Below are 144,179 nucleotides of genomic sequence, written 5' to 3'. Positions count from 1 at the left end.
TAATCCAAATCTACGAGGCTGTAGTGTATTAACATCACCCCAGAAAATTTCCTCATGCCTCATCCCAGTCACCTCTGTCCACACTCCCTGGGGGCAACAAATGCTCTGATCTTTTTTCATGAAATTTGTAGAATTTCATGCAAGTGGGATCATGCTTCCACTCAGCATAATTAAGCCTCTTACTCATGAGCTCAGACAGAAGAATTTGGGAACAATTTACTTCCTTCTGGTCTCCAGTGTGATGAGTCACTCTGCTGCTGCTGCCGCCACCCTGCCAGCCACCTGATGTAGCGATCCCTTCTTTAATTGCCATCCCCTTCCTCTCCTGCAGGTTATTTCCCTCCTGGCCTCAGATTTCCCCAGGTAGGGGTTCATTTGCATTTCCTTAGTTCATGCTAGTGGACACACAAAGGTGACTCTGGGGGCAAATTTAACACACTGGCAGGAGAATCTATTCCAGATTCTTCTGGAGTAGCCTGCTAGAGTAGGGTATTTTATTCACTGCTAAATCCATGCAAACACCAGCAGCTAATTTTGTATGGTCTTGCCACAGTCTGTGAAATTGATGATAATGCCAGGCCACCATTCACTGGGGGCAGAGGAAAATGGAAATCATAGGTTACATATTTATGAAATACATGCCCAAAACAGACACTGCCCAATCCTACTGGATAGTACACAGGGAGAAGTCAAAATAGTCTTGCACTGTGGTTTTTGTCATCACTCAGTAAAAATCTAAGACCATCTTATTTTGCACTTATTTTACAATAAATCTTGTAGGCAACAATGAGCCAATTTTTTTCAAAACTAAACTGAAAGTATACATTTAGTGGGGCTTCCCTGGTAGTTCAGAGGTTAAAGCGTCTGCCCGCAATGCGGGAGACCCGGGTTCGATCCCTGGGTTGGGAAGATCCCCTGGAGAAGGAAATGGCAACCCACTCCAGTATTCTTGCCTAGAGAATCCCATGGACGGAGGAGCCTGGTGGGCTACAGTCCACCGGGTCTCAAAAAGTCAGACACGACTGAGCGACTTCACTTCACTTCACTTCATACATTTAGTGAACAATTAAATACTATGCTTCTATGTTTCAAGAGAATTGATAAGTGTAACGTACACAAATACGTTTGACATTTACTATCAAATCCCTCGTTCAGTTCAGTCCAGTCACTCAGTCATGTCCAACTCTTTGCGATCCCATGAACTGCAGCACACCAGGCCTCCCTGTCTATCACCAGCTCCCAGAGTTTACCCAAACTCATGTCCATTGAGTCAGTGATGCCATCCAACCATCTCATCCTCTGTTGTCTCCTTCTCCTCCTGCCTTAGATCTTTGCCAGCATCAGGGTCTTTTCAAATGAGTCAGCTCTTCACATTAGGTGGCCAAAGTATTGCAGTTTCAGCTTCAACATCAGACCTTCCAATGAACATTCAGGACTGATCTCCTTTAGGATGGACTGGTTGGATCTCCTTGCAGTCCAAGGGACTCTCAAGAGTCTTCTCTAACACCACAGTTCAAAAGCATCAATTCTTCTGCGCTCAGCTTTCTTTATAGTCCAGCTCTCACATCCATACATGACTCCTGGAAAAACCATAGCCTTGATTAGACGGACCTTTGTTGACAATCCTCACTACTAAGGGTAATATCCCTTTTAATTAGGGTGTCATAGTGATATCACAATTACTTGAAAACCAGAAGGTACAAATCTGCTGCAGAAGAAGCAATGTCACCTACTTAATCATAAGTGGATATTTTTAAAATTTTTAATGGGAAGATAATTGCTTTACAATGCTGTGTTGGTTTCTGCCATACAACATTGTGACTCAGTTATAACTATATATTCCATCCCTCTTGAGCTAAGTGGATATTTAAACAATGTGTCTGTAGATAATGACTGCAGCTCTAGCTTCTATAAATGACAGAATGTACATTTATACATCACTTTATGAAGCATGGCTTTTCCACTTAAATTGATTGAATATTTTTCTAAATTAATTTCACTTATTTTTACTTTCAGATTTCTTGTGCACATTTAAAATTAGTGTTTTGAAACCAAAAGGGGAAAAGTGGGAACTTTGCAAATAGTTAAATAATTCCAATTTTACCCACCACTGTCACTTGATACTTCATATAGAAAATCAGTTGTTTTCTGATATTAATTTGCTTTTTGAAATCCAAATTTCCTGGTGGCTCAGCTGGTAAAGAATCTACCTGCAATGCTGGAGACCTGGGTTCAATCCCTGGGTTGGGAAGATCCCCTGGAGAAGGGAATGGCTACCCACTCCAGTATTCTGGCCTGGAGAATTCCACAGACTCTATAGTCAATGGGGTCGCAAAGAGTTGGACATGACTGAGCGACTTTCACTTTCAAGGAAAGTTTTGGAAGTTTATCCTGTTCATAGTGAAACACTTGAGGTTTCTTTGAATGTTTCTATAAATTCAAGTGAAATGTTTACCAGTGATGACAAATTTATTTGCTTTTCCATTAATATAAAAGCAAATTTTGGTGAAGCATAGTCATATAGTAAAAACAGTGTTCTTATTAAATAAAAACAGCCTATAGAGTCAAATCACAACTTATGGGTAAACACATAAGCCATAATTTTATACAAACGAGTCACAGTATTTTACCAATTAAAAAAAAGAAGCTAGAGCTATCAAACTATATGTACACAGATACAAAAACTAAACTACCAAATTTTGTGACAAGTGTAACGTTGAAACTCAAACATTGGCACAGTAATATGAGCTTTACTTCCTTGCTGCTCATAATGAATCAGATGTAAAACATTTTTTAGATCTTTCAATTTTTATTTTGTTTATCAACCTGTGTATGCTGTGTGCGCTCAGTCACCAAGTCATGTCTGATTCCCTGTGACCCTATGGACTGTAGCCTGCCAGGCTCCTCTATCCATGGGATTTTCCAGGCAAGAATACTGGAGTGGGATGCCATTTCCTCCTCTGGGGAATCTTCTCCATCCATGGATCGAACCCACGTCGCTTGCCTGCATGTCCTGCATGACATTGGCAGACAGATTCTTTATCACTTGAGCCACCTGGGAAGCCCCAGAGAGAGCAGTATTTAGCTCTTTTTCAAAGAGCTATTAATATTGGAAAGCAAATGGAATGAGTCCTCCAAAATTTGGAAGTTGAAACCAAACCCCTTAATATTACAGAATTAAGAAGTAGGATCTTTTGATGGTGATTAAGACTAGTGTCCAAAAATGTATCAAACTTCTGTTTATTTGTTTAGAAATGAGAGCTCTAAAACTTGGTTGAATTTCATTTAAAATCAGTTGGAAATCTTTAAAGTATGCCATAAATGGAAAGCCCTCAAAGTGCAGCTTTTGGAATTTGGGGGGAACCACCATGAATAAGGGAAAGCTTGCCAACAAGGAGACATTGACATATCTTCTTATTAAAAGAACGATGGAACTCAACAAGTAAAATAATGAGCATTCAAACAGTATATGAGATTTGATTTGGAAAATTGGTAATTGAGTTTGGAGTATCTTAACATGTAGGAAGAATAATTTGATGGAGCATCTATTTTTTATTAGATAATTTGATAATGTGCCCTGGAGTGAAGTAAAAGTAAAAGCCATATGATTTTTCACCATTTAAATTTGATGAAGCATTAAAAATAATAATAAATACAGGCAAAGTTTTTTTTTTTAATATTTATTTTTATTTACTTATATATTTATTTGGCTGCACCAGGTCTTAGCTGCGGCCCTGACCAGGGATTGAACTCGGGGTCCCCTGTATTGGGAGTGAGGAGTCTTAGCTACTGGACCATCAGCGAAGTCCTAATACAAGCAATCTTTATGGTAAATTTTGTCTTTAAAAATATTTGTCAAAAAAAGTTACTTCAAACTGAAGCTGAAAGGTAGTATCTAAAGTATTCAAGCTGAAATACATAGCTATTTCAATATAGAAAAATAGTTTTGAGAATATCTTTCAGCTAACATAAATCGTCCTGATCTTACCAGCATCTGTAACTTATTTTCTCAATTAAAAAAAATTTTTTTTTACTACAAATGAGAGTCAATTGAATACGTCAAGAATTTTAAATTAGCCAGAAATTACAATTTGACGATCTCAGAAATTTTAAGGAAAAAAACGCACACAAAAATAGAAATACACTAAAAAAATTCTTTGGAAAAATACTAGTGACACCGTTTTAGAGTTAAAAACAGCTAATGACTGGGTGGAGCATAGACGATTTTTAGGGCAGTGGAAATACTCTGCCTGATACTATAATGATTAATACATGTCATTACACAGTTGTCCAAACACATGTAATGTACGCGACCAAGAATGAACCCAAATATAAACTATAGACTAGGTGGTAATGCTGTGTCAGTTCAATAAATGTACCACTCTGGTGGGAGATGTTGTCAATGGGGGAATGTGTACACGTGCAGGGGCAGGAGGGGCAAGGACAATCTCTATACTTTCTGCTCAGTTTTGCTGTGAATGTTACTCAGTCATGAAAAGGAATGAAAAATTTGCCATCCACTACAACATAATACCCTCCAGGTTTATCCTGAGGGTGAACCTGGAGGGTATTATGCTGAAGTCAGAGAAAGACAAATCCTCCGTGTTTTCGCTTATGTGTGAAATCTAAAAAGTTAAAACAAACAAATGAATAAAACAAAACAGAAATACTCACAGACAGAGAACAAAGTAGTGGTTACAGAGGGGAGAGGAGTGAGGGGGAGGGGCAGGACAGAGGAAGGGGGTCAAGAGGTACAAGCTACTAGGTATAAAATAAATAAAACACAAAGATATAATGTGCAGTGCAGGGAATATAACCAATAGTTTATAATAATTTTAAATGGAGTGTAATCTATAAAAATATCAAATCACTACGTTACACACTTGAGAGTGATATAATGTTACAAATCAAATATACTTCAACAAAAAGGATGAGTACCAGGATTAACTATTCTAATTGCTATTTTTTAATGGTCATATAATCAACATCTAGGCATTTAAAGTTTTTGCATATATATATGTTACATTCAGTTTATTAGAAATAATTTTTGAAAGTGTTTTTGAATAAAACAGGAGTTTTTGTCATTCTGTCAATGTAACAAAACCTTTCTCAGTCAAATAAATACTTCAAAAATATATAACAAATTACTTTAGCACTCCTTTCTCTGTAAAGTGTGTTGCCACCATAGTTTTGAGGGTGGTTAAAATAATGCCTTGTGTTCTGAAAGCAGTTCAAAAAAGTAAGTCACAGCAATGTTTTCAGCAAAGGCAATGGGATAGGCATGGCACTTCTGCAGGAGGACACTTGATGAAGGACAACAGTCGTGTAGAATACCCAGCAAAAAAAAAAGAAAAACTCAGTTCCACTGACTCAGTTCTCCTGTCTGTAAAAGTCTTACAGTAGATCCTACAAACCAGAGTGTAGGAATCAGCTGGAATGCTTTAAACACTGAACCCAAATCTCCCTGAGTGATGAAGAAAATGCAGAAAGCTGCATTTTCAAAGGCTCCCAGGAAATGCTGAGCTGGCTGTCTATTACATCTCTGAGTGACTTTCTGTGAATCCATAAATATCTGCTCTACAGTGTCTTGGAAGAGCCAGGACGTCGCTGCCATTCAACTCTGCTGAGCCCCTGCTCTGCGTGGGATGTTTTACCAGCTACACTTTGTCCTGCCCTTATGCTGCTCGAGGTAAGGTGGTCGGAGACATGCTTGTGGACGGCTGCCCTTTCCTCCTAAAGCTTCCACTCCTCAAAGCCTTCCTTGGGGAGGAAGATTTGTCTAGACTCTTCACTGCAGAAGCTGCAGGATAGCCAGAAGTCACTGCTGGCCACCTCAGTGGCTGTTCTCAGAGAGGTGCTGTGTTCCTCATTTACAAATGGAGCAATGAAACTTGAGACATTCCATCACTGGAAATGGTCCAGCTGTCGCATGTAGGTGCATATTCATTTTCCTTCTTCTCTTGACCCTTAAACATTGGTGTATATTCATTTTTTTTCTCTTGATCCTGAAACATTTATTGTATTTTCTTCTCCTGGCAGTCTAGGGATTAAGACTTCACCTTCTAACATAAGGGGTGTGGGTCCGATCCCTGGTTGAGGAGCAAAGATCCCACATGTCTGTAGCCAAAGAAAACAAAACCAGGGCTTCCCTTGTGGCTCAGCTGGTAAAGAATCCGCCTGCAATGCGGAAGACCTGGTTTTGATGTCTGGGTTGGGAAGATCCCAGAGGAGCCTGGCGGGCTATAGTCCATGGAGTCAGAGTCAGACATAACTGAGCAACTTTCACTTCTCATTCTAAACTGGTTATATAGGCTTGATACAGAGAAGTGAGAAAACATGGAAAAGTAAAAATTCAATAAAATAATCTAAAATATTATCTTCAAGAGAAAATTAGTCATTATGAATATTCTGGTTTTTATATTCTTCTAGTGTTAATTGCATTTACACATTTTGTTTTAAATAAAAGTGGAATTATATTACAGTGTTGATTTTATAAAAATAAACATCGTGAATGTGTACAAGGAGTGTTTCTTCAACTGCCCTTTCTGTTGCCACTTCTCCTGGAGATTAAAGTCTCAAAGTAGATGTATTAATTTAGCAGGAGAGTTAGGCTGTCTCATTAAAACTTGGATGAACCCCCTCTGTCATAGCTTATTTATATAAATAGCTTTCTTAAATGGAGAAGGAAATGGTAACTGCTGCAGTATTCTTGCCTGGAGAATCCCATGGACGGAGGAGCCTAGCAGGCTACGGTCCATGGGGTCACAAGAGTCGGACATTAAAGAATAAACGACAATGATGAGCTTTCTTAAAATCAAATCAACGGCTCTGACTAACAAGACATCCACATTAATGTCCCACAGCCATTGAAATAGCTACTCCTTCCTTATGTGTGTGTGTGTGTGTATATATATATATAATATTTTCCCTAATATTGGTAATTTGTGTGGGTTTTTTTTCCCTTGATAAATCTTGCTAGGGGATTAAAAATGCTATTAATCTTTTAAAAAACTGATTTATTTTATTCATTTCTACTTTCTATTTTATTGGTTTCTGTTCTCAAGTATTTCCTTTCTGTTACTCCTTTTGGCTTTAATTGACTCTTTCCTCCCTTCCATATATTTTGCACATACAACAAACATCGGCTGAGATGTGTCAGCTGCTCTGAAGGGCAAGATTAAACAATTAAACTTCATTTATGATTTCCATGAACCCCCAAAAAGAAAAACAAAATCAAAGCACAACCATCCGTGTCACATTGAACTTGGAAGGAAGTATAAATAAAATATGCTTTGAAGAAAAGCTGCTGGAATATGGAAAAATCTTTCCTAGCCAAGGCTTGCCTTTGAGGTTCACTCCAAAACCAGGCAACCACTAGAGATAGCTGGCCCATAATTTTGATTGTCTGAAGTGCAGCAATTCCAGTTCATGAGCACTAATGTAATTTGTGAAAACAATGCACGCATCACTGGCATCAAATGCAAAGCTTAACAAGATCTCTCTTCTCCCGAGTGTAGCGTTGGCTGATTGCTCTGAGTCATTAAGTTGGAAGAGACACTCAAGGAGGATGCATTGGAGGAGCACACCGAACCAGGTGATTTAATTATTTCTCACATTTCTCTCTTCTTGGTAGCTAATTAGCAAACATTCCTTTCGCTCCCTTATCTCTTTTGAGGTCATATCAGCAATTATCGCCCTCCAGTTTATGCAAAAACTACCTGAATAACTCACAATGCAGAAGAACTTATCTGCTTTTTTCCATTTCCTTTTGCCTAAGAATGATTAATAATGAAATATTTCAAACATACAGCAAAATAGAGAGGTCAATAAAACCACCCAGATTTAACAGATGGTAATGCTCCACTGCACATACTTAATAATGCTTAATAAAGCTCTTCAGTCATCCCTACCACTTTTACAAGAATATTTGGCCTTTTGCTATAACATATCTTAGGCACACATCTTTGTGCATAACTCTCTACATCTCCCTCTGAAGCAGCTCAGAGCTGTCAGCTCCATGGTCTTTATTGTTGCAGTATGGCCAACTCCCCAGGGCAGGGGTGAGACCTGTGTGCGGCGCTTGCAGCATAGTTTGGGGGCCGTACAGATCTGAGTTCCAAACTCCTGTCAACTAGCTGAGTGAATGTGGACAAATGTCTGTACGTAGTTTCTCATTTGTAAAATAGGAATAACGATACCTCCTTGTAGAGATGTTGGAAGGTGATATAAATAAAGCATTAGAAGAGTACGCAGCACATGGTTAAGTGGTTGTTATCAGCTTATCTGTTGTATACGTACTGAACAATCCTTATAAAGCTTGCATCCATATCCAACTGAGACTATATTTACCAGGAACGAGCCAACCACTATCCAGATAATTAACAATTCCTTACCTGCAGACTAGTACATATCACCTTGGTACGTGAGGCCAGATATAGCCCAGTGAAATGGCACTCTTTTCCTGTAATAGTTGGAGGTGGCTTTTTCCCATGCTTTTGATTTCAATAACAAAATTGAATTTTATAGTTTTATAGCACTTACTTTGATGTAAAGCCAAATTAGCCCATGAGATAAGGCAGCAGATTATAAAAGGTGCCTTATGATCATGGACATTATTTACTTGTCTTTAAAAAAAATTTTTTTTTTTTAATTGAAGCGCAATTGCTTTACATTTGGTTGTTTCTATAAGCATCTCCTTTTTGTATCCTTAGGTTTCTTTATTATTTGTCATTAAAACAAATTACCCTTAAAAAAAATACATTTTTAAACTCAGTTTCTCAACCGTGGGTGAGGCTCAAAGGCACCTGTTATCCATCCCAAGGTCCCCACCCAAGACACACTGGACTCTCTGGGAGTGATGGGGTGGGGAGAATAAGATGAATGGGATTAATGTTCCATTCAAGTAAGGCTGTTGTACACCCAGAATTGAGAATTGCACTGGGTTAACTATTTGAAATGGTACCTATCTGAAAGGCAGTATTAGATTTGGGAATTAATCAGAAAAATCCTTCTATTTTTTTTTCCTTCAATAGCTTAGCAAGGATGCTGCTGTCCCAAGTTTTCTGTTGTAACTTACGTCCTCCATAGGAATGAAGGGTATGCACGGTCCATCCAGGCACAGTGTAAATCAAAACACATGTCATCCTCTGGAAGAAAAGTGTTCGGACCATCTAACTGGATTCCACTAGAATGAGTCTGTGCGACACCACACTGAAGTAATTGAAAACCAACCCCTCTTTAGGATAGCCAAAACATACAAAAAATTGGATTTAACTCAATTTTCAAAAAGAAATTGCTTCTAATTGCATAATGCACATATCATATCCTTCTGCAAACAAAAACACACCAAATGTCAGAACCTGGCCTGAGAGTACACTGGTTTCCAGCCCTGAATGTGTTGCCTATTCCTGCCAAAGCTCACCTTTCCTCTCCCCCTCTTTTGTTCCCATGAGCTGCATGCTCTGAGGTAATCGGGCAGAAAAGTACATCTGAAGATGGATACCATTAAGAAATCACGCTTCTCTTTATTTATTACAGTCTCCATGGCAAGAGCAAAATAAAAGAAAACTGTGTTTCAAAGCAACAACAATAAAGGAAGTAGCGTCTCTCTCGGGCAGGCAAATCTCAGAAACTATACTGCTCAGCGTCAGATGATGCCGTGTGCCCTGCCCCACATGGAAATGCATGACTCCCCATGGGGCTGGCCTTATGCAGACACACAAACTCCAGAGACCCAGAACCCACTGCTGGAAGGTGCTGACTTTTATACTGTCTCTGGGGATCGGGTTGCTAAGCTTCTCTTTCAACTGACTTCCAGATATCAGATGTGAAATCTCTGGGGCTTTCCAGGCCACCTAATTCAAAGTAATCAGGAACCTGATTTCAGAATGCTGGCTGATCTCTTTCAACAAACAGGGACCTAGACTTTGGGCTGCTGAGACAGCCAGTTCTATAGCTCTGGACAAGAGTCAGCAGATAACATGTTTTCTAATGCTTGAGGCAGGCAGCTCCAAAGCTTGGCCCTCTCCCTCTAAGAAATTGGGGTCTCCAGACCTTTTAGTAACATTGTAGTATATTCCCTCAGTGTAGTCTCATCCTTATTGTATCACTTTGGCGGTGTATTCAAGTCCTTTGACCCATATCAATTGCAGCAAGTTGCTTCCCCTTTAATAAAGGCTCTGAGTATCTAATCATAAATTTCCTGAACCATCTAACCCAATGACAGTATTCTCCCTGGTTAGCTTCCAAGAGTCCCCACCCCCTCTCCACTTTACCCCAGAAGAAAGTGGAAAAATAGGCAGAGAGAATGGTGAAACAGTAGTTTCTAATAGTTCGCTTGCCTTTTTTTTTTTTTTTTTTTTAAAGGGAGGAAATTCCCTTTGTAGATTACTTAGAGCAAAAATGCTATCTCGGCTTTGGACTTGCCCCTATATTCATTAATGTTGGTACTTTTTATTTAGTTTTGTAGGTTCCCTTTGCTTAAAAACCCAGGGGGAAAAAACCCAACTCTTTAATTTACTCACATCCTGCTGGGCTTTCTCAGGCTAATCATTTTCACACCAGCATTAACTGCAACATCCTAGTTAGAAGCAAAGGGGGAGACAGGTCTATTGGAGGTGGCCAGACCGCAGAGGGAAGGAGGTCCATGCCTCTTGCCGGAAGCCAACACCAGGGCCACCCTCAGCTATTTCAAAGGTCAGCAGGCGCAGTCCTAGAAGAAAACACTACACTTACTTTCCAACCTGCAGAGCTCAGGGAGGCATAAAGATTCAATTAAGTAAATTAACTGACATGTGGTAACTGCCAGTTCCTGAGAACCCAAGAGATAAATAGTAAGTTATCCTCACCCTTCAGGTGATTGAAGAATCTATCTTGATGCAACAAAAATAATTACTTTACAATATTGTGATGGTTTTGCCATACATCAATATGAATCGGCCATAGGTATACATGTGTCCACCTCCCTCCCCACCTGATCTCTCCAGGTTGTCACAGAACTCTGGCTTTGGGTGCCCTGCATCACAGAGCAAACTCGCACCGGTCATCTATTTTACATATGGTAATGTATATGTTTCAATGCTATTCACTCAAATCATCCCATCCTCTCCTTCTCCCACCGAGTCCAAAAGTCTGTTTTAAATAAATAAAAATTTTTAAATAGGAAAAAATAAAGCAAGTGTGTGCTTTGCAGACTTGGAGAGGAGCTCTCCTCCTAGTCCTGGGGGTGACCCTGGGTCCCTGGCTCTGGGAGACCACTTGACCAGCAAGGTTGACAGCTGCCCCCCCCCTCCTCCCCCTACACAAAAGCATAACCTTTGTAACCATGGCAACTTAAGCCTGTGGACTAGTGTTACCCAAAGGGTGACTTTTCTTTCTTTCCTATCATGGCAGTTCACACTGCTTCATCCTGATCTTTAGACTGAGGTTCAGTCACAATGAAATGGACCTTAAGGGTGATCAAGAAGGAGCCAATGAGGGGAGGAGGCAGAAGAGGCAGTCAAGAGGGGCTCTACTCTGTCTGGTTGATAAGGACAGTTAGGATCTTGGGGGAGGGATGGTGAGAATATCATATTGGTACTGTGTGAGAGAGGATTATATAATAAAATATGCCCATTTTACTGCCTGGCTGCCCAACTGAATAGGTTTACAAACCACAGGTCTGTTTTCTAAGTCCTGGCTTGCAAATCCACTTCCCCCTCCTCCTGTGCAGCCCCCCTTGGTCACCATAAAGTCATCAGTTCCCACCAGAGTCCCAGGGCCCTCTAAGTAGGGGCATTCTGGCCCCTGGCTATTTGTAATTTCATCCTCTGAAATCCTGTGTCTCCTGAGTTTGCACACTGACTCAGGCATTATATTCTTAAAACTATAAAGTCATCCCCTTTATGCCCATTCAGAAAGCCTAAGCAGAAAAGACTAGTTCATCTGAGAAATAGCCAGCTTGCTATATGGAAATCTGATCCTCTCACTGTCCACAAACCATGGACCACTAAAAAGATGCCTCAGTTGGCAGAGCTCAAATGCTTGACCTCCCTCTATCCCTAACAGCCATGTGACTTTGGGAAAAGTTCTGTCTTTTCTTTGGATTTAAGTTTTCTCCTTTATTAAAAAAGGGCAACAACCAGCCCTACCTCTTTCAGCTATAAATTCTGTGTTTGGAATTGCAAGGGTGAAGATCTGAGAATCTGCATGCCAAATGGGCCTAAAAATAACAGTACCTAACACTCAAGTACTTCACAAATAGTAAGTCATTTAATCCTCTCCAGAACCCTATGAGGAAGGTATAATGATGACCTTGGGTTTTTCAGATGGGAACAAGTTAGAGAGGTTGAGCAGCTTGCCCTGTGTCAAGCAGGTGGAGTTGGGGTAGGAACTCAGGCAGTCTGGCTCTAAGGTGAGTGCTTGTAACTACCATGGATACAGGATAACAGGCAGATCAGAGGTCTCAGCTTCCTCTTCACATGCTTAGGTGAGAGAAGAAGTGTGAAGATGACAGTTTACCTGAAAGTCAACAGCATGAACAAAGAGCCAAGAGGAAAGGTAGCCAGTGCCTGCTCTACCTACCACTTGCCAGATTTCCTGCATTGTTTAGTGTACACATCACTATAGACAAATAAGCACTTCATGGCAATGGTATAAATTGGGATGATCCTGGCAGTAAAGCCTAAAATCATAAAAAAATATATATATATATATCGATCAGCTTGGGATCTCTTTGCCACCTATCAGTGCATTGAAATAGTCAAATGATATTGGATGAGGGAGTACAAGAGGCCAGACCAAAGAGAGCCACTTTCAAGACTAGTTTAGAAAAATAAGCTGCCTCTAGTGGTCTTTCAAACAAAGCCACTGAGGTTCTGACTGCCCTGTCCTGGACTCCCAGCTATAGGTTCCTCAAAAGCAAGTGCCTTTCACTGAGCCCAACACCAGTCCAGCATGATCTTTGCAGAGGAAAAGGCAACATGCTTAACCATTTTTAAAAACAGGGACAGTAAGAACCCCAAACCCTACAAGATTCTCTACCAGGAAAGCTCTTGCCAATTCACTGCAGAATGATACTGATGAGAATTTATAATACTATCTTGATTCTATAAAGCACTACAGCCCGAGATCCTGAATTCAGCCTCTTTCAAAGCTTAATGACTACAGAACAGTTTCATTAAAATGAATGTTGTTTGGTTCTGTGCCCTTCAGGTTTTTTCCATCATTAATCCTTTTGGAGCAGGGTGGGGCTGGGCTGGGAACGACATATAACTCTGGTTGCAGCTGTCCTTATGCAACATAGCACACCCACGAGTTACACATGACCTTTTGGGGGAAACCAACACAACTATGCTGTTTTATGCAGCTTTAGGCTATTAAGTGGTCATTGATACGTACTACCATCAACTTGGAAAGTATACTGATACTTTTTTTGACCTTATCAACCAAATGGCTGTGTGGCATACATGCTGTCAAGCTGAATGAAACACCTCTCTTCCCCTGAGCTAAAAGCACACTGTATTAAGCAGCTGTAGATTCTTTACTACCATGTCATTGATTTACCTACTGGACTTTGTTAACCCAGGAGAGCTATGAATCACCCTTCTTACCTTTCCATTTAATAAAATAGGTTTCCTTTTGATACAATCTCTTCTTTATCTAGATTTATTTGTTCTGAATCCTGAGGCATTCTTATGGCATTATTTCTTACCAAAGATAGCTCTCCCTCAGTGTTTAACGATAATTTTTATTTCATGCTCTTCCTGACTGGTATGTTTGCCCTCTCTCAAGGCTTTATATTCCTAGGAATACTTGAGTCACATGTTGTCAGACTGCCAGCCCGCATCAATCACAGGTGAGGGTCACTCACACAGGTCACAGGATGGTGTTAGAATTCTTTAAGAGTTGAGCTCAGAGACAATCTTTTTTTTTTCTTTCCTCTCTTTGTATTCATTCATTTTAATTCCCAGGCATGCAACAGGTCATTCATTCATTCAACCACTAGTTGAAGAATTACTACGTGTCAGGCATTTTTGTTGGGTGCGGGAGATAAGAGTTGGACAAACATGGTCTGCTTTTAGGAAGCTCACAATATGGCAAATAAGACAGGTCATGATTAGATAAAGCTTGAAGTGTCGTAAGGGAAGATCCACAAGGCATTTGTAGGTGTGCAGAGGGCTGTTTGACTCTATCTAGAAGATTCCAGAATACATCCCAGAGCCAAGAAGTGATGATGCTTGATCTGAACCTTATTTTAAAAGGCAAGTTCTGGTCAGTTTGGGGGAGGCCAATCAACAGATGGATCCACATGGATACAGCAGAGGGACATGATTAAGGGAGAGGCTAGAGAGTCATGGCCAGGTCAGGAAGGGCTCTGTTTCTTGAAAGTCAGATTCTGTGACGTATTAGCTCCATCTGGCATTGCTTCTTGGCCCCAGGGACACCATACTGAGTATGCAGAGGCTAGTCAGGGGTTAGTGCCAGTTCAGGGCATCAGCCTACCTCTCCAAGAGACCTACAGCAGTGACCTGAGGCTCAGCGGTGCTTGTTTTGTAGTCTGGTCTGCAGAGGGTTACAGGGTGGTGATCATCCTGGAAGCTTCCCTGGAACAGGATCTCTTTGCATAAGGTCATGATATGAGGGATCCAGGTGGCAAAGAGCAACGTAAATGGCACCTGTAGATAGGAAGATAGTGGGTGCCCAGGGGCAGAGACACGAGTCAGTAAGCCTCACATGTGACATGTCAGGTAGACAGGGGTAGGGGAAGAGGTATGTGCATGCTGTGTGCCAAGTTGCTTCAGTCATGTCCGACTCCACAACCCCATGGACTGTAGCCCACCAGGCTCCTCTGTCCATTGGATTCTCCAGACAAGAACACTGGAGCGGGTTGCCATGCCTTCCTCTGGATATCTTCCCGACCCAGGGATGGAACCTGGGTCTCTTATGTCTCCTGCACTGGTAGGCAGGTTCTCTACCCCTAGCGCCGCCTGGGGAGCCCAGGGGAGGAGGTAGGGGACATGAAAGGAGTCAGATCTGCTGGTTCCCTTTGTGTCATGACCATGCTCCTGTACAGACTATTACAGGTTTCCAAGTCAGAGTAGCTAAGGTAGGAGAAAACAAAGAGTAAACGGTCTCAGCACAGACGTGAAGCACTACTAGAAAATTAGCAAAACAAATCTCATGGTTTGCTTGCTTCTTTCCAAACTCTGTTCTCCACGTCCAACAGCAGCCTGCCTGTCATATCAAGTTAGACATTCTCCCTTTGAAATTATACATTCATAGAGCTTAAGGAAGCTTTTAGATAGCAAATGTCATTACTTAAAAAAAATAAAAATAAAAACTCAAGTAATGCCCTAATCATCTCCTATTTTTGCTTCTATCTGTAGCATAGCTCATCTGCATTAATGTACTTAATGCTCATCAGAAGACTTGGAAACTGCTCAGGAAAATGATCTGACTTCTAATGAACCCTGAAAGATCCCCCCCTCTGTCCCCGGGCACTGGCTTTTTAAATTTTCCATGACAAATTCTGGGTAAAATGATTAAATAAACAATAGAATTTTATGTGTCTATGCAACTTTAGGTTTATCTGATTTCATGCATTGGCCTCTCTGCTCCACAACCCATAGATTTTTTTCCCCTATACATATATGCTTTATGATGGATATTTCAAGAATTTAAAACTTTCACTCAAGCTAAGGTTCCTTAGTTCTCATGAGTAATTTCTTCGGCCAGGATGTGTTACAGGGACAAAAGCAGTTTCAAAATTGCTGGCTCATGCCTGTTGCCTGCAAATTACTCTCAGTCTAGCAAAGAAAAAGGTTTTAGTGTTTTGACTGTCGCCAAAGACACTTAGGATAGTATGTAATTCCCCAATTCTCTCCCCAACTCTGTCCCAATTGGCCCATATTTTCTATTGCACAGTTATAAGAAGATAGGGGCTTCCCAGGTGGTGCTAGTGGTAAAAGAATCCACCTGCCAGTGTCAGGAGACACGAGAGGCAGGTTGGATCCCTGGGTTGGGAAGATCCCCTGGAGTAGGAAATGGCAACCCACTCCAGTATTCTTGTCTGGAAAATTTCATGGACAGAGGAGCATAGAGGGCTACAGCTCATGGGATTGCAAAGAGTTGTACACTACTGAACGTGCACACACACACAAGAAGACAGGTTCTGGGTACTGCACAATGAATATAGGTTTAGTCTGGTTAACGCAATAGGAGTATTTCTAATACAATGTATCAGTGAGGATTTTGCAAGCACCATTAAAAATTATCTGAAGGGTATTTTTTAGGTGACTTTCTGCTTTTCATAAAGCAAAAGTCCTTTTGAAAAGATGACATCATTCCCCACTTCCTGTGTTGTAATTTCAGGTTTTCACGAATTAATTTCAAAAAAGGGTGGAAGCTACTGTTCTCTTACATTTGTTGAACAGCCTACAGACCAACACAAGAGCCAATCGAGCTTTGCTGCTAAGGTTTACTAAACAAAGACATGAAAATGTGGGCTATAGGCGATAGAACTTACTCGAGTCAGTAGCCAGCCAAAGATCTTAGTTCAACTAATTAGCCCACAGCCTTTCATAACTAGTTCTGTTTTTCCAGTATTTTCTAAGAGTCTGATTTCTAGTCAGGAACTGAGAAAGTGGGGTAGATTCTACTTCTGTATGATCCACAGGGGTGCTAGCCAAGATTCCCTGTGTTAACAGTAGTAGGAAAAGTGGCTGAGCCCCAGGATCCTAAACACAAGAACTCATTCTCCTCAGCCTCCATGCTTTCTCCTCTCTCTACCAGAAGATTCTAAAGGGACATAACGAATGAGCAGAGAACAAGGCGAGGCAAAGGCAGACACGACTGTTAATGGGACTCCTTGCTGCAAACCCTGACGTGATGGATCCTGGTGAGCTGGCTTGAACTGTAAGCACTCTTGCCAGAGGAATGGTTCTTAAATCTGGTCACACATCACAATCACCTGGAGAGGTATGGTTTCGTTCTATAGTTTCAAGTCTCATCTCAGACTTCTCTCCAGGGGTGGGGCCCTGGACTCTGTACTTTAAAAAGTATGGCATACCGCCATGTCTTCTCTTGTCCCCAGCATTTGTGGTATTAGAGAACCACGGATTCGAGCTGGAAAGCGTAAGGTCAGTGGTGTGCTGAAGATGGCTTGTACCAGCTCGCCAAAGCCGACTGTTTATAATTTTCAGGCACTTTTGCAAACATTTATCAAAGTTAGATTATATAAGCATACTATTAAATGTGTGCGCTCTGCTCAGTCGTATCTGACTCTTTCAACCCCATGAATGCCATGGGACTTCCCAGGCAAGAATACTGGACTGAGTTGCCATTTCACACACCAGAGGATCTTCCCGACCTAGAGAGTGAACGCATGTCTCTTGGGTCTCCTGCATTGGCAGGTGGACTTTTTTTTTTTTTTTTAAACACTAAGCCACTAGTAAATTATATCAAAACCATAGCTAATATGCAAAGTTCATTATGTCCTAATCACTTACTACATTTAACTGTTCCCTATGTTCTTGAGGTTTCTACACCTGTTGTCTATACACTGGTGGGAAATGCAATGAAATGGCGCAGAGCCATGCGTTTCTTCCCAACTCCACTGTCAGTGACAACACATTGGTAGCTTGAGATTAGAGCATTTTATCGTGGAGGTCAGCAAATGCTAGAAAACTGAAAATTGATATATTGCTGTCTCTAGACTTAAGAAAGTGATAGAAAAATGCAAATAATGCAGATTAAACTTAAAAATATGTCATGGTTGTAGCTGGTACATTGTGAACAGCACAAAATTTGAGGAAATGCTAATAAGTATTTAAAAATTGTCTGATTTTAGAAAACATGTTACTCTCTTTATTGACAAACAAATTCCAAAATATGACATCTTTGTTGTTTTAACTATCACCTTGTTGTTTTTTTTTTTGGCCATGCTATGTGGCATGTGAGATCACACATACCTCCTGCAGTGGAAGCATGGAGTTTTAACCACTGGACAAGGGAAGTCCCTCACCTTACTCTTTTATGTTAAGAAAAACATCAACCAACATTCATGTTGGGAACCACTTACTCATCAACTGCATTCAATGAAAGCATTCGTTGAGAATCAGTGAGCAATGTAAAATTCACAATAAAGAGTACTGTGTGTTCTGTGTGTGAACTGTATACTTTTATTGAATTCTGACTGTATTTATACATGTACGGTATTTGAAACACAAGCTGGAATCAAGATTGCCAGGAGATATATCACTAACCTCAGATATGCAGATGACACCACCCGTATGGCAGAAAGCAAAGAGGAACTAAAGAGCCTCTTGCTGAAAGTGAAAGAGGAGAGTGAAAAAGCTGCCTTAAAGCTCAACATTCAAAAAATGAAGATCATGGCATCTGGTCCCATCCCTTCATGGCAAATAGATGGGGAAACAATGCAAACAGTGACAGACTTCATTTTCTTGGGCTCTAAAATCACTGCAGATGGTGACTGCAGCCATGAAATTAAGACACTTGCTCCCTGGAAGAAAAGCTATGACTCACCTAGACAGCACATTAAAAATAGGAGACATTACTTTGCCAACAAAGGTCCACCTAGTCAAAGCTATGGTTTTTCCAGTAGTCCTGTATGGATGTGAGAGTTAGACCATAAAGGAAGCTAAGCACTAAAGAAATGATGCTTTTGAACTGAGGTGTTGGAGAAGACTCTTGAGATTCTCTTGGACTGCAAGGAGATCAAACCAGTCAATCCTAAAGGAAATCAGTCCTGAATGTTCACTGGAAGGACTGACGCTGAAACTCCAATACTTTGGCCACCTGATGTGAAAAACTGACTCATTAGAAAAGACCCTTATGCTGGGAAAGATTGAAGGCCGGAGAAAGGAACGACAGAGACTGAGATGGTTGGAGAGCATCACTGACTCGATGGGCATGAATTTGAGCAAGCTCCGTGAGTTGGTGATGGACAGGGAGGCCTGACATGCTGCATTCCATGCTGCATTTGCAAAGAGTCGGACACGACTGAGCAACTGAACTGAACTGCATTTGTATTTAATGACATTGTATATTCTATTAAATTTGCAAATTGTTTATCTTTTATGTATCGGTAAAATTTCTAATAGACTCACTTTTAATTATATATGTATATACATGTTTTCCAGAGAGCTGGCTGTTCAAACACTTACCAGGACACTGTGGCCTAAGCCGAGAACAAAAACAGGTTGAATGGTTTCTGCGCCTTCTATCCTATAGGTCCACGCCCTTATCTCAGCCCTTCAGTTTACCATTCCCCAGTCAAGAAGTACACAGTGAATTGTACCAGAACACAAGTCAAAAGGAAAAGAGATTTTCCCGAAGATGCAAAGCCAATAACTCAATCTGCCTAATTCGGCCCTTCCTAAGGAGGCCATCTTCCAAGTAGGGACAGCGTTAGGCTGACCTGACCACACCTGCCATGTGGAAAAACAAGGGAGAATTCTAACTGATGGCAGGCAGTCTGGACACCATGGCCTAACAAACGCCCTTCCCCTTGAATCCACATTAATGCCTCCTTGGGAGCAGAGGATAGGTGGGTAGAGGCGTCGAAGTAGTAAACCAGGAGTTTGATCTTTTTGTCAAATTTGGAACACAGTTGGTACACAAGGGTCAGTGAGCATCTCCACCTTTCATCAAGCAATGTGTACACAAACATCATGACTTCTTACACATTTGTCACTGCTTATGGTTTAAACATATCTTTCTAAAGGTGAAATAAAATGCAATTATCATACCAAGCTGGCGGTAGTGGTAAAGAACCCGCCTGCTAATGCAGGAGACAAAAGAGATATGGGGTTCCACTCCTGGGTCGGGAAGGTCCCCTGGAGTAGGGAGTGGCAACCTACTCCAGTATTCTTGCTTGGAGAATCCCCATGAACAGAGGATTGTAACTGGAGGGTTATAGTCCATGGGGTCACAAAGAGTCGTACATGACTAAAACGACCTAGCATGCAGCACTCATGCATCAAAAAGATGTATAGAAATTTCAAAAATTCTGTTGCTTGGTAATCTTATTGTTTTGAAACTTCAGGCCAATGCCAATAGCTAACACTCACCACTAAGGAGTTTTCTTCAGTGCTGGGGGAAACTGCAATGAAATTTAAAGCTTTCTTTCAACAAAATGTGTCCCTAATCAAATCAGATTTCTGCTTGTCCAAGCTGTTGTGTGTCCTAGTTCATGAATCTATTCAACACACGAGTATTTTCCATTTGTCACAATCTTATCCACCTAATTTCTTAATTCTTCTTTAAATACAGAGAAGCAAAAGTCCACCAAATATGTTATTTTTATCTGAGTACCAGGTTGCAGAAATTTCTGCTAAAGAGTCATCCAATTAAAGTGTAATTTTTCAATTATGAAAAAAACACAACTGATGCAGATAAGGGGTCTTCAGGTAAACTGCTTTTGAATGTCTTATGATATGGAAAATATAAAAGCACAAAAAGATCTTTCTGACCTCTAATAAAAGATGAGTCAATGCTACCATCACAAAATTGTTCACATATTTACCCACCATAAAAGGGAAACTGGCCTCAGAACATCTTAGAGAAAACACAATATTATGGCCTAGTCCTGACAAATGGTAATACTTTTACTTAATCGGTATGTTCTTGAAACCTAGGTACAGAACTGCTCCAACAAGATTCCCCAGGTCCGTAAAACAGGAATGTGTTTGGTAGGTAAAGGTCAGACTGACACACTGAGGGGTGGTGAGCGATGACGAGTGGGAGAAACTCAATCAGCCTGCCACCCTACAAGATATAAGCCTTGTGTTATATTTTACAAAGTAATAACTGCATTGGTGATGGTAAGGATGAAGGGTGGAGAGGCGACACACTTCAAGGAAAAACACATTCAAGATACACTTGCAAAACAAGCCGGGGAAAATCAAGCAGCTATTTCTGTGTACCAAGCTCTGGTATCTGCACAGAAAGAACATGTACTTTCAACCACAAAGACATTTATTAAGTTAAAAAAATTATTAGACATTTCTTTTTCCATAGCTTGTTATCTCATAGCAAAACTAAAGAATTTTTTTTGGTCCTCAGCTAATAAGTTGCCCTCTAATTAAGAACCCGAGGTGTTTTTCTGGTGAACCCTTAATTATTAATCCATCTACCACCACTCATGAATCAGGAATATATCATTCATTACTGTTAAAATCCAGAGGACAGTAAGATTGCTGCGGCTTTAGCTACAGATTTATTTTTGTAATATTCTTACTTCTCCAGTCCTGTAGCAGGTGCTACCGAGAAGTTCGTTTTCACTACGCTAACAGACATTTCCCCAACTCATAAGTCTTTAATGAGCTAATCTCCAGGATTTACTACTAAATTGATATTTTTTGAAAGAGGAATCTCTTACGAGGCTCTGGGACCAAGCTGCCTGTCTTGAATCCTGTCACTGAAGTTACTCAACATGTCTTTAGTGAAATGCTGATAATATGAATATTGACTTTATGAGATTGTGATGAAACTTGAGTTAACAATATTTACATTTAAAAACTGAGACCAATGACTGAAACACAATAAGCTAGCTATTACAATAGCTCAGGGTGAGCATATGTATAGTTTGAAGAAAAGGTCTTAACGGGAATGAAATTAACTAGGTAATTAGAAAATTATATTGAAGTATCTACCTAGAAAATGGGCTTCCCCTGTGGCTCCGCTGGTAAAGAATCTGCCTGCAATGAGGGAGAGCTGGGTTCGATCCCTGAGTTGGGAAGATCCCCTGGAGAAGGGAATAGCTACGCACTCCAGTATTCTGGCCTGGAGAATACCATGGACTGTATTATCCATGGAGTCACAAAGAGTCGGACACTACTGAGAGACTTTCAGTTCATTTCACTTTGCCTAGAAAATAAGAGTCCTGTAGAGAATTTCTCAAATGATACGAGAAAATACACAAAAGACCTGTATGCACTGAATACTAAGTTTTCAGTTTTGTCCCATTCATAGGCTCATATACTCTCAGCTGAAAGGAATAATGACTCTAAGTTTTCTCTAAAAAAAAAAAGACTAAAATTGAAAAAATTTAAGAGTTTGCTCTCAAGAGCAGCTACATTTATAAATCTTAGCATCCATTTCCATTCTAAAGTTGCATGAAAGCACAGTATAAAGAGAAAAACTTGGAACTCTTATTTTGATTAGTATTTAAGTAACAGTTGAGATAAAGTATATTCTTGCTAATTCATCAATAATAGATACTAATTTAATTTTGGTGTCAAAATGAAATACCCACAAATAGTATGTTATTTAATAAGTAATGAAACCTAGTTAACTGTGAGAGCTGTGTAACATGGGAAGAGCTACATGGTGCTGGAAGATGAAGAGAGTTGGCCTCAACTTTGCTAACATTCATTTTGAATTAATACACTGAAAGAACTAACTTGATATTTAGCATTAGAAATACCAAACTGTAGAACTTGATTTTTACCTGCTCCTATAATTTTGCTGTCTGCTGGGAAACAACTACTGCAAATGTACAATGGTATCTGAATACAGAACTATTCCAGCTGCCAATAACACAACCTAGAAGGTTATATACTGCAGTGTGGGGAGCTTGAATTTTGGCACTGCAAAGACCTAGGTTCAAATCCCAGTCGTGGCATTTCTGAGCTGTGTGCCACTCACGTAATCCCCGAGTTTGTTTCTCTAGTCTGCCTTGCGATGATGGTCATAAAGTAGCATATACCTACCTCATAAAACTGAGAAGATTAAAGAAGATAAATAACCATAAATGTGATTCATTTCCCTCTTATTTCTTCACTTTACAGTAAGAGAATTCTGAGGTACAGAAATGAGGTTTTTTACCAACAGCACAGTAATTTACAGATAAAGTTGAAAACTAGGCTTAAAATATTTTTGATTTAAGGATGCAAATGTGGGAGATGATGTACTAAAGACCAGTAGCTCTGCCGAGAAGGATGGTAATTTATTAAGTACCACTTTCCCTGGTGTCTCAAATGGTAAAGAATCTGCCTGCAATGCAGGAGACCTGGGTTGGATCCCTGGGTTGGGAAGATCCCCTGGAGAAGGAAATGGCAACCCACTGCAGTATTCTTGCCTGGAGAATCCCCATGGACAGAGGAGCCTGGCAGGCTGCAGTCCATGGGGTCACAAAGAGTCCAACACGACTGAGCGACTAAGCACACACACACACCTTATAGCTATAATGCCAGTAGAACAAGTGTAATTCACGGGATTAAAATTTAACATATTTATATAATACTTTATGCTTTATAAAGTGCTATGACTAATATAACTTAATATGACCACAATCGCCTTGTCTTTTAAAGACCCATTTTTTTAAATTATAATTTCATAAACTAAGAAATCTCAGAAAAAATAAATTACTCTAGGTGTGAATAAAGAAAAATCAGGAATAAGCAATGATTTTGCTAATAGTTTCTCAACTTTTAATAAAAGTCCGAGTTTCTCTTAACTGTATATACCATAGGGTTTAAAAAGTAGCTATTAACACTTTGCTAGGAAGGAAAAGACTGCTTGGATTTGTTGCAAAAAATATAGGTAAGGAACTTCCCTGGTTGTCTAGTGGCTGAAACTCCAAGCTCCCAGTTCAGGGTTCAAACCCTGGTCAGGGAACTAGATCCCACATGCCGCAATTAAAGAGTTTGCATGCTGCGACTGGATACTGCCTGCTGCAATGAAGATCAAAGACCCCATGCGCTGCACCTAACATTGGTGCTGACAAATAAATTTTAAAAAAACTGGTAAGTGATAAAATGTCAAAGTAAATTTTATATGATCAAAGAAGTCAAAGACTGCTACTAATAGAGGCTAATGGTTTTTCAAAATACATCTTTATACCTTAAATTTCAATTAAACAGTGTCTTCAATATTAGAAGTAGCCAAACCACACTTTCCTTAAAACCCAGCAGTCTTTCTCTTGAGATCAATACAAATGCTAGAAAACAATTTTAAAAACCCACAAAAGTATTTTAAATGATTTTAATAGAAGATTGCTGCGTTTCCCATTTATAAAGTCAAAATGTTTCCTGAAATATAGCATTTGCTGTATGTAACTTATCAGAATCTTAACCATTTGTTCACTGGTGATGAGGGCCGTGGAAGGTTCTGTTTTGGACTGGGAAACTGCATCACTGTTACTGCATTACCTGATAGCACACACCTACCCCACATATTCATAATGCTGTTATTATTTAGTCACTAAGTCACGTCCAACTTTGTGACCCCCATGGACTGCAGCGCATCAGGCTTCCCTGTCTCCTAGAGCTTGCTCAAACTCATGTCCATTGAGTCAGTGATGCCATCCGACTATCTCATCCTGTCAGCCCTTTCTCCTCTTTCCCTCAATTCTTCCTAGCACCAGGGTCTTTTCCAATGAGTTGGCTCTCGCATCAGGTGGCCAAAGTATTGGAGCTTTAGCATCAGCTCTTACAATGAATATTCAGGGTTGATTTCCTTTAGGAAATATTCATAACATCCCATCGCAAATGAACACGTCAAATATTCTTAAGTTCTCCGTTCGTTAAAGCCCCTGACCTGGCAGAGAATCTAATCAGTGGATCTTATGTATTGTGGCCAAATTAACTTGAAAGTGATTCTACACTGTTACTTCCTTTTCCAAAAGTCAACAAGTCACATTTAAAATGGTTAATTCTAAAAAAAAAAAATAAATTAAAAAAAAAAAAAAATAAAATGGTTAATTCTTACCTGCAACACACTTCATTGTTTTATCTCATCACTTCACTTGACCATGATGCAATGTGTAATGAGGATACATTTTCCTTGAAAACTAAGAACTGTTATTTTTATTTTTCTCCCATACTCTCAGTATAATACATTAACTCACAGCACCACCTATCTTTAAATAAAGGCTAGGAAACCAGTTTTACTTTTAGCATGATGCCCAAATATCTGGCCTTTACAATTTACTGTGAAATTAAGTCCAAAATGCCAAAAGGAAAAAAAAAAAAAATCTAAAAGCAGACGTTCCATCTGATATGTACACTCAGACCAGCACATATCAATTTCTCAGCAATGTTTCAAGAAAGTCTGGCCAGCAGCATACTAAAGATTTTAATCTGCCAGAAAACAGTCAGTGAGCAAACTGTGCCTGAAAATGTTAAGTACAAGTTGCAGTCAGGGAGAAGCAGGGCCATTTTGACTTATCAATTCTAATATTCACTGATATTTTCATGCCCAAGTGTTAACTGGAATATGTGTTGTCTTTCCCTTAGCAGTCTGCTCAACATTTTGGTCATTTCCCTTATTTAAATTAGAAAGGAAAACAAAACAAAACACGTATAAAGTTTCATTTTCACATCCTGTCAGTACTATAAATAAATTTAAAATGTGGAAGATAGCCTGCTCATACAGCACACAGTTCATTCTCTGTAACCATCCCAATCAAGGACACCATGCTGCTGCCGCTGCTGCTGCTAAGTCGCTTCAGTCGTGTTCGACTCCGTGCGACCCCATAGACAGCAGCCCGCCAGGCTCCCACGTCCCTGGGATTCTCCAGGCAGGAACACTGGAGTGGGTTGCCATTGCCTTCTCCAATGCATGAAAGTGAAAAGTGAAAGTGAAGCCGCTCAGTCTCGTCCGACTCTTAGCGACCCCATGGACTGTAGCCTACCAGGCTCCACAGTCCATGGGATTTTCCAGGCAAGAGTACTGGAGTGGGGTGCCATCGTTTTCTCTGTAAGGACACCACACCTCTTTCTCAAATCAGTGTTATTTCTTGACCCTTCCATAAACCTAGGCAGTATAGATATATTAGAGAAAACAGTTAGTCAGAATGAATGACCATCTATACCAACAGCTGAGAACTCAAGCCATGAGAAGCAACTGATTATAGGAAAAGTTTGGCTGTGATGTCCATGAAGAATTAAGATGTCTTGAATTTATGGAGCATCTCTCCTGTGGAAGGCAGGACAGCTCTGAAAGGCAGGCGGGGCTAAGTATCATCACCCACTTCACCTGCCAGGAAACAGATGTGACTACAGATCAGTGTAGTGGCTACTAATCAGACATGACTACAGAAGAGTGTTCATCCATTGGCAAAGCAAAACTCTAGGCCAAGGGTCACTTATGGCTGCCTCATGCTCTATTCTTCAGACATAAAAATTAGAAGAAAAAAAATTTTTTTCAGTTAAAATGAACTGAAAATAATGTGACTTATGAAAGTTATTTTGAAAACAGCATTTGCTTACTATTTTTAGTATAACTGTTAATATGACAAAAGTTTTAAAGATTATTTTTAAAGAACGGCTGAGTAACTGGATTAAGCATCTTAGCAACTGATACATTGGGGCTCTAATTACTTTAGAAAGCTCTTTTGTTATAGCATAAGTAGTTCATCACATCATAACATACAACTTATACCACAAGTAACTGGTAGTCACTGGTAAATTAAATCCATCCAATTCCAGTTATAGTTAAGTTTGTCAACTGTAGCAGAGTTGTTAAAAGAAGTTCTTCTAACCTTTACAAGAAGTAGTCAAACTTTCATATTACCAATGGAATAAAAAGGATAGTTCTCACCTGCTTGACAGGTCTTCTCTTCTACTCTTTCTGAAGTTTTACATTCCACATCCATTATTTTCCTAATGTCATATGTAGGTGACCCCAGAACAACATGAGTTTGAACTGTGCATGTCCACTTAACACATGGAATTTTTTCAGTAAGTACCTACTATAACCCAATCCCCATTTGGTTGAATTCCCGGATGCAGAAGCAGGGATATGAGGATCGACTGTAAACTTAAACACAGATTTTCAACTACATGGGCCACCATTACCTACCTTGAGTTGTTCAAGGGTTAACTGTAATTTTAAATTTCTTCTCTCCTTCTGTAGGATCTCACTGAAGCTGTTCCAGGGAAATTATTAATCTATTTCAAGGTACTAAACTTCTGTGCCCTAATATTTAAAATACAATAGAAATTTTTATATTTTCTTATAGTTTATTGCACAATATAAACTTGATTAAAATGTATTAACAACACATTGTGTTCAAATAACACTAAATTAAAATGTTTGGCAGGAAACTGCATGATTTATTTTAATATATTCCAACTCAGTATGAAGGTAAGCGAGCAGTTTATTTCTGAAGTTTTAGATATTTTAACTATAATTCATTATCAAAACAAATATTTTGGTCTCTTTTTTCTTCTTTAATTTTTAAAAAAATTCTTCTTCTTTAAGTTCACAGTGTCATGGAAGTGTAAAATAAGACTGATAAAAACCACTTTAAAACATATGGCTTTATATACATAAAAAATTCAATAATGTTGCCACAACCCCTAACACAGTGTGATTCTGTTTACTAGTATCCAGAATAAACTTCTGTACATATTAAATTGTTCAAGTATATCTAGAGCAGTGCTTGTAAAAGTGAGGTCCCACTGCTATAATAATGGGTATCTCTTTGAAGACCACTTCTAATTCCAACACAAGGTAGAGTTCTAAAATTTTTTGATTTTACAGTTTATCATACATCCTCAAATATCCTAAAATGCTCCACTGAGCCAAACATCTAATTTAATTTACATCTAGTCTAACATCCCTTTAGTACAGCACCAGTGGTTAAACTAAAAATGCATCTGACTAACCAAATGTTCTCATTCTTCTATTAGCTACAGTTTATTATTTACTTCCATAACATCAAATCCAAATGAAAATGAAGAAATGCAGGTCAAACTCTTTCACCTTAAATAAATACACATTTCATCCACTTCATACTTAAATACCTAATTGTTTTCCTATAGTGTATGTTTCTCAGTAACAGCAATACAATTAGCTAAGCCAAAGACCAACTTCTCGTCTTTGAGGATCAGGCAAGACGGAGAGGATTCTCCAGGTTTGCTTTAAAACTTTCCAGAAACCTGGTGGCCAGTTCATCGTCTACCACCCGGCTGTCACTGGACATGGTGACCGTTATGAGCTGACGCTGCTGCAGCTGGGCATTCCCCTCTTCATCTTGAGTGAGCTTCAGCACAGGTCGGAATCTCCCTACCGCCAAAATGCAGGCCTGAGGAGGGTTGATCACGGCAGTAAATTCATCGATGCCAAACATCCCCAAGTTGGAAATACTAGGGGAAAACAAAAAGCTCTGAAGGTGGTATGTCTTTAACCAAAGCACCCTTTCCCTGAGTCATACATTTTTACTTTACTGAAAAACTGTGCCCAGTTACTCAAAGACCAAAGACAAAGAATACCATTTACTATAGTATCAAAAAGAAAGCAAGTAACAACACACAAATACTGTATCTAATATAAACATATATTCAGCACTGAACTGTAAGCCCCAGGCAGAGAAGTATGGCAAGAAAAAAAATAGAAAGAAAAAAAGAACTAGAAGAGTATAAGGGTTAGAAAAAAGAAATAAAACTTTGTTTGAAGATGAACTGACTGTGTACAAAGAAAATCTAAGCATCTACAGATAAGAGAGTAAGATAAGTGAATTTAGCTAAACCACTAGATAAGTCAGTGTAAAAATTTGTATCTATATACAAGTTGCTTTCATTAGAAAAAATTAATACAATACCATTTATAATAGTATAAAAAAATCTAAATCTAATAAAACATATATCTGATCCCTAAACAAAAAATTGCAAAATACAGCTGAAAGAAATCAAAGAACTAAGTAAACACTGGTATATTCCACGTTCATTCACAAGAAGACTCAATGCTATAAGGATGTCAATTCTCCTTAAACTTAAATCGATCAAACAATTCAATGCAATCCCAACAAAAATCCCAGCAAGGTCACTGCATGTGTGTATGAAAAAAAGACAAGCTGATTTAAATTTTTATTTGGAAATACAAAGCCAGGAAAGACAATCTTGATGGTGAACAAAACTGGAAGACTTTCACTGTCACAGATCAAAAATTACAGTTAGCTTGCATTAAGCAAGCAAAGGACAAACAGACTAACTGAAAAGGAGAGAGAATACAGAAAAGAACCAAACATGGTTCCCTTCTCAATGCTATAGAGTAGTAATGGTTTCAATAACTGACATTTAGTCAATTAATTATCCACATAGGGAAAAAAAGAGAACTTTGACCTTTACCTCCATATCACAGACAAAATCTGATTTCAGATAGATAGTAATCCATGTGTGAGAAATTCTAAAGCTCACACAGAAGAATAAAACTTCATGACTCTGGGATAGACAATAATTCCTAGCAGGAAAAAAAAAAAAAAAAGAGTACTAACAACAAAGAAAAATACTGATAAATAGGATTTTAGAAACTCAGAACTTCTGTTCATTAAAAAACACCATCAGGAAAGTTTCAAAGGCAAGGTACAAAGTGGGAAAAGTATTTGAAATAATATATATCCTAAAAAGTCTGTGTCTCAGGAAAAAGAAACTCCTATAAAACATTTTAAAAAACAGACACAAACTTTAGCAGGTGTTTTACCTGATAAGTAACCAGATACCCAAAGGGCTGACAGATAAATGAAGACAGTATTCAACATCATTAATTTTCATTTCCCTTGGGCTTCCCAGGTGGTATCAGTGGTAAAGAACCTGCCTGCCAAAGCAGGAGATGTATGAGACACAGGTTCGATCCCTGGGTCGGAAAGATTCCCTGGAGGAGGGAATGGCAACCCACTCCAGTATTCTTGCCTGGAGAATCCCTTGGACAGAGGAGCCTGGTGGGCTACAACCCCAAGACTGACTAAAACCTAACAATAGCAAGAGTTAACAAGAATATGAAGCCACAGAAATTCTCATACACTGTTGATGGAAGCAAAAAATGGTAGAACCATTTTGAAAAGCTATCTGCCAGAATCTACTAAAGACATAAACCCAGCAATTCTACTTTCAGGTTTATACAAAAACAATACATACATATAGTCACCATAAGACACTGACAGAAATGTTCATGCACCAGCATTTGTTAAGAGCACTAAACTGTGAACCACACAAATGCCCAGCAACAGTGAGACGGACACTAGCATATTTACGCAGAATACTGGAAAATGCTACAGTGCAATAATGAGCAAATGACTTTCACACAACATAGCTCATCTCACAGACATTAATGCTGAACGGAAGAAGTCAGACACTGAAGAATATGTATTTATATAAAGATCAACACTGGCAAAACAAAAACGCTGGTAATAACTTTCAGAATTGTGGTTACCCTCTAGGGGGTCAGAATTAGGAGGGATAAAGGGAGGCTTATGGCATGGGGGTGATGTTCATCAGCTTGCTTTGGTCGGTTACACAGATTTCTTCACTTTGTAAAACATTCCAGCTACATTCAGTGTACTTTACTGTGTGTAAGTTACACTTACACAAGAATAGAGCTGATGATAACTCAAGAGTCAGAGTGTTAATATTTTACCCCAAGGGACCTAACCCCAAGGAACCTTAAAATAAATCACAAGTAGAAAAAAATAGTTGAGTTTTATAAACCTACTTACTATATGTCAGAACCTGAATGTCATTCTATGAACATCTGAGTGGGCTAACCAACTAACCCTAATGGCTTTCTACTAGCTTTGATATGAAAGCCTAACTAGTCTGAAGAACATTTTCACATATTCTCTTGTCTAAAGTATATTTAGCTTAAATTTTTAAAAACAGTTTCAGAAAATAAAACAGGTTGACAAGTACTTTATAAATCTTCTGTCTGTTTCATGCTACCAATAATTAAGAGTTTAAATTTTACCTAAAAGATCCTCCTTGGTATTCTTCAGGTAACAATTTTCCATCTCTGGCTTTCTTTGATAGAGCCTGAGAAAAATATAAACAGAGCATGATAACCAACACTACATTATATAGCTGATTTTGTCACTTTAAATATTTTTATAGGGTACACTCTCATCTTTGATAGGCCTTGACTTTATAAGAGAGTATACATACATATGCATGTACATATACATTTTAAAATTATATATATATAATTTTCTCTAACACACTTAAAAATGAGTAAGTTAGAGCACAGTTAATCCAAGAAGCTATAAATCTGTGAATCAAAACTCTAGAAAAATCATTTCCCTTTAAAAACTGTTCAAATATTGGAATTATCTTGTATACCATGCAGAATGTTTCAGTGTTCTTTATATATACAATGCAATTTTCTGCTTTGCCTATAAGCTTTTTTTCTTGCAAGACAAAGTATGAGAAGAGCCCTTTTTGTTAATTTAGTACCTTTTAAATAAATTATTCAGTGGCAACAGTCTCACAACCAGCACAACTTTCATCTTTCAGCATTTGCTTCTCTTTCACCCATAACAAACTAATTTCAAATAGTTGTTAAAAAAAAACCCAGAATTTTATATTTACTTCATAAAATTATAAGCAGCTTCAGTGTTGTCATTCTTTATAACTGATTTTTTAAATGTCTGTTTAACATTCTAAAGATTGCACCTGCCACAATTCAGTCATTTTCCTAGTGGTGTAATTTGGTTAATTTGTTTCTTTTGAATTATTTCACATGATTTCTCAGAAGTGGAATTACAAAGCCCTAGAAAATGGACTTTTTGTTGTTTTTGATCCTATAGCTAAAGCATTTCCTGAATGACCTAGTCTATGCTGCTACAAGGGATGTAAAAATGTAGTCATTTCATATCACCCTAAAGCTGAGGTCTAAAAACGTACAGAGGGACAGACAGATAATACTCTGAAAGTGAAAAGCAGTTGAATTATTCTCTACTTGTACTTGCAATTAACCATACTTCTCTTCAATGCTTCAAAAGCAAGGGGACAGAGACTGAATCATTACATATGAATAATAAAGAATTATTTTAGAGAGCAGGGATAAATGAAGCTATTGTCACTGGGTAGATGATACAAATCTAGGGCTTATTCAATATGATGTATTATATAGATAACAAAGATACATTTACAATTACCACTGATCGCGATTTAATTTTAAATCATAGACGATTCAATTTTTGAAAAATAAAACATTCTGTAAAAACCTAAAAATGATCTCAACACATCATTGCGACTTACTGCCAAACGCATCAATTACAGGTTTATGTTATTAGTACACAGTCACTTACAAAACTATATAGATCCGGAACGAAAATTAAGAGATGAATTTAGACTTGTACTTGGAATATCACAAATAGAACAATCGGCAAATGCATTTTTTTCCTGCCTTAAGCAATATAACTTCACATGATCTGAACAACAAGCACATATCATATGAACTTTAAAAGCTTTTCTCTAAAGGCAGATGATCACAACACATCCTGATAAGTTACCAGGCTAAAAGAAATAAAAAACACTTATTATTAAAAAAAAAATAAAACAGACTGCAAGCATACATAATGTACTTTTAAAAAATCTGTATAAACCCAAAACATATCAGTAGGATATTCATGTCAATGAACTCAAGAGAGCATGGAGTAAGGATAGATTCTGATGAGTATCACTGGTTCTAAAAGTAAATAATCCTCATTGGTATTTCCTGGTAATGTGAACTTAAAAATCAAAGCACATGTTCCCCGAACCATCCAGTTGACGGGACATAATACAAGCTAACTAGCAACTATTTCTAAAATTACCTCGTGCATGCATGCTAATTCATTTCAGTCATGTCCGATTCTTTGTGACCCTATGGATCGTAGCCCACCAGGCTCCTCTGTCCATGCGGATTCTCCTGGCAAGAATACTGGAGTGGGTTGCCATGCTCTCCTTCAGGGAATATTCCCAACTCAGGGATCGAACCCGTGTCTCCTGCATTGCAGGCAGATTCTTTACTGCTAAGCAACCAGGGAAGCCCAAAATATATCACATGCCTTACTAATTCATTCAAAAAATTTATTGGCTACTAATGAGAAATGCTGGACTGGAAGAAACACAAGCTGGAATCAAGATTGCCGGGAGAAATATCAATAACCAGGAGAAATATCAATATCATATCATGTCAGATATGCAGATGACACCACCCTTATGGCAGAAAGTGAAGAGGAACTAAAATGCCTCTTGATGAAAGTGAAAGAGGAGAGTGAAAAAGTTGGCTTAAAGCTCAACATTCAGAAAAAGAAGATCATGGCATCTGGTCCCATCACTTCATGGGAAATAGATGGGGAAATGGTGGAAACAGTGTCAAACTTTATTTTTTAGGGCTCCAAAATCACTGCAGATGGTGACTGCAGCCATGAAATTAAAAGACGCTTACTCCTTGGAAGAAAAGTTATGACCAACCTAGATAGTATATTCAAAAGCAGAGACACTACTTTGCCGACTAAGGTCCATCTAGTCAAGGCTATGGTTTTTCCAGTAGTCATGTATGGATGTGAGAGTTGGACTGTGAAGAAGGCTGAGCGCTGAAGAATTGATGCTTTTGAACTGTGGTGTTGGAGAAGACTCTTGAGAGTCCCTTGGACTGCAAGGAAATCCAACCAGTCCATTCTAAAGGAGATCAACCCTGGGATTTCTTTGCAAGGAATGATGGTAAAGCTGAAACTCCAGTACTTTGGCCACCTCATGTGAAGAGTTGACTCATTGGAAAAGACTTTGATGCTGGGAGGGATTGGGGGCAGGAAGAGAAGGGGATGACAGAGGATTAGATGGCTGGATGGCATCACGGACTCGATGGACATGAGTCTGAGTGAACTCCAGGAGTTGGTGATGGACAGGGAGGCCTGGTGTGCTGCGATTCATGGGGTTGCAAAGAGTCGGACATGACTGAGCGACTGAACTGAACTGAATGGGTGAACTTTGCTTTGGTCTCTTAAAACTACTGTAATTAATGAAGAATAGCATGGAGTTTAAAGCTTGTTACTGTATTACTTTATTTAGGAAATATAAACCTGAACTTTGCTGAGGCATGCCTTTAGTCCCACACACTGACAACCTTGTGATTCTTAAGCATCAAGAAGTACTCAGAGCAGGCGTTCTTAACTTGGGAGTCCATGGATAGATATTCACAGTCTGACAAATTCCTTGAAAAACTACTTCCAACAGAATAGTTTTTATTGAAACTTTCTTTTAAATAAATTCAACTATATGAATATAGTTTAATTTAAATAAATTCAACTAGTTGAATATATAAATTCAACTATTCAACTGAGCAACTATTATCTTCTAAGTACCATCCAGAATTAGATATATGGCAATGAACAAGACAGTCAACATCAGAGTGTCAGGAACATAGAGGGGTCGATAAATAAATAAACAAGGTAAATTCAAAGACTTATAAACCATACGAAGACAATAAACAGGGTAATTGTTTATTCAGGAACCTACTTTAGCTATGGAAGCCACAGAAGGCCTAAGAAAGTGGCATTTGAACTGAGAAATGCCTGGGTTTAAACAAACAACTTCTAGTGCTTTCTAGATGCAACACTGTGGGTAAATTTCTTAAAAGTGCTAAATCTCACATGTACCCCAATGTTCATCGTAGCACTGTTTATAATAGCCAGGACATGGAAACAACCTAGATGTCCATCAGCAGATGAATGGATAAGAAAGCTGTGATACATATACACAATAGAGTATTACTCAGCCATTAAAAAGAATACATTTGAATCAGTTCTAATGAGATGGATGAAACTGGAGCCGATTATACAGAATGAAGTAAGCCAGAAAGAAAAACACCAATACAGTATACTGACACATATATACCGAATTTAGAAAGATGGTAATGATGACCCTGTATGCGAGACAGCAAAAGAGACACAGATGTATAGAACGGACTTTTGGACTCTGTGGGAGAGGAAGAGGGTGGGATGATTTGGGAGAATGGCATTGAAACATGTATACTATCATGTAAGAAACGAAGTGCCAGTCTATGTTCGATACAGGATACAGGATGCTTGGGGCTGGTGCATGGGGATGATCCAGAGAGATGATATGGGGTGGAAGGTGGGAGGGGGATTCAGGATTGGGAGCTTGGATACACCCATGGTGGATTGATGTCAATGTATGGCAAAACCAATACAGTATTATAAAGTAAAATAAAGTAAAAATAAAATTTAAAAAAAATTAATAATAAAAAAAAAAGACCACATTCACAAAAAGCCCAAAAAAAAAAAAAAAAAAAAAAGTGCTAAATCTCAGTTTCTTCAATTTGAAGTTAAGGTTCCAACTATGATATAAAGCTATTAAGATTGAGTGAAGCGCTTAGCCTACTGTCTGGTACATTATAAGATAAGATAAGGAAGTGAAAGTCGCTCAGTTGTGTCCAACTCTTAGAGACCCCACGGACTATACAATCCATGGAATTTTCCAGGCCAGAATACTGGAGTGGGTAGCCTATCCCTTCTCCAGGGGATATTCCTGACCCAGGAATCAACCTGGGGTCTCCTGCACTGCAGGCGGATTCTTTACCAACTGAGCTATGAGGGAAGCCCTGCTGCTACTGCTGCTGCTAAGTCACTTCAGTCGTGTCCGACTCTGTGACCCCACGGCAGCCCTAGTGGAGTGTTAATCACCGACCTTGAAGCGGGAGGGAGGCAGGCAGAATGGGAAGCTCAGACAAGCAGCCAGAGCAAACAGACCCAGGAGCTGCTAGGAGTTACAGGAAACGCCCAAGGACCACCAGAGGCCCTGGGACAGTTCCAAGGGCTGGGAGGGCCCTTCCCACTGCTGGCAGGCAGGTGACACTGCCTCCTAACCACCTCAACCTAGTTTCTTTTAGTATGCAATGAACAGCGAATGCTAACATAGCTGCTTTAAGAATCATATTATAGGACTAAAATTGATAAACTGGTTAGAATCAAAGAAATCTCCCCATAACAGTTAATTTTTAACTCTATAGTTAAAGGAAATTCTAATTCTACTGTTTAATCTCATAGGAATGTCACAAAAACACTAAAATTACATGTATTTCACTGCTGCTGGAAAACTGTTCATGAAAAAAAGGTGTGCAGCATCTAAGTAATCCAACCTTTGTTACTTTAACTTTTGAATACCACCTTTCAATTTTTAAAAAATTCCTTTTTTATATATAAAAACACTCTGCACATCTTTCCAAAGAGGAGAGAACAAAGATCTAAGTACGCAAATTCCACTAAGGTCACCTTTAATTATATTTATCTCTAAGATCCAAGACTATGCATTTAAAATTAGATTACCTTCCATTCACTGGGGCTTCACTGGTAGCTCAGCTGGTCAAGAATCTGCCTGCAATGCAGGAGAGCACTGTCCAAGTCCTGGGCTGGGGAGATCTGCTAGAGAAGGGACAGGCTACCCACTCCAGTATTCTTGGGCTTCTCTGGTGGCTCAGCTGGTAAAGAACCTGTCTGCACTACAGGAGATCTGGGTTCCATCCTTGGGTTGGGAAAATCCCCTGGATAAGGGAAAGGCTACCTACTCTAGGATTCTGGCCTGGAGAATTCCATGGATGTTGCAGAGTTGGACATGGCTGAGCAACTTACACTTTCCATTCATTTATTTATCTGGGCTAAGTAGGTCTACATATTTATACAGCTCCATAAAGAAGTCTTATATTCTACTTTTTAATCCCCCTTATAACTTGTTTTACACACACACACACACACATATACATATATCTCAGGTCCTTGATAAATCACTTATCTAAGAATCACTTATCTAAATGAATCTGAAATTTTCAAAGGTAACACTTCAAGACCTGGGATACTTCTGCCAAAAATTACCCTGGGGAATTAATCAAGGCTGTCAAAGCTGACCTATTGTGTATGTTCCTTGCCTATTCAATGCAGTAATTTTGGTGAGAGCTGATTCTTCCATATTAGAGCCCAGGGGAAAAAACAAAAATTTTGCTTCTGGAATACTAAGTACTTTCAGTGGTCTCAACCCTAGAGAGGAAATGAATAAACTTTTAAGAATAAACTCCTGTGAAAAGTGAGCACTTTAATAAAAATATAGTTTCAGCTTTAACTTTAAAATCTATCTAAAATATTATATTTAGGGTCAAATTATGGACTTTGGGAAATAAAGCAGTCATCTGTAGCTTGAATGCAGCTGGCCCTAAACATGCATGTTATTTCTGAATGTTTGAATGCAAAATAATCTTAAAATGGGTTGTATTTGGATCAAAACTTAAAAACATGTATACATCATCGATAATCATTTCAAAATACCAAAAATCTCTTTCTCTCTCTCTCTCTCACACACACACACACACACACACACATATCTATCTCACAGTGTGACTGGATCATGTCAAGTCTTTCCCAGAAAGTAAATTCCAACATTTTGCAAGTATAGTCTTGCTTAAGACCTACCTTTACAGAGTCAGCAATCTCCTGTAGACCCTTAGCAGCAGCATCTTTTATGACTGGTGTAATTAGACCTCTATCTGTTGCCACAGCCACTGAAATGTCAACACAGGGCAGTTGCTTTGCACCCTCTCCATCCCAGCTTGCATTAACACTAGGCATTTGCTAGAAAGCATAAGTAGAAAAAAACATGTTATTAAAGAAGGAGCTTTAGACTAAGGTTATTAGAGAAAAATAATTAATGTCATGCATTTTTAAAAGTGAATATAGCTAGACTGAAGGAAAGAAATAAAAATTTGATTTGAAGAAAGTGGGTTGTACCTCTATATTAAATAACTTTTATGTCTGGGAAGAATAAACACACTATCTTTTTTGAAGCAAGGTTAAGGAAATTCTGATTATACATACATGTTTTGATCTCTTTATATCATGGTTAAGACAAAGGCTTTTTTTTCTTAAACCTAATTGCTGCTGCTGCTGCTGCTGTTGCTGCTGCTGCTAAGTCACTTCAGTCGTGTCCGACTCTGTGTGACCCCATAGACGGCAGCCCACCAGGCTCCCCCATCCCTGGGATTCTCTAGGCAAGAATACTGGAGTGGGTTGCCATTTCCTTCCCCAATGCACGAAAGTGAAAAGTCAAAGTGAAGTCGCTCAGTCGTGTCCGACTCTTCGCAACCCCATGGACTGCAGCCTACCAGACTCCTCTGTCCATGGGATTTTCCAGGCAAGAGTACTGGAGTGGGGTGCCACTGCCTTCTCCAAACCTAATTGCTAGGGAGTATTTAATGTTTGTGAGCCTTCCTGCCTCATATGATGACTGACGTGACTTTGAGGAAAAGAGAAGAGGGTAGAGGGGTAGTGACATTCAACCACCATTATTCCTGCAGTATAAGGGAACCTGACTTCTTAGAGTAGCCCTGGTAGATATTAGCAGACCCTTAATAAATAAATGACTTCCCTATTTAAGAGAGATTTCCTAGGCTTCATTAACATACGCTATATACTACACATGGGGCTTCGCTGGTGGCTCAGTGGTAAGGAATCTGCTTGCTCATGCAGGAGACATGGGTTTGATCCCTGGGTCGGGAAGATCCCCTGGAGAAGGAAATGGTAATGTGGCAACCCACTCCAGTATTCTTGCCTGGGAAATCCCATGGACAGAGGAGTCTGGCAGGCTACAATCCATTGGGTCACAAACAGCCAGACATGACTTAGCAACTAAAACAGCAACATATACTACATATGAGCATGTTCATATTTAATATACATACAACTACACTGAGGATGGAAAAAATGGAAGAAATTACCAAACGCCGGGAAACAGTGTGTGTTGATAATGCTGTGAACTATCACAAGAGAAAATGATGCTGAAAAATGGAAAGCAACAACTAATTTCTCTTCAAAAAATTCATCGCTTTCTGCCAAGTTACATCCAAGCTTCCCAGCATGTCATATAAGCACAGCAATCCACAGTTTGATTCCACCCAATCTCTCTAATTGCACTCCTGACCACTCTCTTAAGATGACTTTTCACTTAGGTTTCTCACAGTTATGCTATGCTCATTTCCATTTCATCACTGTTCAACTATTCATTTCAATTCTTCATCTTTCAAGGCTCAACTCTTTTATGTAACGATGCCACTATGTCCAAATAATAAAGCCCCAACCTCCAGAGGATTTTAAATTCTTCATAGATAATAATGAAATGAAAGAAGAAAATAAATCAAAACAAGTCCTCACAAATGAAGAATGTCTGGCCCAAAAAATTAGAGACTACTTTAGAAGCCAAAATTATCTGGGCTTTACTACTTACTTTAAGTGTAACAGCTGCTGCCTTGATGATAAAATCGTTTACTGATACTTTAATGTCATCTGAAAGAAAAATAAGCATATGATGGTTAATATTCAAAATAAAACTTTGAAATGAACAATTATGATTTCAAACTTAAACTATGAACTGTACTGACAAACAATGGTAAAAAAAAAAATACTACAGGTCTTTGTCTGCTTAGTTGTAAGATTTCCTTGAGTAGAAAAATTTGCATTATATGAGGTCTTAGATAAATAATATTAACCATGAATGTAAATGTTTACTCCCAGTCCTGATTACAATTCTTTTAAACTGCTCAAGTATCATACACAAGTACTTGAAAGATACATGACAACCATAATCAGAAAGAAAAAGAATCAAGTCCTGTGTCTCTAAGATAACAAATGGTCTGTCCGTCCACAGCATGTACAATCAGGAAGTTTACAAGACGATTCATTTTCTTCCAAATCCTTTTCAAGTCTGTATCCTGTGTACTCTTTATAATACACTGATTATATTAGAACAATCACCTTAAAAAAACAAGCACATATATATATATATGTATACATATATAAACACACACAGGGGCGGGGCGGGGGGATTTTCAGAAATTTCTTTTTACTAATAAGGCATGTAATGAAAAACATTTAAAATTACTATATTAAATAAGAGCTGGTTTTTAACTCAGCCAAACAGGATATAGTAAATGCCAAAGATGAAGCAATGTTGGCATGGATCCTAATGTAATGAATGATACGAGGTCTCTCACTAGTTTTATGGTGAATTCAATTAAATCAATGTTCTTCCAGTATACATAATGATTTTAAGATAAAGCTGGGGCCCCTCCCTTCCCAAAGGGCTGATCATAACAAAAGCATTGGGTTTATACCTCTGCTTTACCAGTGCGTATGAAAGTGTTGGAAAATGGAAACTATATTTGATTCTTTATTGCATGGGCTTCTAGAAAAAAGACTTTAAGATCAGTATCTAGTCATGGTATGTGGAGGATACACAAATCCAGTTACTACAGTATCATGGAATTTTACACGAACAACAGTTCATTCCAAAGGCATGCTAAGATTTCAGAAAGGGATTAAATGTATTACCATAAACCGAAGTACTGCCAAACTGTCACAGTAACTGTCAGCTGCTTTTCTAATACACAGCTCTTATAATTCAGATTTCCAGAACTACAGACATCTTTGTTTAAAATTCCTTTAGGAGCAGAAAAATAAATGGATTTCCAGTGCTGAGAGACTTTTATCAACTCACTGTGCTTATCTCTCAAGTATCTCAGCATCCTTCTCACCTGACCTACTTCCCAAATCACCTACCAGCTGATGCTTTCCAAATCTAGGGCCCTAGGGGGCAGTCCTCACCTGATTTCCCACCCTCATCATACCCCTATATTTGACCACTTTCTTCATCTTGAAACACATTCTCTTTCTGCTATCTGTGTTACAGACTCTCCTGGTTTTATTCCACAATCTGCTCACTCTCTTTCAGTCAGGTACCATTTATATGACAATGATTCCTTCAAGTTTTATCTTAAATCCTTTTGTATCTCGAGTTTCATCTCAAACACACATTTTCTCGCATGACATTTTCACTTATGTTTCTGATAGGCATCCCAAAGCTAGTATTTGGAAAGAAGATGTTTTCCCCAAATTCCTTTCAAACATATAGAAAGGATACCATTGCTAACATTTTATTAAGAACAGAGTAGGACATAACTGTGGAAAATTCTTAAAGAGATGGGAATACCACACCACCTGATCTGCCTCTTGAGAAATCTGTATGCAGGTCAAGAAACAACAGTTAGAACTGGACATGGAACAGACAGGTTCCAAACTGAGAAAGGAGTATATCAAGGCTGTACACTGTCACCCTGCTTACTTAACTTGTTTGCAGAGTACATCATGTGAAAATCCGGATGTTTGAAACAAAATGGAATCAAGATTGCTGGGAGAAATATCAATAACCTCAGAGAAGCAGATGATACCACCCTTAGGGCAGAAAGTGAAGAACTAAAGAGGCTCTTGATGAAAGCGAAAGAGGAGAGTGAAAAGGTTGGCTTAAAACTCAACATTCAGGAAACTAAGATCATGGCATCTGGTCCCATCACTTCATGGCTAATAGATGGGGAAAAAATGGAAAACAGTGAGACTTCATTTTTGGGGGCTCCAAAATCACTGCAGATGGTGACTACGGCCATGAAATTAAGACATTTGCTTCTTGGAAGAAAAGCTATGACCAACCTAAACAGCATATTAAAAAGCAGAGACATTACTTTGCCAATAAACATCCATCTAGTCAAAGCTATGGTTTTTCTAGTAATCATGTATGGATGTGAGAGTTGGACTATAAAGAAAGCTGAGTGCCGAAGAATTGATGCTTTTGAACTGCGGTGTTGGAAAAGACTCTTGAGAGTCCCTTGGACTGCAAGGAGGTCCAACCAGTCCATCCTAAAGGAAATCAGTCCTGAATATTCACTGGAAGGACTGATGCTGAAATTCCAATACTTTGGCCACCTGATGTGAAGAACTGACGCATTCGAAAAGACCCTGATGCTGGGAAAGACTGAAGGCAGGAGAAGAGGAAGACAGAGGGTGAGATGGTTGGATGGCATCACCGACTCAATGAACATGAGTCTGAGTAAACGCCAGGAGCCAGTGATGGACAGGGAGGCCTGACGTGCTACAGTCCACAGGGTCGCAAAGAGTCAGATCCTACTGAGCAACTGAACTGAACTGAGTAGGACATATACTGTGAGGGAATATCAAATACTCTCGTTTGCATATTGTTACAAAACAGTGTGAAACATGCTTACAGAATGTTATAGATTATAACCTCATATAAGAAAGAGGAGTGGAGATGCGTGGATAATGTGGGCTCTTTGAAGACTCAACAGAAAATCCCTAATTGAAAGGACAAACCAAATCTGGGCAATGCAGATGCTATATGAATCCATACCTCCACTGAAATAGCACTGCTTCCTGTCTCATGAGAGGAAGGAACTAGGAAAATTATTGCCACAATAACCTCTACATCATACAAAACTAAGCAAGTTTGATTTGAGACCAAGGGGAGCTTCCAGAGTTAACTTTCTGACTATTGATCACACTGTCTAAAATAGCTTTCCATTTGGTTCCATGGACTGTTAGAATCTGCCAGGTGTGAAAGCCTATAGCTAAACTGATTTACCAGGCCTGCTTTCATTTAGGATGTAGAAAGCCATAAGAGAAAGCTGTGCCCATCTGAATAGGGTGAGAGGAAAAAGAAAGATCAACTACAAAATCGTAACTTTCTTGAGCCCATTAAGGAACGGAGGTTATATCTAAGCTTTAGAATTATGTCTAATATTTATAATTAGAGCTCAAAGGAGAAAAAATATGAAGCCGAAGATATAGTTACAAATAACTGTATCTAGAAGTTTTCAAATTAATTAAAGACACAAATCACAAAACAGATAAGCTAAGAGAAACCCAGACAGGATAAATGCAATAGGTCAAAAAACAAAAAGGGAAATAAAAAGCTTTAAGCACATAACAGTCATGCTGCTAAAACATCATAGGAGAACAAAGAAAGAGAATGGCAGACAATATTCTGTAAGTCAGAAGATAATGGAATGATACCTTTAAAATTACTGAAAAAACAAAATAAAAAAAACCATACCTGTTCACTTAAAATTCTACACCCAGCAAAAATATCTTTCAAAAATGAAGGAGATACACCCATGAGAATGATAGGACTGCTATCGAAAACACAGAAAATAACATCAGTTTATACTAAAAAGTTTATGTCTCTCAGCAACTTTAGTTTTAGTTGACTGGGGAGAGGAACAATACAAATTTAACACCATGAAAGTACATTTTAAATATGAACTAAAAATTAAAATGTATAAAGAAGAGTGATATTTAAGATATCTTTAAAATATTCTTAAATCAGTTTTGGATATTTTTATGTTCTAAAATGTTAAGAATTGCTTTTTGAGATATCGTTCCAATAAGTATGATGTATTCAATACTATGGAATCCATTTATTTCTTATAGGAAAAGAGAATTCTTTTCTAATACTAAAATATGCCCAGATGATGAAACTGAACTAAGAAGATACACAATGTACATTTTGTAAACACAGGATATCATAAAAGTTTAGCATGTGTATGACATTGAATAAACTCAGTTTTACTAACCTCTGACCAGGTTCTGTCTAGCTTTTAGGACAGCTCCAAGGTCACAATCAGTAGTAGCATATGCATGAGGTATAGTACTTTTAGATTCAGTTAATCTCTTGGCAATAACTCTTCTAATATTGCTAGCTGGGATTTCAGTGAATGTGCCCTGCAAAGAATGATAACGTGTCCATTAAATCATAAACAGAACTGAAAAAAACAAGCAAATAAACTGTATAACTGAAATCCGGTCTCAATGACCTAACTTAAGAAAATAAAGTTTAATACAGGAAAGCCTGTGCGCCACAACAGAGAGCCCTTGAGCTGCTATGAAGACATAACACAGCCAAAAGTGGCTGTCAGGAATAAAGACCACACTTTCTTTAAAAAAAAAAAAAAAAGGAAACATACCAAATCATAAATAATCCCCTAATGGGTGTGCTTACTGAGATATTACCTATAAGCCTGTAAGTAGCTTTTGTTAAAAACGTCACTTCTTAAAACTCAAAGCAATCAACATATCAACAACACAACTACAGGGAATTTTTACTTATTAAAATGGCATACATGAGAAAAAGATAATCCAAAATACTAACCTCCTAAATTATTTCTATTTTGGTTTGTAATTAAAAATAAAACAAATCACATGAGATCTTATTTTTAATAAGCTCATAAAGTATGAATGAGATAAGGTCTTCTTCTAACTTTACCGTTGCTTTTCAATTCTGTTCCTTGAACCTCTAACAAAAACATGATGGACCTTAAATTATGGATAATTCCTTTTTTGTTCTTCATTCTGGGGCAGGATTACAATCACTTAGGATAATAAAAGTCAAAAGTACAGCTGACTTTTTTTTTTTACAAATGCTAAGAGAATCAAACATTTTATGCTAGCGAAACACTTGATCAAATAAAATAAATACTGTTTATATACTGAAAGAATTTTAAAGTTTATATGCCAAATTCGAATAACTTATTTTTTAAAGAAATAAGATCTGATTCCTCATAAACTGTTGTATATGTAGACATGAATCATTAACATACATTTCAGAAATCTGTTTCTCATGAAACTTGTACTGGTTTTAATTCTTTCACAATAGTACATTTGAATGTATTTCTCCATCAGAAAAGGCACTGTAGCTTTATTTTTTTCAGTGCCCATTCAACTTTAAACAAACATGATTATCTTGCATTTCTTCTGACGGCAAGCAAATGACATAAAAAGCACTAAGAAGGGGAGATGGAGAGGTAAAACGGAGTAATTCGAAAACAAAAAAGGGCATGTATCCAAGAGGGAGAGAATGATGAGCTATACAATCTCTACAGGTTTTTCACTAAAACAAGGTTTTTTTTTTAACATTGTTAGTCAAAAATAAAACCTATCCACCAAAGGGAGCTGATGTCAGCTATTAATAACTAGTAGCACACCCCAGGAAAAAAGACACAGAAAGTATCATTATTATAGGGCAGACACATGGCACGCACGCTGTGGAACTTGTGGCAAATTTAAATTGAAGCATAATTCTATTGGAAGTGAGCACTGTATAAACAGATTTTGTTTACTGAAATGTGCAAAACAGCCGAAAGTGGCTGTCAGGAATAAAGACCACACTTTCTTTATTGCTTTGAGCTGCTACTAGTAACTCATGATGCACTAGTAAGAGAACCCATAAGAGTAATGGTTCTTATTTTTCTCTCAGTTAAATCTGAAAAATAAAAATCTGTTCAGATGACATTACCTCTACATTAGGTTGTCCGGGAGTGGATACAGGAGGGATCATTGGCCGGGGATAAGATGGTGTGGCTGCAGCCTGTGGGGGCAAAGGCGCTGTGGGAGTGGCTGGCAGGGCGGGGGTGGGTCTGGGTTCAGTGATCTTGCCCGTCTGTTTCAACTGGACCAGTTTGAGAGCATCCCTGGAGATAAGGGAGTTAGGTAACCATGATTAGCAATCAGGAATCCAATAAAGTTCAGAAAATGGAGGCTACATGTGAAGGGAAGATAAAGGAAATGAGTATTTTTTTGGGGGAGGGAGGTGTCTTTTGGCAGATAAGCAATTCATAAAGTATACCCTCATTCTTAATACTTGTGAAATAATTTTCACATAGCATTCACAGAGTGTTAAGCTTACTGTACATATGACTTTCATTAGGATATTTACTAAAGCACTGGAGCAAATTTGACTGTTTATGGCCAGGAAATCATACCACTTAAAATTATGCCCAAATGTTATCAGCACAATCTAATGTAATAAACCTAACCCATAAAAGCATTTAGAATGAAAAATAACTAAACAAATAACAGACTTGCTTTTGCATTATTCTGCAAAACAAAGGTGTCTTTGTTTATTAAAAGGATATACAGTTAGACTACCATGTCAAGCTCTCAATGCATTCTAAGTTATAGTGGCATAAAGTCATGTATTTCCTTATACAAAACAGCTTTTTTGAACATTTTAATCTGACAATTCAATAGTACTTAAAAATGTCCTACATTAAAAATGTTTTAAACCTATTTTTTTTAATAAAAAAGATTTTACATAATCTAAAAATGGCTTCAGGATGACACAAATCCAAAGGCAAATCATATTTCTGAAATTTCTTAAATGCAGTTAGTGATCTGGTATTATCACATGGTAGGAAGAATGTTAACTCTGAGACTGCCCAACATTGCTGTTCCTGGTGTATACACCCCACATCATCTCTCCTGAGTGTAGCTGGGCCTGTGAACATGATGGATGTCACTCCCATGATTAGGCTGCCCTTGAGGACAAAGTGATGGATTTTGTAGACATATCCATTAAGGCCCTAAATCAGTGACACTGAGTTAATCAAAAGGCAACCTATCCACGGTTCAGTCTTTAAAAGGAAGAGAAAATTTCTAAAAGAAGAAATCTGAATGGAGAAAAATTCTTTTCCTTGCCTTGGAGAAACAAACAGGCATTTAGGAACTGTCTATGGAGATGACCACATGGAAAAGATCTGAAGGAGGCCTCCAGGAGGTGAGAGCAATCTCTGGATGAGAGCTAGCAAATAAACAAGGGTAAGAGTTCTACTACCCAAGGACCTGAATCCTACTAACAACCATGTGAGCCTGGAAGAGGGCTCCAACCTGCAGATGAGACCCTACTCCTGGCTGACACCTTGATTTCAGTCTTGTGAGACCATGGGTCAGAACCCCAGCCATGCTGGGCCAGGATTTCTGATCCACAGCACCATCAGACAGTAAGTGGGTGTTGTTTTAAACAGCTACTAAGGTTGTTGCAATCTGTCATGCAGCAATAGAAAAGTGACACAGATAGGAATGCTCCTGCCTGGGGGACATCACGGGAGGGATCTCCCAAAGTGTACACGCACATTTTTAAGGAAGGAGAATCCATGCTTTGTATATCAGGTCCAGAAAGGGATCCATGAACTTATTATTAAGTGCAAGTAACTTACTTGCTTCAAAGTTAAAGAGTTGACATTTAAGATAAGATGTCAGACTGATAAAGAAGTTTCAAATCACCCTCGACCTTTAGGTTAGGAAAGAGGGAATAAAAGTGGAAAAATGAGCCTCCTGTGTACAGTATTGTGGTTAATTATGTAATCTTACACCACCCATGTGAGAGGATATTACTCCCTCCCTTATTTATAAATAAGTAAGTAGGTTCAAAGAGGTTAGAGCACAGGGAACTCTACTGTAATGGACTACGTGGGAGAGGAGTCTAAAAAAGGCTAGATATGTGTATATGTCTAACTGATTCACCTTGCTGTACACCTGAAACTAACACAACGTTGTAAATCCACTATACTCCAATAAAAGCTAAAACAAAAAAAAACAAACAAACAGGTTCCATTCCATTTCTAAGTTAGTACTTGTCAAGCACCTACTATTATCCTAGGTGTTGAAAATACATGGACACGTCCCATCAAGGAGTGTTATTCTATAGGAGAGTCAACACATTAATCAAGTAAACAAATGAACAGATAGCAGGTGAAGAAAATAAAGCATAGTAATGAGGTTGAAAGTCATGGGTGAGAGGAGGTGTTATTTTAAAACAGGATGGTCAGGGAAGGCCTGAAGACATATTATTTGTGTGGAGGACATGAAGGAACAAATCTCAGGAATAGCTGGGAAAAGCATGTTACGAGGCAGAGAACAGCCAAGGGCAAAGGCAGGGAAATTCGGGCTTCTAGGAACAAAGCCCAGTGTAGAAGGAGTGCAATGGACACGGCAGAGAGGCTTTACAGATGAAGCTGAAGAGGCAGGCAGCCAGGAGCTGCCAGGGCTGGGACCAAACCTTGGTTTGACCAACTCCAAAGCCTCTGTATTTTCTACTACTCTTCTAATACCTATGCAGAGGATGTCAACTAAACTAAGGCAGAGTCAGAACAAATTGTTCTCATAAGAAAAGACTAGAATAGAATGAAATAAGCCCACCTCAGACTGACAGCAATTCTGGAACTGAGGGGCCTGGGGGCTACAGACCATAGGGTTGTAAACAGTCAGACACAACTGAGTGACTGAGCATGCATGTGTGCTGGGACTGAATGAAGAAATGCTTTATCTACCTCGTCTATATATGGAGCTAAAAGTAGGACCTCCTGACAAAGGCCCTTCATCCGTCACACAAAATTAACAGGAACATAACTGGAGGCAATGCTGGTGCTCCGAGGTTGAGCCACACCATGGCGGTGATGACAGAAAGACAGTGTCCCAGGGAATGAGCTTATGTACTCTTAAGGCTTTTGACCACAAGCTTACTCCTGTTTAGAAGTTAACTTTTAATTTACCCTGATAGTTCAGTTGGTAAAGAATCCGCCTGCAATGCAGGAGACCCCGGTTCAATTTCTGGGTCAGGAAGATCCACTGGAGAAGGGATAGGCTACCCACTCCAGTATTCTTAGGCTGCCCTCGTGGCTCAGCTGGTAAAGAATCTGCCTCCAATGTGGGAAACCTGGGATCCATCCCTGGGTTGGGAAGATCCCCTGGAGAAGGAAATGGCTACCCACTCCAGTATTCTGGCCTGGAAAATTCCAAAGACTGTATAGTCCATGGGGTCGCAAAGAGTCGGACACGACTAAGTGACTTTCACTCACTTTAACTTACTTATGGTATTTATAACCAGAAGTGCCATTTTTCCAGTTGATTGTGACAATTTATAGATGAAATAAATGACTGCCCTATATTCGCTAGGGATATATGTCATGAGTCAAAACTTTGGCCACATAGATGAAAGTGTGAGCACTGATATAAAATAAGACCTTTTATTGATTTAAAAAATGCCTTTAACAAAAGATATTTTGCTTTTAAGAGTTCTTACAAGTCACAGTCTAACACTACTAGTCCCCTTTCATCACCTAAGGTAATTAAATATGTCTAACAAAATCTATTATTAATCTGGGTATTAAACTAAAGTTCAGCATCACAATGGCATATACAAAACACATTGATTTTCTCATTCAGAGATCACTAGTACACCCTCAGTAATCGGTTAAAAACAAACAAAGCAACAACAACAACAACTCGAGGAAACTAAAAAAAATCTAAAATAATGCCTAAATACATCTACTTAAAAAAAATGTTGGTCAGACTAAATAGATATACTTTTATTTCACAATCAGCATAACTATTACTTACTATTTTCATCAAGAAAAGGCAGTTTAGGTACATCTCTAGGAGTCATTAATCATAAACAAGTAGCAGAAAATAAATTCTGGCCACAGGCTCACAGTACACTTTTGTTGCTAAGTTTATACTTATATACCTCATAAAGGATGAATGTTAATCATTGGTTAATAACAGCCAATAATTCAGTTTCTGCCATGCAGAGAATTACTTTAATGCTTTCTGTCCATTAAATAATCAGTCTAAGCTTGAAGAATTAGGTGGACATTAAAAAAATTAACAGAAAAACTGATACATCACCCACTTCTGCAGAAAGGCAGAGGAAGCTTTGGGCATTCACTTAGGGTAGAACCTTCTCTACCAGATACCTTAATTCATCTGGGTGTGCTAAGAATTAGTTCTAAAAAGAAATATTACTGAAAACATATGACACGACTGTCATGCCTACTATACGGCATCTGTGACACTGTGACACGAATACAAGCATTAGCTACAGCTATGATTTAAGACACAGATACACCAAAGAAGCTAGGCTGCAGGCCAAGAATGTAAGTGTGTTCTGCCTCCAACAGCGTCCTTGGCACTTCTTTTCTTAAAATTATGTTACATCTATAGGCCAAGTCAAGTCTATGTGCTTTTGCACAATATATATTCTGGGCAATATGTCTGCTTAATGCAACATTAAAATAGCAACCATGACACTTTGATTTTCTTCATAAACACAATGGATCAGAAGTAACTCTCTCTTTTCTCTTCTACTTGAATTTTTAGCTGACAACGTAAGGAGAAAGGATGCACCTCAACAATGTGTAGCCTGCAATTTCTCAGTCTTACCACAGGTAAACCTTTCTGTAGATGACATGAAGACAAATTTTTTTCCAAAGCTCACCTCAGTGTTTAACTCAAAACGTAGGCATCTTTAGTGGTATAGAAGCATGCTTTAAGGATCCATTTTTCTCATAAAATCTTTTGTAATATGTCACAGTTTGAAGACTGAAGGTTTTGACTCTCTTATGGTAGAGGTTTAAAGAATAAGGGCAGGGAAAGGATCAGGTAACAAGACAAAGATGGCAAAGATATCAAAAACATAACTCTGCAACAGTGCTTCCTTTAGGGTACCCAATAAGATAACACCATTCTGTCCTCCTTAGGAAATGTTAGACCTACTATGATGACTTTCAACTTGGGTTTAAAAAAGATCTTTATTCATCATTTATGTATTAAGCACATACGGAGAGAAGGGAAAGAAGAAAATTCTACTTCTTTACCCCACTGCTCTCACACCACTGCTCTGCCCTCTAAGCTTCAAGAGCCTTTTCTCAGATCCCTTCCTCCTTGACTCACATACATCTCCTAGATACCTTCCAACAAAGAAATTTGTGCCTTTTAAAATGTTTTCCTATTTATTATCTCAGTCATAACTTTATCAGTTTATTATCAAACTTATATCTCTAGTTCTGAACTGTCTCCAGAGACGCATCTTCACCTCAATGACCCTGATATCTGCAATCTGGCTTGTTGGCACTGACAATAAGCTTCAAACCAAACACATTATTCATCAGTTACTCCATCAAGACAAGTGGTTCCACCAATCCCTTGTTTCATGGGGCCAAGACATCACCTGGCCCAGGATCCTAAGTACACACCTTGAGTTGCTGCTCTCCTGCTCCATTCTCAACAGATTTCTGGATTTTCTCCTTGTAATGCTGTCTCCATCATTTACATTCTCACCCGTGGTGAGGTACTCATTCTCTCCTACCTGGACTATTTTATGAGCCTCTTATCTCCTTACCTCAAGTCTTCTTCTGCTCCAATGTATCTTTTACAAACTTGCAAAATTGATTTTTCTATGGTACACCTATTATTATTTGGCATTTCATCAAGTCTTCAACAATTAATGAATTACATATAGACTCTTTATCTTCTTCAGATATATAGGTAAGTGTATCATGTTATAAAGAAAGCTGTTTTGACCCATTTTTACAGAGACTTTTTATTATTAAGGTATAGGTTGGTAGAAGATTAACAAAATTAACATACAAGTAGAAGGCAATGGCACCCCACTCCAGTACTCTTGCCTGGAAAATCCCATGGACGGAGGAGCCTGGTAGGCTGCAGTCCATGGGGTCGCTAAGAGTTGGACACGACTGAGCGACTTCACTTTCACTTTCACTTTCATGCACTGGAGAAGGAAATGGCAACCCACTGCAGTGTTCTTGCCTGGAGAATCCCAGGGACGGGGGAGCACGGAGTTGGACATGAATGAAGCAACTTAGCAGTAGCAGTAGATGTTAAATAAGGATTGATGTGGGCAACAACCTAGGCTTAACTACCTATCAGGATTCTTTATTTTAATTTTTAATGCTTAAGTGAAACTTGTAAGTTGTTTAACTAATGATTGACTGCTGCCTTTCAGCCAGGGGTCAGAATAGCTGATTTCCACCTCATGTGAATATGGCACAAACTTCACATTGTGTGCTTTAGAAACAAATCAGTAAGGCTGAAGTACAGATAACAGGATATTTGAAAATTAAAGCTATACTACTTTCATTAAAAGAAATATTCATCAATAAACCAGTGCTTTAATGGGAAGTAAAATAATCCAATGAAAAGAAAGGAAAGTCACCTGGTCAGGCATTGCCACTTAATAATTTAATAACTTTGCTCTATCTCAACTTGTAAAAATTTTAGCCAACATTACTGATCACTTCTTATCAACATTAGATAAACTGGGAAGAGTTTATTGCTTCAAAATGCTAACTCAATTTGAAAATTTAATATTACTCTAATAGGAATGTGGCATACACTACTACAGCAATTTCACATTAGTTCATATGCCTATTTGATTAATCTTTGTCTGTCTCACTAGACTAATTTTTGATAGAGCAGGTGTCATCTATTTCAATATGTTCTTGAAAGTCACAAAACTTAAAATTAATTTAATATGATATAGTCCCAATAAAAATATCATAGCCTTCCTGCCTAACCCCACCAGTGGGGCTAGATAAATTATTTAAAAATCATTTGGAAGAAAAACAAAAACAAAAAACAAGAAAACTGGTTTATTGAAAAATAAGAGAAAAGATAGCGCTATCAGATTTTATTGAACTTATATGCAGAGTACATCATGTGAAATGCTGGGCTGGATGAAGCCCAAGCTGGAATCAAGACTGCCAGGAGAAATATTAATAATCTCAGATATGCAGATGACACCACCCTTATGGCAGAAAGCAAAGAAGAACTAAAGAGCCTCTTGATGAAAGTGAAAGAGAGTGAAAAAGTTAGCTTAAAACTTAACATTCAGAAAACGAAGATCATGGCATCTGGTCCCATCACTTCATGGCAAATAGAATGGGGAAACAATGGAAACAGTGACAGACTTTATTTTGGGGGGCTCCAAAATCACTGCATATGGTGACTGCAGCCATGAAGTTAAAAGACACTTGCTCCTTGGGAAAAAAGCTATGACCAACCTAAATAGCATACTAAAAAGCAGAGACATTACTTTACCAACAAAGGCCTATCTAGTCAAAGCTATGGTTTTTCTAGTAGTCATGTATGGATCTGAGAGTTGGACTATAAAGAAAGCTGGATGCCAAAGAACTGATGCTTTTGAACCATGGTGCTGGAGAAGACTCTTGAGAGTCCCTTGGACAGCAAGGAGATCCAACCAGTCCATCCTAAAGGAAATCAGTCCTGAATATTCATTGAAGGACTGATGCTGAAGCTGAAACTCTAATACTTTGGCCACCTGATGCAAAGAACTGACTCATTGGAAAAGACCCTGAAACTGGGAAAGATTGAAGGCAGGAGGAGAAGGGGACAACAGAGGATGAGATGGTTGGATGGCATCATCGACTCAATGCACATGAGTTTGAGCAAGCTCCAGGAGTTGGTGATAGACAGGGAAGCCTGGTGTGCTGCTGTCCTTGGGGTCACAAAGGGTCAGAGACAACTGAACTGATCAGATTTTAAAGCTTACTGTAAAATATTTCTAATTAGGAGTGTGGTTCCAAAAAAAAAAAAAAAAAAAGAGGTACTAATTCATGGATAGACTGATGAATGGAATAGAAAAGAAAATCTAAAATGAGATGGAAATTGCTTTGATCATACACATGTGATTACATCATTAGCTCATACGAACTTAAAACAATGCAAAGATTCACCCCTCTGCACACTAATTTTCTCCATTTATCATCATTTCTACGGTTCTGGCTTAGTTATCAAATTAGAACTGTGCTTCAGTAACGCTGCAATTATTCAAAAAAAACAACCTTGCATAAAATACAATTTTATGCCGACAAAAGCAATTAAAAGTACAAAAGCGCAGTGAATTTCCTTTTAAATCTTACACTGAATAAGTCCTTCTTTAAACACTTTCAGCAATGATCATGATAAATACTGGACCTGGGTATTACAAAAAGCACACACATACTCTTTAGTGAATATCCCCCGAGGGCCAGTGGCTGTGCCCTGGTTAGCATCCAGCGCGTGCTTTTCCAGAATATTGCGGGCAGCTGGACTTAAACGGAACCTAAGAAGAAAATATAAAATTAAAGGAACCAATTAACACATTTGATTCTAAATGTCAACAGCTTTGCTGATAATTAGAAAACTAAAAACGTATAATGAACCTAAAACAACTTCTATAGACAGTGACAGTCAAAATATGTTAATCCATAATAATCTGGTTTATTTTACTAATAAGATATTTTCATACAAATTTAATTACTATTCTGAAATATTATAAGAAACTATATTGCTCCTTCATGTAGTTTTTATTATAGTAAGATATGTGTAAAATTTACCATTTGAAGCATTTGTAAGCATTTTTATTGAGTGGATTAAATACAGTAACAACACTCTGCAGCCATCACCACCATCCATCTCCAGAACTTTATCATCCTCCCAAAATGAAACTCCACACCAATTAATAACTCTCCATTCCTTCCTCCTACCAGCCCCTGGCAACCATCACATTGCTCTCTGTCTTTACTAATTTGACTACTCTAGGTAACTCGTAAGTGAAATCATTCATTATTTGTCTTTTTGTGATTGGTTTATTTTACCTACATATCTTCAAGATTCATCCATATTAGGTGTCAGCATTTCTTCCCTTGTTAAGACTAACATTTCATTGTGTATATATATATACGTGTACAATACATAAATACACATATATATTGTATATCGAGCTCTAATACTTGTCAGAAACTCAAATGCAGGGTAGTTAGAAATGTGTGTTAAAATTCTAATTCCATTTTATATCAGTTATACATTTGAAATTGGAATTCACATTACAGTAATTAGGATTCCATAAATAGGAACACAATATGAAGTTTGGTACACTGATTTCCATTCTGGAATCTTAAAACCTAACTCAAGAATTCAATGCAGAGTTGAATATTTGTTTTGCTCTCCACAGGATGTATAGGGCCTTCACAGTACTTGGAATATTTAAGTATTCAATACTATTTGTCTGTGGAATAAACGATGATGGTAACATAATCATTCCTAGACCTCAGTTTCCTAAGAGAAGAAAGGGAAGGTCAGCAACTTCTTATTTAATCTACAAAGATGTTTTAAATAGGATAATGATTAAAATATTCCAAAAGTTTCATAATCTTAAAAAAAAAACAACCCACAAACATTATTCAAATAAGTGTCCCTTGTGGCTCGGATGGTAAAGAATCTGCTTGCAATGTAGGAGACCTGGGTTCAATCTCTGAGTCAGGAAGATTCCCTGGAGAAGGAAATGGCTACCCACTCCAGTATTCTTGCCTGGAGAATCCCATAGACAGAGTAGCCTGGCAGGCTACAGTCCATGGTGTCGGACAAGAGTCAGACACGGACACAAGAGTCGGACACAACTGAGCAACTAATACTTACCATGTTCACATTTAGATCAGAAAATAGATTTAAGAATGTACCATTCTGGAAAAGGGAATGGCAACCCACTCCAGTATTCTTGGAATTCCATGGACAGCGGAGCATGGCAGGCTACAGTCCATGGGGTCTCAAAGAGTTGGACACGATTGAGTGAATTTCACTGTCATTTATTCAAATAAACATACTTACTGCAGTTTTCCTGGTGGGTGTTCCTTCTTGACAGGGGTAGCAATCTGTGGTTCTGGTGAGGGGGGAGGCACTGATGGTTTTGCAGCTGGTGGTGGAGGACCTGTATCTTTAGGAATTTCAACATGTTTCCAATCTTCTCCTTCTTCAACTAGCAAACCAATCAGTGAACCCAACCGTATATTTTTAGATCCTTCTGCCACCTATATTTAAAAAAGAAAATAACTGCAGAGAAAGATTCATGATTTCGTGAAGTAGTTTATTCTTTGGATAATTCTGTACCTGTTAGAAATCTCTCTTAAAATGAGCTAAAACGTACATCTGAGCTAGCCTACCTCCTCCCTTCCACTCACCATGTTCCTTGCCTAAGTTCCCTCACTTACCCCTTCCTTCACCACTCTCCTCCTTCGTTACTAACGCTAACTCCTGAAATTAAAAAAAAACCCAGCAGAGAATGTCTCCTCTTTCTGACAGGCTTCAAATACATAAGAGCTACCATTACCATCTTCCTTTTGATGTCATTCAGTACAAATCTAAAATAAGAGTTGTAGTATATATCTTAACTATTTGTCTTTCCCAGATAGTTTCCACAATGGCTTAGGAATTCCAGCTCATAAGGGATTAACTCCTTCAAATAAGTCATATGCACTAAAAGTAAAATCTTTTCAGTAAACTTAGTCTCTGGAAAAACATGTCCCATTGTATGGATGGAATTGGTTAAATATAACAATAAGAGTGTGTGTGTGTGCGCGCGTGCGTGTGTGTGCATGTGCGCGCCTAGTCTCAGTTGAGCACAACTCTCTGTGACTCCATGGACTGTAGGCCGTCAGGCTTCTCTGTCCATGGGATTCTCCAGGCCAGAATACTGGAGTGGGTAGCCATTCCCTTCTCCAGTGGATCTTCCCAACCCAGGGATCGAACCCAGGTCTCCGCATTGCAGGCAGATTCTTTATCATCTGAGCCACCAGGGAAGTCCATAGTAAGTGTCCTTTCCACATTTCTTTTTCCCTTGTATGTACAATTACAAAATCTAAGACATAAAGTAAAACCTCATGAATTTTCTGTCAGTATATGAGAAACACGGCAGTGTCTCAGCTAACCATTCTTTCATAGATAATGTCAATTAAATGCATAAATAAAGGCAAGATGATTTTTTAATGCAAATATATATTAAGTATTTTGGCAGGGTTAATTTACAAAGAAAAGGTTGATTCTTATTTAATTATTAAAAGAAGTCCCTGGAAAACCTTCAGATGATATTATAAGTTCAGTACTGGAAGAAAATGTCATTCCTTTAAAATTTTCTATTATTCTCTTTCAATTACTTTAAATAAGGTTCATTAGAGACATACTTTAATGAATAATATACTGTAGGATGTTCACTAATACAGTAATTATAAGTAAAAGTGTGACAGAATGGGGTTGACATTTCTAAGTAACACTAATTTTCATGCTTATTAGTATGTGCACTATTAAAATAATAAGTTTTGAGAGTTAGGAAGCTTCCTAAATTTACTAATTACTGATGGATCAAAATACATATAAAAAACTGGTATATAAAACTAAATAAAGATGTTTAATGAATAGCAGCTGAGGAAAAATGTTAAGCAATCCAAGAACAATTTGTTTGTTTGTCACTTACTAAAAAGTTTTACTTCTTTGGACTGCTCATTTTTTTTTTAACTATGTCAAAAAGATGAGTTAAGATTATTAATAGGTTAACATTTTTTCTTCTTTTAAAAACGTCTATTTGCTTGCTTATGAACTGCTAACTCAAAATCACAAAGTAAAATGACCAATTTTCTTAAAAAATTGATAGAAAGTATTAAGTGATATGAAGTCCATTTGATGTTAATTCCTATCAAAACTGAACCAGAAACAGGATCAATATCCAAGTTCAAAGAACACCACTCAAATAAAAAGCATGATTAAAAAAAGGGAAGGTTTATCCTAGAGATATCAACAGGTTTCTGAAATCAGATATTATACTGAATCTGAAACTGACACCTCACCTTCTGTTTCATTTATTGCAATAAATCATATAAATGCTTCCGTATATACCCTACCTATTGATATCTTCAGAAGCAGGCAATATGAGCATTTAGTATCATTTTCCTTTTCACCATATCTAAGTATTAAGTAAATTTTATTTTTAACTATTCACATTTTTCCATTAAAAAAAATGACATGATAGAACATGAAACCCAAATGCAATGAACAATGGTATACTACCACACAACTTGAATATATTAATAGAGAGTAAAATAAAACAATGTCCATTATAGTTCCATTTGAAGCCACACTGAAGTCCCTGGTGGCTCAGAGGTTAAAGCGTCTGCCTGCAATGCAGGAGACCTGGGTTTGATCCCTGGGTCGGGAAGATCTCCTGGAGAAGGAAATGGCAACCCACTCCAGTATTCTCGCCTGGAGAATCCCACGGATGGAGGAGCCTGGTGGGCTACAGTCCATGGGGTCTCGAAGAGTTGGACACGACTGAGCGACTTCACTTTCACTAAAGACCACTTCTCTTTTTCTATTCTCTTAGTGCCGTAAGAGATCTTTTAGAGGTGTGCTAGTTTTCTGCATATATTTGCTTATGTTGTAGTCAGCAAATATTTAAAATTGATGAAGACTTAGTAACAAAAGAATAAATTATGCTCTTTTCAAAGCTGTGCTGAGAAACCAAATGAGCCTTTGTTACTGCTCCGAGTTCGGACTGTGGATGTGCTCTGCTCTGTGACAGTATCTGGAGCTTAATGACGTCTCAGAGGCCCAGGTCTTTGCCCAGGCACTTGACTTACTTGATCAAAGCTCTCTCCTACTCTTGTATCACTGATTTCTTAATACTAAAAGAAAGAGTTTTACACTTAGTTCTGCTAAAACAGCTCAATAATGCTCAAATATTGGATCTAGAGTCTGTCATTTAAATTAATAGGCTCCCCTCCCAATTTTTTACAGGTTCTTTGGGTTTCAATGCTGGCTCTGCTACTGACTAGTTATGTGACCTTGGTGAGGTTTATCTCACCCTGCCTGCTTCTTCATCTGTAAAATGGAAATAATAATAGTAACTACTTCATAGAGTTATTATATGAAATAAATGAGTTATATATAAGGCATTTAGAATAGTACCAGACATCTAGGAAATGCTACATAGATGGGAAAGATGCTATTATTATGATTATAGTGGTGTCTTTCTCCAAGTTATCTTTTTTGTATAACATATATACATATTTATTTAAATTCATACCTTATGTACATATAGATGGACATATTTATTTACTTCTCTCCATTTTTTTTCAACTTTTTGCCCTCGAGTTCTATCTGTGTTTTTACAAACAGCAAGATTTCATTCTTAGTATTCCACTGTGTATTTATACTCTAGTTTCTTTATCCAACCACTCACTGGTGGACACTTAGGTAGTTTCTGTATCTTGGCTGTTGTAAATAATCCTAGAGTAAACATGGGAGTGCAGATATCTTTTTGAGTTAGTGTTTTCTTTTTCTTTGGGTAAATATCAGAAGTGGAATTGCTGGATCATATGATAGTTCTATTTTTAAATTTTAGGAGCCTCCATACTGCTTCCCATAGAGGCTGCACCACCAACAGTTTACATTCCCACCAAGAGTACACAGGAGTTCTCTTTTCTCCACATCCTCACCAACACGTGTTTCTTATCTTTTTGGTAACAGCTATTCTAACAGTTGTGAGGTAACACCTCATTGTGGTTAGGTTTGCATTTCTCTGATGATTAATGATGTTGAGCATCCTTTCATGTAACTGTTGGTCATCTGCATGTCTTCTTTGGAAAAATGTCTATTCAGATCTTCTACTCATTTTTAAATTGGATTGCCTTTTTCTATTGAGTTGTATGACTTCTTTATGTATTTTGGATATCAGCCCCTTATCAGATATATGACTTACATATATTTCCTCCCATTCTGTAGGTTGCCTTTGCATTTTGCTGATGGTTTCCTTTGCTGTATAAAGCTTTTCTGTTTGATGTATTCCCACTTGTTTGTTTTTGCATCAAAAAATCATAGCTGAGACCTATGTTAAGGACCTTACCAAGTTAGGGTTAGGATTAGGGTTATTTTTGAAACAAAAAATATACTCAACATGGATCCAGCAGGAACCCCTCATCGCTAAAGGTTGAAAATTCATACAAAAAGGCCCAGCCACGAGGCTGGCAGCACTAGAGTGTAAATAGCAACATGTGAGACACTGAGGTAGTGAGGCCTATGACGAACTATTTCTTGATATACATATACACACAGAGTCTGAATTCTATCCGTAGGCCCAGACCCCTAGTATTGAGTTCTTTACCAGAGACATCCCCACAAGCTGAAATGTATTATCTGCAAAAGTGCTAAAAGACAGCCCCTCTAATAAGCTCTCCAGTCTACCCAAGGATATGAGATACTGAAGACACAAAATATCTACAGCAGTACTTCCCAGGAGAGAAATTGTTTGAGGGGCTTCTTTCCATTAAAGGAGCTCATAAATACTGTCTATTTTGATTTGACATTAAAAAATAATCAGTAAGTTAAGAAATTATTTAAACAATTTTCTTCTTTAAAACAGAACAGCTTAAGAGTTGCTAAGTGAGGACTGAAGGAGCACACACAATGGTTAGTAGAAATGAGGTGAGTCACACGACTGACTCAAAAGTTGGTTTAAAACCAGTCCAGATTTTCCCAACATAGTTTGAACCATTATACAGTTTGAAATTTTTGTTCTTTAATGTATATATATTTACCTTACATGCACAATGAACAGTGATTTAAAAGGAAGATTCGTAAGACACAACGAAACAGAAAACAAATCAATGACAAGCTAAAATGCAAAGGGGAGAAAGAAACACTCAAGTCCTTGAATATCAGTTTGCCTGCCACTCAAGTGCTGCGCACTGTTCTTGCACAGTATTCACTCATTTAATTCTCTTAAAAACCTTTTGAAGTGTTATTATTATTCCCACATATAGATAAGGAAACTGAGGCTGCGAAGGAAAGGCTAAATAACTTGCTCAATATCACAGGGCTAGTAAGTCAGGGGTCAAATGCAGTGTGACACTAGGGACAACAGTCAATATGATCAGCACCGTGTCCGTAAATTACATTCTCATGATCAAAACAATCACCTCGCACCTCAAGACAGTGCTGGTTTTACAAGGAGGCCTAAAAAAGAAGAGCACATGATAAATGATTTAATTTTTTAGTTCATGGGAAACACAGACTCATTTATTACTTTAACGTCATTTATCCATTTCAGTATTAAAAAATTTAGAACTGAGACTATTTCCCATTTAGTTGTATTTGCTCTGGGCTTTGAGAGGATATTTTCTCAATTAAAAATACAGTCTATGAAGAAGAATCAACTGCAAGGTCTCACAACTTCAAATTTCAACTGATAATTTTCAAACTACAAAAGGTAATTTTGAAGAAGACTGCAAGCAATTTAACAAAATTTAAGGGAGGGTGAGAGGGAACCTAACAATAAAATAAAACCACAGTGGAAAAATCCATTCTTTAGAAAACACCAGTGACACAGTTCTGGAGTGAGATATAGCGAAGAAACTGAATCAGAGGAACAGTACCCAAAATAATTACGATCTGTTGTTTTTGTAATAGGTTTCTCAGGTGGTTCGAGGAAAAGAATCTACCTGCCAGTGCAGGAGATGCAAGAGACACAGGTTCAATCTCTGGGTTGGGAAGATCCCCAGCAGTAGGAAATGGCAACCTGCTCCAGGACTCTTGCCTGGGAAATGCCATGGACAAGAGAAGCCTGGCTGGCCACACAGTCCATGGGGCCACAGAGAGTTGGACACCACCGAGCACTGTTTTTGCAATATTCGGATGATCAGTAAAGGAATTTTTAAAATCTGTTTTAATATATAGATGTCAAAATTTAGAAAAAATTCTATTTTGAAAATTGTTTTGAAGAGTAACAGCCTACCCCAAAATAAAAATCAATGACTGTATTGCCAGTCAATAAACTAAAATAAAAAATCATGTTTAAATATATCCTAACAGCTTACATTCTCTTCACCCTCAAAAGCATCCTGACTTGTATGACAAATTATATAGTAACCCTAAATATATTTGAAGCCAATCTTAAACTCTTCTGAAAAAGTCATCTTAATATTCTATTTTATTGTTATTTAATCACTAAGTCATGTTCACCTCTTCACGACCCCATAGACTGTAGCCCTCCAGGCTCCTCTGTCCATGGGATTTCCTAGGCAAGAATACTGGAGAGGGTTGCCATATCCTTTCTCCAGGGAAACTTTCCAACCCAGGGATCGAACCTGTGTCTCCTGCATTAGCAGGCAGATTCTTTACCAATGAGCCACCAGGGAATCCCCTCCATTTTATTACTTTACCACTTAAAACATGTGCTATCTACTTGCTGAATAATAAACTTAAGACTAAACTTATGAACTGATACCCATGTAACACTTTAAGGTTCTTACATGACAATTTACTAGTGTGATGAAATGAGACTTTAACAACTCTCCCATTAACTGAATAGGAAATAAATCATAAAATCATTATACCGGCAGCAGTTATTCTTTATTAATATTCTTAAGAGTGTCTAAGCTTTTTTTCTGGCTCTTAATGAGCCACCAGGAATTCCCTGGTGGCTCAGACAGTAAAGCATCCGCTTACAATGAGACCTGCGTTCAGTCCCTGGGTTGGGAAGATCTCCTGGAGCAGGAAATGGCAACCCATTTTCCATCAAGAATAAGAATCCAGTATTCTTGCTTGGAAAATCCCATGGACGAAGGAGCCTGGTAGGCTACAGTCCATGGGGTCGCAAAGAGTTGGACACGACTGAGCGACTTCACTTTTCTTTTCAAGCTTTTTTTCTGGCTCTAAATGAAATACAATAATTAATATTTTATATTTAAAATGGAACTCAGATGTAAAAATTATGATTACTAAGAAAAGAATAAAATCGAGGTGGGGGAGAAAATAAAAAACTCTCTAAGACTATGGAAATAAATCCCTATGAAGAGAAAAACAGGTTATAATTCTTAATCTTTCAAACATGTGGGCAAACTAAAAACTGGAGTTTTATATCATCATCTGCCTTTTAATAAGCTCAATTAACCAACTCCTTGATTCTGAAAATAAGATTCTCTTACATGTATTCCTATAAAAATCATTTTATTATGGGTGCTAATGTGAGAATTATTCCAGAATGAAAGACAAAGGTGTAACTTGCGAATGGGAAGGTTAAGAATGGAGCGGGGGTGGGGGGGGTGGGGAGGGGCGGGGCGGTAAAAGGCTTTAAAAATATCAATAATACCACCTTAATCTTTCCTCCAATTTCCCCCTATAAAATTGCACGCACTGTGATATGACTATACTCCCATTCCTATTATCCAAAATGCATGTGGAATAATAATAAAGCCACAGAGCTCTAAAGCACATATATACAGCCTTTGGCAAGGAAATTGCTATTTGTACCACTAAAGTGAAAGTGAAGTCGCTCAGTCATGTCCGACTCTTTGCGACCCCATGGACTGTAGCCTACCAGGCTCCTCCCTCCACAGGATTCTCCAGGCAAGAGTACTGGAGTGGGCTGCCATTTCCGTCTCCACTAAAGCTGTTATCAATCATACCACCTCACACCACCTTTCAGAACTTTGGGGCCCAGATGAATAGGTACTCCTGACCTAAGGCATCATTATTAATTTGAAATGTATTCCTAAGCACCTGAGTGAAAAATGCTATCAATTCTGGAAGACTTTCATAGCCAAACAATCCAGAACTGAGGCCAAAGACACAGCTTGCCAAAAGCACACACAGCTGGGCTTATTACATTTGCTAATTCAAACGTTTTTCCTTTACAAATGCTCCATAAATTAGTGAAATAAACTATTTTTGGTAAGAACATTTACTTTTTTCTAGTTATAAAGGTACTGAACTTTTAGTCTTCCGTTCATATTTCCTCCTAGGAAGTATTTTCAACAATGACTATCAATAGGGAAGATGTCAATTGAAAGGAATTTGACAAATTGGAATGCAGAAAATATTAAGTGTGACATTCCAAAGTACAGTCTCTGGATAGAATGTACAAAAGAAGGCATTATATCCATGGTCCAAGTGGAGGTGAGCTGGTGGCTCAGGAGTGAGACCACATCAAGGGACTACTAAGAGGTGCGTAGCGTGTCTATACAAAACGCGCTGCAGAGGCATGAATGGACACTTAACGTCTAGTCACAAAAACCAACACAAATTATGAGATAAATATGCAGGCTGAAATGGGAGTATGGTCACTAAGACTGAATGAATAAGTGTGTAATAATGGAAACAGTGATGGTTACCAACACTTGGTGGGTGATAGGCCTTGTAATGAGCATATATGCATTATCTCAGTCTCTACTATTACCCCATAACCTAGGGTATTACAGCTACCTCCACTTTACTAGGAACGCTAAAGAATTTGCCAGTCATGACATAACTAATAACTGGCAGAACTGATCATCTATATGAATCAGGTAACAGTGTGGTTCCAGAGCCTATGTATGCTCTTAGCTGCTATACCACACTATCCATTAACTGTCCTAGAAGGTAAGAAACAAACACACTCTATCAGTGAGTATACCATGTAACCGCAGACAGGCTTCATGCATTTTATTTCACTTACTTTTCATATAAACTCTAATATTCCATTACAAGAAAGTGCTTATTATAGAAAATTAAGAATATAGAGAAAAACAGAAAAAAAAGAGCAGGAGAATCATTTAGTTCTACTACCCAAAGACAAACCTCAAATTTTTATAACACTTTATTCTAATCTTGTCTATATTTATATTTTTATTTAAAGTTCTGTAAGACTGTAATCACCATCTATATATAATTATAAAAGCATTTTTCCAAAATATTTTGAATTTTTGTTAACTTATAATGAAATCACATTTTTTCCTAGGAATTACTTTTTAATGGCTACATGATATTTCCTTCTGTTAATTAAGTAACCTCTCTTGTATTGCTACACATTTTTGTTGAAGGGTTACACTAACTTCAGCACGTAATAATACAACCAAAGTTTTCCAAGTAACAGCTTCATATTTTTAATTAGTTATAAAGCAAAGACTGTTGAGAGAAGTTTTCAAAACTACTACAGTATATTAAAACTTAGACCTAAAAGGAAATGACTTTGGTTTTACTAGACCCACAGCATATTTTCTTTTGCTCGTGTAACAGAAAATATGCTATCAAAAGATATGAGTGTCAACAACATGCAAGAATGTGAAATATTCCATACACATATCTTTTTAGGGCTTCCCAGGTAGTGCAGTGGTAAAGAATCTACCTGCCCATGCAGGAGAGACATGGGTTTGATCCCTAGGTCAGGAAAATCCCCTGGAAGAAGAAATGCCAACCCACTCCAGTATTCTTGCCTGGGAAGTCCCACTGATGGAGGAGCCTGGTGGATTAGAGTCCACAGGGTCACAAAGAGTCAGACACGACTGAGCACATAATCACAGATACATTTTTATGCAATTATATTTTAAACAATTGTAAAAATATAAAGGATGAATAAAACTGTAAGGATGAGGAAGTATCAGGAAACTTAGTGTGGCTATGAAACCTACATGCAAGACTCTGCACAGGACAACTTCAAACTTCTTGTCTAGCGAAAGGAGATGAGCTGACTTTATACACCTTTCAGGCCTGGGAGTCCGAGGACAGATGAAGATAAGATTTCTCGTTTTCATAAGACTACAGTAAAACATTTCTTTAAAAAAAAATTTACCAACTACAAACTTGGAAACTGCAAGCTCAAGCTTTAACTATTGTTCTCTTTGTCTTTAAATTTCACCTCGAACACTTCTCTCATCCCTCAGGTCAGAATGCTTCTCATTTTCCACTAAAGAACCCCCAATACTGAGCATCTTTATCATAGTTGAAATAGTTCTATGTTGTCTGATCATCACTGATTATTATTAGACCTAACACTGAAATATTTTAAATATATGAACTTAAAATGTATTATGTAGATATAATAAAACACAACCACAACAACATAAACAAAGAGGTACAAATAAACACTAACTCAATTTTAAAGAACTTGACAGGAAACGTTCATTCTGTTGAAGACAATCAAAATAAAAACTTACCACTATTTTGGCCAAGATGCCATCATCACTTGCATCTAAGGTTACCACAGCTTTGTCAGTCTCTATTTCACATAAGGCATCTCCAGCACTCACAGCTTCACCTACAAAACAAGACTGGGTTTGTTTTGTTTTTTAAATATGAATATTAGTTATGTGAGTTGGTGGGTGTAAAGTGTTTAAAACACGATAATAAGTATTAAAATACTCAACAGCTATTTCTGGGCTGTGGAATGACAAGTAATTCTCACACTGTGTGTATGTTTCTGTGTGTTTCTGTGTATAAGTATGCTTTCTCACATTTTCCAAAAGCCCAATAATGACATAAGCTATATCTCTTATAGTAAAAAAGTGATTACAGAGATTGTTGAGCAAATATTACATCACATTTTATGGAGAATAGTAGGGGATGCATATCCTCCTCTGAACAAATCAATTCCAGACCCCACAGTCCTTTCTTTTGAATATATTTTGACTATTATTCCAACAGTTTTACAATTAATAACACCTCTTCAACATCTTAAGCGAGTTCAGAAACCCTGCTGGCACAGAGCAAAAATGAATAAAAACATATGAAGCATGATGAGAGAAAATCAAAGACATAGCTAAGGTCAAACAGAAATGGTATGGATATTCAAAAATGCTGAGCAGAACCTGACCTGCTGGCTTCTGGATCTAAAAGCAGGTGGTACAGAGGAAGGGTGATGTATAGTGGTTTTCTTTGGCGCAAAGGGAACTAAAAGCAGGGAACTACTCACATCAATTCTCTCCTTAAGGCTAGGGCTGGAGCAGGGCTCTACTTATAACAGGAGACTGATAAAACAGGGAACCCAAACCTCTGACTGGAACTATGGCTTTAAATCAGAAGTGTGGGTCCAATAAGGTACTAATAAGGGAACAAAAACTACCTGAAGACCAGGAACAGAGCCAAGCCGCCCTCTGGTTCCATCAGTGCATCTGCCGGTATACCAAGGATCAACAAGGTCTAGCAACATCCCTAGACTGAGGGGTGGGGAAAGGGAGACTCAGGCACAGGTGGGAAGGCACTGAAACTAAAACAAAAACATTCCCCTCAAAAGTAAGTGGCAAAACAAAGTTCCAAAACATGAAGAAACTTAATGCCAAGAAGGAAAACCACAGAAATCAGGAATTGACTCAGAAATCCATTTCAGATGCAATCTGTTTAGTGCAACCCACCGAAGATTTTAAAATAAGTATCTTAAGGATGTTCAGAAACAGAAACAAAGGTAAAAGATCCATCACAAGAACAAGAGATTAAAGAAGAAAAATAATGTACGAAACAAAACTATCAGGTTGAAAGGAAAAAAAAAAAAAACTAAACTGGAAATTTCAGAAATGAAAAATACAGTGAATGAAATTTTATATATATATTAAAAAAAAAACAGTCAATGGATATGTTCTACAGGTGAGGTAGTAAAAGAATGATTTAGTAAATTAAAGACAGCTTCAATGAACTACCTGGAACTTAATACTTAATATGAGCATACAAAAAGTTAAGTAGAAAAGAGCAGCTAAGGACATAAACTGAGGCTGCAACATTTATCCAAAGGAGTTCCAAGGGAAGAGATGGGAGAGAATAGTGGAGAAACAGTAACTGAAGAGATATTCGCTGAGAATTTCCTAGAGCTGAAAAGAGATATGTATCTTCAAAATGAAAGAGTACTAAATGAGTTTACAGTGTGGTGATCTATGATGTATTGACTAGGAGGGGACATAGGGAGTCTTGGAACTTGCTGGAAATATTCTGCATTGTGACTAGGTGTTGGTAACCTGGATACATGTACGTATAAAAATTAACTGTGTTTACACTTTGTGCAGGTAATACCTTGATAAAAAGAATTACTGCATACACGTGACTCCACATTGTAGATACACTGTATAGAAGTTGCATACAGTCAACAATAGAAACACAATCTTAAACGCTATCAGAAGGAAAAAAAATAGATTACCTCAATGGAATGACAGACTGAGAGCACACTTCTCAGCAGCTGCAATAGAGGTCAGAAGACAATGGAGTAATATCTTCAAAAAGCTGAGGAAAAATAACTGTCTAGAATTTTATATGCAGCCAAACCACCATTCAAGAATGAAGGAAAAGTATTCTTTAGATACATAAAAGCTAAGAAAATTTACCACTTATTGATGAGCTACTACAAAATGCAGTTTATCAAACAGAAAAGCAGACAGAGGGGCTGCATGGCCTATGCAGCACAAGCAGCACAGGAAAAGAGAGAGCGCTAACTAGCGACCATTCACAAGGACGTTTCCGAGGGGCTAAAAGAGTTTACAACTCAAACACTAAAAAAACAGCAAGATGGGTAAGGTTATTTTCGGCTTGATAAAACACACAGAACTTTGATATAGACAGGAGAAAAAAATACTGGATAATTCTACATTCCACTGGCAAAATATAATTAAATATGTATCCTAAAAACTTAATGGTATATGCCAAAAAATATAAAAATGGAAATACAACCTATAGCATTCATAAAAGCAGGAAGTATAGAAAATAACAAAATGTATTATTTAATTAAAGGCAGATGCATGAAAAGAAAAAAGCAAAGAATAAAAACAGAAAACACAAAAATGGCATAAGTTCAAACATACCAGTAACTGCAATTAATATAAATGGATTAAAACCACCTACTAAAAGTAAGAGATTATCAAAACAAACAAACAAACAAAAATCTGGGTAAATGTTGCTTATAAGAAACAGACCTAAAAGAAAAATAGAATAAAAGGAGATAGAAAAATACAAAACACAGAAACACACCCCCTTGGCTACCCACCAAAAATAGCTGGCCTAGCAACATGAATAGGCATACTCAATAAAAGAGCAGGAAGGAAAATCTAACACGCAGAAATAACAAATATGCTCTGCAAGTTCACTGTACTGAAACTCTGTCACTGAATACCAAAATTTTCACCTAGATGTCTATACCTCAGTTAAAATAGTTCAGAATAACCAATACAAACTATTTTAATGAAATCAACTATCTGTTAGATATTTACTGAACACCTAATAGGCGCTCTCTGTCTAACCCCAGAGAGATTTTCCTGCTTAACCAATATTTATTGAAAATATATTATGGCACTGAGGATTCAACAGTGAGGGGAAATGGTTAAGGTTTCTGACCTCATGAAGCTTCCTTACTATCTTGTGATAAATAAAGTGGAAATTACAGTGGGATTAGGTGAAATCAGGATGCTATGGCAACATTCGGAGGGGCATCTAACGCAGTTTTTGGTAGATGAGAAGGCTTTCTTAAAAAAAAAAAAAATCTGAGCCTGAAAAGATGAGGAGGAGGCAATCTAGTAAAGGGGCAAGTGATCCAGGCAGAAAGCCCAGCATACCCAAAGCCCCCGAGGCAAAAGAGAACAGGGAACTTCAAAGGATCTGGCTAATAGTACCTGAGAGAAGTGATGAGAGATTAGGCTGGTGAAGTAAGCAGGAATCAGACCCACAAAGGAATCTTGTCTGTCACTCAGAAAAAGCTACTGTGCCAGATTATACAGTCTCACATTACTTCTTTATCTGACACATTTCAGGGTAGTTAGGATAGGCTACATTGCAAACGGAAAGGAATCACATCCTAATACGTTTCTGTTGTAACCGTGGAAAAAACAACTGAAAGAGGCAACCTAGCACTTAAATCCTTCTTTTAGACACCTAGGAAAGAAATTCTGCCCAAAGGAAAACTATAAAATAGTGTTCTGTCATTTGTGCTTGCCTGTTTCAAATTCCAAACACCCTTTGAAAATCGTTCACAAATTTTATCTCAGCCATAGATCAACCTAGATCATTTTGTTCCTATTTCTGAATCCCTAGAGTAGTTGTAATTAATCACAAGTTGCACTATGAAATGTTATGCTCCTGCTATTATTTTTTAAAAATGGGTTTTCCTCTATTTAGCAAATTATGAACTTCACAATAGGGATAGGACGCACTTCAAGTGTTTCAACCCCAAGACTCCAGGTAGTGCCTCATACATAATGAGTGTGAGATTAAAACATTTCAGGAAAAAACTGAAGTAATATCACAAATTCTCATTTCCTTATAAGGTATACCTCAAACTGTCCTTTAAACAAAGCTGAACCATTTCTTTCAGTTCTACATTTTATTTGTAGCATATTTCTGACATTTAAAAACTCATGTATCCTGTCTCCTTATTTTAATTAAATGTACACCCATTCACAAAAAACAGACATACATATTAGCTTTATAAAAGTCCTGAAAGGGAGATAAAATGTAAAAAAACAGAGAGAAGCATCTAATTATGTGGTGAACTTTCCCCAGCAACCACAGCAAGGTTTAAAACATTGTATTATTATGTAAGGCATAGCAATTACCCCTAATATCACACAACTAAGGTTCTACATACATATCAATAATCAAAGATAAAGTGAATGCCAAAGAAAAATTTTGAGCCATGAGGATTCCAAATATACTCAGTTTCAGCCTTGGTCAACAATTTAGTGCTATAACTTGGAGAGACTGCAAGACACAGGAGTCACAAGGAGCTCTTCCAACACAGACACAGGTTTATTCCAAGCCCTGACACTTACTGGTTGGTAATTTTGACCGAGTTACTTATTAATCTCTCTCTGACTCTAAGGAAGATTTTGAAAGTACAGCCATTAGGGAAAAAAAGTCATGAAACTGTCAGTGTTAACTCTTCACATACCTCTTCAAAAAGCACTTCACAACATCTTTAGATTAAGAAGTTAGGTATGTTATGAATGACCATTGAGAACCAAGATTCATTCTAGTTCCCTACTGCGTGCGTACTCTTATTTCAGACAGGTAATTCAACACTCGTTTAGTACATAAGGCATTCATTCATCAGTTAGCACAGGGTGTAAACACAACAGTAAGGTGTGGCTCTGTCCACAACAAGTTCAGAGTCTAGAGGAGAAGCTTGAGAGGCTGGTACAGAGCATCAGGGCCGGCGCGAGGCGACAGACGGCGAGGAGGAGGGCTGCCTGGCTGCAGAAGGAGCCGCGGCCTCGCTGTGTTCCTGTGTGTCCCTGCGTGTCCCTGTGCCATCGCCTCACGGTGCGGGTCAGCAGCCGAGGTGGAGCGGGCCCGGAGCGAGAGTGCGGGCCCCAGGAGGGGCCAGAGCAGAGGCCCGCCCGGGGGCCGCTCCCCAGCACCGAAGCCAGCATCGTCATCATGTCTGAGCCTTGTCCCGGCGGGCGGCTGAGGACTGGAGTACACGCAGGCAGGCGTCCCTTTCTCTTTCAGATTCTGGGTGTGTCCAGACCAGACAGTTGGTGGTGATCCGTATCAACTAAGCACATTCTATGACTTTTGCAAAATAATTCTGTTTTGCCGAATGTGAAGAATGAAAGTCTTTACTTAGGTGTGTGTGGTGGTAGCAGCGGGAGACCAAGTAAGTCACACCTACATGTACGTTAAAGAAAACACCTCCTCTTAGTGTTAAACTGAACCATGATGACAACTATGATGAGAGACAAAAATAACTGTTTATCAACACAAATATTTACTAGCTGCCCTGTGAATGACACTGCGCAAGGCCTGATGGTAAATAATAACAAGATGGACCTGCTTCAAGAAGTTTCTTGGCTGACTGATGAAGAAGACTAACAAGCAGGCCAAGAAGTCCCATCCAGTCAGTGCCCAAGCAGCGTAGGAGGATAGAGAAGGGGCCCCTAGTCAGGATTTGCCAACTCTTTCCACCACACAGGAAAAGATACCATTTGTATGCCCCACGGCCCAGGCAACTCAGCTCCTAGGCCATCTGAAGTCCTACTCTGAGGGCTGAAGGCATGAGTAGTTGTTTGAGAAGGAAACTGCCAGGCAAAGCTAACCGCCCTTCCATCCCTCTGGCTCTCGCATTTTACTGCAATGCCCATCACACACGTGGCTAGTGCCTGTAACACTGGACACTGCAGACACGGAACACTTCCACCACCGCAGAAAGCTCTGCTGAGTAACATCATCTGTAATTCCACTCACCAACTCTAGAATTCTGACATAGTAGAAATATTAACAACAAATGTGAAATGCTATTCATAATGATGAAAGGTGATTCAGCAATAAAAGGAATGAATTGCTGATACATGCTACAACACGGATGCACTGCAAAACCACGCTAAATCAAAGAAGCCAGTCACAAAAGGCTTCATAAAACATGATTCCATTTACATTAAATGCCCAGAGAAGGCAAATTTTTAGAGAAAAAAGCAGATCAAGATAGTGATAAGAGAAAGAAGTGACTGTAATCAAGCATTAGGGATTTTTTGGGGGGTGATAGAAATGTTCTAAAACTGGATTTTGATGACGGTTTCCGAACTCTATATATTCACTAAAAATCACTGAATTGTGCATTTAAAATAGGTGAAGACTACAGTGTGTATATTATACCTCAAAAGCTGTTAAAATAGTAGTATACTGAAACAACACTGAAGTTATGTGTGAAACACACATTTAAAATTTTTTCCATTTTTGCATCCAAACATGTATACAAATCCCCAGAAAAAAACAGAAACCGAAGCCATCTACAATAAAAGCCAGAGACCCATTTAACTTTCCAGTAGCAACTGGTAATAACGATTCAGTGATCAACTCATCCAAGACAGTTTTATTTCTGAATTCTATACACTATATTAGTTAGGTACAGACTAAGGTTTGCTCAAAAATGTTGAAATAGTCAAGATTCCCAGTCACATGACAGAAGCAAAGCCCACATAAAACAATAGTTTCTGACAGATAACAAACCCCAAGCGTGGCAGCAGTAACGTGGCTGATAAAGCAAGTTCCACGTTGCTTCCAGATGTGGCCAAGTACTGCACAAAACTGTTAGTATGTCAGCCTAGTTTTGTTCCAGTGTTTCAGGATATGCTCTTAAATATCTCAAGAAAGAAAACAATGTTTTTCATACTCTTAAATATGCTCTCACAATAGAAGGGAACAAGAATATTTTCTTCCTTTTTGTTGTTTTAACAGATTTGACCTTCCAGTTTAGTTCCGTTCAGTCATGTCCAACTCTTTGCCACCCCATGATTTGACCTTTAAATTGATGAAAAAATAATCTATATACACTTTAAATAAAAATATCTGATGCACACTTCCCCCATCAAATAACAAGCTTGAAATAAAAATGTGGAATTGCAGTACAATTCACCTTTCAGCAGATTTTGAAATTCTACATGTTACCTAGCATTTTTGAACTGCTTTCTCTACTAACTTAATGACGCATATTTGGTACTTAATCCTCAGACTGAAATTAAGTATTGTAATATTCATTATGAAATTACTTTTCTAACACTCATTAGATCAAAAAAGATGGGAATAATTTATATGCGGTATTATTACATGTTTACATGTGATGATAGTGGCTATCAGGAGGCTGTGACCACTTGCTGTACAAGAGCGAATGGAAGTCCCTCACCCACTCCCTGTGAAATGTGCCCTCTGCTTGCCTTCCCAGCCCTAGAAGCTGCCCACGGACATAGTCATGAGATAGAATTCTGGTGCTGAGATCACCTGGACAGTGTATGTGACTGAGCCCAGCGTAGGTCTCTGTATACTTTTAAGATTCTTGCTGGTGGTGTGGGGTTCAGCCCGGCCTGTGGCCTCTCATGAAAGTCCCCTTGCTTATTAATTTAAACGTGTCACTTGTCAAACTGGAGCCTCTTTCTTCCATTTCTCCCTACCCTCCATGTATGAGGCAGATTTCAGATGATACTCAGGAGACTCCTGAGGAGGTTATAAAACACTATGACTTCAAAAAAGAGAAGGAAACTGAGTTATCAAAGAATTCTGTGAAATCAAGGATTTATCTTAGCTATCATCTAGTTCAACTCACTCCCAGATATTTCATGGCAGAGTGGGAACCCCAAAGGACAAATCCAGGCCAGAGTATTTCCCTATCACTCTTATTGGCTTGGCTTACCACCCCCCCACCCCCCCAACCCCGCCCTGACAGGTAACAGTTGTAAATTACAGTCTCCTGTTTTCAAGAAAGGTTAGTTTGTAAGACCCAACTGCCATCCACCAAAGGTTATCAGATCATTAGCCTCAGCTTAAAAATAAATTAGATTCAAAATTAGATACATTGTTCTTTTTCATGAAAAAAATTTCAATCCTCTTAAATGTCTGAAAGTTTAAACTCAGTGTTTTAAACAGTAACCATACAATAAAGATTTCAAGATAAAAAATTTTTTTAATGTAGCTAGTGAGATAAAAAGTATATAAAAAGTTTTCTTACAGAATGTAAATGTTTTTAACACATAATGATAGAACCAAGTCGTGAAACAAGCACAACACTAAGCCATATATAACCCTACCCATGTGTACAATACACAGAACTAAATTATGCTCACACACACCAAAACAATTCATAAAGGGGATGACCTTAAACAAGAAGCCGGTGAATTATGGAGAACCAAGGATTTAGACTTCTCTCTATTACTTATGTATACTGGTAAACATTTCTCCTCAGTTGGTGGAACACGGAATTTTAAAAGCAACCATCAAGGAAACAGCCTCCAAGGGCTTCAAGTACATCCTGGCTTGTCCTATATGAAAACAGCACGTGTAATCAAGAACAGAATGATGAAACCGTTTGTCTCCTGGCTCTTCATCATACTCACCATATTCTAATGGCTGTGAATAACTTATCAGACTGCCAGTGAGCTGCAAGACCAAGAGATAAATGTGGTCCAAAGAATCCTCTTATCTATTAATACTTGCCCCTCAGGTCTCAAAGCGTGAAGAAATTTAATCTTTTTATAATAATCTTAAAAGGCTGGTCTGTGTCCGAATCATTATTTAATGACACCAACACTGTCATACTGAATATGGAAATAGCCAAAGCTCTGTAATTCATCAGGAAAAAAGAAACTTAAAAATAGATTCCAACTGACTGCATTATTAATAAAGGTGGAACTTTCTTAGATACTGATAATTATTTTAAAAGGTGGCAGCAACCCTGCAGAGCCAATGGCTCAAAATGCTTCCTAATGAAGCACTGGTTCTTTCACTTACATGACATTTGTCTTTCTCAAATTCTAGAAAAGTCTCTGTCAGTTTTTTTTGTTGTTATTACCTCTTCCTCATTCTCTCTTTTTGTCCTTGTAGAATTCTTCCTGTTGGGTTAGTATAGGATTCTCATTTTATTCCTCATGTCTCAGCTTCTCTTTTGTATTTGCTACTGCTTTATCTCACTGCTGCATGCAGACCAACTTTCTCAGGTTGGACTTCACAAAACCTTTGGTCAGTCACATCTACACTTTAACCCAAATCTGAGTTTTACATTTTCTAATTTTGAAGACAATATTTTTCATTCCTAGAAGTTCTACTTGCCCTTTTCAAATCTGTCTGGATTGTGTTTGTCTTTTTTCATAGTTTCAATTCCTTCTCTTAAACGTTTTATCATTTTAAACATATATTTTGATATATGTAGTAATTCCAATTAACTGAAGTTCTTGGAGGTCTAATTCTGCTGCTTGTTATGTCTAATAACTTTTGCTCCTAAAAGGCAGCTTCCATGTCAATTACTAAAGATGGAATTGTGAATCTGTGGCTAAAGTGGGACTTTATCTGGGACTCTTGTGTGAAACGGCTTAGAGACTATGTTTTCCATAATAATGGCATCTGCCAAGGAACCCAGGAAGATTATCAGCCCAGGACTGCTTCACCCCTACTCGCGCGATCCCAGGAAATGCAAATACTATATATCTGAACCCCCAAAGCCTCACAAGAAGAGGCCTATGAGAGAACATTTTCAACAGAGGAGGCATTTTAAATTCCAAGTCAAACAAATATATTTGTCTGTAAAGCATATGGCTTTAGAGAGCTTCCCAGGTGGCTCGGTGGTAAGGAATCTGCCTGCAATGCAGGAGACCTGGGTTCTACTGCTGGGTTGGGAAGATGCCCTCAAGAAGGAACTGGCAATCCACTCCAGTAGGCTTGCACGGGAAATCTCATGGACAGTGGAGCCTAGCAGGCTACAGTCCATGGGGTCACAGAAGAGCCTCCGTGTGTCATACCTCCCATCTCCGATCCTGGCCCAGTCCACAGATCCAAACTCCTGCTGCAAGGCCCATTTTATCATTTGTCTTATTGCCTTTCTAGCATCCCGGTCCTGCCTCTTACCCACAAGAACTGGGTACTTTTCTCTCGTACTTTCAAGCTTGTACTTCCACTTGCAGCCTTCTTCCCAACCCCAACACTTGTCGTTGCTGCCAAGAATGGCTCATTTCCTAGAATCACAGCACAGCCCTGTCATACTCTGAACTCCTGCCCACTGCCTAAACTCTCTCTATACCACTTCATAAGCACTAGGCTGGACCATTCAATACCAGCATTTGTCAGGGTGACATCTGTGCCCACTGAATCACAAAGAGACCCCAGAAGTCCTTTCAGGGCTACCCTCTGGGGTCAGTGCTCCCAGACCATGTCTTTCATTCTCAGCTCGCTCTTTCCTCTTCTCTTTACATGTTTAATGCTTGGTTTAACATTTCTCAATCTGAGGCATAATAATGGCTATGGGGAACTCATATGGTCAATATCTCTATACATCTGTTCAACAAACCCTAATGGAAATTCAACTCTCCAAAAGTTTAACATGTTGCAGGAGGAGTAAAGCACAGGGAGATGGCTAAAGAAGCCACTTCACAGTCAATGCCTGGTACACAGTAACAACAACAGAAACAAAAGGGAAAGAAGCCAGCTGCCAGGAAAATAAAAATCTCCTTCTCCAACTTCCTCCACAGTGATGTTTCCTCTGTTCTTTTGTACCATGAGCACTGTAGATTCCTCATCTCTTTGGCCTCCATATACTTAGTCTTATCTTTTTAAGCACCATACTAAGTATTTAAAATCTGGCAAAATAATTATTTACAAGAATTACTGTAATACTTAAGTTGTATAAAAACAACCTATGTGATCATCAACAGATAAATGGATAAAGATGTGAGATATATACATAAATACATTATTTAATGGAATACTATTCAGTCATAAAAAAGAGGAAAAGTTTGCTATTTGCAACAGCAGGGATGGACCTTGAGGGTATTATGCTAAATGAAATAATGCAAAGAAAGATAAATATGATTTCACTCATACAAAGAATATAACAAAACAAAGAATCAACAAATCAAAACAAACACAGAGCCACAGACAACAGAATAGTGGTTACCCAGTAATCAGGGGAAAGGGGAGGGGAAGGCAGAGAGGACAAAATGGGAAGAGGATCGACCACATGGTACCAGATGGAGACGTAAGGTTTTGGTGGTGAGCACAGCGCAGCACATAGAGAAGAAATCTGAGTCTGTACACATGAAATACACGGTGTTATAAACCAATGTTACTGCAGTAAACACATTCTAAAAAATCTGGTAAAATGGTTTCTATATAAGTAAGAGATTAATACAGCTTAGGTACTATTATAACAAATACTGTCTTACTAACAAGATTCAAAATTCACATTGAACTTATAAAAAACTGAGGAAAGAGTAGTTTCTCACTCCAAGTTATATCCCAAAGGCTACAGACTGTACAACTTTAGAAAAGATTAGCACAAAAATCTCAGAAGTGATAAAGAGAGTTAATAAACCAACTTAGAAACTTTTACAACTGTCAGTTGACTCATGAACAACTTTGCTCATCCTCCCACCAGAGGTATTTCGAAGTTAATGCCAGACATACTGTCATTTCATACATAAGTATTTCAACTCATATCTCTTAGAGATAAATTTTTTCAAATGATTATCACAGTATCATTAAACCTCTAAAATGATTCATGCCTTAATCTCATTAAACATGTAATTTTCAAATGTCCCCAAATGTTTTAGTTACTTGAATCATAAACAAAATAAGGTCCCTACATTGGAACTGGATTATGCTGATATATTCCTCATGGTGTCACTGAATACATCCCCTATATCTCCTGGAAATTGGTGTTACAACTATAAACTTGATCACATTTGGCTCAAGTTTCTGGCAAGACAATCTTATAGCTGGTGGGTGTACTAGCTGGTTTTCTCTCTTTTTGTGACAATAGCAGAGCATTGATGGTCACTGGCAATATCCCTTAATTCATTAGAGTTTGCAAAACTGTGACACGGTGACATTCTATCATTCCTCCATCTTTTAAGAATTGGGAAATACGCCACTAATTAGAAATTTCTTGGCACATGGTTATTCTGAGCTACAGTTCATAGAAGAAAGGCAAGGACAATACTTGAAAGTCTTTCCACTCATCGTCAGTTTTCAAAACGAGTTACTTTACTGGTATTCCCTAAAGGAGAATTACTGAAAGCTTTGAATTCAAATATATTTAATGTGTTTCAAAATACACCATAGATACTATTCTTACTGATTCTCAAATTGGCCCATTTTTGAGTCCTGAGTCCATTAAGATGCCCTCAGGAGTTTTCAGGGAACTTAGCTTGAAAGGTTTCCCCAGTAGCTCAGACAGTAAAGAGTCTGTCTGCAGTGTAGGAGAACCAGGTTCGATCCCTGGGTCGGGAAGATCCCCTGAAGAAGGGAACGGTAACCCACTCCAGTATTCTTTCCTGGAAAATCCCATGGACAGAGGAGCCTGGTAGGTTACAGTCCATGGGGTTGCAAAGAGTCAGAGACAACTGAGTGACTTCACTTTCAGGAGTTTTTGATAACTGCTTTGCTTTCTAAATTGACAATAGGTTCAAGCAGGAAACCCCAATTCGATTCCTGGGTAGCGAAGATTCACTGGAGAAGGGATAGGCTACCCACTCCAGCATTCCTGGGCTTTCCTGGTGGCTCAGCTGGTAAAGAATCTGCCTGCCATGCGGGAGACCTGGGTTCAATTCCTGGGTTGGGAAGATCCCCTGGAGAAGAGAACTCTAGTATTCTGGCCTGGAGAATTCCATGGACTATACAGTCCATGAGGTCATAAGAGTCAGACATGACTGAGCGACTTGCACTTTCACATTCCATCTTGTACACTGCCTGCCACAGACCTGGAAGCAGCTATTTTCCAAGAAGCTCTGGTTAACTTCAGCAGGAAATGGCAGAGACTATAGGCTCATTGTTAGGGGTGCTCATCGCTAGCAGGTTTGTGGTTTTTCCAGGCCCTGCCATGGAAAAGAGCTGTAAAATTAACCATCACAGGATCTTTCCTTAACCCTAGCTATCTTTCATATATTTTCCTTTAAAACTCATCCAAAGGCTGGGTTCCCAATAATATCAGCTTAATCACTCATCTGCTTATCCCATTAAACACATTCTAAAAAACCTTAGAGTAACAAAGACAACCAACATAACCACTATAATACAATTACTCTAAACAGTTTATATTTTTAGAGATGTCATTGTCTTTCAGTTACAATTTAGCAGGTATATACAGTCAAGTTTACTGACATTTGAAATAGCCCCTCTCTGCACGGGTGTTGTATCAGTTAGTCAGTATATAATTAGGCCCTTCTGCTTCATCTGGTTTCCACGGTTAGGAGTCTTTTAAATTGTGTTAAAATTATGTAAAATATGTATGTGTTCTAAAGTTAAGGAGACAAACAAGATACATTCAGAGAAATCTAGCTTCTACTCTCTCCACTCACTACAGTTTCCTCAACTGCACTACAGATAACCATTTTTTTTTGTTAATTTTTTTTGTGTTTTAAAATTTCCAAATATTAGTACTCCTCTTTTTTTCATGAATGATACATACTGTATCTACCAGTTTCCACCTTGCTTTTCTGCCCTGAAGATCAAGCTACAATAGTATCAGAGATACTCTTCATTCCTCTTATAGCTGTGGATATCGTCTATGTTATTCATCAAACTCTGTGTTGACCACCGCTGGACTGTTTCCACCTTTTGCTATTACAAACACTGCTGTAATAAATAGCCTCACATGTGCGTCTTTTCTTATTTTTGCCTTGAGATAGGATCCCTAGAAATAGAACTGCCTGGCCAAAGGGTAAATATAAATGTAATTTTTCTAGGTATTGACAAATTTTCTTCCCTAGCATCATTGACTTAATGGACATGAGTTTGAGCAAACTCCAGGAGACAGAAAAGGACAGGGAAGCCTGGCGTGCTGCAGTCCAGGGGGGTTGCAAAGAGTCAGACATGACTGAGCAGCTGAATAAGGGCTTATACCATTTTGCATTTCCTCCATCAGTGTTTGAGAGTGCCTGCTTCCTCCCATTCCCTCTAGTCTCATCAACAGGATAACTTATCAAACTTTTAAATTTCTATTAAAGTGATTGGTAAGAAATAATAAATCAGTGTAGCATTAGTTTGTGTATTTATGAGTACAAAATATTAAGTAGCTTTTCACGTGTTTAAAGGCAATTTGTAGTTCTTTTTCTGCAAATCATCTACTCCTATATCTTGCCCATTTTCTTGCTGAGTTGATAGTTTTCTTATTCTAGTTTTTAGAAATATTAACCCTCTGTGGTTAAAAACTGCAACACCCTTCTCCAATTTGTCACTTTTTTACTCTATTATGTTTTCAGCTATACTAAAGTTATTATTTTTACTATCAAATTATCTGTAGCTCCTTTATTGCATCTGGAGTTTGAGTTGTAGTTAGGGTAATTATCTATTTCCAGAGGAATTCACCAGCTTTTTTTCCCTAGTACTTGTCCGGTTTCATTTTTGTATATTAAGTGACTGAGACATTTGTAATTTATCCCTGGCACAGCACAAGGACAAAATCTAGTATCACCTTCCTTCACTATTTAAACACTAAATAACGGTGTGCATCTGTGTCTATTTCCTCATTTTCTATTCAGTTCTAGTAGTATGTCTTTCTATGCACCAATACCACAGTTTTAGTTACAAAAGCTTAATAACATGTTTCAAAAGCTAGTAGATCTACAACTCTCCTCTGCTGCTCTTCTATAAATTTTTTTTAGTATTTTTATTTATGTGTTCTTTCCAATGAAGTTTATAATCAGATTGCCTAGCTACAGGAAAACACATACACAGAGTCATTATAAAGTAACAAACTAACTTTAGGGAATTGACAATTTTATGATGCTGAAACTAAAGGAAGTGTTAAGAACTAAAACTTGCAAAAAAGCCTTAAAATAGCTGATCATTCTCTGCTTGTGAAGAGATACAGGCTGGCCCCATAAAACCTTTGCTACATTACCACAATAAATTTTTACTTAAGCAATAAAGGTTAACAAGCATAAGAACCAATCATTTCATGTATATCATGTATTGTGTAAACCAGCAGATTAGGAAAAAACAAAAATGATCAAATAACACCAGTATTAGTAATGCACTACTTACCCTCCTTTTTAAGCCATTTCACAATGTTCCCTTCTTCCATTGTAGGAGACAGTGATGGCATGAGTATCTTAATAGGATCAGCTGAAATTGAACAAAGGAAAGATTAAACACAATAAGTAAGACACCTCATGAGGCATCAACAAAAAGTTCATGTAAATTAATATGAAATTCAATCTGAGAAAAAAAATATTCCAGTATGAAAGACACCCAACTGTTCAAACTAAGTGTTCAGTAATCTTTTCCAGAATATTTGCAATTCATCGTTCCCCCAAGTCCTCTATGCATATTTTCAAGCCAGGTGCTTACAAGATTTAAAAAAAAAAAAAAAGTTGACTTATGTTTCATCTTTTTCTCCTTCCCCTTTTGTCACTACAAAAAAAAATATTTACAGGTAAAACGACCAAAGGAAAAGGCAAATAAAAAGAAAATAAACTGGTTTCTGATAACCTACAACACAATAATTAAGATTAGATTTACAACAGAATAATCAAGATTAAACTTTAAGAAACTGGTTGTGTTTTTACTTTCATCTAACATTACATACTATTCAAGAATCAAGGGTTCTTGCTGCTAAGTGTGAAAAGGAGAGGTTTGCCTTGTTGCGGATGATCTGGCAAGAGAACTTATATAATTAAATTAATCTGAGATTGTGTTCTATACCAGAATTCGATTTAGGATCCAAAAAGATAAGACTCAAGCCAGGGTGACCTCTCAATAAAGCAGAGCTACTTTTCCCTCAGGTATCAAAAAAGAAGACACTTCATGTATTTGCCAGATGTGCTTCCCAAGAGTTCCACCTTCCAGGACCAGAGCACACAGTGGTTACATTACAATTTACAGGAAGTTTATACTAATAAACAGTTGCCCACTCCAGTGCTGCTTTAGCAGCAGCCACAGGAACAAACTACATGCCCTGCAATCCTCCACAAATTTATTCTCTTCTCAGATTATTTAACTCTCTGACATAAAAAAGCAAAACATATCACATCTAGCATATTTCAAATGTGGAAAAGAGTAGAACAGCACTTTTTCTCCCCATTGATGTTTTGGGGTTGGAAATGAGGAAATTTAATACTAATATTAAATGAAGTTAAACGTTTTCTTTGAGAAACAAATAATTTTAATGTAATTTCAAATGGGGAGTTCCTATGGCTTCATGGTAAAGGAGTTCCAGCTCTGAAATATCTGGGAGGAAGCTTCTGTCCTCCCTGCACTTTTCATTCACTCCCCTCTAAAGGACTGGGAAAAGGGCCCGAACAAATACAGCTGCCTCAGTCTTCTCCTCATTATAGACCTGCCTGCCTATGGCGAGCCTGCATGTTCCCTTCCGTTCTTCTACGCACTAGGCATAAATGGACCTGCCCTTCACAGCAGAAAGCAAGTCCAACTCTCTCTGTTCCTGCGAGCAGGCCCAGTGGGTGCTGGGAAGTTACTCAAGATGTGAAGTTTATATACACAAACTCTCTCTCTCAAACAAAAGGCCAAAGTCTACACAGGGGCTGTACTGAGGAGTCCAACTGTAGAAGGCCACAGACTTAAGTCACATTTTCCAATTGAAGAAAATCATCAGCGTTAAAACTGTTAACTCTGATCTCCACTCGTCTGACTTTTTGCCTCTTTCTCAGCTGGTACTAAACTATAAAGATACAAATGTAGAATCATCACTCTTAATAATACCCCAACAGTGATAGAGCCCAAACCAAATTCTAAGTCAACACACCCATTTCATCAAAGAGAAAAATATAACCTCCGATCGAGGGATCTGAATTCTGCCTAACTCTCAAGGCTGTACTCTCCTACACTCTATTACCACTCATCAATAATTGATGATCCTTACCAATATGGACCATCAATTAATTAGTCATCGGTTATTTATAGCCTATTCACTCAGAAATTCAAATGTGAGTATTCTTCCTGTGTCTAATCAAATAGCCTAACAATCCCTCTCTATTAAAAGTTCAAGCCTGACATTATGAGATGGAATATTTCACAAACACGTACATAGCAAATTTCTACATCATATAGTTTCAATACAAGGAGGCAAACTAAATGAGCTGCAACGATTCTATGTCCAGATTCTGATGTATGACAAACATGAACTCGATTTTCTCAAAACAAAGTCTCTCTTCAATATTTTTATACCTTGGATCTAGCTGCCATGATACAACTAGTATTTATTTTACGATTCTCTATTATAATCTCTCACCTATGAGACTATCACATTTTCCATTATTTCTGACATTAAGTACTTTATTATGAAAATTTCACATTATTTTATGAATTCCCACATCAAGAACCATAAAAATTTTCATATTTTAAAAATAAAAACATCATTCCTCATACAGCCACCCTTCATGGGTGAATTGGAATTGCTTCTCTGAATAATGACAATAAAACATAAAAATTCTGTAATAGATTATTATCCTTCTCTGAAATGAAGGTGACAAAAAAACAAAGACATTCTGGACATTTCCATTATTCAGTACTATCTCCTGATTGATTATACTGACTTATGGAGAGTAAAATGTATAATGTATTTTCAGATTAGTCTGATCAATCTATCCTCAGACTCTCATGCTGAGAAAATCATTTTAAAAAGGAAGTACTAATTTATTAATGAAAAGGAATATTTCATTTTAGTATATCCTCGTTCTCCCTGAATATTATACACATCTTTTCCAAAAATATTTTTTTCAGTGGGAAGGTAATTATATAGTCATAATACCAGTTTTGAATGAAGGGCTGCACATAACTAATATCTGATGGCTGCCATCAACTCTTTTGAAGATAGTATGGGCTTTTCTAGACTCCTTGAATTTTAACCTGTAATAACATTGCTTAATTCCATCAGAAGTTATATATCACTTCCCTTCTCATTTCAATAGCAGTATATTCTACCTTTCTCCTAGCAAACTGAGGAGGCCTTGAAATGGGCAACAACTTACATAGAGTTCCTATTTATAACTGGGCACAACTATAGTAATAATAAAGGAAATGTGGTTTTTTATTCCCCTGGTCATACAGGTTATTTCAATTAGTACTCAAAAAATACCCCATATTTTGTTAAGACTAACTCTCTTGTAGTCATTTTAGTGTTGTTTCTTTTTATCAAGCTAAGAAGTATATATATTGGCTGATAAGTCTGCCCTGCTGTAGCACTTAAAGACAATATTTAAAATATTTTAAGGTAACTAGAGTAATGTACATTTCCAGTTTACATTTAAATATACTGAGTTTAGAGTCTCATCAATCCATCACAACTGTTTTAGTCTCATTTTCTGCCTCAACAGAATGGCACTGTCATTTTTTAGTATATATTTTAAGAACACGTTTTTTCTTAGTATATTGCTGCTTTACCTTCATCAGGCATTTGAGCATACGAGCAATCGATCACTCAATCTATAGAAGTTTTTCTAATCAATTCCTTATTTCTTCAAATCTGATCTTCTGATCTTTCTAAAGCATAATTCAGTTTTCAACTTCAAATATAGTGCACTAATATAATTTCTTATTCTCTAAGGCATGTCTCTAATTTTAAAACACTCACAGATCAGCAAAACCTATTTAAAAAGTTTTAAAGTGAAGATCTATGCATCAATTCTAAAAGGTCTCTAGATTAAAAAAAAAAAGATTAATATGAGCAAACTCTTAAAATACAAAGGCAGAACAAATAGCTTGGTGGCTAATATGAAGCAGATCTAAGCTCCATTACTCTAACAATTAAGGAAATTCCACAATTTACATAGGGTCATGCTCTGTTCCATAATGTGACTATAATCCAAACACAGAAATCACGAAGACAGACAAATCGAAGAAATAAATTACCCAGTACTTTATTAGCACAGCTCTCTGTTCTTTAATTTGCTTATTTCCTAATAGAGAGAAAGCTTTTCATTTAATCACTTCTCTTTCTAATGCAAGAACTCATTAAATAAAATTAACCTTTCAAATTTCTGCTTAGATAAAGCAATTCTGCCACCTGCAGGCTGGATGAAAAAAGGCCATATGAAGTACAAGGAATTTCAAAATCAGTACCAGGGCACAAAGTAATATTAACACAGCAGTTTCGAATAAAGAAAGGTAAAGATGTCACATGGATCTTTGTTCAAATACTTATTTTGATATAAGAATAGACTGAAAATGTCAATGAGCAACAACAGAAAACATAATAGTTTGTCTGAATATAGTGTTAAAAGTAGCAAACATGAAAGACGTCCCTCAAACAGTACACACGGCCTAAGTAAAGGACAGGGAAGCAGCGCGGCAGGCCATGGGGTTGCAAAGAGTCAGACACAACTTAGTGACTGCATGCGCGCGCGCACACACACACGACATAATCCAATTTCTACCTGTTTAGCTTGTATGTACACAAAGACTGAAAGGATTCACTCCAAAATGACAGTACCTGTCTCTAGTTGATGGTTTTATTATATATGCTTTTTGTTTCTTTGTTTCTTGTTACTTTTAGACACAAACTCACAAGAACAGGGAGAAAAGAAAGAACAATAGAGCAACACTGCTGGAAGCAAAGAAGTGAATAATGTAGACAGTAAGACAAATGATTGACTAAGAAAGTCTAAGAAAGCTGAATGCTAAACCAAAGTGGAAAAAACTGAGATAATCAACCTGGTTTATATGAGAATATCCCAAAGGTCCAAGAACTGGCTGGACTGAGACCTTTGGAAACACTAGCCCTTTGAAGACTTGGGTGAATGCTATTTAAGTGCTGAGTAACACCACCATCCTTCAACAGAAGCCTGGAGGTTGTTTCCTCTGTAGAAGTAAAAGACAAGACCTTTGGGAGACTGGTTGAACCTACACGCCTAGAGAAATACAGAAACTACGAAAGTACATTAACTGAGAAATCAGCTGATGTGACTGACAATGCCAGAAACTGTGTTAAGTAGGTATTAGATGGTGTGGGACAAATAGGCAAGTCAAACAGAAAAACTAAAGAAAAAAAGTTTAAAGGGAAAGATTTTTTAAAAAAGCAGAAAAGATCAGTTCAGTAGCTCAGTTCAGTTCAGTTCAGTTCAGTCAGTCGTGTCCGACTCTTTGCGACCCCATGAATCGCAGCACGCCAGGCCTCCCTGTCCATCATCATCTCCCGGAGTTCACTCAGACTCATGTCCATCGCGTCAGTAACACCATCCAGCCATCTCATCCTCTGTCGTCCCCTTCTCCTCCTGCTCCCAATCCCTCCCAGCATCAGTCTTTTCCAATGAGTCAACTCTTTGCATGAGGTGGCCAAAGTACTAGAGTTTCAGCTTTAGCATTCCTTCAGAATGGACTGGTTGGATCTCCTTGCAGTCCAAATAGCTCAATAGTGTCCAACTCTTTATGACCCCATGGAATGCAGCATGCCAGGCCTCCCTGTCCATCACCAACTCCCAGAGCTCACGCAAACTCATGTCCATCGAGTTGGTGATGCCATTTAACCATCTCAGTCTGTCGTCCCCTTCTCTTCCTACCTTCAATCTTTCCCAGCATCAAGGTCTTTTCAAATGAGTCAATTCTTCACAACAGGTGGCCAAAGTATTGGAATTTCAGCTTCAGCATCAATCCTTCCAATGAATATTCAGGACTGACTTCCTTTAGGATTGACTGGTTGGATCTCCTTGCAGTTCAAGAGACTCTCAAGAGTCTTCTCCAACACCACAGTTCAAAAGCATCAATTCTTTGGAGCTCAGCTTTCTTTATACTCCAACTCTTACATCCACACATGACTACTGGAAAAAGCACAGCTTTGATTAGACAGACCTTTGTTGGCAAAGCAATGTCTCTGCTTTTTAATATGCTGTCTAGGTTGGTCATAGCTTTTCTTCCAAGGACCAAGCATCTTTTAATTTCAGGGCTGTAGTCACCATCTGCAGTGATTTTGGAGCACAAGAAAGTAAAGTCTCTCACTGTTTCCACTGTTTCCCCATCTATTTTCCATGAAGTGATGGGACTGGATGCCATGATCTTAGTTTTCTGAATATTGAGTTTTAAGCCAACTTTTTCACTCTCCTCCTTCACATTCATCAAGAGGTTATTTCCTCTTCACTTTCTGCCATAAGGGTGGTGTCATCTACATATCTGAGGTTATTGATATTTCTCCCAGCAATCTTGATTCCAGCTTGTGCTTTATCCAGCCCAGCATTTTGCATGATATACTCTGCATATAAGTTAAATAAGCAAGGTGACAATATACAGCCTTTATGTACTCCTTTCCCAATTTGGAACCAGTCTGTTGTTCCATGTCCAGTTCTAGCTGTTGCTTCTGGACCTGCATACAGATTTTTCAGGAGGCAGGTCAGGTGGTCTAGTATTCCCATCTCTTTAAGAATTTTCCAGTTTGTTGTGATCCACTCAGCCAAAGGCTTTGGCATAGTCAATAAAGCAGAAGTAGATGGTTTTCTGGAACTCTTGCTTTTTTGATAACCCAATGGATGTTGGCAATTTGATCTCTTGTTCCTCTGCCATTTCTAAATCCAGCTTGAACATCTAGAATTTCACAGTTCATGTACTTTAGAAGCCTGGCTTGGAAAATTTTGAGCATTACTTTGCTAGCGTTGAAACAGCTCAATAGCTATTGAATAGCCCTGTGGAAATAGCTCAATAGCTATTGAATAGCATTGCAATAACTCCGACCAGGAATGCAAGAAGCTGAAGTTGAACGGTTCTATGAAGACCTACAAGACCTTCTAGAACAAACACCCCCCAAAAGATGTCCTTTTCATTATAGGGGACTTGAATGCAAAAGTAGGAAGTCAAGATTTTGATACCTGGAGTAACAGGCAAAGTCGGCCTTGGAGTACAAAATGAAGCAGCTCAAGGCTAACAGAGTTTTGCCAAAAGAATGCACTGGTCATAGCAAACACGTTCTTCCAAAAACACAAGAGAAGACTCCACACATGGATGTCACCAGATGGTCAATACTGAAATCAGATTGATTATATTCTTTGTAGCCAAAGATGGAGAAGCACTATAGTCAGCAAAAAAAAAAGACCGGGAGCTAACTGTGGCTCAGATCATGAACTCCTTATTGCCAAATTCAGGCTCATACTGAAGAAAGTAGGGAAAACCACTAGACCATTCAGGTATGACCTAAATCAAATCCCTATGATTATACAGTGGAAATGACAAATAGATTCAAGGGATTAGATCTGATAGACAGAGTGCTTAAAGAACTATGGAAGGAGGAGTTTTGTGACATTGTACATGAGGCAGTGAGCAAAACCATTCCCAAGAAAAAGAAATGCAAAAAGGCTAAATGATTGCCTGATGAGACCTTACAAATAGCTAAGAAAAAAAGAGAAGCTAAAGGCAAAAGAGAAAAGGAAAGATACACCCATTTGAAAGGAGAGTTCCAAAGAATAGTAAGGAGATAAGAAAGCCTTCTCCAGTGATCAATGCAAAGAAATAGAGGAAAATAATAGAATAGGAAAGACTAGAGATCTCTTCAAGAAAATTAGAGATACCAAGGGAACATTTCATGTAAAGAGGGGTACAATGAAGGATAGAAATGGTATGGACCTAACAAAAGCAGAAGATATTAAGAAGAGGTACAGAAGAACTATACAAAAAAGATCTTCACGACCCAGATAACCACGATGATGTGATCACTCACCTAGAGCCAGACATCCTGGAATGCGAAGTCAAGTGGGCCTTAGGAAGCATCACTACAAACAAGCTAGTGGAGGTGATGGAATTCCAGTTGAACTATTTCAAACGCTAAAAGATGATGCTGTGAAAGGGCTGTATTCAATATAGAAGCAAATCTGGAAAACTCAGGAGTGACCACACGGCTGGAAAAGGTCAGTTTTCATTCCAATCCCAAAGAAAGGCAATGCCAACGAATGCTCAAACTACAGCATGATTGCGCTCATCTCACACGCTAGCCAAGTAAGAAAGGTAACAGTCACAATATGGGATGATACATGACAATTCTCAGTTAAGCATACTTGGTTGGTGTCAACACTAAATATAGATTTAATTAAGAATTGAAAAATAACTACATTGGGAGAATGGGAGAGAGGAAACAGGGGGATGACTGATTAGAAGTCATCCATAGACAATAAATAACATAGGGAGATGAGCAGATGCCACAGGACAGTTAGGAAACAAAGCTTGTTGCTTCTGAGGAAGATGATGGAGGAGCAGGAAAAGAAGGGGCAGAGATCCACTGTGTTGCCATAAGCCTTTTAGTACCATTTGCCTATTTAAACTATACACATGCGCCACTGTATTAAAATAAGCTATTATTTAATAAAATAGGTTTAAATGAGGTTACACACGTCAAGTCATTACAGTGGGGCCTGGCAGAAAGTTAAGTCTCAAAAAATGTTACCAGTTAATAGGCAGCACAGAGATGGTTAAGAGGATGAACTCTGAAGGCATGCAGTTGGCTAGATATATGATGATGTCCTGGGCTTCATAGGTGATTAGTGGTAAAGAATCTGCCTGCCAGTGCAGAGACACAAGAGCCACGGGGTTGACCTCTGGGTTGGGAAGATCCCCTGGAGGAGGGCATGGCATCCCACTCCAGTATTCCTGCCTGGAGAGTCCCATGGACAGAGGAGCCTGGTGGTCTACAGTCCACAGGGTCGCACAGAGTTGGACCTGACTGAAGCGACCCCCGCCCACACACACAAACGACAGTATCTCACTTCACAACTCATTCAGGTACGGAGACAGATCCACAGGTTCCTTTCACCTTCCCAACCTAAACTTGAAGGTTCCCTTTCTACTCTTTACCTTATCCAGCCTTGTCTTCATGCTAAAGTGCACCGACTCTTGAACTCTTTAACTGTACTGCACGTGTGAAAACCTAATTCTCATTAATGCCATTGGCAGATGTTGTACCTCCTGCCGTGCTGTCTTAATACTGCCTACTAAACCCAAAGGGCAAACGAGGCACTCAAGAAACGCTTACAGAGCTCCTGCTGTCCCAGCCCTCAACCCACAGAAGACCAGAATCCCGACCTCAAACGATTATAGTTTAAATGGGACGTCAAGACAAACATACAAGTGCTAGACGGTAGTAGATGACCATGCTGTCAGAATGCCAAAGGGCTGAGAGACGAGATTCTAGCTGATCAGGAAAGGAAATCTTGATTTGTGTGCTAGTACCGCTTCATCCTCATTAGAATGGCTATTATCAAAAACGCAGAAAACAACTGTTTGTGGAGAAATTAAGAGCCCTTGTGCACTACCGGAGGGAAAGTAAAACAAGTAAAACAATGCAGCTTCTGTGTAGAAGCCACCCAATGGTTCCTCAAAACATTAAATGTTGAATGATCATTTATTTGATGAGGCAATCTCACTTCTGGCTATATACCCAAAAGAAATGAAAGCAGGAATAAGAGCAGGTGTTTGCACAACCATGTTCATAGCAGCACTATTCAGTGGCCAAAAACTGCAAACCTCCCAAGTGTCCATTGATACATGAATGGATAAACAAAACGTGGTATATACAGCCAATAAAATGTGATTCGGCCTCCAAAACGGATGAAATTCAGATACCTGCAATAACATGGATGAAGCTTGAAGACATTATACTAAGTGAAATAAGCCAGACACAAAAAGACAAATATTTTATGACTCCATTTTTAATGAGGTACCTACCTAGAACAGGCAAATTCAGAGAGGAGGTAGAACAGTGGTTACCAAGGGCTGGGTGGAGAGGAAACGGGGAGTTACTGTTCAGTGGGTACAATGTTTCAGTTTGGGATGATGAAAAAGTTTTGGAGACCACCGTAATGGCCATACAACAGTGTGAAAGCTCTCAGTGTCCTGGAACTATACATTTAAAAATAGTTAAAATAGTAAATTATATATATATATATATTTTTTTACAATGAAAAAATAACATTTAATTAAAAAAAAATCTGCCAGGCAAATAAAACATGGTGAGGGGCCAACAGAAATATTCCAGGATAGGGAAACATCATATGCAAACAAAGAGGAAGGAAACATAGCTTAGTTTGGCTAAAGAGTAGGACATAATGAAAATGAAAAGTGGGTCGAGGAAGTTCAAAAAAGTATGCTGGGACTACTACCTAACAGTACATAGCCCCAGTACCTCCCAGTACACTTTACTACATGGGTAATGGGTTTGACATTCTATCAACAGCAATGAAAAGGCATGAAAATATTTTGAGTAAAAGAAATAAACACAATAAAATACTGAACTTGTTTGCAGTGCCATAGGCATAGCTATGTCCACAAGGATATAACTGACAAAAAAGAAAAGAAAAACCACACGCTTTGAGACGGTCACAACTATAAAGCTAAAATAATGGGATTTTAAATACAAAGTGAATATATCCATGAACGTATTACCTGTTCTCTTTTACTGACTTAGAATACTTGTTCTGAGACTGAAAAGGCATGTAAAGGACCAGATCCTTTTAAGAAATGTAAGGAAGGTAAGGGGCCCCAGCTGCAGGGGAGGACTATTTTCCTGGTTCATCAGAGAAGCCTTCCTCTGACAAAGTGAGCAGAACTGAATGGAAGAAGCCATGCACATCTCTGTCGGAAGGGCCTTCTGAACAGAGGAAAGCGCAAGCACAAGAATGAGCCGAGAGCACACTTGGTACGTTCAGAATTCCCCAAGGGAGCCGGTGTGCTAGAGTGGACTCAGGGTGAGCAGAGGCACAGTCCGAGCTGAAGTCATAGAGGTGGAGGGTTTGTATCATACTGGGCCTTGTAAACCACAGTCAGGGCTTCAGATTTTCTTCTGAGATTTATGAGAAGCTCTCGGAGGGTTTTCAGCAGAAGAGTAACATGATCATGAACTTTTATAATTTAAAAGTGACACTCTGAAAGCTGCAGGGAGAACAGTCTGTACTGGGCCAAGGGTGTGGTGGGGACATCTACTGGGACACTCCTGCAATAAACTGAAACAGAGGTGGGAGAAGCCTGGCCAGGCTAGTTGGTGGAACAAGTGGTGAGGAGTGGTCAGATTACATTTAAAAAGTAGAGCCAATGAGAGTTTCTGGTAGTTCAGATGTGGCATGGGAAAGTCAGGAATCAAGGATGACTTGATTTAGGAGTACCAGCTTAAAAAAAAAACAACCCCCCCCCCAGAAATCCAAATTAGATGCCTCTGCTCCAAAAACAACATTCTTCTTCCTATAAAAAGTGCCCTAAAAGCCTACATAGCCTTGATTCCTACTCAGCTATTCAAATATAGACAGAAAAATCCTATTAAAAATCAGGTCAGTTATGAAGAGCCTGTGCTTGCTCTTGGCAAAGCATTGGTTCAGGGAAACAGTCCAGGGAAACCTTGTTTGGTTCTTCCAAGTGTAGAAACTACACTCACTCTCTTCCCCTCTTAGCATAAGACCTGCCACACACATACACACGAGCCAGTACCTGATGGCATCAGTGTTAAACCTGAGGCATAAAGTGTAACAACTAGTGGGTGTCAGTCAGGTAGGCTTGCAAGGTGTCTCCCATCTGCCCTTACAGATCTACTCGTCAACCCTCCCCAACACTACTAAATAGGCTACACTAACAGGCTTCCTTGCTTTGGCCTCCAGCTGGGTTCCACCAATAGGCAGCATAAGGAGACTGAAAAGGAGAGAGGAGAGTGAGGTCAGGTTATTTCCTCAGCTCCCTCCTTGCGGGGTCGCCTGACCTGGCTGGATCCTTTAACCGAAGGGCACAGCTCCATCAGAGATCACAAAGGCTCCCGGCTTCCCAGTTCCGGAAGTGCTCCTTGTCCATGCCTCTTCAAGCTGAGGGTGATCACAGCACCTTACTCAAAAAGCCCCTTAGTACAGTGCCATCTCTATACCCTAAGTTCACAAAAACGGTCACTTACTAAACTGCACTCAAATTACCCATTTTTGGAGTGTCATCCATTCCCTGACAGGACCGTATTAAGAAGATTTAGGAGGGTGGCATTAAGTAACAAGAAAAATTTCAAACCACAGGCAGGTCACTCCATTTGAACAAACAGTATGAGCAGAGAGGGGCTTGTGGGTTTCCGTGGGGGCTTAGTCAGTAAACAATCAGACTGCAATGCAGGGGACCTGGGTTCGATCCCTGGGTCATGAAGATGCCCAGGAGGAGAGCATGGCAACCCACTCCAATATTCTTACCTACCACCTTTCTTGTTCGCAGATATGGCAAAGTAGCACAATTATTTTCTATAGGAAATAACCAAAATGTTCATGGTAACAGGTTGGAGACCAGGTGGCATTATCAATAAATTATAGGGAGATCTACAAGTTCCCTGGAATCACATACAAAATTTTGCTTTTTTCTGAAGAAGTGATAGAGTTTTTCAGTTTTCAAATAGATTTATGCCCCTTTAAAAAAAATTCAATGCCAACAGATTCCCTGAATTATAAAGAAGTGCTCCTGAATTATAAATTCACCAACCTTAATTCTTCCCTAGAAATGTTTTGCTAATACAGGAAAGACCGTGATTGCAGGAAAATATCTGGTAGACTACCAGCTACAGTAAATGGACTGCTTACCAAGTACAAAAAATAAAGAGGCACAATACAGTCCACTTTGTTTACAGAACCTGTTGATTCCTTCATACACTTAGTACCCACCCAGTGATTTGAAGGTATGTCAGTGTGGCTGAAGAACCATTTCCTGAGTGAAATAATCCAAACACTTCAGAAGAGGTTTCAGCTTGCAGCACTGGTCTTTCTGGGATTAAACTAGAAAATTTAAATTCTACATGAATCCCAGTTAATTTTGCAATCTTGGAACAAAGGCAAAAAGAAATCACCACTCCAGAGTGTAGTGGAAGAATGAACATATGACTAACAGTTTGGGGATGTACACATTTTGTCATAAAGGCAAATTGATGCTCAAGACAACAACAAGGTATATATTCAAGAGTGGATCATCTTAGAAACTTAGAGAGGACACTGACATACACTTTTTAACTCTTGAATGGTCCTAATATCCTTTATAAGTCTAGAATGTTAGTGCCTTAAGTTATTTAAAATAAAAAACTTAAGACGTCACAACTGTTCCTGACAAAACATCTCACAATGTAGATATTACTCAAATGCCTCATTTAAAAAAGAAAAAAGCAGGTGTTCGCTAAAACATACAGAGTGAACAGAACTTCAGCATGTTGACACTGCTCTGCTGGTGTCTACAGTCAAGTTATTACTTGGCACTGGAGAAGGCTGTGGTTAGGGAAAGAACCGGCTTTGGTGTCAGGCAGCCTGGGTTGGAAGTAGATTTTTATCACCAGAGCACAGCATTAGCTGTCATGAGTTCTGAGTGAATTCACATAAAGGGCTGAGAAAGGGGAATGGTACATGGTAAGGTCTCAATAAATGCTAAGTTTTATTCCCAAACCCACTTTTCCAACTTTTTTCTGGCTGGCAGAGACCCGATTCTGTTCGGCTGTAACCCTTTCTTGTGAACACGTGCCCTGAGTTGATGAGCCCACTGCCCTAGTCCATTTGGACTGCTATGAGAAAATACCTGAGGCTGGTGGCTTATAAACAACATTTATTTCTCATGATTCTGGAGGCTGGAGAGTCCAAGATCATGATGCTGGCCAATCCGGGATGGTGGCTGATGAGGGCCCACTTCCCGGTTCACAGAGAGCATCTTCCTGTGGTGTCTTCACATGGTGGGAGGGGCAAGGCAGCTCTTTGGAGTCTCTTTTATAAGGGCACCAGACCCCGTTTGTGAGGGCTCCTCTTGCTCTGACCCAGGTCCCTGCCAAAGGCCCCCACCTCCTAATACCCTCTCATTGCCCATTAGGTTACAATGTATGAATTTGAGGAGGACACGAATATTCAATTCGCAACTTCATGATTAGTCAAAGTCAGTCTACTCCAAGATATCCAACAAGCAAGGACCTCTTTTCTTCCTCTGTATATTATTACGTGCATAGTTCCAAAGCATTCATTCACTTACCAACCTTGGACAAACCATTAAACCTCATGGACTATCTCTTCACCCATAAAACACAACTAACCTTTGCATGGGTCTTATGATTAGAAGTGACAGAGGTAAAGAATCTTTCTTCAGGCCGCACTGTGTGGCCTGTAGGATCTTACTTCTCCAACCAGGGATTGAACCTGTGCTCCCTGCACTCGTGTGCAGAGCGCTAACCACCAAACCACCAGGGAAGCTCAAAAAGAATCTGAAATGAAGCCCGGCAAATAGTCAATGTTCAGTATGTAATGGCTCCTTGGAATATCCCACTTTAATATCGTGAATGAAAAGTTTTAAAGCAATGCATACTAAGTACTTCCTGATAATCCAAATCTTACCAGATTGTCCTGCTGCTGCTTCTACTAAGATCTCATTCATCCCCTTTCTATTTTCCTTAGTTAGTTAGTTCAGTCGCTCAGTCGTGTCCGACTCTTTGCAACCCCACGAATCGCAGCACGCCAGGCCTCCCTGTCCATCACCAACTCCCGGAATTCACCTTAGATGACCACAGATCTCAATTACTGAGTAGCCTATTCTGCCGTGTTTAATTGATCATCCATTTTCTCTAGTCAATACTTAACCCCAAAACAATTAAAATGAAGGACTTCACTACTCTACTTTAATCAAGTGGTCAGAATAACAGACATCACTGATTCCCAACTCACACTTCCCTTTTAAAGCAAATGTCCAAACTGCAGTCTTTGATGACATCAACCCTGTGTTCTATACTACAACTGACCTACATTGGGTCATCAGCTTCTCTGCCCAGGGAATCTGGAATTAGATCACAAAAATGGTGGTGTGTGCTTGAACTAAACTGAAAGAGCAACGAATGTAAGGACCTGCATCGGCATTAAGGCAAGGCAAGTTGACATGATAGAAAAAGAAAAACCATGAGTAAGTAGATTGACAAGTGTGTGGAGAAAACCAACGTAAATCAGAGAAAGAGAGCAGACAATGGGAGCCCTACAAGAAACGAATATGGCCCAGGCACTCTGGAGTTGTACCCTTCTAAGAAATCCTATAGTTCAGCAAGTTTGTATGTTTCTGTTTCCATGCTTAAAGAACTCAAAGAACAGTAACAGTCTCATCAATATCAGTGTAGAAAGATCTAATTAGAGCCCGGCCCAAAACAGTATTTATACTTTGGCAAAAATAACTGTAAAAATTAATAAACAGAAACTTCAATGAAACAGAGCTGGGAGACCAGAAGGGGGATGTCTCACACGCTGTGATAACTGCAAAGCCCAAAAGGAAGAAGACTGATTCCTCTTCTTTCCTGGCGAGGACTCAGCCAGTGAAAAGCCGTGGATTCTTTGCTTACTGTAGCCTCCCACCTCCTCTGTCCCTCTGTATTAAGTGTTCTCCTTCCTGAGCTTGTGGGGATTAGAATGTGGCTCCCCATGGTTGCAGACCCCAAACTGCTCTTCTCTGCAGATCCCAAATAAACCCATCTTTGCTTAAGAAATGTCTGGTAGTCTGTTATAGGTCAATATGCAACACCACTCACTCTTAACAAAGAAGTCCTCTCCTCGTTATAGAACCACCATCAAAAACTCAGATGCTTAGAGGAAACAGGAGAAAGAAGTGGGTTATCAGTACCTTGGGCTTCCCTTATAGCTCAGTCGGTAAAGAATCTGCCTGCAATGCAGGAGACCTGGGTTCGATTCCTGGGTTGGGAAAACCCCCTGGAGAAGGAAATGGCAACCCATTCCAGTATTCATGCCTGGAGAATCCCATGGACAGAGGAGCCTGACCACGGGGTCGCAAGAGTCAGACACGACTTAGCGACAAAACTACTAACTACTACCATCAGTATCTTGTAAGTTTCTTCAGCGCCAGTCATGCTTCATTTTCATATTAAATCTATGATAAATTTCCTCCTTTATACACACACACACACTGCCCTCTCCCAATTTTCCTAACCTATCTCTCGTTTTCTGCTTTCCATAGAGATAAGAGTGCAAGAAAAGAACAACAACTAGAGGTGATGACAAATTTCAAAGGACATTCAGTCTTGCTGGCTGAGAGGTAACAGAGAAGAGAAAACGGTCAACTAGAAAGTATGTAATTTCCTACCTGAAGAGAACAGTCATTACTCAGTCTCAATTGTCTGTCACCATACAGGTCCTAACTTTAAACTTTCAAAGGAAGACAAAAATTTAGACTGTTTATCTGAAGTTTCTAGTTTTTAAATGTTGTCAATAAATTTAATTTTCTCCTAAAATGGCACAGACTGGTTTACTAGCTGCAAATGTGCAATACTGTAGAGCTGGGTTTTTTAAATATAACTTCTGAGATTTTTAGCTTCCCCAGATATGTTTATTTAACATCTATATACGCAAGGCCTATAGTCAGATATTGGGCGAAGCACGACAAAGACCAAAGCTCATTTATTTTCCTCCTCTCATGTTATTTTATATTCAACACGTCATTCCTCAGAGACAACTTAAAACCAACAATATTAACATCTTACTAATTATTAATTAATTCCAAACTAAGCCATTTTCTCTGAAAGGGCATCAATGGAGACTCTTCAAAGTTAAATGCCTAGGGTGTGATGAAAAATGGTTTACAAATGCTTTGCCACTTCTGTAAATATCACAGTTAGCCTCTGGGTCTTTATGTCTGCAACTCTTTCAGCCTGGAAGGGCTGCCACCTCCAGGAAGCCTTCTTATGTTCTCCCTTATCATCCTGAACTTAGCCCCTCTGGGCTCCCTACACTCACTCCTGAAACCGTGCCGCTGTTGTTTACCTCCCCATACTTTAAGGATAAAGCCTACATAGAACACAGGATTCCATCTCCAGAAGCATGACCAGATGGGCCATGTGCCTGAATACACAGAACCTGTTCCTTCAGCAGGGCAACTACTTTCTTAGCAGCTACCAGGTACCTTGCAACTAGGGCTCATTTCTTCACTCAGTAATAGTATGGTGAATAAGTCTCTGCCCTCTCAGTACACTGCAGTTCAGAGACTGAAACAGTTAAGGATTTGTTAAACACAGAGTGAAAAAATTCATGGCTCCTTTTCAGGTCATTACCAGTATAGCTGGGTGGCTTTGGGAGTACCACTGAGTTCCTCTGAGCCTTAGTATCTTCTGCCCAATAAAAATGCAGATAATGCGAACTTTACTAGGTAGTTGTGAGAAGTGAATAAGGAATTCTAAGAAGGGCCAAGCACACGGCATATGCTATAGTTCATAAATATGCTACCAACGAACACCTTTTAAAGAAACCAAAACTCCAAGTGACTTCACAACCGACTGATTTTTAAATCCTTGACAGTTCAGTGAAAGAGGAAATAATTCAATAATTGTGTCAAATTCATATTCTATAGACTACCAAATAGTTGTTTAGTTTTATGAAACTATATTTCTACCAAGCTCGAGAAAAACCAACAAACACCTCGTAATCCATGCTCTGTAAAGCAAATAGTTCAAGGATTGTCATGTATATTTATCATGGCAAAACAAAAACCTGTATGTGAAAAGTCAGTAGACAAATTTTGACAGCGTTAGGAAAAAAATCTAAGATTTCCAAATAACCTACAGCTATCCAATAACATAATCAGCTTTCGTGTAGACAGACTAATGCCTGTGCCCCACCACCCCCAAAATGTCCCAACCCCAGAACCTGTGAATATGTTGTTGCATGGCAAGTGGGAATTAAGGTTGAAAAAGAGATCAGAATTGCTAAACACCTGACCTTTTTTCAAAAATATTTAAATGACTTTGGCATTTTTAAAATTCATTTATTTTTTGGCCACACTGCACAGAATGTGGGATCTTAGTTCCCTGACCAGGGATCAAACCCACACCCTGTGCAGTGCCAAGCGTAGTCTAAACCACTAATGAGCGTGTGTGTGTAGATGCTAAGTCGCTTCAGTCGTGTCCAGCTCTTTGTGAGCCTATGGACTGTAGCCCACTAGGCTCCTCTATCCATGGGATTCTCCGGGCAAGAATACTAGAATGGGTTGCCATGACCTCCTCCAGAGGATCTTCCCGACCCAGGGATCGAATCTGTCTTCTGCAGCTCCTGCACTGCAGGTGGATTCTTTACCTCTGAGCCATCGGGTAAGCCCTTTAACCACTGGCTCACCAGGTAAACACCTGAGGACCACCACTAAACAACTGATCTTGAAATAGGGAAAGAATCTTAGATCACTGAGGCGGGCCCTGTATACATCAAAGAGGGAGGCACCAGGAAGCTAACACAGCTTTCCTAGGATTCTTTACAGATGAAGTTCAAGCAGATAGACAAGCTGTTTGCAGTGTGTTGGAGGGTACGTAAAATGTCATGATGCCTCAGATAAGCACTGTCAAGTTGGGTCTACGCAAAATCTCTGAAATGGCATGCACATTTTTGAGTATGCAACACTTGCCCCCTTTCTCAGTAGAGAGTTTAAAATGTTCAAAGATTCTCAAAAGGATCTGTTTAATAAGAATATTCTTTCTCAGTTATTCCTAACAGTGAGCTTTTAATGTTCCATGATTTTCTAAGAGAGCAAATCTCAAAGTGTAGCTCATCAAACACCAAACGTTGATGTTTTGTACACGAAAATTCACCAAAGGTTGTTTGTAAAATGTAGATTGCTGAGTTCCACCCCAGACAGAATCTCTGGCAGCTGTAGGAAAGTTCATTATTTAACAAACTGGGGGAAGAGAGGACAGGGAATGCTAAAACACAGTTTAAAAAAGCCACTGCTACACGAGGGATTTTATGAAACATTAAGCTGAAGGAGTTTTATTGTTCCCTTAAATCTTAAAGTCTCAGTGCACTCACCATGGCATTAACTTCATGTAACTGTTTTTTTTCCTGGGCCTCAAGTAGCTCAGAATATGTAGGCAAATGCCTACGCCAAATTTTTTATATTACAATTCATGGTAGGGAGGGACTGAATGATCGGCAGGTAATAATTATACATCAGGCTCAGTATGCACTCGCCCCTTTTGTCAAGAAAAATAATGCCTGGCACACTACATTGCAAACTATTAAATACTGGGAGAATTGTGTTTTGTTTAACGACAACTTTCTATAATAAATTTAAGGAATTTCAACGACTGCCCAGTTCCACAGGGGTTAATTCACAACTCACAGCAGTTGCCCAGCAACAGTGAGACATGAGAGGAATTCAAGATGAAGCACTTCTGCTTTGGATAAACAGGCTCTGGGATGGTTCAAAGCACATCTCAGGAAGAATTTAAATAACCCTAGATTCTTACATCTCCCCATCCACAGAAAAACACTAAGATAATAAATATTAAAATCATTAACATGACATATCTGTTATGATTGGCAGTAATCTTTGCTAAGGTATATGCTTGACAGCATGCATTTCCTAGCCAAAAAAATTCATATACAATCTGGCTTACCCCCATCCCCCACCAACTCCCACCTCTGCAGAGTAGTTCCTCAGGGCTGAGTGGCTGTCTCCTGGGCTATAAAACCCAGTAAGACCTCGAATAAAACTTAAACTCACAACTCTTTCGTTGTGTCTTTAAGTCGACACCTTCGTAAAATTCCCCTCCTAAATTTTCACTCTTTCAAGCTGATGTTTTGCTTAAAACATTCTTCCGGACCTATGTCTGATGATGTCTAGACATTTACAAATGAGGTCCTTCATCAGTCCTGGCGTAGAGCAATCCCAGGGGTCTCGAAGGTCTCCTAACTGAAACGGCTCAGGAAAATGAACAAAAGCAGCTAACGATGACGTCTGAATGTCAGCAAACTTGGACAATAAGCCAACTCTAAAGACACCTGAAATATGTCTGGGAAGGGGCCTGAGACAGGCCTCAGAACCCAAATTCCAAGGCAAGGTCACGAAGAAGCCAGGAGGCCAGGGATGGAGTCAAGTTCTCCTAGCTTCCAGAAAAGCCCTTTGCGGCATGCACTAGACCACGCCAGCAGACCCTCTCCCACAAAAAAGATTAGGGAACGGTGAGCTCCGGGCGCCTCCACACCCAGATGCAGGCCTTCGATCAAAAAGCCCGTGCCCCAAGCCCACTGCTCAGGTACAGAGAAGCTGAGCAAGCCCCGGCCACTCACCCCGCAGCCACTGCGTACTGTGAAACCATCTCCAACTAGCTCCACGGTCGACAGACCACCTAGCAGCCCCCTTAACCAGCTCTGGGCTTCTGCGACTGCCAAAGCCCAAAAGGCAACGCAGCAGCCGGGGGTCACAGCCTAGCCTCCAGGAGGCCGCCATCTTCCCGGCCTTCTCCTGGGCTGCCCTCAGCACAGCCTGATCGCCCCGTCATCAAGGCCCGCCCATGCCCCGCCTCCCACCCGGGGACACGCTCCCCTAGAGGCCAGCGCGCCTCTGAGTCGAGTTCTAGCCCCGCCTCCAACCTGGTTGGCCCCGCCTCCCAACCAGGCGGCTGCGCGGTTGGGTCAGAGAGGCCCTCTCAGACCCGCCTTTCATCTTGTCCGCCCCGCCCCCAGGCTGCCCTCAGAGCCGCCTGATTTTAGTTCGGGCCTCGTTGCGTTGGCCCAGGCGAAGCGCCGGGAGCCCTCGAGCCGTGCGAAGGTTGCCAGGCGCAGGTACTGCCAGTCCCGGCCATGTCTGGCTCTCACGCTCCAGAGGGAGACTGTTGTTCACGGCAGTGCCGCGCGCAGGTAGGGGCGGGGCCGCCGGTGGCCTTTATTCCCAGGAGGCGAGGCGGCGGCGGAAGCGAGGCGCCGGCCGGGTGGGGTTTTGGGCCGCACCGGACGCGACCACCGTGCGCCGCCCCTTGCTCCCCGCGTGTGGACCTGAGGCCCTGGCCTACTCGGCGAGCTCTGCTTCCAGCGCTGGGATTTTTCGGCGGCGAGGGCTGGGCACCAAACGTTGAAAAGGGAAAAATAACTGAGGGGGAGCATTGGGCGTCTTTAATGTGTTTTTCAAAACCATTTAACATAAAGCAGACCTTCGGGGAAACTCGAAGCTCTGGAGTGGAACTGGAGCTAGGACTGTGCTCTGCAGCTGTTTTCCTGCGCCCTTCGTTTGCCGATCAGTAGGCAGTGGGAAAACGTCCACGGAGCCAGGTCTTCGGACTGTAGCCAGCACTTTTACTCTGCGCAGTTGCTCTTTGACTGCCTCGGTTTAGATTGATTATGGAATGATCTTAAAAAGGGTTTTTCCTTAAGCAGAAGAGGAAAATCCACCCTCGGGCTGCGCATACCTTTTATTCTGGAACACCCACGTGCTCGGGGTGATGATTAAGGGCTTGGCCTTGGGTATGGAGGAAATCTAGAGGAATAAACAATTGCAACGTGAGAAGCCTTGCTTAATTAAGAGGCAGAGAGGGAAAGCCCCCCCCCCGCCCCCGCAAAACTCGCTCCTTTATTTCTCCTGTTATTATCTCTTGGGGCTGAAGGTCCCAATTAAAAAGTAGTAATGTGGGTCACAGCCTAGCAGGTTTTATTGGGAAATTCTTGGCAACCACTATTCTTGTGTGAATAAGTAACATAACACAGATTAGCAAAGTCTCTTATTAGTTTTCTTCTTCCCACGTACTACAGTTTGTTTATTCCTCATTTCACTGCCATTTAAAAACTCTCCCACTGTCTGCTTCTACAAAGATTAGATCAGTACCTGCTGGAGTTACTGACTTTCAGCACACCCTGAAAGGAGTAGAGAGAGATCAGGAATGAGATACTGTAGGAAAACCTGGCGGAGCAGGCTGTCAGACAGTTGTTTTCAAGAGAATATTTTATAAGTATTAGTTTCTTGCATTTTTCTCTTATCTAGAAGAGCACTAAAATAATTGAAACATCTGTGCCGCGTGACTAGCGTCAACCTGGTGATTAACCTTGGCCAAAATGTGGGCTTGATTCCATGTAACTCCCCTTCACTAAAATTATCTACTGACCTCCCTTCTCACCACTTTGGATCAGTTCCTCAGAACTGAGAGGCTGTCTCCCTGCCTATAGTCCTCATTTTGCCCCCAGTTAAACTTAACTTTATGCTAAGCTGGGAAGGGTTGAGGGCTGGAGGAGAAGGGGATGACAGAGGATGAGATGGTTGGTGGATGGCATCACCCACTCAATGGACATGGGTTTGAGTAGACTCTGGCAGTTGATGATGGATAGAGAGGTCTGGCATGCTGCGGTTCCTGGGGTCGCAAACGTGACTGAGCCACTGAACTGAACTGAAACTTAACTTTGAGGCTGTGCCTTTTTTTTTTTTCTTCAGTCCACATAGCTTTTTTAAAAACTATCCCTGGAGTATAAATTCCATTAATGCAATGACTCTGTTTTGTTCAGGGCTGAATTCCCAGAAGCGCTTCATGTGTGGTAGACAGGCAAGGAATACTTAAAACTGGTATCACTATCCACTTAGCAACTCAGCCAACTGAAAACTTAGAATTCCTTGAAGCCTCTAATTTTTTTAGGTTTTCTCACCCAAAGCCTATCCTTTTTAACTTTATTCCAAATCTATCTCCACCATCACACGTTAAAATTTCATTTTGAAACTTTCGCACAGCCTTCTGGTCTGGTCTGGTCTTTTGCTTCTTTGGTCATCCTTCAGCCTTTCTTCTGTACTACCCCTATAGAAATGTTTCAAAAACAAGATGTGATCCAATCATCTTCTACTTAAAATGACTCAGCAGTTAGCAGCCATCTGTAACATAGTCCAAACCCCAGTGCATGGCATGAAAGACCCTTACAGTCTTTATCCCTATCTGCCTCCATCCTGCAGAACCAATTCTGGTTGCTGGTGCTTAAGAGTTGTCTCTGACTAAAACACTCTTTCTCCTCTTCACATACCTGCATACTCCGCCACATCCTTTATTAAAACTTGGCTCAGCATCCTTCCTCTCTGGTCTTTCCCAACTCCTGCTCCCTCCCAGCAGTAGCTTCTACTCGCATAATGCCCTGGACCATCTTGTGTTATATGTTGTTTTGTGATTTTGCAACTTTTACTAGAGTTTGAGCCCTCAAGGGGAAGGATTTCATCTTACTCATATTTATTTCTTCGGGGCCTTCAGTAAAGGTTTGTTAAGTGAATAAATGAGAGGGCTGTTCAATAGGTACACAAAAAAGGTACAAAGGGCAATTGCCATGATACGGAGTTTGAGGAAGGATCACTTCTGCCTGAGAAGATGAAACAAAGAATCATGGGGGAAGTGGGTATGAAGGCTGATAAGCAAGAATTTGACAGCTAGAGTTGGGATAATTGGAGATCCAGCATGAACAATAACAGTGCAAAGAGAAAAAGATGTATTCTTGGCTGTCAAGATAATGTGTCTTGAGTCATCTATTGCTGCATAGCAAGTATCCCAAAACTTAGGCGTAACACACAATCATTGTCTCACACAGTTTCTGACAATTAGGAATGCAAGAGAATTTAGCTCAGGGCTTAAAGTTTCTCATGAGATGGCAGTCAAGCTGTTAACTAGAGCTGTAGGCATTCAGACCTTGACTGCAGCCAGGATGTGCTTTCAGGCTCACAAAGTTACTGGCAGGCCTCTGTTCTTCCCATTTTATTGGCCCAAGCCTCAGTTCTTCCTTGTGTGACCTGCTGCATAGGTAAGACCCTATAACATGGCAGCTGCTAATCCAAAGGAGAGCAGAGAAGACAGAAGCTGTAGTCTTCAGTAACCTGATATCTGAAGTGACAGACTATCACTTCTCAGTGGGTACAATTTGGGATGGAACTCTATACCAGGATGTGGAAACGAGGAAACTGGGATCATCATTAAGGGCCATTCTGGAGGTTGATTGCTATGTAGGTGGACTAGAACTGAGAGATTTATGTAAAAAAATGAAAAAATATTTGAAAGTTAAATTGGAGCAAAAAAAGCAGAAGGACTTAATTAACAGACCCAGGACATGGTATCTGAGCATTAAATGATTTGAGGAAGGGAGTTTAAGTGATCAAAGTAGTGTATTAGTACGAAAAATAGAGTGAAGGGTAAGCTGGAGGGAAATGGAGAAGTTGTAGGCAAAGAAGCCAAATAAGGAAAAATAACCTTCATCCTGGCCAAAATGAGTCTGTGAGAGCTTTACACTCTACTATTATATTGGACTTCCCTGGTGGCTCAGACGGTAAAGCATCTGTCACTGTGGGAGACCTGGGTTCGATCCCTGGGTCGAGAAATTCCCTGGAGAAGGAAATGGCAACCCACTCCAGTACTCTTGCCTAGAAAATCTCATGGATGGAGGACCCTGGTGTCCATGGGGTCGCAAAGAGTTGAACACGAGAGTGACTTCACTTCACTATTATAAAGTAAGAAAAGCTAGGATGATGGGAAAGTGAATTCCACAAAATTAATTGCATTCAATTTAAAGGACTACCTTTTATTCTGACATTATCCTTCCTACTCTTTTTATGTTAAACATGCACTTTCTTTTTTGAAGAATGTGATGATGATTAAATATAACTAACGTTGTAACTTGGCAATCTTATGTCAGTCCCTAAAATTTAAAGAACAACAGCAACGAAAGCTATTGGTCTTGAAATTCAGAAGTCTAGGAATCACTCATCCAGGTTATTAATATAAGGAACTCGATACCCAGAAAGAGTCGCTGACTTACATAGGGCACTCAGCTAGTGGATATCAGAGTTAAAGCCAGGCTCCTTGTGTTACCATGTTCAGGCTCACTCTGTTTGCTGCACAATAGGCCAGTGAATTGAGAGACAAAGTGTTGAGGCAAGGAAGAGACTTCAATTCAGGAGACGGCAGCCTGAGAAGATGGCATGCTAGCACCTCAAAATAACCATCTTATTGGGGTCTGGATGCCAGGTTCTTTCATAGTTTAGAGAGAAAGAAGCAAGGAGGAACCAAAGTTGAAAGGCAGAATGGAGAGGGAGATGCAGTGGGGAAGTAAAGTGAATGGGTCTTCAGTCTTGCAAAAATCTCCAAGGGAATGTCCAGCCTTCAGAAGGAGTGTGTTAATCTCTCCAATGAGACGCTTAAACAGTAAGTGAACCGATAACTTCCGGATGTTCAAGCTAGGTTTAGAAAAGGCAGAGGAAGGCGAGATCAAATTGCCAACATCTGTTGGGTCATGGAAAAGGCAAGAGAGTTCCAGAAAAGCGTCTACTGCTTCTTTATTGCCTATGTCAAAGCATTTGAATGAGCACATGCTGAAATCAAATCATTTAACAAAGCACAACAAACTGTGGAAAATTCTTCAAGAGATGGGAATACCAGACAGCCTTACCTGCCTCCTGAGAAATCTGTATGCAAGTTAAGAAGCAACAGTTAGAACCAGACACGGTACAGTGGACTGGCTCCAAATTGGGAAAGGAGTACGTCAAGGCTGTATATTGTCACCTTGCTTATTTAACTTATATTTAGAGGCCATCATGCAAAATGCTGGGCTGGATGAAGCACAAGCTGGAATCAAGATTGCCAGGAGAAATACCAATAACCTCAGATATGCAGATGACACCACCCTTATGGCAGAAAGCAAAGAGCAACTAAAGAACCTCTTGATGAAAGTGAAAGAGGGGAGTGAAAAAGCTGACTTAAAACTCAATATTCAGAAAACGAAGATCATGGCATCCAGTCCCATCACTTCATGGGAAATAGATGGGGAAACAATGGAAACAGTGAGAGACTTTATTTTCTTGGGCTCCAAAATCACTGCAGATGGTGACTGCAGCCCATAAATTAAAAGACGCTTGCTCCTTGGAAGAAAAGCTATGACCAACCTAGACAGCATATTAAAAAGCAGACATTACTTTGCCGACAAAGATCCATCTGGTCCCAGCTATGGTTTTTCTAGTGGTCATGTATGGATGTGAGAGTTGGGCCATAAAGAAGGCTGAGAACTGAAGAATAGTTGTTTTTGAACTGTGGTGTTGGAGAAGACTCTTGAGAGTCCCTTGGACTGCAAGGAGATCCAACCAGTCCATGCTGAAGGAAAGTCAGTCCTGAATATTCATTGGAAGGACTAATGCTGAAGTTGAAACTCCAATACTTTGGCCACAATGTGAAGAACTGACTCATTTGAAAAGACCCTGATGCTGGGAAAGATTGAAGGCGAGAAGAGAAGGGGATGATAAAGGATGAGATGGTTGGATGGCATCACTAACTCAATGAACATGAGCTTGAGTAAGCTCCAGGAGTTGGTGATGGACAGGGAGGCCTGGCGTGCTGCAGTCAATGGGATCGCAAAGAGTCAGACACGACTGAGCAACTGAACTGAACTGATAGAGATTCAACTTAATTGCTGTAGTGGATATTATCCAGTTTCTCTTTATTATTTATTTGTAAATCCAGGATTCCTGATTATTTCATGTATCTGTGTTTTGAATTCTCTTTGGTACACACACTTGTACCATCTTTTTGATTCCCTCATTAGCTGATGGGCTAAAATGCCTTTGACGGGTGTTTATTTTATGATTGTAAGAGAGTCTCCCCCCCAGGAAAACCTCTGAGAAATACATGCCTCTATTATGCTTAAATTGAAAGAAAAAGTGGAGGAGATTAGAGCTATGGCTGGCTGTGAGCCGGTACCTCAGTAACATTCGAGGATGATTTCATTAAGATAACCGTCATGGTCTGGGCTCGGGTTGGAAAAGAATTTCCAGACATGAGACAGCATGAAGGCTAAAATATAAAATATATAAAAATATACAAAGTTTATTAGAGTGGGAGACGCTCTTAGAACAGCAGGCCAGCTCAAGGGAGAACCGATGCTGAACAGGGTCCTTAGTCCACTTTTATACCCAGGGTACAAGGAGTAGGATAGGGGACTTGCAGGTCATTTGCTGATTGAATGAGGCACTTATACTGGGTGGGGTGAAAAGTAAGGCAAATACCTTCTCCCTGTGGGGTGGGTGGGAGACAGGCTATACTGCTCAGGAGGACCTGAAATCCATTAATAGTTAAAACACAGGAGAGGGAAGGATGATTAAGGGTCTGGTTTTTCTGTCCTGCATTCCAAGACCCTCTATGGTTTTATCTGCTCTTTCGTTCTTGGGTCACAACAATAACTAGGTTGAAAAATTGGGGAAATGAAATACTGATTCAAAAACTTGCCTGCTTTGTGTCCATTATCAGTTCAGTTCAGTCAATCACTCAATCATGTCCGACACTGCGACTCCATGGACCGCAGCACACCAGGCCTCCCTGTCCATCACCAACTCCCGGAGTTCACTCAAACGCATGTCCATAGAGTCGGTGATGACATCCAACCATCTCATCCTCTGTCATTCCCTTCTCATCACACCTTCAATCTTACCAAGCATCAGGGTCTTTTTTCCAGTGAGTCAGTTTTTCATATCAGGTGGCCAAAGTATTGGAGTTTCAGCTTCAACCTCAGTCCCTCCAATGAATATTCAGGCCTGATTTCCTTTAGAATGGATTGGTCGGATCTCCTTCCAGTCCGAGAGACTCTCAAAAGTCTTCTCCAATATCATAGTTCAAAAGCATCAATTCTTCACTGTTCAGCTTTCTTTATAGTCCAACTCTCACATCCATACATGACCACTGGAAAAACCATAGCTTTGATAGCTTATGGTGGATGATGTCGGATTTGTGATCTCTGAAGAAGATTTAGCTTCGGGACTAGGGACCAGGCTTGATCACTCAAGAGCTTTTGTGTACCAGAGTTTTATTAAAGTAAGAAAAGGGTCCGAGAAAGCTTCTGACATGGACATCAGAAGGGGGACAGAGAGTGCCCCCCTTGCTAGTGTTAATGAGGGAATTATATACTTTGATGAGTTGTTCAGTTCAGTTCAGTTCAGTCGCTCAGTTGTGGCCGACTCTTTGCGACCCCGTGAATTGCAGCACGCCAGGCCTCCCTGTCCATCACCAACTCCCGGAGTTCACTCAGACTCACGTCCCTTGAGTCCGTGATGCCATCCAGCCATCTCATCCTCTGTCATCCCCTTCTCCTCCTACCCCCAATCCCTCCCAGCATCAGAGTCTTTTCCAATGAGTCAACTCTTCTCATGAGGTGGCCAAAGTACTGGAGTTTCAGCTTTAGCATCATTCCTTCCAAAGAAATCCCAGGGCTGATCTCCTGCAGAATGGACTGCTTGGATCTCCTTGCAGTCCAAGGGACTCTCGAGTCTTCTCCAACACGACAGTTCAAAAGCATCAATTCTTCAGCGCTCAGCTTTCTTCACAGTCCAACTCACATCCATACATGACTACTGGAAAAACCATAGCCTTGACCTTTGTTGGCAAAGTAATGTCTCTGCTTTTGAATATGCTATCTAGGTTGGTCATAACTTTTATAAATCAAAAGAATGTCTCAAGGTTGTAAAGATCTTACTAGACTCACTTCCATAATTTCCATTTTAAGATAACAGGATTAGCCAGAAGGTTTTCAGGAAGGAGAAACTGTCCTCAAGCAGGATACATTATGGTTATATAATCCCTAGTACAGAGAACTCCTAGAACTCCTGGAGTTGGTGATGGACAGGGAGGCCTGGCGTGCTGCGATTCATGGGGTCGCAGAGTCGGACACGACTGAGCGACTGAACTGAACTGAACTGAACTGACAGAGTTTAAACTGAGTTGTGTAATCATCAGTTCCAGGCTTAAAGAAAAAAAAATTTTTTTAATGTGACTAAAGAATGTAGAGGGGGAAAAAAAAAACACAAAGTTTGTCCTTTCCTTCTCCTTGAGAATTCCAGACCCCTCTCCTCGAGGACCCCTGGATCTTATAAATCTGCCTAGGAATTGACTCTTGCAGTTTTGACCAGACGGACCTTTGTTGGCAAAGTAATGTCTCTGCTTTTTAATATGCTGTCTAGGTTGGTCATCTGCAGTGATTTTGGAGCCCAAGAAAATAAAGTCTCTCACTGTTTCCATTGTTTCCCCATCTATTTCCCATGAAGTGATGGGACTGGATGCCGTGATCTTCGTTTTTTGAATGTTGAGTTTTAAGCCAACTTTTTCACTCTCCTCTTTTACTTTCTTCAAGAGGCTTTTAGTTCCTCTTCACTTTCTGCCATAAGGGTGGTGTCATCTGCATATCTGAGGTTATTGATATTTCTCCTGGCAATCTTGAATCCAGCTTGTGCTTCACCCAGCCCAACATTTTGCATGATATACTCTGCATATAAGTTAAATAAGCAGGATGACAGTATACAGCCTTGATGTACTCCTTTCCCTTTTTGGAACCAGTCTGTTCTTCCATGTCCAGTTCTAGCTGTTGCTTCTTGACCTGCATATAGATTTTTCAAGAGGCAGGTCAGGTGGTCTGGTATTCCCATCTCTTTAAGAATTTTCCATAGTTTGCTGTGATCTACACAGTCAAAGGCTTTGGCATAGTCAATAAAGCAGAAATAGATGTTTTTCTGGAACTCTCTTGCTTTTTCTATGATCCAACGGATGTTGGCAGTTTGATCTTATGTTCCTCTGGCTTTTCTAAATCCAGCTTGAACATCTGAAAGTTCATGGTTCACGTACTGTTGAAGCCTGGTTTGGAGAATTTTGAGCATTACTTTGCTAGCGTGTGAGATGAGTGCATTTGTGTGGTAGTTTGAACATTGTTTGGCATTGTCTTTCTTTGGGATTGGATATATCCATTATATGTCATTTTAATCCTCAGCATGTTCTCATTTAATGTATGAGTAAACTGAGGCCTAGGCTTCCCTGGTGGCTCAGTGGTAAAGAATCCATCTGCCAATGCAGGAGACACCAGTTTGATCTCTGGGTAGGGAAGATCCCCTGGAAAAGGAAATGGCAACCTACTCCAGTACTCTTGCCTGGAGAATCCCATGGACAGAGGAGCCTGGTGGGCTATAGTGCGTGGGGTCACCAAAGAGCCAGACATGACTGAGCAACTAAACAACAACAAAACTGAGGCCCCGGGTCATGTAAGCCATTAACCCCGAAGCCTGTGCTGAATCAGAACTTTAAAAAATGTCAGCTTTCCCATATCCTTAATTTTATATTCTTAAGTCTGCTCCATCAAATTATCACTAGCAATACTTATCTAAAATAAAATAATATGTATAATATTAACAGTGAATATGGGAAAATACCATAATTTCAAATACCCATATAAGTAGCTAAAAATGTAGTCTGTTCAATAATAACCCCTCTTTGGACTCAAAGCTGTTCTTTCCCCTTTACCCAGTGCTGAGATTTCTATAGGCAGATATGCTGACTGTGCTTTGCTGCACAGTGCATCTATTTCTTGTTCACTTTAATCTGGAGAGTATAGTCCCTTGGGGTCCCCTGTGTATGTAAGGATTTTCTATTGGATGCCCCATTTGGGGCAAACCTGAGGTTTTATCTTGTGCTTCTAGTGACTTGCATAGCTATCAAAATTGAAGCACTAGGTCACCAGAGTTTTGCAGGTGCCTTCAAGGAAGTTATAGGAGCTCACTTCTCTCCCAGGTAGACTCACTCTTTTCTTCAATGGCCCCCATGAAACCTTATTTTCCAGCCAGCTAAGCAATATATTTTGAAGTGTTTTTTAAAATAATTCAGCTGCTTTAGTTGTTTTCAAGGTAAGGGTTGTAAATCATTACTGCCAAAATGGAATTAATGGTATTTCTTTATTATTGTTTTTGTTTTCATTTATTTTAGCTTTACCAAAATGGGGGAAATGTTTTATTTTCTTTTTCTAAGCAAATAATCACCAGACATATATAAAAGTGGGGCTTTTATTTCAGCTAGATTTATTGTACTGATAATTTCACCATCTATATAAATGTGGAATCATCATGTTGTACATCTGAAACATAATGTTATATGTCAATTATATCTCATATATTACTTCTATAACATCTTAAACAGTAAGATGTTATCCCAACATATATCTTCATAGAATGGGGCCTAGAAAATATTACTTATGATTGCTTCTGAGTGCTTTTTATGTCATTTTCTTGACTTATATTCCATAATGAGTATACATTGATTTTGTAATAATAGAAAACAGTATAGTTACTATGGAAAAAGGACATTTTTTAAGGAAAAAAAAATTGAACCAACACAGAGAAGATGAAAAAATAACTATCATAGTATATATCATGTACATCATGCCTTAATAAGGTGTTTTAAATAAGATGCTTTGTTTAAAGAAATCTTCTGGGTAGACTGAAGTGTGCCTCTTTCAGCACTAGATTCTATTTTGTTTCAACCATTTCAGTAAGACACTTCGCAATATAATATGGTATTTCCCCACCTCATTGTTATAACTTGTTCCATAGTATTGGACTATGTGGCCCCTAACTGAATGATTCTAGGTTGCCAAACAGTATGGCAGATCTACTTTCCAAACATTAAAAACAAAGTATATTTTGTAATAATTTTCTCTCTCACAGTATCCTCTATATGGTAGATATTCTTAAACTTCCTTAAATTGGTTTTTTACTAGAGATATCTAGTATATATTATCAGAGAAGGCAATGGCACCCCACTCCAGTACTCTTGCCTGGAAAATCCCATGGACGGAGGAGCCTGGTGGGCTGCAGTCCATGGGGTCTCAAAGAGTCGGACATGACTGAGCGACTTCACTTTGACTTTTCACTTTCATGCATTAGAGAAGGAAATGGCAACCCACTCCAGTGTTCTTGCCTGGAGAATCCCAGGGATGGGGGAGCCTGGTGGGCTGCCGTCTATGGGGTCGCACAGAGTTGGACACGACTGAAGTGACTTAGCAGTAGCAACAGCAGTATATATTGTACTAAGTATATATTATATAGTATATATTATAGTAAGTATGTAAGTATATATTATATATATTATAGTAAGATACTAAGTAACTTACTGTAATAGTTACTTGATAAAATAATGTCTATTTAGAAATCATTATCTTCTTTTTAAGGACAAGGAACATCCAAGATACCTGATCCCAGAGCTTTGCAAGCAGTTCTACCATTTGGGCTGGGTCACTGGGACTGGAGGAGGAATTAGCCTGAAGCATGGGTAAGTTTCTGGCTGATTCTCCATATAAGTAGACCACCAAGAGCCTAATATGTATTATGTCAAAGAACAGCTGATGATCAGTTTCTCATGGTACTCAAGGTAGTTAGTTTCTAAATAGAGAAATAGGTATTTGCATAACCGAATGGAGTAAGTGTGCTCTAGATGTTGCATATATAATAAATACCTGTGGACTTAAGAACCACAATTTGTAATCCAGATAATTTGGTCCCAACTAACATGCTGCTAGATATGTTCTTGTCTGGAACTATAAAGGATCCCTTCTGGGTAGACAGGATTAGTTACGAAGGTTCAGATACATATTTCAGAGTCACTTAGATACAGATTGTTAACCATCCAAAAATCCTAAAAATTACATTTTGAGTAAAAAAAAGGCAATATGCCTTTCTAACTATATGTATCGTTGTTAATGGACTTATACCTGTGGGTCCATGTTGCTCACAGGACAAAACAAGAGGTATTTGACTTCAAGTAGAAGGAATAAATCGTATTTAATTGTTCATTAGATTTATTCAGTGCCATTCCTTTAAGAGGATGAAAAAATAAGTAACCTACTTACAATGAAAATAAAGGTTGTAGAATCTCATTCCCTTAATTGTTTCTGGAACAGGATTAATATTTTTCCTCCTGAAATGTTTTAGGAATATTAATTGTCTGGAGGCTGAATATTAAATTGAGTAACTTGATTTATTTCTTTATCCTAATTAACTTTGTTTAACAGAATTGGACTACGGCAATAGTTATGTGATATTGAATATACAGAGTAACACCCCCAAGGAGGCTGCATTGTTTAGAAAAGAATGGAATGTAAAATGTAATCAGTAAACTTTGTTTTTTTTGGCCTCGCAACATGCAGTTCTCTTAGTTCCCCAACTAGGAATTGAACTCTTGCCCCTTGCATTGGAAGCATGGCTTCTTAATCACTGAACCACCAGGGGAGTTTCTATAATCAGAACATTTTGGACTAAAGGGACTTTGTGGCATACCACAAGATGATGCCATTGAAACTTCATCTGCTTCAAATTACCAAGAAACCCATAAAATATAATTAAACTGTGGGAAACGGCAGGAGAGGCCTTACTCAACAGCTGTCAGAGTTCATATGTAGGGAGGCTCTTGGTCTGCAAAGGTCCTGTTCCATGTAGTACGTGGTACCTCCATTACATGGGTCCTCTTACCATCAACCCGGTGCTAATGTGTCAGTCGGTATTTCACAGGTTTTCAGTGTATTTTGCCAAAACTTTCAAATTGACGTGTTCACAACAAAGTCCTATAACAACATTTGTTGTTATTATAATTGTTTCATTTTTTCATTTAGGAGTTGAGTCCTAGTAATTTTGTTTTTGAACTGTATTATTTATAATCATATTCTAAACCTTGCCTTTAGTAACCTGCTTTTTAATTGCTTTGTCAGAAATACTAGTTTGTACATGTACGAATAAGGGCTTCCCAGGTGGGCACAGTGGTGAAGAATCCACTTGCCAATGCATGAGACTCAGGTTCGATCCCTGGGTCGAGAAGATCCCCTGGAGTAGGAAATGGCAAACCACTCCAGTATTTCTTGCCTGAAGATTCCATAGACAGAAGAGCCTGGCAGATTGCAGCCCACAAATTCCATGGACAGAGGAGCCTGGCAGCCTACAGTCCATGGGGCCACAAAGAGTTGGACATGACTGAGTGCGCACACACAAAGAGGCAGTGCAGTGGTAAAAAAAAAAAAAAATCTGCCTGCCAATTCAAGAGACACAGTAGATACGGTAACCCATATCTAACGATCCCTGGGTCAGGAAGATCCCCACTAATAGGAAATGGCAACCCAGTCCAGTATTCTTTCCTGGAAAATTTCATGGACAGAGGAGCTTGGTGGGCTACAGTCCATGAGGTCACAAAGAGTCGGACACAACACGTACACACACGTACATATGTAAGAAACAGAGCTTTCTACCAAACTGAATTAAAATAACTGTTTCCAATTGGCTCTTTAAAAAAAAAATAGCAAAATTAAAAATAGAATGTAAGCAAGGGGCCATTGCAGATCTCAAGAAGAAATTTTTTTTATCATAAAGATATAAGACTGTAATTAAAATGTAGAACCATTCACTAAAATTGTGTATGGTTATGCTAAAGCCCTGAGGGGCGCATTTTAAAATTAATTGACTTTGTAACATTACAGTCAATTTGTAGGGAAGTTGAATTGTATTTGTAAAATGCCTGTTATTAGATTCTTAATTGGTGAGGAGCGCCGCCTGCAGGTCACAGGTGAAAACAGCCACAATTATATGTCACTGCATTTGGGATCTTACTAAATTTGTGCTTCATAGAGTAAAATGGGTAATTTGTAGTAAAATGTTGAATTTTCTCCCTAATATTTAAATGACTTTGTAGACCCGTATCAATGATTTTATCAATGATATTAATATTCTCATGTTAATGAAAGTTTTTTTCTGATGCTTCAGAGCAGATATATTTGTCATGAAGGACAAACCCAATAGATTATGTATCCATAGTAAATGTGGCAGTAAGCCTTTGGAGAAAATGAAATTATTTACATTTCCAAGGTTTGGCTGCTCTCAGTCCAGTTTATATGCTCCTGATGTGTGGTGCCAAACAAGAAAAGACAGCTTAAGACACAGATGAGTGTTAAATCAGAAGGAAGAAATGGAGGACCAAGAAAATAACAATAGTCACGGCTATTCCAGGATACTTAGCAGCCATTGTGTTTAGGTTGGGCTCCAACCTTTCACTTTTAACATTTCGTATTTTCACAGCATAATGTTTTTATGTGTCAGAAACATTAAATCCTGTTGTATGCTACTAAAATTAAAATTAATAAACCCATATTGTAGACAATATAATTGAAGCATAGTAAGATTTAAAGGATTTTTTTCAAGTAAATACGAGTAGAAGCAGTACATGTACATGTATTGGGAACCCTTGCGGTTTGTCCCCCTGCTCACCACAGAGTGAAAGAGCAGGGAGTGTGGTGAAAATAAATTCCCAAACGTAATGCCTGGAAACTCAACATGCTTTCTGTTTGTGGCTTACAGTCCCAAGAAATACTTTACTTTTAGTCTTTAGCATTTGTCCTTCCCCAAATAAAAGCTCTATCATCTCTGTATTTTTATCCAGATATCTCCTTCCTTGTAGGTGTAAATATTTTTTTTTTTTCTAAAATATATTTAGCTAATCGTTTATCAGAATTGACCAAAATCTAAACTGATTTCTATTTTACAAAAGTAGTAATAAAAACAGATTTAGCATACCAGGGAATTCCCTGGTGGTCCAGTGGTTAGGATTCCATGCTTTCACTGCTGCTGCTGCTGCTGCTAAGTCGCTTCAGCCATGTCGGACTCTATGCGACCCCATAGACGGCAGCTCACCAGGCTCCCCCGTCCCTAGGATTCTCCAGGCAAGAACACTGGAGTGGGTTGCCATTTCACTACTGAGGGCTTATTTACAGCAGACTGTTGTTAACTTTATCTGGGTCTTTTCCCGGGGCTGCATAAATATCTTCCCCCATGAGAAGACCTACAAGTCCACTTATCAGCAGAGGTGATTGGACTACGTACCACACATGATTCCAAAGTCTCTTTCATGTTCTTCATGTTACATGAGGACAAAAGATTTGGATCTCTGGTATTTATAAGGGGTCCTTTTTGACAGTATGATCCCTATGCATTGCCACTGGTTCCAGAGGAATGCCGCTCTATGATTTTCTTAGGCAACAAAGTTCTAAAGCAGTAACTACTCTGTGAAAATGAATGTTTGAACAAAGCTTACTGTGCTTTGGATTTCACTCCCTGTATCAGGCATTTTGGGCTTCCCTGGTGACTCAGATAGTAAAGAGTTAGCCTGTAGTGCTAAAGACCTGGATTTGATCCCTGGGTTAAGAAGATTCCCCTGGAGAAGGGAATGGCTACCCACTCCAGTATTCTTGTCTGGAGAATTACATGGACAGAGGAGCCTGGTGGGCTATGGTTTCGTGGGATCACAAAGAGTCGGACACAACTGATCAACTAACACTTTCACTTTCCTATCCGGCATTTGTTTTCTAGACCTTAATTTATGAGTAGACCTTAAAGCAGCTTCCTTACGTTTTGTCGGTTTTAAGTCTGTAGGTTTATTTGTAACCCCTACTTCAGCAGCTTGATGCAATATAGCCAGTAATCCTCATTTTCTGTGGGAAACAGTTGATATTTTTTAAACTCTTTATTTTATATTGGAGTATAGCCAATTGACAATGTTGTAATAGTTTAAGGTGGACAGCAGATAGATTCATCCGTACATATACATGTATCCGTTCTCCTTCAAACTCCCCTCCCCTCCAGGCTGCCACATAGCATTGAGCAGAGATCCATGTGCTACACAGTAGGTTCTTGTCGGTTATCCATTTCAAATACAGTAGTGTGTACATGTCCAAACTCCCTAACTATCCTTTCCCCCATCCTTACCCCCAGCAACCATTAGTTCATTCTCTAAGTCTGTGAGTCTCTTTTGTCTGTTCATGCTAAGTTGCTTCAGTCCTGTCCGATCCTTTGCAACTCTGTGGGCTATAGCCTGCCAGGCTCCTCTATCCATGCGATTCTGTAGGTAAGAATACTGGAGTGGGTTGCCATGGCCTCCTCCAGGGGATCTTCCCTACCCAGGGGTTGAACCCATGTCTCATACATCTCCTGCATTGGCAGGCGGGTTCTTTACCACTAGTGTCACCTAGGAAGCCCTGGGAGTCTCCAGCAACAGTTAATATTGATTTAGTGTCCCTAGTCCATGCCTCAGTGGCCGAAGCTGGAGCATGCAGGTGCTGATATTTCCTTCATTTGCATTATGTGGCAGCTCTTCAACACCCTCTGGCAGCAACTGAAACTGATACAGGAGCCAGAGGATCTTTGTTGAGGGTGGAGAGAATTTAGAGGAGATTTTGAAAGTAATTTCCAAGTCAAATTTGAAAGCACCTTGTGGTAATGCTGTAGCATCCTCCCTTAGCACAAGTGCTGTATAACAGACATCTCCAGATGTAACCGCACCTTTTACACTTTTAACTTTCTGCAATTGTTTTAGCTTTGTTACCATGTATTTTAACAAGATAGAAGTGTTTTTCAACTAGGAAGCATACAGTTCCACCCCAAAAAGTAGCCCAGGGTTAAAGCTGTAATTTAACCAGCCATCCAGCAGAGGTCTCTGAACTTCATGTTTTGTAATAAGAGCATTTCAAACAACAAAATGAAACCCGATTCCTTGCAAGACTTTGAGTGAGCATATTTTCCTCTGATTGGATTTTAGAATTACTGTGTTCCATGTCTAGCAAGATCAACTCTGCTTATTGACGCTTAAAGATGCTAAAGACTTGTGTTTTCAGATTTGTATTTATCCTAACTAGATGAAAGCCTGGTTACCATTAATTTTGCACCATAAAAAGAAATAAAGAACTTTATATGAAAATGTAGAAGACAGAAGCATCTATCAACATTTTACTGTGTCACCAGCGTTATAAAGACATTAAAGTAGCTTGCTGTTCTTTCTATACAACCTATTCCATTAATTGAATAAAGCTGCTATTTGTATGACTTGATTTATAAAGATGATTAACGATTGGACTGCAAGGATACACTTTTCTTTTTTGCAAAAGCAGAACAATAGAGTTAAATAAATACCAATTTCTATATTTTGTATCACCAGCAATGAAATCTACATTGCTCCTTCAGGAGTGCAAAAGGAACGGATTCAGGTATGGTAAAGGGATCCTTCTTAAACCTAAATGTCTGCTTTTCTCTACCTGATTATTGTTTTGTGAAATGGAATTAATATTAAAAGAAATGTTAGTTTTGAAGGGAAATTATATTGTGATAATTTAAATAACTAATCAACAAACATTTGTTAAGTACTAAATTTTTTTAAGGTGGTAATGATCCTGCATGTCACCAGGTGTCTTAAACTTTCTTTCTGCCTCTACAGGGCAAAAGTGAATAGTACAGTCTTAAATCATAGTAAAAGATGATTATAACTGCAGCATTATAACACCATCTTTATCAGGCTAATAGGTTAATCAGATTGGACCAAATGAACCAAATTGACTCATATTTAATAATGGCAAAGCTCTTCTAAAGTTATAAAACTTTGTTTCAAAATTTTGAGAGGACCCCTTCTGTATTAACGCTAGAATAATACCCAGAATAGAGTTAAAACAAGTACATAATACTTAATTCTCTCTAAGACATAATGCTTCATTAATAAAGAATTTATATGGTAGTTTATAATAAACTCTGGCAAATGAAAGTTACAAGTCAGAAATATACAAGTGTTACTAGGAAAAACCTGTGGATCTACATAATTCCTTAGAACTTAAAAAATAATGTGCCTCATCGAGATTAGCATTTCTGAGTACCAGGTAAGATTCTCAAGGAATAAGAAAATTTTATTCTCTATTTTCCCTCTTATATTATGAAATATGAAAAAATTATAATACCCATCCTAAAATAGTGATTATATAGTCTCTCTGAAATATAGTTGTGAAATTACATGGCAAAACTGAGAAATTAAATTAATGAAATAACCTTATACTTGCATATTAAATTTTCCATATCAGTTTTTTTCTTCAAATTCTAAAGGTGGATTTTTTTTTTACCTGAGATTATTTTGGTTAGTAGAAAACATTTTGTTATTTCTCAGAATGGTTATATATTTTTGAGTGAGAAACTATATAAATATTTAAAATGAGTTACACATATATTAACACTGTATATATACACTATAGACAAACAAGAAAGAAGACATTTCTCATTGATGTTTATGAGCCTTTTCTTTTCTTTTTTCTTCTCTAAATAGCCTGAAGACATGTTTGTTTGTGACATCAATGAAAAGGACATAAGTGGGCCTCCACCATCTAAGAATCTTAAAAAAAGCCAGTGTACTCCTCTTTTCATGAATGCTTACACAATGAGAGGTTGGTGGAAAATGTGCTCAACATAACGAATATTTGCAGAGTAGGCTCCCCTAAGTGGGCTCTCCTGTTTGGCTCAGTGATAAAGAATCCTCCTGCTTTTGCAGGAGATACAAGTTCAGTCCGTGGGTAGGGAAGACCCCTGGAGAAGGAAATGGCAACCCAGTCCAATATTCTTCCCTGGAAAATCCCATGGACTATAGTCCTGGCAGGCTATACTCCATGGGACTGTTAAAGAGTCAGACATGACTCAGTGACTAAACAATAAAACTCCCCCCTAAATAATGGCAATTATTGTTGTAATTCAAATTTCTTAAATACCTGCTTTGTGCAAGAATTCTAAACGTGTTCACTGATTTAGTCCTCACACCGCTCTGTGAAAGGTCCATTAGTACTTCATTGTGTACATGAGAGAACAGAGGCTGTGGGAGGGTTTTCCCAAAATAAGCAGCTAGTGAGTATTGGGGGGGCCAGAATTCCAATCTAGATGAGTATGACTCCACTAGATTGTCAGATTAACCAACTATTACATATACAATCCAATTCCTGCTCTTAGTTTAGAGTGATACCTCTGCAAACTTGTAGTAGAAATTAATCAAACTACAAAGGAGGGAAAATCATGGTCTTTTCTTCACTTCAGTGGGAGTGGTCCTCTCTTTTTTGCAAAATTTACTGTATGACAAAAGTATGACTCATTTTATCAGTAATTCCCAGAAATTGTGGTAGAAAACTAACCTAGAAAGGTTGAACCTAAAGGACAATGTAAAACTAAGAAAGTATAACTGAAGTACTGACTGAGTCATTGCAATGAAGTCATAAAGACCATTCTTTAGTATAGCCCCTGAGTGAAATCAGTATACAGTGAATAATCATGCTATGTTCTGTCCCCAGACATTACCAGCTACTATTGACAGGATGAAACTTCAACAGCAGATTCTGCCAGCCTGAAGAATCTTTCCTAGCAAAAAAGCTAAATAAACTTCCAGCTGCAAAAATAGCCATTACTGAGTTTTATAGAGTACAAATTCTTTTTTAGGTAAACCCATTGCATCTATATCTTAAAATCCCAGTCATCCCTTATGTCACCAAGATGTGGCCTACACTAGAAAGCCTATCTTGATCAAGGGTCAGACTGGCCTGGGTTCAAATCCCAAGTTTTCAACTACTGTCTAAAGTCGGACAGTGTAGTTAAAGAACCGTGAATAAGTTATTTAACAATCTCTGAGCCTTGACTGTTAAATGGGAGAGATGGTTGTTGTGATGATACAAAGAGAAAACATCTTTAAAGGAGACGTAGGAATCCCTAATTGAGTGGTCATAGTATTGTGATAATGATCTCTATTATTATAATAGCTGTACTTTAGACCATCTAAAACATGTTTTTGAGCATAACGTATGAAGTATTGCGCGCATCGTCCACTTGCTGGATAAAGTTGAATGCTTCTTCTTTTTTCTTTCTGACTCTTCTCTTTCCTACCTCCCTTCCTCCTCTCCCACCCACTGCCAGCTTATTATTCGATGCCAAAAAAACCAAGTCCATAGCCATATGTAAATATATGTATGTGTATATGTGTGTGTATATATATATATATATATATATAAACTCTTTAAAAAGCGTAATTCACTTTTCACTGAGCATGTGACTGTATTCTTCCCCCCACCGCACTCCAGAAGCAGGCGCTGTGATCCATACCCATTCTAAAGCCGCTGTTATGGCCACCCTTGTCTTCCCAGGAAAGGAGTTTAAAATTACACATCAAGAGATGATCAAAGGAATAAAGAAATGTACCTCGGGAGGGTATTACAGGTATTCCCGGCCCCCCTCTTTTTTTTCTGCTTAAATAATTTGAACAGTATTTCTCCTTCTTGTGATAAACGGGATCCTGATATTTTAAAGTATTTAATGCAGTGTTATTACCCTACTTAATATTATACTTCCAGATCTATTCTCAGTGACACAAATTAGATGCCTCCCTTCCTTCTGCCCATTCCCAACCCAGCCTTGGTAAATTATTGCCAACATGAATAACGAAATGTTTGTTGGAGTAAAAAGAAAAGGACTCGGCTGAGATTTCTGTAGAGATGGAAAGACTGTGTTCCTCTATTGAAACAACCCGAGAATAAGCACGCCTCACCTTCACTTTGTCTTCAGGAAGTTTCAGCTCTGACTAAAGTTTATGCTTCCTTTGGATTTCATGTAGTATTTCTGTAAAATTTTCATTAAAAAAATTTTATAATTATTTTAATTTAGATCTCCATATGCTTATATTTTTCAGTGTGGAAAGGGGCATAGATAATATAGAACAGAGGCCCTTTAGACAAAATCAGCTAAATCTACCAGCCCACAAAAATGTGGCAATTATTCATCAATCTAGAATATAGTGACACGAAGAAATATGTTCCTGGGACTCAGGGACAGGCTCAGCATTTCATCTAAATGTTTGGGCATTCTTGTTCCTGAACCTTCACCCTTCTTAATTTCCTAAAGGGGCTGAATCCACTTTGGCTTGTTGAGAAGAAAAGGGTGCCGGTTTCACTAAAGTGTTCTTACACCAGTATGTTACCGTTACTGCACGTAATAGACAGTACGTGTTTAAACTAGTGTGCTGAGAAGTTCATTTGACTTGATTTTAGTTAATATTTATTGTGTGCCTAAAGCATTCCTCAGCACTGGGAAACACCTACTTACAGAAGTTAAATATTTAAATTATGAAAGTGTACATACTAAAGCATAGCCGCATACTACCTTTTCCACGTCTGGGTCTTGAAGGAGAGGCATTTGTGTGTTACCAGTTTCATCGGCATTTGATTGCTTCAGTGAAGAAATAAACATAGGTCAGAAGAACGTGTGAAACGGTGGGTATAGGAGCAAAGCCCAGCAGAGAGTCTTTGGAATTTGTGGAAAAAAGAATGACGTGAATGCAAAGATGCCATTTGTTATGCATCACAGTGTATATACTTTTTATATATTATGTTGAATGTTTCAGAACTTAAAGAGTACAAAGTATTTTGAGATATTTTTGCAATTCTGTTTGAGCCTGGCTGGGAAATCAGTAACAGGGTGATTATCACAGCTCCTGGGCAGTGGTACTTAATCAGGTTTTGGGTAGAATCCTAAGTATCCAGTCAAAAGAAGGGGCAAAAAAAGCTGGATGAAGTAGGAAAAAGGATGAGGTTTTTACATTTTCTACTCTACTTTTTAAAAATTTTAAGTGCATCTTAAAAATAATGATAACTTTCAAATGCCTAATTCTTATTGGGGAGGTAACCATGTTAAATGTAACTGTCCTCCATTTTGAAGGCGAATGCCTATGGAAGGGTGAAAAGAACGCTGTTTAGTTGGAGGACTACCCCTGGCTCTGCTCCTGTAAAAGGAGTAGATCAGACTGGATTAGCTTTCAGGTTTTCTTTTACTGTGGAATTATTTTGCACCTGGTGCTATTTCTGACTGTTTGGTGTATGGTAGAGGAAAATATAAGTTTGTGGTTTTCATGGCCAATACTAGGAAAGACTTGGGACTAGCAATTTTTCCTTCCATGTTTAAGGATATTTTATAATTACCTCTGTTTTACTTAAGTGAAATAATGGGTGTTAATGGTAATGATTGGCCAAGTTCTCTATCACATGACTGCTATTTATTCTGTACCTTCCCTAAAGTAGTAATTTCTGATAGTTTATTGATATAACTTATTTTGGTTAACTGTAGCCATTACAGAGGAGGTGAAAAAGCAGATGATACATTAACAAGGCAAGAGAAGTTCATATTACAAGGAAAATATGTCTGAGTTTTGATTGGTTGTAAATGACCTCAGAAATAGTGGTAACTTTACCAGTGACAAATTATTTGCTTGAGTATTATTACAGAAACAAAAAATAAAAAATGCATATTTTTATTTCATCACATGTACTTACTAAAAATAAGGTAAAAATAAGTCCTAATATCACAGATTTGAGAACGTTCTAAAAATGTTAATCATACCCTTAATGGTTTACTCAAAAGGTTTTTGCTATCCCAGGACCATAAACCACACATGTATTTATTTGCCTATCCAAGACACTTGCGGGCCCTGCAGAGATAGAATAAAATGATTTTGTACTGTTGGGAAATTTCTGCTTTAAGTAGTTCAGTTGTTAATCCTTCCTATGTTCAAAACACTATGATTCTCTATGCTTCATGGAAATACTTGTATGATCTTGATTATTTCTTTGTTAGGTTTTGGTGTCTTGTACAGATTTCTGCCACTTCTACTTAGGATTAGAACAATGCCTGCCAGATTCCCAAGGCGTATTTTGATATAGTTGTTCATGCAGGATACACAGACTGACATGCAACATCTTGTTCATAATTTGGAGTGGCTTCTCGGATATAAAGAGAATGTCTAGCTTATTATTTGAAAAAGTGATCAGTTTTATATAGGAATACTTTTGTTTTAAAAAGGAGCATGTTTTGTCTTACAGATACGATGATATGTTAGTAGTACCTATTATTGAGAACACACCTGAGGAGAAAGACCTCAAAGACCGCATGGCTCGGGCAATGCATGATTACCCAGACTCCTGTGCAGTGCTAGTCAGACGGCATGGAGTCTACGTCTGGGGAGAGACGTGGGAGAAGGCTAAAACCATGTAAGTGTAAACCAAGGAACATCAGGGCCAGTCACCCTTTAGTTGGAGGACTACCCCTGGCTCTGCTCCTGTAAAAGGAGTAGATAGGACTGGATTAGCTTTCAGGTCTTCTTTTACTGGTATGATTTTTTTTTGGTGTGTCACTGGTCAAATTGGTTTAATCTGAATTTAAACCAATTTCATAGTTTATCATTATTATTTCTAGTGTTATTTGTATTATATATTCTTTTGTTAAGAAATAATTTTCAGGTCAGCTGTTGTTTGGCAAGTTACTGTGCTCTTTGATATAAAGAAGGAGCAACAGCTCTTGTTCTCTCAGTTGAGGGCTAGGATGATTTGCTACATTTATTTACAAAAATGGCACATAATAAAAAATTTAAATTTAGGTAAGTAGTATATTTTAAACTCTTTTATTTCCTGAGAAGTATATGATATGGTGGCATGATATGGTGTGATTCCTTTTTTTAATAATGTTAGAGACAAAATAAGAAACCCTTTGCATAGAATTGAGAGGGGGGAATTACTAGGAACAGGGTTCATTTGATGCAGAGGAAAAATGTGATTATTAGAAGTAGAGAACCCTTAACTAAACACTTTTAATGCTTTTTGCTTTTTACTTTTTTAAACAGGTGTGAGTGTTATGACTATTTGTTTGATGTTGCTGTATCAATGAAGCAAGTAGGGCTGGACCCAGCACAGCTTCCCGCTGGAGAAAATGGAATTGTATAAGTAAATGGAAGTTTACTATATAGAGAAAGGAAAAAGGAAAGTGAAGTCGCTCAGTTGTGTCTGACTCTTTGCGACCCCATGGACTGTAGCCTACCAAGCTCCTCCGTCCATGGGATTTTCCAGGCAATAGTACTGGAGTGGATTGCCATTTCCTTCTCCAGGGGATCTTCCTGACCCAGGAATAGAACCCAGGTCTCCCACATTGTAGACAGATGCTTTACCGTCTGAGCCATAGACAGATAAAGCTTATCTTAATTACTACATAAATGACATGACCTTTTTAAAATGAACTGAAAATGTCTATGAAAATATTGATTTGTCACTAAACAATGCAGATCTTCTGACACTGGGTGATATTTGCTCACATTCTTCTAATCTTAAATGACAGTGCAATGGAATAAAAATTTTGTAATGAATGTGTTTGGGGTTTTTTGGCTGCGCTATCGTGCATATGGGGTCCTAGTTCAGGGATTGAATCCATGGATCGAATCCTCACTTCCTGGAGTGGAAGCGAGGAATCTGAACCACACAAGAAGTCCCATGAATGTTTTTTATGTTTATTTCTAAACCCCTTAATGGCAAAATATTTCCCTTTGAATTAATCTTTTTTTTTGTATATACTCCCAGAGAATTCCTATTAGTCATCAAAGTTGTTGGTGATAATAGAACCCATTGGAAAATTTCCACTAAATTATAGAATGAGCATTTTCTTATTTTAATATTGGTAACATAAATTTGGTTGAAAAGTTAAGACCAGATTGCCACTCAATGCTAATGTCAAATCAATTTTATAGATTTCCTCTTTATGCTGTACAGATTTCCCTATATTGTGACGTAGAGCAGTCATGTTATAGTGGGATCAGTTGTAAAGTTCAAATCAAGTATACTCAAACTCTCCTGATGAAATAAACCATGACCAACGCAGAGATGTAATCAGAAATTGCTTTTCTTAATGTAACCAAAAGCAGCAGCATCTTGATCATAAGGTTTTATTTGGTTAATACTATTATTTAACTGGGAGAGAAAATAATGCACCATCTCCAAAATCATCTCATCCACCAGCCCCTCAGTTGATCATCTTCAACCACTCGAATTCATTTACCCCAGTTCTTTCTCTCCAGCAAGTCTTCAACCTCATCTAGACTTCCAGTCCCTTGACCCTACCATTTATCATTGTCCATGACTCCTTTCTTATCCTTGCTTCCTTCCTTATGAAGCATAGATGATGGCATTTTGCACCACATTATTGGAAACATCCTAACCTGTGTGTCTTGTCCCCTCCATCCTACCTGTCAACCCTCAGTCTTTGAGACCCACTTTCTTGGCACCTGTACCCAAGCAGCAAGGCCTGATGGGAAGAAGTGCACAAGTATGTTGACTGATCTCACTTCAGATTTTTGACCACACCTCTTAGGTGGGCACTTGTTGCTGCCAAACAAACCTTTAATTCCCTGGTGGTAGTTTAGTTGCTGAGTCGTATTCAACTCTTTTGTGACCCCATGGACAGTAGCCCGTCAGACTCCTCTTTCCGTGGGATTTCCCAGGCAAGGCTCCTGGAGCCAGTTGCCATTTCCTATTCCGGGGATCGAACCCTCGTCTCCTGTGTCTCCTGCATTGCAGGCGGATACTTTTACCGCTAAACCACCTGAGATGCCCTGTAATTCCCTAGTTAAGTTCACTTTCTCTCTCTGGTGACTATTTCTCATAGTGTTACTTATCTGACATAAAATACCCAACCTTCCCACATTACCTCTCAGATGATAACCTCCCCAGACTTTTAGAGATAAATAGATTGAAAGAGCTAACTAATCTCCCCATTTCACATTTATGCCAGCCTTCCTACCCCCTACCTCTTTGTCACTTTACTGAATTCTAAGGTCAGTTCTTCCACTTATGCCTTGGATCCCAGCACCTGCTGACCTCAAGGGCTTTGCCGCAGCAAAGATCCCCACATTTTACTCCATTTATTTCTTGCATTGTTAATTTTTACCTTCTTTCATTGGTATAAAAGTACACTGTGATACCTTTCATCTCAAACAGACTTTGCCTTCAATCATTTGGCTAATTCCAGCACCTTTACTGGTAGCTCAGCTGGTAAAGATTCTGCCTGCAATGCTTGAGACTCCAGTTCGATTCCTGGGTCGGGAAGATCTCCTGGAGAAGAGATAGGCTACCTACTGCAGTATTCTTGCCTGGAGAATCCTTAAGGACAAAGGAGCGTGGTGGGCTGCAGTCCATGGGGTCTCAAAGAGTTGGGACATGACTGAGCAACTAAGCACACACACAGCACCTTTCCAACAGAGCTTTTTGAAAGCGTTATCCACTTTTCTGTCAACTTCTGTTTTCTCACTTGCTCCTTGACCCACCCACTCCAGTCCAGTTGCACCACAGCCACTGAAACAGCTTTATTTAGCAAGAGTAAGAAATCCCCCCAGTACTCATCCTTTTGAAAGCTTCGTTTGCTTGTTTTGCTCTAAGTGAAACCTGTCTCTCTCCCCTGGGGACACAATTTCCCCTGAAGCTCTCAGTGACTGTTTTCACTTCCGCTCTTGCCCAAGCATTGCAGGGAGTGAATTCCTTGAACACTCAATGTCCTTCCCCTCCTGTTCCACTGTACTCTGCAATCCATCAGTCACAGTCATTCCAGCTCTCTTCTGACTCCAGACCCATACTTGAGCACCTTAATGTGGCTGAAGAAAACTGCCGAGGTCAAGTGGGCCCTTAACACTGCCCGTGAATTTTAAATTTATTACAGTGGTCTGTCTCTTCATTCCCCTCCCCTTGACAACTGCTTCTCTTCACACTTGAGAAACACCTCCCTGCATATTCTTTCTTGGTTGATGACCTTGATTGCTATTTCACTGGAAGAAAAAAAAAATTAGAAACCACCTGGAGAGATCTTGCTTCCGCCTGCCCGCATGTACTTGCGATGAACTGTCTGTGCCTCCGCTAAGGCCAGCCTCTTCCTCCAAGCAGATCTCCCAGTTCCAAAACCAGAATTTCCTGGTGTCTCCCCAACTCAGTGGTAATTCCATCCTTCCAGTAACTCAGGCAGATAATTGCGGCATCCTTCTTGAGTTTATTTGCAGGCTTGCTAAGTCGTTTCAGTCGTGTCTGACTCTGTGCAACCTCATAGCTGGCAGCCCACCATGCTCCTCCGTCCCTGAGATTCTCCAGGCAAAAACACTGGAGTGGGTTGCCATTTCTTTCTCCAATGCATGAAAGTGAAAAGTGAAAGTGAAGTCACTCAGTCATGTCTGACTCTTAGTGACCCCATGGGCTGCAGCCTACCAGGCTCCTCCGTCCATGGGATTTGCCAGGCAAGAGTACTGGAGTGGGTTGCCATTGCCTTCATCCAGCTAATCAGCAAATCCCATCAGCTTTACCTTGTGAACAGTCTCTACACTTCTCACTGCATTCAGTTATTGATACCTCCTGGCCCAAGCCCCACTATTCCTCACTTGTATGCTTAGTCTCTCAGTTACGTCCGACTCTTTGTGACCCTATGGACTGTAACCCACTAGGCTCCTCTGTCCATGGAATCTTCCAGGCAAAAATACTAGAGTGCATTGCCATTTCCTTCTCCAGGTGATCTTCCCTACCCAGGGATCGAACCCGTGTCTCCTATGTCTCCTGCATTGCAAACAGATTCTTTACCCACTGCTAAATTACAGCAATTGCCTCCTAACTAATTTCCTTGCTTTTGACTTTGCTCCCCACCTCTTCCTGGCCCCCATAGCGTCTGCTCAATATGGAAGCAGCTGTGAAGTTGAAGTGCTCCTCAGCCCAGAACCCGGGCTTCCTGCCTCACAATGAAGGCTCCACTTCCCTCTTGCCCCATTCAGTCACCCTCTTCCTCACTTACTCTGCTGCAGCCACTCTGGCCTCCTTCTGAGTCTTTAAAGTTGCCAGGCACTTTCACACGCATTCTTCCCTCTTTAAATGCTCTTCCTCCAGCCGCCTGCATCGCTCATTCCCTCTGCTCATTCAAGGTTTCACAAGTCACCTCTGCGCTGTTATTTTACTTTATTTTTATTTCTTTTTTTAATCCCTCCCAGCTCTAGCCTCAGAGCCGCTGTCCTTCCTGCACCCTCTTCCTGGGATGCCCTTCCCATGTGCAGCTCCCCAGCTATCTTCTGAAGGTCTTCCTTGTGTGCACTCCTTCTCCGACTGCCAGCAATGGACAACTAGGAGGGCTAGTTCTTCCAACACTATAGGGAAGATTCTTTTTGCTAAGGCTGAATCTTCAAGTAGGGTTTCAGCAAGGTCTTTCATCCCAGTGTCCTTCATATCAGTTGAACAAGACCGAGTCGGGTTCAGAAGCAAAGGAACGCTTCATTATTAATGGAATGATGGACAGGCTCCAGGTCTAGAGCCTGATTACTCTTATTTAAATTCCAACCCTGCCCTCCACTCCTGGAGCTCTCTCTCCTCCTAGTCTTTGCTGTTGTTCAGTCACTAAGTCATGTCCAACTCTTTGAGACTGAAAAAGCCCTGCTTGGGCTTCCCTGGTAGCTCAGCTGGTAAAGAATCCACCTGCAATGCAGGAGACCCCAATTTAATTCTTAGGTGGGGAAGTTCTGCTGGATAAAGGATAGACTGCTCACTCCAGTATTCTTGGGCTTCCGTGGTGGCTCAGATGATAAAGAATCCACTTGCAATGTGGAAGACCTGGGTTCAATCCCTGGGTTGGAAAGATTCTCTGGAGGGGGGCATGGCAACCCACTCCAGTATTCTTGCCTTGAGAATCCCCATGGACAGAGGAGCCTGGTGGGCTACAGTCCATGGGGTCACAAAGAGTCAGACATGACTGAACAACTAAGCACAGCTTATTTAGTTTTCTTTTAAGTACTCAGAATCAGCTAGCATACTATAATTTATCTTTTCCCCCCTCATAGATTGTGGATCCCATGAGGACAAGGATTTTCCCCTGTTTTTTTCACAGGTGTAGCCGTAGTCCCTTGAACAGTATCTAGTGTGGAGTTGGTACTCAATATGTATCTGCTCAATGAAAGACCACTTTTGTGCCAAAACTGGTGGTCAGTTCTCTAAATTTTATTTGAATTTACAATAACTTCACTGGTGATGACTCCCTCCTTGAAACATCTTTCTCTAGGCTTCCATGACCCGGGACTCATGTGATTTTCTACTTATCTCATTGGTCACTTCTGCGGTTCTTGAATATTTCTCTTCTGTCAGATGTCTAAATGCAGGAGGGCTTCGGGGTTCTCTGCCCTTAACAGTCTTCTCCACCTATCCTTTTTTTCTCAGGAAATCTCATTCGGCACTGTAGCTTTGACTGATAGGCTGATGACACAGCATTTTATCTCTAGCCCAGATGTCTGCCTTACATTCCAGAAGTATCTCTTCACTTCCTCCACTGCACACCTTGGATGTCTAATAGGCCTCTTAAACCTTCCATAGCCCAAAGCGGTGCCATAGAATTTTCTTCTATGTGAGCTGTTGCCCCACCCCTACCTCCAAACAGTTTCTGGATAATTACACCAAAAGCTCTTTGAGACAGACCAGTCTTGTTCACTGCAACCAAGAAAAATGCCTGACCATTGTAAGCACTCCATATATATTTGTACTCTTGGTTCTTGGTGAAGATTCTTCCACTGGGGAGAAATAGTTTTGGTCACTTCTGTTTAACCTCATTTTCCTCATTCTTAAAATTGAGCTGCAGAGCGAGGTGAAGTACGTGAAGGAACAAACCGCAGGGCTCGACCCATAGGAAAGGGTTGGCCAAAAAGTTCATTCAGGTTTTTCTGTAACATTGTATGGAAAATCTCAAATGAACTTTGGCCAGTATCTATTACCCTCATTAAAAAAAATATTTATTCAATCGACTGCGTTCGGTCTTAGTTGTGGCACGTGGCATCTTTAGTTGTGCCGTGTGGGATATCTAGTTTCCTGACCAGTGATCAAACTCAGATCCCTGCATTGGGAGCACAGAGTTTCAGCCACTAGACCACCAGGGAAGTCCCAAATTACCCTCCTTTCTGTAAGACGCTTCATCCTTGGGAGGAAAGCTATGACAAACCTCAGTTCAGTTCAGTTCAGTTCACTCGCTCAGTCGTGTCCGACTCTTTGCGACCCCATGAATCACAGCACGCCAGGCCTCCCTGTCCATCACCAACTCCCGGAGTTCGCGCAGACTCACGTCCATCGAGTCTGTGATGCCATCCAGCCATCTCATCCTCTGTCGTCCCCTTCTCCTCCTGCCCCCAATCCCTCCCAGCATCAGAGTCTTTTCTGATGAGTCAACTCTTTGCATGAGGTGGCCAAATTACTGGAGTTTCAGCTTTAGCATCATTCCTTCCAAAGAAATCCCAGGGCTGATCTCCTTCAGAATGGACTGGTTGGATCTCCTTGCAGTCCAAGGGACTCTCAAGAGTCTTCTCCAACACCACAGTTCAAAAGCATCAATTCTTCGGTGCTCACCCTTAGACAGCATATTAAAAAGAGGAGACATCACTTTGTCAACAAATGTCCTATAGATGTCCATGTGCAGATGTGAGAGTTGGACCATATAGAAGGCTGAGTGCCAAAGAATTGATGCTATTGAACTGTGGTGTTGGAGAAGACTCTGGAGAGTCCCTTGGACAGAAAGGAAATCAAACCAGTCAATCCTAAAGGAAATCAACCCTGAATATTCATTGCAAGGACTGATGCTGAAGCTGAAGCTCCAACACTTCGGCCACCTAATTAAAGAGCTGACTCATTGGGAAAGACTGTTGCTATGAAAGATTGAGGGCAGGAGAAAAGGGCAAGAGGATGAGGCAGTTGCATGGCATCGCCAACTCAGTGGACATGAGTTTGAGCAAACTCTGGGAAATAGTGAAGGACAAGGAAGTCTGGCATGCTGCAGTCCCATGGAATTTCAAAGAGTCAGATATTAGCCACTTACAACAACTATAAGTCTTATTTAATTCTCATGAGAGGATTTTGAAGTGTTACCCCATTTTTTTAACATGGCAAAGTTGAGCTCAGATAGGAATAATAAATATGTAGAATTTAAGAGAAAAAATATAAACTTCTTTCGGCAATGCCTGTCATATACCAGGAATGCATTCAAACTATAAAGATCTTTTTCTAAACACCCCTCACTTGGTTACCCTCAAGGCAATTGTAATGAAGTGAGTCATTTAAGCTGTACTGTACTATGGCACATCTCTGATCGTGTTTCCCCACCACTCGGCCCCTCTCCAGCCCAATATGCAGAAAAGATGTGTAAAACCTCATTTGGAGGTCGGGGCGTTTGGGGGGCACAGGTAGCTGGTGGAAGTCTGTATCTCCTAGTTAGTTGCTTTTAGTACTGTTTTTAAAGAGGAATATGATCCCTGCAAAGTGATTGCAGGGGCTGAGGTCCAAAGGTGATATACACACAGTGAAGGAAGAGCTTATTCTCAGCACCTGGCATATGGGTGACTCAGTGACTATTTGTGGAGGGGAGCAACAGGCATTCCTCACGTGCCCTTATGACTGCTTTTCTCTCAATTATCCCCATTTCTTTAAATAAGGAGGGGAAAGTTGGGTTATGAATGAAAGATTAAACTGGTAGGAGATCTAGATCAAACACTTTTATTTCACTAAGTGCAGGACATTCCATTCACTCCCAGATTGAATAAGGGATTAACATTTTAGTCAAGAGTATATTATTTGTTTCTCAAATGATTTTAGAGCCTTATGGTTCCACCCAGCTCTCTTTTGTAAGAAGCAACTCAAAATTCTATAGTTCCCCAGAGAATGCCCCAAACAATCATAACGGTAAAGTCATAACCTTAGGAAGAGTTTCATCTTATATTTCAGCTGGCTCAAATGTTTCCCTTTTGATGAAGAAAACTGCCATGTTTCATCAGGAATTCCAATCAGAGTAGTCAGATATGGGACTTATAACACTGACATCACTTTCAAGAAGCAGTAAGAATTCTCCCACCAAAGTTCTTCAAACAGGACTATAAGAGAAAGAGAATTTGGTTTTCATCTCACTGACCTGTAACCACTGAGTCATCACGCTTCTGATGATTATTGCTGAAATAAGTATCATTTTGTGGTTATAAGTTATAAACAGTGTTCATCTCTTTATCTGTCAGAGTTGTCTCTAATCGTGTAATTTTATTATTTGAAAGTACATTTTCTGAAAATTACATAAACCTAACTAAAGAAAAATTGGGGAGCTTCCCAGATGGTGCTAGTGTTAAAGAACTTGCCTGCTGATGTAGGGGAGACACAAGAGATGTGGGTTCCATCCCTGGGTTGGGAAGATACCCCTGGAAGAGAGCATGACAACCCACTCCTGTATTCTTGCCTGGAGAATCCCATGAACAGAGGAGCCTGGCAGGCTATGTACAGTTCACAGGGTTGCAAAGAGTTGAACATGACGGAAGCTGTGGCAAAAAAAAAAAAAAAAATAGTTTTCCTCCATTTATTTTCTCCTTGTTTAAAATTCTGTAACTTTTTATTATTGAAATTTTAGAAGCCAGAGAATAAGCAAGGTAATTAAATACTGTATTAATCTCTTCTATGATTGTTCTTGAAACTTTATGATGTAGAAGTAAACGTCATGGGGATAAAATTAATTTCTTCAAGTCATTAGAACACTGCAGTCCAGGCCAGTTGTAATAATCATAGCAGTCTTTTTGGAGCTCTAAAAACTCACAGAGCTCCATTTTCTAGGAGCTCAAGCACCATGATGCGTGCATGCTCAGTTGCTCAGTCATGTCCAGCTCTTTGCAACCCGATAGACTGTAGCCTGCCAGGCTCCTCTGTTCATGAGATTCTCCAGGGGAGAGTACTGGAGAGGGTTGCCATGCCCTCCTCCAGGGAATCTCCGCCACCCAGGGTTGGAACTCAGTCTCCTGCGGCTCCTGCGTTGCTGGCAGATTCTTTGCTGCTGAGCCACCAGGGAAGCCCCAAGCACTATGCTAAGGAACTTTAAATATACTATGCCCAATTCTTACAATAACCTTTGAAGTTATTATTACCTCCATTTAATAGATGAACAGAGTTAAATTCAGAGGTTAAATTACCCAAGTAAAAATATTTACCAAGACCACACCACAAGCCCTTTGCACTTTCCCACATCAGATCAATTTTATTTCATCGATATGATACTAATTACTTATATGGGTATAAAGAGAGTTTTCCTGTTTAAACATAGGTGGTTTCTGAGATAGACATTAGGGACTTAGGAAAAGAAGCATTTTTGTCTTACTGATGTAATAGTACCCAAAATTTCTTTGGGGACCATTTATTAATCATGCGTTGGGTTTCCATTTACTATGCAACTTGATGATTAAGTTTTATCCTTTAAAATATCAAGTACTCTCTTCTATTATTTTACTTATACTTTTACTAAGTATCTTTTGCTTTCATACTTGATATTATTTTTTATGTCAATGAGAGCTACATCTTTGCAAACAAAACCAAGAAATTCATGTTTTTGGTTTTTTTTTTTTTGGTTTACTGAAGAGCTGCATATTAGGTTTGAAGGTCAATGAGCAAGTAAAACTCTCCAACAGTCAAAATTACCTTAAAAATTATTTAAATCATCCATATAGTCCTATACATGTGATTTGTGCATGTAACACAGTTTCTTTCATTTTTTTTCAATAATAAGTATTTATCTATGGCCCTCAATCATACTTTTTTCCTTTCTTAAGAATATTGATCAAGCCATCACCAACCATTTATCTACTACTCGAACAATGTGTCTTAAAATTACAAATGTTTCCATTGGTTTCACAAATATTCATTCTTGGTTTCAGGTTTCATTGCATCCATCACCTTTAATATGAGTAAGGAAAAGTGGGGGTTGCCCTGGTATATGATCCCATTAAGTCAACTTTAACATGCTTGAATACCACTGGAACTCACTAGCTAGCTAAGATTAGTCCTCTTCCCTTACACATGGTGAAACTTTCCAATTAATAAACTTTTCTTTCCCATATTCCAAATACAAAGATCTTATGCTCATTTAGGCTTACTGGCTGAAAACCAAAATACCCTATCCCAAGGAAATACAATATATACAATGTATACAGTAGCAAGTATGCTCTTGAAGCAGGCAGTTGTGTTGGTGTCAAATATAAGTAGAAGCACTGAGGACCATCTGTAAGCTTATCAGTTTCATGTAAATGATCTAAAAGAAGCCACAAGAAGATACCATACCAAGAGAATGCAATAGACATGCCCAGAGCACTGAATGCTCCCGCCCAAATGGGAAACTGCTGCCTCTCAAATGATATTGCTGCAAACCTAGGAGAGTAAGTAGATGCCAAGAGATAGTGAATGAATGACTCTGGGCCTCCCAGCAATATTAAAGTAGATGGGAATTATGAGTAAGATGAAATGTCTGTCTCATCTCTTCCTCCCAGTTCTACAAGGAAAGAATTGAGCCTGGGAAGAATGAGTGTCATGTTAGTCTTTTTGTATAATTAATTAATTGATTATTTAGTATTTTGGGCTGTGCTAGGTCTTTACTGCTGCACGAGGGCTTTCTCTAGTTGCAGTGAGTAGGGTCTACTCTTTGCTGCCAGACGTGGGCTTCTCATTGCAGTGGCTTCTTTTGATGTGGAGCACAGGCTCTAGGCTTGCGGGCTCAGTAGTTTTGGCTCATGGTCTTAGTTGCCCCAACACATGTAGAATCCTCTTTGACCAGTGATCGAACCCATGTCCCCTCCCTTGGCAGGTGGATTCTTAACCATTGGGCCACCAGGGAAGTCCAGCCATGTTAGCTTTTAAATCATGGACATAGTTGGTCATGGTGATTAATGGAGTAGGACTGGGAAAGCCTTAAATCCTAAATCCCTGTCTGGAACAAAACTGAAAGGGAGAGTTATAAATAAACAAATCAGTATTATATTATGTGCTGTGTGTTCTAAGTCGCTTCATTCATGTCCAATTCTTTACAACCCTATTGATTGTAGCCTTCCAGGCTCCTCTGTCCACGGGATTCTCTAGGCAAGAATACTGGAGAGGGTTGCCATTTCCTTCTCCAGAGGAATCTGCCTGACCCAGGGATCGAACCCACGTCTCTTATGTCTCCTACATTGGCAAGCAGGTTCTTTACCACTAGCACCACCTGAGAAGACTATTATATTACATCACAAAAGAAGAGGTTTGGAAGAATAGGATTATAAAATCTTGTGGAGGCAATAAAGCTTATCTAATATTTCATTATTAAATGTCTAATTTTTATGAGCTTTCCCATTAGCAAACTATGAATCATTTTATTCATTAATAACAATTGCATAAAATCTTATAGTTAAGCAAACACTTTCACTCTTCTTGTCATCTTAGCAATCCTGTGATTACAGCATTTTCACCATCTGCCAAAGAATGCAAGCTTCTGGCAAACCACAGCCATGTCCTGTGGATCATTATTCCTGTGCCCACATGTACTAAGACAATCAGAAATGTTTGTTTCTTGAAGAATTCCCCCCTATTGCAAATGAAAACACAGATTCCAAAAGGTTAACTTCTCCAAGCCCTGTGAGTGGTAGAGCTGGGAATTTGTCCTAGGTTTTAGCTCTAAATTCTGTGACATTTGCCCAAAGTGGATGAACAAATATCTCTCAGCAAATGTAGATATATACATTTGATTCTTAAATTTTTTAATTGTTCAAGATAATGTACATAGGGACATTTTCAGATTGACTTCTCTGTTTTATTTTTTTTAATCTTTTTAAAAATTGGATAGCTATTTACAATGGAGGCTTCCCAGGTGGTACAGTGATAAAAAAAAAAAACGACAACAATCTGCCTGCCCATGCAAGAGATGTGGATTCGATTCGTGAGCTGATAAGATCCCCTGGAGAAGGAAATGGCAGCCCACTTCAGTATTCTTGGCTGGGAAATTCCATGGACAGAGGAGCCTGGTGGACTACAGCCCATGGGGTCTGAAAGAGCAGGACACAACTGAGCAATTGAGCATGCAGTTATATTTACAATGTTGTGTTTCTTTCAAGTGTATAGCACTATAGTTCATTTATACATATATAGGATATCGTTCAAACAGCAATTTTGTCCCTATCTTCCTCTGCAGTTCTTAAGAATGAACTTAGACTAGTTGATCAGATTGCATGTTTCTGCTCTTTTCATTTTCTTTTAGTAGTTCTTCATGGACATGAGGATCCTGATAATCTCTGTCTCACATAACCTAGATATGTGTTCATTTGTAAAATTTCAACCTTTAAGGCCTTGCAGCTAAATGATACTTTCCAATGACACTTTCAGAACCATTCATTTTACATAATGTCAGGTAGAATTCTGCCATTTCATTTCCTTTTTTTTTTTTTTTAACAATTTTACAGTTAATTTAATTGCATGGCATCTGTAACTAGTGAGTGATATCACAAAATGGAATGACTAAACTCATTTCAATTTATATTTATCAATGTTGCATCAGCCATCATGTGTGCTTTTTATAGACAGTCTCTGAAAAAGACTTCTTTCCTCCATTTTCCTAAATTTCAGAACCTACCATAATTTCCTCCGCTGCCTCTTTTTATCTGGAATCCAAATTAAATTCTTACTTGAAGTGCTAATTTCCCTTCCCAGCCAAAAATGCCTGTTAATACTTTGATGTGTCTTGTGAGGGTTAATACTTTTCCCCCCGGTAACTTCATAAGAATTACCATTTAATACTTAAAATGATTCTGACTCACCAAACTTAAAAGTAAGTGTGATTTTAACCCAAGCCTTAACTTCCTCTAGCTGTTCATCTTCAATCATGCGGTGCCATTCACAATATTCTTCAAACATTTTTCCTATTTACTTAAGAAACAAATCACTATCTATAGTTCCAATATGAAATAAAAACTTTACCTTAAATCAAATCCATGACATATTAAAATATCTATTATCATTCCTGATCTTTCTTAATGCTTTCACATCCTAGGACTGAGGTTTTCCTACTGGTTTTCCTGTTCTTCTATTCATCTTGCCCATCCTTCTTAATGTGTGTGTGCATGCTAAGTGGCTTCAGTTGTTGTATTCGACTCTTTGCGACCCCGTGGACTGTAGCCTGCCAGGCTCCTCTGTCCATGGGATTCTCCAGGCAAGAATACTAGAGTGGGTTGCCATGCCCTCTTCCAGGGGCTCTTCCCAACCCATGGATCTAACCCAACTCTGTTGCGTCTCCTGCGTTGGCAGGCAGGTTCTTTACACCCTAGCGCCATCTGAGACAAACATCCTTCTTAATAGGGGAGATTTTATTCTTTATTACTTCTTCCCCCTTCTTGTCTTTTTCTTGTTTCTCCTCCTTTTCATTCTTTGAACATATATCTTTTCTTTGGTTCTTTTAACCTTCTGTCCTGACTTATACTTCTTTCTTGACATCTATATTCTCAGCATATGTATTAGTGTTTTTAATATTTTTACATTGACTTTGAGAAGAATCACTTAGCTTTCTTCCATTATCTTGGCTGACATTTATTAGGGATCTTTTAAACTCCTAATTTCAGCTACTCTTCCTTTTATACTCAGTACTTCTTCAGCACTCAGGTATTGGCACTCATGTAGTGGGAAGCTGTCACTTGGACTGTCTGCCCAGTTTCCTTGATTCATTGGACCCAGTTCCACATCCTGGCCATCCACAGAATTTTGGAATGCCTTATCAGTCACAATGCCCAACCTGCCTTTGGCTATAGGCTTCAACACGTGACCAGGTCTGGCCAGTCATGGGCACCATCCCCCTGCCCACAGTGGTGGTTTCAGTATGAGGTTCCTGACACAGGGAATGCTGCCAGGGTGCATCTTCCCTACCTCAAAGAAGAAAGGTATCTTTGATTGAAGAGAGTGAAACCAAGACACAAAGAGAAGCACTACAAGCAGATATAGAAATGGAAAGTTCTAATGAAGAACCGTCTACTGAAACAGTGAGTTTCATTGCCTCATTTCAGCCCTGCCTTGGGATTCACCTCAACCTTTAAGTCGGAAGGAGCAGATTTGTTTTTTATTTAGTTTTTTAACCTGAGTTATTTTGAGACGAATTCTTTCTTAACAGAGTCTTAACTGATATAAAACCTAAGAGTAGATGCTATTCAATTGTATGAAATAGAAAGACTAACTCACATTAATGTGAATGGGACCAGAGTTTTTCATGCACATTACTTTCTACAGAACTGGTAAACAGAGAAATGATGTTGGTAATATTGCTATAACATGAAATTTGTGTTGGTTTGTACATAGCTTTTTTTTTTTTTCATCACATTGTTTAAAGCAACCAGGGCAAGCTCTCATAATTAATGAGAAAACTTTATTTTTTTTTAATTTATTTTTTATTTTACTTTACAGTTCTATATTGGTTTTGCCATACATTGACATGAATCCACCACGGGTGTACATGCATTCCCAAACCTGAACCCCCCTCCTACCCCCGCTCCCTACAACATCTCTCTGGGTCATCCCGAAAACTTTAGAATTATGTGAAAGCTTCAGGAGGAAAGCTGAAAATGGACACATGTTCATTCTTTATTGCAAAAAAAGGCAAGGGGAGCTGATTTAGTAGCTTCATAAGCCCTCAGTGTTTCTACCTGTTAAACTGTGTTTCTACCTGTATAAAAAATGGGTTAATGAAGAAGGCTTTAGACTGGATCAGATTTCTAAATTTGATGAAAATATAGTCTTTCAGAAGCAAATGCTCTCTAAGGCCTACATCTCAAAGAAGAGCAACCCTATGGGATTATAAGGAAGTAAATAGTTAACTAACAGTGATGCTTGGTGCAAATACTGGAGAGAGCTAACTGCCAGCATTTTTATTAGTAGCAGTATTGCTTTTATTGGTGTTCTGGGTACATGGTATGATAAATTTTAGTGGTCTGCTTCAGGCTCGTTGATTCTGTATGCTTTATTACAGTCAACACAGCATAGAGCATAAAGATGGCATTAGAACATTTATATTTCATTTATATATATATACACACTATTTCTGAAAAGGATTGAGGACCATGCAAAATTTTACATAATAAGATGATTTGGAGGAACAGAAAAGGAAAGAAAGAAATAGAAACACAGGCATTATCATCAAAGGGCAATGTTAAGGCTAAAACAAAATAAAGTTGTAAGGCCCCATGCTATGTATACACTCTTTGGAGTTTGTATAAAATCAGTGGCAATTCCATAACCATTTATTACTATTCATCTCACATAACCCAAATGGCTATGTTGGTTTAGATTGAAAAATAAGAATATAAACTTGGTAGAATTAAATATATGCACCCACTTGATTAACTAGGGATATGGCAGATTTTTAGATCCATAAGAACAGGATGTTTGTTTGTATTTCACTCTTGGATCTTCAGGACTCTGGTGTTTAATGGGTATTCTATAAATATCTGCCAAGTGAAAGTAATTAAAAACAAACCATTTTATTTCCTTAGCTTCTGAATTAGTTCTTAATTTATTTTTTCTTTTAAAACCATTTTTTATTCTAAAATTAGATATAGAAAATTAAATAAAAATATATAGCTTAATGAATTATTACAGGTGAACACTCATGAAATCCTATCAAGTCAAGAAATAGAACTTTACCAAGCACCTCAGATACAGTCCATGGAATTCTCTAGGCCAGAATACTGGAGTGGGTAGCCTTTTCCTTCCCCAGGGGATCTTCCCCACCCAAGGATTGAAGCCAGATGTCCTGCATTGCAGGCATATTCTCAGTATTCTTGGGCTTCCCTGGTGGCTCAGCTGGTAAAGAATCCACCTGCAATGCAGGAGACCTGGGTTTGATCCCTGGGTTGGGAAGACCCCCTGGAGAAGAGAACGGCTAGCCGCTACAGTATTCTGGCCTGGAGAATTCCATGGACTGTATAGTCCATGGGGTAGCAAAGAGTCAGACACGACTGAGAGACTTTCACTTCAAGCACCTCAGAAGCTTCTCCTGTGTCCCATTCCAGCTACATTTCCATCCCACCAAATGTAGCTATTATCCTGACTTTTACATTAATTGTTTCTCTGCATTTTAAAGTAATATATTACCCAAGTGTACACCTTAGACCCTGAAGTGTTCCCCATTAAAAAAAATTGTCATAGCCTTTAAATTTCCTTGAATCCAAAGGTTATTCATTTTTCCACCCCTTATCTTTACAATTTGTCTGTTGAAGAACTCAGGCCATTTCCAAGATTGAATTTTGCTGCTTTCGTACTCATGACGCATGATCCTCAGACCTCAGTATTTCTTATAATCTTATTTTTATCTTTATTTATTTACTGATATTTTAACTCAAGTCCATGTTTGTTTGCAATGTACATATACGTTTACCATAATAGAAAAATTCAAACTGTACAAAGGACTATCTCTGTAGAGCATTTCCTCTTCCCTCTCTGCTCTCATGGCTTGTATCCTCTCTTTGGAGGCAACCACTGATACCATTTTCTTCTGCAGTCCTCCACAGATAGTCTGTGCAAATGGAAGAATATATTACATCCATCTGTATTAGACACAGGGACACAACACCTGGATCCCTTTTCATGGAAGGGTTTGTGGCGCTAGAAGTGCTGCCAGCAGATAGCCCTTAGCTGTCAGCCTATCCAGAGGTTGCCACCCAAAGCCTTGCCCTCCCCAGGCAGCCCATATCCAGTGTTTGAGGCAACAGGAATGTAAAGGTCTGGCCATTTCAGCCCGGTGCTGGTTACGTCTGAAGGGCCAATTCTTTCTCAGGGTTAGCTGAGGTCATCAGGCCTGGATTACAGCTTGGCTTCTCCCTCTGTCTACCATAGGGTCACCAACACTCCCAGTTTTCCAAGGACTGAGGGCAGTTCTCAGGATGCTGTATTTTCAATGCTAAAACCAAAAATGTTCCAGGAAAACCAGGATGAATTGGTCACCTCAACCATGTGTGTTGATCCCAAAGATACCACCTAATAAGCATCCTATACACTAAACCTGGACTCAGAGTCTGCTTCCTGGGGTACTCAGTGAGTGACAGCAGTTAGAGTGATCTGAGAAAATGGGTATAAGATGGAGTTTTCGAGCTGAATCTCTTACCACCAGGTTGGTACTGCAGACCCCATTGATCAGTAGGTGGAGAAAATACCCTCTGACGCAAAGGGACAGTTCAACGGTGAACTTTCACTGATGGTTAAGATTGTACATCAAGGAAGAGAAAACCCTGGCAGACACAATATATCAGGCATTTGAAAATTATGGAGGAAATGGTCACTATAGCGACAGTGGGATTGGGTGGCTACTCTGATTATTGCGTCAGTAAAAGATAGCAAGAGCCTGACAGTGATTAACAGGCAACTGAAAGCCAATGAAAGCCAGAAGGTTTCCCTGATAGCCAGGAGATGCTCCTCTCCTGCAGTAGCAAAGTAAAGAAAGCTGAAGAACAGGTCCAGGTTTTAATGATCAGAGTATCTGCCATTCAAAGAATGTTCAATGTGAAAATAAGGCCAGTCTGCCATGACAAGCTCAATGGTCTTGCTAAGAGAGAATGGGACCATTACACAGTCAATGGAGTAATCAGTATTCGTGTTTCTGAAAATCTTTAATTTCCAGATTCCCTGAATTTTCTGAGCCTGCAGGAATGATTAGGAGCTGGCACTCCTCCTTTGCCTTTCCCCACTCAAGGCAGCCTCCTGCAGGATCTGTTCATACTCCCCTCTTGGCCACGAGGCACATAAGTTGGATTAAGTCACAGAATAACCCAGTCAGGGTTTGTGTTAGGCCAGGAAAGAGAGGAAACAGACCCCCAAGGAGCTGTAACACCTAGCTACAGATACTAGCAGAAGATAGGGGACTTTTGTAGGAATGAATTCCAACAGTGCTTGACAAAGAAAGCTGGTATGTAAGACTGATTATGGGAGACTTGGTTTATTTTTGGAGGGGAAAGGGGTCTATTTAAATGCTTAACCACGGTTGGACACAGGGTCTGAAGTGACATTGGTAGCTGAAGACCCAAAGTGTCATGGCCTCCCTGTTACAGTGGGTTCAGAAGCAGCCAGGCTACAAACAGATTGTTGATCTGGTTCTGGCTGACTGTGGGCCCATTGTATATTTCCAATGTATGGTTGGAATAGACATAGTTGGGAGATGATGCAACCCTCACTTTGGATTTTTGGCCTGTGGAGTAAAAATTGTCAATCATTTTTGTAGAGGAGACCAAGAGAAGCCTTTAAAAGTGCTGATACCTCCATCCTGCTCCCAGCCAAGATACTAAATGAGAAACAAATTCGTATGCTCAGAGAGATGACAGAAATTAATGCCACCTTTAAGGATATAAAGGAGTTGGTTCAGTTCAGTTCAGTTCAGTCGCTCAGTCATGTCCGACCCTTTGCGACTCCATAAATCACAGCACGCCAGGCTTCCCTTTCCATCACCAACTCCCGGAGTCTACTCAAACTCATGTTCATCGAGTGGTGATGCCATCCAGCCATCTCATCCTCTGTCATCCCCTTCTCGTCCTGCCCCCAATCCCTCCCAGCATCAGGGTCTTTTCCAATGAGTCAACTCTTTGCAAGAGGTGGCCAAAGTATTAGAGTTTCAGCATCAGTCCTTCCAATGAACACCCAGGACTGATCTCCTTTAGGATGGACTGGTTGGACCTCCTTGCAGTCCAAGGGACTCTCAAGAGTCTTCTCCAACACCACAGTTCAAAAGCATCAATTCTTCGATGCTCAGCTTTCTTCACAGTTCAACTCTCACATCCATACATGACCACTGGATAAACCATAGCCTTGACTAGACGGACCTTTGCTGGCAAAGTAATGTCTCTGCTTTTGAATATGCTATCTAGTTTGGTCCTAACCTTCCTTCCAAGGAGTAAGCGTCTTTTAATTTCATGGCTGTAGTCACCACCTGCAGTGATTTTGGAGCCCCCCAAAATAAAATCTGACACTGTTTCCACTGTTTCCCCATCTATTTCCCATGAAGTGATGGGACCAGATGTCATGATCTTCGTTTTCTGAATGTTGAGCTTTAAGCCAACTTTTTCACTCTCCTCTTTCACTTTCATCAAGAGGGTTTTTAGTTCCTCTTCACTTTCCGCCATAAGGGCAGTGTCATCTGCATATCTGAGGTTATTGATATTTCTCCCAGCAATCTTGATTCCAGCTTGTACTTCCTCCAGCCCAGCATTTCTCATGATGTACTCTGCATATAAATTAAATAAGCAAGGTTACAATACACAGCCTTGACATACTCCTTTTCCTATTTGGAACCAGTCTGTTGTTCCATGTCCAGTTCTAACTGTTGCTTCCTGACCTGCATACAGGTTTCTCAAGAGGCAGGTCAGGTGGTCTGGTATTCCCATCACTTTCAGAATTTTCCACAGTTAATTGTTGGTTCAGTTCAGTTCAGTTAAGTCACTCAGTCTTGTCCGACTCTTTGAGACCCCATGAATTGCAGCATGCCAGGCCTCCCTGTCCATCACCAACTCCTGGAGTTTACCCAAACTCATGTCCACCGAGTCAGTGATGCCATCCAGCCATCTCATCCTCTGTCGTCCCCTTCTCCTCCTGCCCCCAATCCCTCCCAGCATCAGAGTCTTTTCTTCAGAGTCAACTCTTCACATGAGGTGGCCAAAGTATTGGAGTTTCAGCTTCAGCATCAGTTGTTCCAATGAACACCCAGGACTGATCTCCTTTAGAATGGACTGGCTGAATCTCCTTGCAGTCCAAGGGACTCTCAAGAGTCTTCTCCAACACCACAGTTCAAAAGCAACAATTCTTTGGCACTCAGCTTTCTTCACTGTCTAACTCTCACATCCATACATGACCACTGGATAAACCATAGCCTTGACTAGATGGGCCTTTGTTGGCAAAGTAATGTCTCTGCTTTTGAATATGCTATCTAGGTTGGTCCTAACTTTCCTTCCAAGGAGTAAGCATCTTTTAATTTCATGCCTGCAGTCACCATCTGCAGTGATGGTAGA

General features: G+C 39.3%; 2 protein-coding genes across 3 annotated transcripts; one reads left to right on the top strand and one right to left on the bottom strand.

Moving 5' to 3' along the window:
* Positions 1 to 27,038: 27,038 nt before the first annotated feature.
* Positions 27,039 to 100,422, bottom strand: PDHX (pyruvate dehydrogenase complex component X). Its single transcript, XM_040259000.1, has 11 exons — positions 100,207 to 100,422; positions 80,249 to 80,329; positions 64,975 to 65,075; positions 54,848 to 55,047; positions 53,205 to 53,303; positions 44,901 to 45,075; positions 43,183 to 43,330; positions 38,991 to 39,049; positions 37,184 to 37,342; positions 30,688 to 30,752; positions 27,039 to 28,094 (listed from the first exon to the last, which is right to left on the bottom strand). The coding sequence occupies exons 1-11, from the start codon at positions 100,364 to 100,366 to the stop codon at positions 27,836 to 27,838; spliced, it is 1,506 nt and encodes a 501-aa protein (XP_040114934.1). The 5' UTR covers positions 100,367 to 100,422; the 3' UTR covers positions 27,039 to 27,835.
* A 167-nt stretch (positions 100,423 to 100,589) lies between these two features.
* LOC120876873 (APAF1 interacting protein) lies at positions 100,590 to 125,222 on the top strand. 2 transcript variants are annotated; one of them, XM_040258998.1, is made up of 7 exons: positions 100,590 to 100,776; positions 111,886 to 111,986; positions 117,681 to 117,729; positions 118,827 to 118,944; positions 120,613 to 120,748; positions 123,400 to 123,567; positions 124,197 to 125,222. In XM_040258998.1, exons 1-7 carry the CDS (start codon positions 100,720 to 100,722, stop codon positions 124,294 to 124,296), a joined length of 729 nt encoding a protein of 242 aa, XP_040114932.1. In that variant the 5' UTR covers positions 100,590 to 100,719; the 3' UTR covers positions 124,297 to 125,222. The 2 variants fall into 2 exon arrangements, with proteins under 2 accessions (XP_040114932.1, XP_040114933.1); XM_040258999.1 differs by having other exon boundaries at positions 100,598 to 100,776; positions 120,676 to 120,748.
* Positions 125,223 to 144,179: the final 18,957 nt, after the last annotated feature.

Source organism: Oryx dammah, unplaced genomic scaffold, assembly GCF_014754425.2.
Source record: "Oryx dammah isolate SB20612 unplaced genomic scaffold, SCBI_Odam_1.1 HiC_scaffold_17, whole genome shotgun sequence".
In the NCBI taxonomy this organism is placed as follows: Eukaryota; Metazoa; Chordata; class Mammalia; order Artiodactyla; family Bovidae; genus Oryx; species Oryx dammah.
This window is presented reverse-complemented; position numbering and strand designations above follow the sequence as displayed.

What these genes read in the sequence shown, in the direction of transcription:
- PDHX (XM_040259000.1), bottom strand. Translation starts at nt 100,366, where the DNA reads ATGGCGGCCTCCTGGAGGCTAGGCTGTGACCCCCGGCTGCTGCGTTGC. An exon ending in GAAATGGCTTAAAAAGGAGG is followed by an intron (nt 65,076 to 80,248) that starts GTAAGTAGTGCA and finishes CTTGTTTTGTAG; the next exon opens with GTGAAGCTGTGAGTGCTGGA. An exon ending in CAGCAGCTGTTACACTTAAA is followed by an intron (nt 37,343 to 38,990) that starts GTAAGTAGTAAA and finishes TATGCTTTCTAG; the next exon opens with CAAATGCCTAGTGTTAATGC.
- LOC120876873 (XM_040258998.1), top strand. Translation starts at nt 100,720, where the DNA reads ATGTCTGGCTCTCACGCTCCAGAGGGAGACTGTTGTTCACGGCAGTGC. An exon ending in GAATGCTTACACAATGAGAG is followed by an intron (nt 118,945 to 120,612) that starts GTTGGTGGAAAA and finishes ACCGCACTCCAG; the next exon opens with AAGCAGGCGCTGTGATCCAT. An exon ending in ACCTCGGGAGGGTATTACAG is followed by an intron (nt 120,749 to 123,399) that starts GTATTCCCGGCC and finishes TTTGTCTTACAG; the next exon opens with ATACGATGATATGTTAGTAG.